The 121,896-nt window shown below is 36.7% G+C and overlaps 1 protein-coding gene across 3 annotated transcripts; it reads right to left on the bottom strand.

Moving 5' to 3' along the window:
- Positions 1 to 237: 237 nt before the first annotated feature.
- Positions 238 to 118,024, bottom strand: akt3a (v-akt murine thymoma viral oncogene homolog 3a). 3 transcript variants are annotated; one of them, XM_051125315.1, is made up of 16 exons: positions 117,877 to 118,024; positions 117,667 to 117,783; positions 106,556 to 106,925; positions 33,958 to 34,083; positions 29,648 to 29,759; positions 25,714 to 25,858; positions 21,432 to 21,563; positions 21,119 to 21,184; positions 20,568 to 20,636; positions 15,825 to 15,947; positions 14,763 to 14,891; positions 8,236 to 8,450; positions 8,037 to 8,124; positions 7,498 to 7,600; positions 5,407 to 5,528; positions 238 to 5,315 (listed from the first exon to the last, which is right to left on the bottom strand). In XM_051125315.1, exons 3-15 carry the CDS (start codon positions 106,599 to 106,601, stop codon positions 5,443 to 5,445), a joined length of 1,440 nt encoding a protein of 479 aa, XP_050981272.1. In that variant the 5' UTR covers positions 106,602 to 106,925; positions 117,667 to 117,783; positions 117,877 to 118,024; the 3' UTR covers positions 238 to 5,315; positions 5,407 to 5,442. The 3 variants fall into 3 exon arrangements, with proteins under 3 accessions (XP_050981272.1, XP_050981271.1, XP_050981273.1); XM_051125314.1 differs by having other exon boundaries at positions 238 to 5,528; XM_051125316.1 differs by lacking the exons at positions 117,667 to 117,783; positions 117,877 to 118,024 and adding an exon at positions 109,450 to 109,555 and having other exon boundaries at positions 238 to 5,528.
- Positions 118,025 to 121,896: the final 3,872 nt, after the last annotated feature.

Raw genomic sequence — 121,896 nt, 5'->3', positions numbered from 1 at the left:
AGCATTGCCTCTCACATGACTTTCCTCCATTCATTCTCAATTACCCCCCACAAAACTCACCACATGCGTTAGGGGGTTTGTTACAACTCAATACTTTTTGTAAACTGTATCTGATGATTGAGCTCTGCTTATTTCTATATTGGTTGTAAATCCATCAGCAGGTTTTGAGGTGTTACGGTGAATCATAAACATTTTGTCTGGAGCAAATAAATCAAAGAGACACAACTTGAGCCAAAGCAGATTGACATAGTGCTTTATTTAAGCAGTCTGTAAGAAGGAAAATAATGTGCATCCCTATCATATACATTTACGTGTAAAAATACTAGGATGTACAGTGTACAAAAACAGTTTCTTGCAGATAAGCTTTCCGCATCCGCGTGGGCCCTATACTGTATTCAAGGAAATAAACTTTTTTTTTTTTTTTTTTTGTTTTGTTTTTTATATATATGATGGATGGTAATACAGTTTTTTATTTTTATTTTTTTTCTGTTAATCCCTTCCATGTAAAATTCTTAACCACATGACTAGTTCTTAACATGGATCTAATGACAGAGCTAGCAAGGTCAAGAAATGTCACAAACTCTAAAGCTACATGGACATAAAATGTTTTTGTTTTTTTTTTCTTTTTTTAAGATTTGTCTTTTTTTGTTTTTAAATAAATACTTTACAATTCATGCTCATTCATAATACACTACCAGGAGCGCGATATAGAGAAAGTCTGTTGTAGACAGTACAAACAGTAGCAGCAGTGTGCACACGGATGTGCGCTTAGGAGGGATGGAGCCCGTGCCGCCCATGTCACCATGGGTCCCTTCCTCACACTAGTTCAGTATTCAGGGAATCTTTAGGTTGGGCTTTCGTGTGTCTTTACTGTCCTCTGAAACTCTTGAAGTGGTGACAACGGTACAGCTCGACTTTTCTACAACACTAGAGCATTAGGGAATCTTGGGAAATATTAGTCTGTCTGTGTCACCAGGCAAAGCTTGTGTCTCCTGGCAGCATTTCGGGTCTATCCGCATCCGCACCGTTACATATAACAGAGCACAATCACTCAGGAAAAGTAAAGTAGCATGAGGTCCATGAGGGGCGAATCTGTGCTTTCAAGTATTTTCTTCTTTCTTTTATCTTGTTTTATTTTCCTTTCTTTTTTTTTTTCAAAGCAGGGACCCTTTTTTTTTTTTTTTTTTTTTATATGCTGAGCTATATAAAAAGAGCAATGGGTATGAAAGTGCTACTACAGGCAGATACAAAGCCAAGTGTTAAAATATGGAGTTACAAAAGTGTATGATTGATTTGGCCAAAGCCAAAGGCCCTTCTTCTGTTTAAATAAAGTACGTATTATAACATGCAAGGTACCGCCCCGATAAACATCACCGTTCCCTGCCTCTCCATGTCTTGAGGAAAACCCTTTGGTCCCTCACAAGTGCATATTAAAGTTAATGGATGAACAGCGTCACAGTATGATTGAATAATCCTACAATCCGTACAATCACAAATCACTTTCTGAAGTGAAAAAGCAATAACAAACAAGCAAAAAAAAAATACAAAATGAGTGCTTCCATCTCCCTATTCAATATAAATTGAAATTGTAAATGTTACCTAACCAGAAAATGTAAAACAAGACACAAACAGTTGAAAAATATTCAAGTTATTCACTGATAAATAAGAAAACAAAAAGAATTGAACACCAAAAAAAAACAAAAAAAAACTAAACAGTCAGCAGTGTAAGCTCATTGCATTAAATCAGGTAGTTCTTTAACTTTTTGTCTCTTCAAAACAATAAATAAGAAATGGGAATGGGAAAAAGACAAGGAATGATCTAAAAGGAAAACATGTAAGTTGGAAGACAGAATGACACAAACAGCGAATCTTCCCACAGTACCACCGCTGTGCTGTCAGACAACATTATTGGGTTGGACATCACAGTTTGAACGAAAGAGCATCCTCAAGCTCGGCTGAAATCAAAACTGGCAATAGAGCAACAGTACCATGCTACAGCATCTCACATTACACCATTGGACAATTCACAATGCTCACAATCGACGCAGGCATTTTGGCGGAAAGCTCAGTTTGGCGTGAGGGATGTGGACAGAAACTTTCTGAATCCAGAACCAGCCGTCATCAAATCCACGTCAGTCCTTAACAAACATGCAAAAACCCCAGTTCAGACGCCTCACTCTAACAGACCTTTTCTACGTCACGTTTCATATACACACTCGCTTCTTCCTCTTATATCACTTCCCTCTTCACCTTAACCTCAAACCTCGGGGCTGCACTCGGCCAAATTTCCTCAAAAAGTGCCAAATATAAATGAAAAATTTTGCCGTTCCTGCACAAAATTAAAACTGACACACTGAACGCAACAGCAACATGCACGAGAGCCATCTTTATACTCGGAAAACATACACCGCACACAGACAGACAGCAGGTTTTATTGCCAAACACTGTCAGGAAATGTACTGCATATATTAAATTATTACTCAATAATCCAGAGATTTCCCTTTGATCCCAATTTAAAAACACCGTCTTAACTTAACTTAACTTACTCGTCACTTTTTTGCTCATAACTCATATAGACATCCTAGTATTTCAATGTTTATCAAAGGTTTTTATGCTAATTTCTGATTGGCATACAAGTCTGTGATGGATGCATGATATTAGATGTCGCAAAACAAAGTAGGGCTGGGTTTTGATATAGATTTCACGATTTGATTCAATTCAATATCAATTATTTTGTGTAAGTGATCCTGGACCACAAAACCTGTCTTAAGCAGAACAGGTGTATTTATAGCAAATACCAAAAATACACTGTATGGATCAAAATTATTGATTTTTCTTTTATGCCAAAAATCATTAGGATATAGTTAAAGATGTTCCATTAAGATATTTTGAACATTTCCTACTGTAAATATCTCAAAACTTAATTTTTGATTAGTAATATGCATTGCAAAGAACTTCATTTGGACAACTTTAAAGGCGATTCTCAATATTTAGATTTTTTTGCACCCTCAGATTACAAATTTTTTAAAATAGTTGAATCTCAGCCAAATATTGTCCTGTTCTATGAATGGAAAGCCTATTTATTCAGCTTCCAGATGATGTATAAATCTCAGTTTAAAAAAATTGACCCTTATGACAGTCCAGGGTCACATATATCAATACAGTACATGCCAAATTTTCTCAAAGAAAGAAAGAAATCTCAAATGCTGTAAAATATACATGAGAGTGAGTTGGTACTACATTACTATAATATTGAAGGGTAAAATGAACTGATTAGTATGCAAATGCTTAAATTACACTCACTGAAGTTTGTGTAAGTTACAATTACATAGTTATATTTATACTCTAATCGTTTTTTTTTTTTAAATATAAACAATGAAATTGTAGCAGTCATAAAAACTTGACGGATTTATCCAAACAAACATTGAGGAACAGTAACAAAAAAAAAAAAAAAACTAACGAATGTTACATGCTGCATATATTCAGCAAAGTGCTTCTCTTTAAAGTTAATTTTCCCAGCTAACGAGTTTGGTCACTGAGTATGTTTACTCTGAGGTAAATAAGACGTTACGTGACAAATTGTTTACAAGCTGTTATATTGACGTCTTTCCACGGTTGAAACACGGATTGAGCGATTACATAAAACAGGATACGGATTTCGGTAAGTTGTACTCTATCTTTTAACATACCTTTGGACGTTTATTCATCTTCACTTCGTGCTGAAACTGGTTAAAGCGGATGAGACGACATTAAACAGCGTCACAACGGCATTTATTGTTTGAATACTGTAATAAAATGCACAGAACTGAAATCTTAGACTTTGTTTCATATGAAATGTGACACAATGCTTATTCAGAATTATTGAAAAGTCTAGACTATTCGATATTTGGGATTTAAGAATCAATATCGTTTAGAATAGATTTAGAATTCAGAATCGATTAAAATCGAGAAATCGTTTTTTTTTACCCAGCCCTACATATTCAAATGTGTTTAAAAATAGCATTTGACTACTCAACATCTGCATTTTAGCAAACTGATTCCTTCATGTTCACAGTCCTACCTTGAAACAAGATGAGAATGTGCTGCGCCATGTTTAAATGCTCATTAAAAGGTAAAGCAAAGCACAATGTGGTGTGTATCCTGCTCTGTTTCAGACTTTACAGTTATCCACCTGAATGAATCAGTGTGGTCTTTTACAGCCCTTTCATTGGTTGAAAGACAAGCAACACACTTCAACTTCACTCAGACTGCACACAATGTTGAGGAATATAGTCAGACTCCGTCAGGGACAAAAAAAAAAAAGAACAACACTACACTGGCATGAAAAGAAGACAGTTCAGGGAAAATAAAATTAACAAATGAAGGCCTTTGCAGTGACCCATCTACATTCGTAAGCCTTCTTAGGTGCATTTATTAAAAAGGAGACTCAGAAAGCACTCGTAATGAACGCAAGGATAAACAAACGAAAAGAAAAATAAATTAAATTCGCTTAAATACATTTTCTTATCACATTTTTCGTATAAAACAAAAAATAAGTGCTTCCTGTCATTCTTTCCATTAATGCTGGCTTTTGTTGTTGTTGTTACACTATGATCGCACTATTGAGCGTTGAGTGGAAAGGCTTTCTCACAACTGTTCAAAAACAGTTCGGGCTTTGTGGGAATTTAGTCTGATCATCAACTGTACGTCACAGATGTGCATAAAACGCATCAGTCAAACCATTTTTTTCCACTGGGACAATGCTTTTAGGAAGTGATATGTAAGAAAGAAAGCCTTCGGTGAATAGCATTTCTAACGGGTAGTTTTAGTGAGGGTTTAGCGCTGCATAGCTCAGGTTCACAGGGCTTTGTACGGAGGAATACTGAGTTACAATGAGGGGTAAAGCTAGTCCTGAACACAGATGTACTCTGTGAAGCCTGAGTAAACCGTTTATGGCAGTTTTGACTTTATATAACAGAAGGTGAACCTTAAAAACAGTAAGAACAGAAGCAGCTGAGACTGGAGAAGTTTTGAGTAGTTACACTGAGTGTACCCAGAATCGCAAAACCCATGTGAATCACTAGCCATGCAGTATTATGTATGTATCTGAACTGAATGGATGTGTCAAACAACTTTGATACTAGTTCCCACCGAATAAGGAATGTGAAGCGACATCTCAAATCAAAGAGAGAAACACAAAGACAAACAGCAAAAGTTCTCCCATCATGACCCAACCTTTGGGCTGGAGCTGTGAGGACGTTTGAGCGGGCTGGACCTCGGTCCGACCCGGCGTGCAAATTCCCATCACCCTAAATCAGAAGTTTCCCTTGGTCTACCTAAACAAATGAAAGAACCAAGACGGACGATGGAGGGTCAAAAGGGCCGGGGCTGTTAGAAGCTGAAGACCTAATTTGTTCCAGTGGTAACCTTGATGAAGATGAGGCAGTGTCGGCTGCGTGGCGCTCACTCCCTCCCGCTGGCCGAGTAGGAGAACTGGGGGAAGTGCGGCCGCCGCTCGTTGTCCATGCAGTCCATCCCATCTTCATCAACTGCGGAGAAGGGCACAGAAGCATGTTCAGCCAGGCTCATGCAAACGAAATGTTTTCTCCAGTTAACTGTGAAGAAAACTTTATCTGAGCTGCTTCCCATCAGGTCACAAAAAAGCCTGCAATATGCCAAAAAACTGGCACCCACACACTTACAGGAAACAAGCTGTTGAATACGGAGTCTGTGGAAGACTTAACAGTTTGCAGGCGAAAACAAGGTTGTTACTTTTATTGAAAGGGTTATGAAGACAAAATTTAATTGGTCCCACACATCCTAAATGTCGACAAGACCTTCTATACGCTTTGGCGTTGATTTTGAAAATATTACTGCCTTGTTTCACCTCACACTCCCCAAACCTGTTTAATTTAGCATTCAGGCGTTTTACATTAGCATATCGTTTAATAAATGTTTATACAGTCAAGGTCGCTGATGGAAAAGTGGTTTACCTCTATGATAATGACTTCAAGTCTAAATCTAATAATCTAAAAAATCTGCTCTTCTGACCAAAAGAGATTTCTGAAAACGACAGGACTCAGAAAGGCTTAAAAGGATATATTTTTTAAAAGATTTAAGCCTTTGGTCCACAGTCACATAGTGTGCAAATCTATGAAGGGACTGGAAAAAAATCACAGTTAAAAGTACATGTAATAAATGTGTAAAAATGTATTTATTATTTATGTTGGGTGTATATGACTTTGAAAAAAAAAAAAAACAAGAGTTCATGTATAATTAGATAAAAGGTCAAATATATGACCCTAGACCACAAAACCAGTCATAAGGGTAACTTTTTTGAAACTGGAATTTAAATATTTATCATTTGAAAGCTTTCCACTGATGTATGGTTTGTCAGGATATGACAATATTTGGCTGAGATACAACTATTTGAAAATCTGGAATCTGAGGGTGCAAAAAAATCTAAATACGGAGAAAATCACCTTTAAAGTTGTCCAGATGAAGTTCTTAGCAATGCATATTACTAATTAAAAATTAAGTTTTGATACATTTACGGTGGGAAATTTATCTTCATGGAACGTGATCTTTACCTAATGTCCTAATGATTTTTGGCATAAAAGAAAAATCAATAATTTTGACCCATACGATGTATTTTTGGCTATTGCTACAAATATACCCCTGCTACTTCCGTCTGATTTTGTGGTCCAGGATCACATATATTCTACTGTTAACATGTCTGGGGTCGGAAAAGTTATTTATGTTTTTTTAAAAGTCTCTTAAGCTCTTACGGCTGCAGTTATTTGATTACAAATACAGTAAAACTACTAATTATGTTAAATATTATTACAGATTCAAATAACTGTTTTCTATTTTAATACATGTTAAAATCTAATTTATTCGTGTGATCAAAGCTGAATTTTGAGCATCATTACTCCCGTCTTCAGTGTCACATGATTCTTCAGAAATCATTTAATATGCTGATTTTCTGCTCAAGAAACATTTATTATCTGTGTTGAAAACTGTTGTGCTGCTTAGTATTTTTCTGAAACTGATACATTTGTGATATATATAGCACTATAAAATATTGCAGATTGCAGAAACCTTAGACTTTATAAAATGTCATTGATAAAAATAATTTCTGTTATGAAAATGCTTTCAACTACTTGTATAAGACTGTAGTAAATATTTTAACATCTTTAAATATATATTAGTCTACAGATTCTGGGTCTATATATGTGAGATGAAAATCAGATGACATTTCAAGAACAATTCATGAATATAACCAGTCAAAAACCTTTACAAACCTTAAAAATTATGTGTGAACAAAAAGCAACACTTATAATTTTCAGGTGATCGAGATTTGTGCCAAAAAATGATCTAGTACACAGCATACGCCTCATGACTGAGAAGATAATTAAGTCAGCACAACATCATGCATGTTTTCTTCAATACACTTTTGTGTCATTACTGAATTGTCAATGTATGCAGAGATAAACAACAAAAAACAGACAAACTCACATTTTTCAGGTGGGGTTATTGTAATCGTCTGAGCTGTGAACTCTTCATCGAAATATCTGGTATCTGTCTCTGACGACACCTGAGGCTTGAAGGGAGGTATCAGCTGAGGAAGGAAGAGAGGGGGATGAAAAAAAAAAAAAACACAGAGCACCTGTTTGTGCAGATCTGACACTGCATATAGTATGGTGAGCTGGAGGGCTCAATCTAACGCCTCTATACCGCACCTCCTCTGCCAACCATTGTGCTATTTACGAAGGCTGTTCAAGTGACAGTGACCTATTAGTGCACCGAGTCTCACACAACCTCTGTCTTAACATGCACCGTTCAAACTATTTTGGTTGTGCACACTTTTTTATTAAAGGTTTATTCTGTTTTTTTCCTTAGTAAAAGTAAAAAGTTTTACACAAAGAAGTTAATGGTACATAAAAGAGTCTAAAATGATAAAAAAAAAAATCTTTAAAGACCACTGATTATCTGTTATTAAGCCTTTGTGAATTATGTGAAGTGGTGAAGGCAGTACAGCATAAATTCTGAATTACCTTTTTATCATAGACATCCTGCCAGTCAATTCCAGCAAAGAAACTATGTCGCATAATTTCCTTAGCATCATCTGGACCTCCACCAAGTCTGACAGGAAAGCATAAGAAAGCGACATGTATTTAGTCAGAACACCAGTTAGTTCATGTCTAAATATGTGCTATAACAGAAGCAAAATAAAAATTGAAATGTATTTAGAACCTCTTATTGGGATCTTTGATGAGCAGGCCTGACAGCAGGGACTTGGCATCAGCAGAGAGGGTCCTGGGGAACTTGATGTCCTCCATTAGGATGAGCTCAAAGAGCTTCTCATGGTCCTGATTGTAGAAAGGCAGTCGGCCACACATCATCTCATACATGACCACACCGAGACCCCACCAGTCCACCGCACGCCCGTAATCATTGTCCTCCAACACCTAAGAACAAACACACACATAAACAAACAGTCCTACATGACAGCATTTATGATCAACTCAAGGAATATCAAAACGGGTACAAGCACAAACACAGGTGAGCCCCAAAATGTATCAGGACACTTTGTACAGAAAAAAATCTCATTACTGAATATTAAATATAAACTACCTGCTTAACATGGAATCATGCATAAACCTCTCAGAAATAGAAACTGAAGATCTCAGTACTAGTGTTAATTCAGTTGGACAAATCCCACAGGAAGCTGAATTGGAATTTCGATGACAGAAAGAGGAATTTAATGACTTGCAATTTTACTACATTTATCACCGGTAATAAACCCATTTGTGACCTTGGACCACAAAACCAGTCATAAGGGTCAATTTGTTGAAATTGAGCTTTATACATCATCTGAAAGCTGAAACAAGCTTTCCACTGATGTATGGTTTGTTAGGATAGCACAATATTTGGCCGAGATATGACTATTTGAATATATGGAATCCGAGGGTGCAAAAAAATCAAAATATTGAGAAAATCACCTTTAAAGTTGTCCAAATGAAGCTCTTACTAATGCATATTACTAATCAAAAAGTTTTGATATATTTACAGTAGGAATTTTACAAAATGTCTTCATGAAACATGATCTTAACTTAATTTTCTAATGACTTTTCGCATAAAAGAAAAATCAATAATTTTGATCCATACAATGTATTTTTGGCTATTTCTACAAATATACCCCAGAGTAGCACAAATACATTTTTTGCATTTCCATTTGCGTAAATAGCAAAAGAAAAACTCCACAATAGTGTTTTCACGACTTTCAAAAAAAATTGAGAGACTACTAACAGCAGAAGAGTGAACAATGTCAAATTTACCATCCCTCCGATAGACGCTGCATTAGAAACACCATCGCATTAGAGTTACACATTATAGTGTTATAAATGCACATACAATTTTTTAAAAATCAAAATGTAAAAAACTTTTGCGGATTTACGATGTTGAGGCTGAAATGCGTCATCACAGTCTTGTGAAAAGGGTCCGTTCTTAATTCAGTTCTGAACGATGCACAAGAAGAGCTTGGTACTCTAAGTGTATTTCATAATAAGTAACTCATGTGTAACTTAACACTGAATCAATTTCATCTCCATAAGAGTCATCACAGCTAAGAGTTTCTAAATGAACATCATTTCTAATATAAGAATATCAGTAGCTATTAATGGCAGCACTTCACACACTTTTATTGTAGTGCTTCTCATCACCAAACCCACGTCAGCGCGAGCCAGCTCCGTCTCTGTGGCCCATCAATCCCAGACTGATAAAAGCATCTAAACATTCATTCTGCACTGGCGTATCAGGTCAAAGATCCAGCACAGGATACAGTTGGAACCTGGAAGCACAGTCCTAAAAGCCTGATATCGTTGGATCAAAGCTATACTTTTGGGCAAGCGTCCCGGGCCCCAATTACCGAGGATGCTCATACACACCTTACCGGTAGCTCTTAAAGTCTAGGTGGCGGAAACAAGGTGGCTGGAGTTGTGGAGGAGCTCTTCGGAGCGGAGAGTCGTGATTAATACGTCTGACTAATGACAAGGCTGGCTGGCACAGAGCCAGTTAAGCATATGCTCAGAGTGGTGTTATAATGATGTCTCCTCTCTGATCTTTAAAAACAGGCAGACCTGCATGAGTCAACAGCAGCATTCATTACTCCGTCTGATTAGGGAGCACAATGTGAACGTCCATGTGTGAACGCAGTGCTAACGACCTCCATACAGTGAGACCGGTGTATATGACTACTCCATTTATAAATGTCAGAGCAGATCTTCTGAATGGTACATTGTGTGCTTTGAACTACACTAACGTTTGGGATCTGTAAGATTTTTTTTTTTTTTAAGAAATTTATATTTTTACTTAGCAAGGACAGTTTTTAACTCAGTAAGGACATTTACAATGTTACAAAAGATATCTATTTTAATCAAATGCTGTTTTTTAACTTTCCGTTTATCAAAGAATACTGAAAAAATTATCATAGTTTCAACAAAAATGATGTAGCATCAACACTAATAATAATAAAAGTGCCAAATCAGCATACACTACCAGTCAAAAGTTTTTAAACGGTACGATTTTTAATGTTTTATAAACAAGTCTCTTCTGCCTATCAAGCTTGCATTTATTTGATCCGAAGTACAGCAAAAACTGTAAAATTTCGTTGTATTTTTACTATTTAAAATAACTTTACTAATTAAACATATTTTAAAATGTAATTTATTCCTGTGATTTCAAAGCTGAATTTTTAGCATCATTACTCCAGACACATGATCCTTCAGAAATTATTCAAATATTCCGATTTGCTGCTCAAAAAAACATTTATTATTATTATTATGTTGAAAACAGCTAAGCAGAATTTTATTCAGGTTTCTTTGATGAACAGAAAGTTCAGAAGAACAGTATTGATCTGAAATAGAATTTTTTTTTGTAACACTGCAAATGTCTTTATCATTACTTTTGATGAAAAAAAAAAATAATTATATATACTGACTCCAGGCTTTTGAATGGAATAGTGTATAGTGTTACAAAAGCTTTTTATTTCAGATAAATGCTGCTCTTTGGATCTTTCTATTTATCAAAGAATCCTGAAAAAATATACTTAACTCTTTTAAATATTGATAATAATAAAAATCTTTCTTGAACAACAAATCACAGGAATAAAGTACATTTTAAAATATATTCAAATAAAAAGCAGTTATTTTAAACAGTAAAAATGTTTCACAATATTACTGCTTTTGCTGTATTTTGGATCAAATAAATGCAGGCTTGGTGATAAGAAGAGACTTTAAAAAACAATAAAAATCTTACGGTTCAGAAACTTTTGACTGGTAGTGACACTGAAGACTAGAGTAGTGGCTTCTGAAAATTCAGCTTTGCATCGCAGCAATAAATTACATTTTAAAATATATTAAAATAGAAAACAGTTCTTTTAAATTGTAATACTACTGCACATTATTAGCTTTTATTGTGTTTTTATCAAATAAATGCCTTCATGAGCATTAGAGATTTATTAACATTATCTTACCAAGCTCAAACTTTTAAATGATCGAATGTTATTTGACAGAATAAATAACTGTCATATCAAACACGCTAAATGGTGTTGATTTGAACTATATTACTTATTATTTATTGCTATTAAAAGTAATAATTAATTAATCTTGTAAGAACCAAGTTTTGTTTACAGCAAAGGAAAACCACCCTCCTCTTCATGTATATCGAAATTCTGCAACATTTCTCTTTACAAATCCTCGTTTTGTACTTCTAATACGTGACCGGTGTTTTGTTTTATGTCTCTCCACTGCGTTTCCGCGTTCGTCACTTCTATACATCATCGGCTAAAATGCCACTTTCTCGTGAACACACGTACAACAGTTAGCGGAAGCTAGAGATTACAGTTTATAAAGTTTTAAATATGGATATTTTTCTACATAAGGAGGCCTTTATTAACCCTCCAGAGCCATTTTGAGCACGTTCCATGATGGATGGAAGCACTTTATTGGACTTCAAAATCTAAACACCCATTCACTGCCATTATAAAGCTTGGAAGAGCCAGGGTATTTTTTTATATAACTCAGATTGTTGTTTCTTTGTCTTACAACGAAACTGAATGTATCCTTTCTCATTTCCATGAGCGTTCCAGTGATTTGACCACAGCTAAGGATGCTTTAATAAGTGTGAGTTCAAATTACACAACCAGAATGTGTGTGTTTATGCACGTCTAAGTCCAGGACTGGACAGGACTGTGTGTTCTGGAAGCAAAAAGGAGCGTAAGCTAGGACGAGGACACCGTTCGTGTGTGTGCGCGGCACGTATGGGCGGATTGTGCTGTTTGTCCTGGGAGTGTACGTGAGCAGCTCGGCTGCAGGCGGGGATGCGATTAATGCACACAGAGCCAGTTGGGGTCTCCCTGTTCCAGAGCCACAGGCGAGGAGGAGCGGCCGCAGGGGAGGAACAGGCCCCTGCTCGGACAGCCATGTGGCAGGGCTGCTGCTCCCAGGACTGGGCCCTTGGCAAGGCTGGCCGGGGAGGGATGGGACAGAGAGCCTGTGGCTCCACCAGCCCAGTTCCCCAGCAGGGCAGTGGAACAGACAGCCTCCATGAGCTTATCCCACTTTGGCCGGGCTACACGAGGACGCTTGCGCACATGCACACAGATAGGGGTGTGCAAAGTGCATACAAATATATGCACATGTACTGTAAACACGCACGGATCACTGCTAAGCACCTGTACACATCCTTCCAGAAGACGAACGCGAGCCACACCCGCATGCCGACAAACGCACATCCTGTAGGCTCATTTACAAAAAGCTAATGTGCTCTGAATCACACCTGGAAACCAGCGATAATGTGTTTTATTGGTTGCAAACACACTGTAGAGACGCTGCAATTACTAAATCCTAAAGATGTGACAGATGAGAACTCAATGACAGATGACATCCAGCTTGTGAAAGCGAACTGTTATTAGAGAAGTATTTCTGTAAATGTATCTTCATTCATTCTCATTAGCACTTAAAACATTTGGTGAGGGCCAAATTTAAGCGAAACTATTCCAATTTCACTTCTGTAACCCTAAAAGAAAATATTTTTTTTCCCTCGAAATATCTTTCACACTCTCTCTCTTTCTTCTTTCTCTCTCTCTCTCTCTAATCCCCCTCTACTTTGCATCTCCAGAACTTGGCTCAGGCTGTGCTCTGTTATTTTTACACCAGTACGGCAGTATAGATTTCCAGGTTTCCCAGCCACCTTCTTCCAACCTTCCCCATCTGCCACCATCTGCCTCTGTTTAGCATGTACTTTTTTGTGCAATCACATACTCTTGTGAAAAATAACCAACACTCAAATCATCTCCTGGCACAGCGGCCAGGCTGAGCAAAACAAAATGTTGCGCCAAATTGTCTTCCGTACTTTTTCGAGTGGAATCTATATCCCCCCCCCCCTTCACTCCCGCTGCCGCCCCCTGCCCGCTCCCCCCTCCTGTCTATAAATATGGATTTAGCCACTGCAATCTGGGCACCATATACACCTCTGGTTGGACAGAAGGTTGAACAGCAAACTACTGTTCAAAGAAAATAAAAGTGATAATTATTTTTGCTGTATAGAAGACATGATCTGTGCTCTGGTTTAGCAGGCTGCATTTATATTACTGATATAAATATCTAACACGTACAACACTTTTTATGAAGCCTATACATACAGTGGATCACTATATTACTATAGTATTTATTATTTATTATATACACTGCTGTTTAAATGTTTAGGGTCAGAAGGAGGAAAGAAATGAATATATTTATTCAGCAAGACTGCATTAAATTGATCAAAACTGATAATAATCCTGTTCATTTGAAAATTATGTTCATCAAAGAATCCTGAAAAAAACAACTGTTTTTCCTTGAACACCAAATAATAGAATATTATGATTTCTGAAGGATCATGCGACGCTAAAGACTGAAGTAATAAAATAACAGAAATAAATGACATTTTGTATTGTATCAAAATACAAAACAGTTATTTAAAATTGTAATAATATTTCAAAACATTACTGTTTTTTCTGTATTTTTTGATCAAATAAGTGCCTAGATGAGCATAACAGATGCATTTATGTGTATTCACAATATTTTATTTACAGTATTTTGATCATTTATTTAGTTTAGTTTATATATAGTTTATATTTTATAATCAGTTCAATCTTTTAAATAATCGTAACCAGTCTTATATGACAAGTATTACAATGTAATCACTGTTTAATACAATTATTTTTTAAAAAATACAACTGATTGTACTACATAAGCCATTCTGAATGCATCAGAAATATCTTAATATTGTATTTTATAGAGGCTTCACAGAATTCAGAAGCTTCTAGAGCTTAAACAGTTCACTGTACTGTAGGGAGCTCCTTATCATTACTGTATCTTTTAACCAAACAAGCAACTTAATTCAATATCACTGTAGTTTAAAAGATTTATTATTATTGCTATGAGAGCAGTGTTTGTTTTTTGCTCTAAATCACATAGAAAGCAAGAGGTTGAACTTTTATTTGAAATATTTCTATAAACTGCATGCAAGACACTCCATGTCATGACAGCTAAAACTATTTTATTTGTAATATTTAATAATTCAAGCCACTTATGATATCATGATATGATCGGAAATCATACATTTGTCATTTAAAAATCTTATGGGATGTTCATGGTCTCCTGCATATGCTCCATTGATTACCTCTGACAGTTTTTGGAATAGTTGCGGGTTCTGTTATTGATCAGGGGTTTCTTTACCTCTGGTGCCAGATACTCTGGCGTCCCACAGAAGGTCTTCATGGTAGCAGCATCAGTGATTCCTTCCTTGCAGAGGCCAAAGTCTGTAATTTTGATGTGACCATCTTTATCAAGCATTAAGTTCTCCAGCTGTGCAGAAAAGAAAAGAGCGTGGATTTGTTAACCTTTCGAAACAACAAACATGAAACTTAGAAGCTCTTTTAGAACCTGCTTCAAATGAGCCCAATGGTTTGATTTCATTTAGAGAAATAAATATGCGACTCACGTAAAGTGACATTAAAGGATTAGTTTACTTACAGAACAGATTTCCTGGTAATTTACTCACCCCATGTTATCCAAGATGTTCGTGTCTTTCAATGGGGATCAACAGGTTGAAGGTCCAAATTGCAGTTTCAATGCAGCATCAAAGGGCTCTACACGACTGAAACTGCAATTTGGACCTCAACCTGTTGATCTCCATTGTAGTCCACTATACAGAGAAAAATTCTGGATTTTTTTTCCTCAAGAACCTTATTTTCTTTTCGACTAAAGAAAAGACAAGACATGAACATCTTGGATGACATGGGTGTGAGTATTCAGAAGTAAACCAATCCTTTAAAGCATCTTCATAATACAACAAAAACAATGTTTACATGTATCGAATTCATGGTTAATAACTTGTACTTGTACTAGCATTCTTAACACATTTCTGTTAGCTAGTCATCTCTAAAAGAAGTGTTTTAAAAAAGTAGACAAGTACATGGCTAATATAATTATTCTTTGGAAGTGGAAAGAAACTTCAAGCCACATTAATTTAACCTTTTAATTTTAATGGCTAAGCTGTTTGTCCAAGTTTCTTGGCACTTCCACAACTGGCTTGGTCCAAGGCTGCGAGCAAAACACTGTGTCATCATCCACAGCCGCCAGAGTTTGATGTTTCCAAAAAGCGAAGAAAAAAGCCCCAAACTCTAGAGCTTTTAATTACATCTCGCGCGTCCCATGACATAGAGTCGGATAAAGGCATCGCGACAGAACAAAACCTTCTCTCTAAATATATGAATTCTTTCCCCTTTTTCTGTTTACCTTGAGATCCCGGTACACAATCTTGGCAGAGTGCAGGTAGTCGAGGGCGGAAACGATCTCGGCGCCGTAGAAGCGCGTGCGGTCCTCGGAGAACACCCGTTCTCTCGACAAATGGAAAAACAGCTGCAGGGTAAACAGCAGGGACAGGATTGCAATAATTACTGATTTATTGGAGGAAATTAACACAACACAAACTGCCTCACATCGCCATATTGAGATGATAGATGGCGAGGCCCTCGGAGGACGCCCAGCGAACCCAGACAGCAGCTGGCACATCATCCCCGGCTTTCCAGAGACAGGCCGGCGCGGCCTGTTAAATCAGCATTTTAATCAATACACCAATCTTGTTAAAGGCAGCACTGCGTGCTCATGGGCTAACGCTCCATTAAAGTGGCAGGAGCGCCCCGTCCCCCGCAATCATCTCCGCCGTATCTTTTATGGAGCGCCCCGCGCTTCCTCTCCCCTCTCCCGAGTCGGATGTCAAGGGTTTCTGTCAACTGTCTGGCCCTCGGCTCCACTTGAACCCGGCTTATAGAAATTACCCAGAAGCCCGATGAGGAGAGTCTGTCTATTAATTGCTGTGGGATGTTTGAATATGGCTGTCCGGGGAGAGCTAACGGCTCCGCTGATCAGCCGGAGGAGGGGGCGAGCGGGTGGCGTGCCGCGGACCGGGGTGGCCGAGGACAGGTGTGCCTTCATCAGAGCACTGGCAGCTGTGAATGTGGCGAGGCTGAAAGGGGAGAGACTGATGGGCTCTGCGCAGCGTGTGGAGGTTAGGGGCTCTGGCTGGACCAGGCAGGGGGAGCAGGTGACATTGCAGGCTGAGGGAATGAGAGCGAGATTGCCGCCTCTCTGATTAAACAGCACCGTTGGTGGTGGAATTTCATTTATCAAAACTTGAGCCCCTCAAGATGGAATCCTGCGCTCTGCCATATCAACAGAGTGACGCTGTCAAACTTCCACCAACTACATCCTGAGCAACTGCGAGCATTCAACTAAACTTACAACGCTACTACAATCATTCTGACTATTTAAATCAGCTTGACTGACATTTTTCAAACAATTTTCTACATGCAATTGGTTGTTTAGTATCAAGTCTCATAAATGACACCAACAAATTGTGTTCACAGGTAAAAACTTTATCCCCTGTTTGCCTAATTCCTCAACTTTCTATGTAACAGCCATTCATTTTCAAGTGAATTTTAACTTACACCTAGTCCAAAACAAATACAAAACAAATCCTACTACTACTGCTAATACCTATTGACCTTTTTATTATTAAAAAATAAATTTCATTGTTGCTCTTTTGTTGTTTTTATTGCTTCTATTGTGCTCATTTGTAAGTCGCTTTGTATGTACGTATGTATGTATGTAAAATGCTAATAATGCTAATAATAAAATAATACATTTTAACCATGTAGACAACAAAATAACATTGTATAAAATGAAATTAAAAAAATATATATACAGTGGGTACGGAAAGTATTCAGACCCCCTTAAATTTTTCACTCTTTGTTATATTGCAGCCATTTGCTAAAATCAATTATGTTCATTTTTTTTCCTCATTAATGTACACACAGCACCCCATATTGACAGAAAAACACAGAATTGTTGACATTTTTGCAGATTTATTAAAAAAGAAAAACTGAAATATCACATGGTCCTAAGTATTCAGACGCTTTGCTCAGTATTTAGTAGAAGCACCCTTTTGATCTAATACAGCCATGAGTCTTTTTGGGAAAGATGCAACAAGTTTTTCACACCTGGATTTGGGGATCCTCTGCCATTCCTCCTTGCAGATCCTCTCCAGTTCTGTCAGGTTGGATGGTAAACGTTGGTGGACAGCCATTTTTAGGTCTCTCCAGAGATGCTCAATTGGGTTTAAGTCAGGGCTCTGGCTGGACCATTCAAGAACAGTCACGGAGTTGTTGTGAAGCCACTCCTTCGTTATTTTAGCTGTGTGCTTAGGGTCATTGTCTTGTTGGAAGCTAAACCTTTGGCCCAGTCTGAGGTCCTGAGCAGTCTGGAGAAGGTTTTCGTCCAGGATATCCCTGTACTTGGCCGTGTTCATCTTTCCCTCGATTGCAACCAGTCGTCCTGTCCCTGCAGCTGAAAAACACCCCCACAGCATGATGCTGCCACCACCATGCTTCACTGTTGGGACTGTATTGGACAGGTGATGAGCAGTGCCTGGTTTTCTCCACACATACCGCTTAGAATTAAGGCCAAAAAGTTCTATCTTGGTCTCATCAGACCAGAGAATCTTATTTCTCACCATCTTGGAGTCCTTCAGGTGTTTTTTCATGTGTCTTGCACTGAGGAGAGGCTTCCGTCGGGCCACTCTGCCATAAAGCCCCGACTGGTGGAGGGCTGCAGTGATGGTTGACTTTCTACAACTTTCTCCCATCTCCCGACTGCATCTCTGGAGCTCAGCCACAGTGATCTTTGGGTTCTTCTTTACCTCTCTCACCAAGGCTCTTCTCCCCCGATAGCTCAGTTTGGCCGGACGGCCAGCTCTAGGAAGGGTTCTGGTCGTCCCAAACGTCTTCCATTTAAGGATTATGGAGGCCACTGTGCTCTTAGGAACCTTAAGTGCAGCAGAAATGTTTTTGTAACCTTGGCCAGATCTGTGCCTTGTCACAATTCTGTCTCTGAGCTCTTCAGGCAGTTCCTTTGACCTCATGATTCTCATTTGCTCTGACATGCACTGTGAGCTGTAAAGTCTTATATAGACAGGTGTGTGGCTTTCCTAATCAAGTCCAGTCAGTATAATCAAACACAGCTGGACTCAAATGAAGGTGTAGAACCATCTCAAGGATGATCAGAAGAAATGGACAGCATCTGAGTTCAGTATATGAGTGTCACAGCAAAGGGTCTGAATACTTGTGACCATGGACCATGTGATATTTCAGTTTTTCTTTTTTAATAAATCTGCAAAAATGTCAACAATTCTGTGTTTTTCTGTCAATATGGGGTGCTGTGTGTACATTAATGAGGAAAAAAAATGAACTTAAATGATTTTAGCAAATGGCTGCAATATAACAAAGAGCGAAAAATTTAAGGGGGTCTGAATACTTTCCGTACCCACTGTATATATATATATGTTACTTTTTGTACTGTTTTTTACTTTGTTTAAAAAGTCATTTCACATTTTTTATCTATTTAAGTTTTATAACAAATGTGCATAAAATAATAATAACACATGTCTAGATTGCAAAACAGTAAAATAAATTCATTCAAAAAGTAATGGAATAAATAAAAATACAAATATACATGTTCCTATTGATTTAATATTAATTTTGTTTTTATCCACTTAGGTTTCAAAACAAATGTGCATAAAATAATACATTTCCAAACATTTAGATTGCAAAACAACTTTGCATACAATTATGTAAGTGATAAAAATAAAAATATAAATAATAATAATTACTATATGTATTAATTAATTAATTAATAATAATAATAATAATACATTTTAACCATGTAAATAACTAAACAATTTTGCATAAAATAAATAAAAATAATCATTTGTTACTTTTTCTACTGTTTTTTTTTTGTACTTTGTTTAAATAGTCATTTAAATTTTTTATCCATTTAAGTTGTAAAACAAATGTGAATAAAATAATAACGTCTAACTATTAAGATTGCAAAACAATATAAATTAATTCAAAAAGTAATGGAATAAACAAAAATACAAATATACATGTTGCTATTGATTTAATAATAATTTTGTTTTTATCCATTTCGGTTTCTAAACAAATGTGCACAAAACAATACATTTCTAAACATTTAGATTGCAAAACAACTTGGAAAACAATTATGTAAGTGATAATTACAACAACAATAATAAGTATTATTATATTTATTAATTACTACTACTACTAATAAGAAGTATTATTCAATTCAAATTCAATTCAATTCAAATTTATTTGTATAGCGCCTTTCACAAAACATAACGTTGCAAAGCAACTTTACAGCAAATTACATTTTTTACAATATATTTAGTAGTAGCTTACTAGTGGTGACTATATTAAGTTGATATACATAGTACATATGGCAGAGATGTACATACGGCAGACAATATTATTATTATTATTATTATTATTAATAAACATAATAATACTTATTATTATTAATAATATATAGTAATACTTATTATTATTATTATTATCACTTACATAATTTTATACAAAGTTGTTTTGCAATCTAAATGTTTAGAAATGTATTATTTTATGCACATTTGTTTTGAAACCTAAATGGATAAACACAAAATTAATATTAAATCAATGGCAACATCTATATTTGTATTTTTATTTATTCCATTACTTTTTGAATAAATTTATTTAATTTTTTGCAATCTAGACATGTGTTATTATTTTATGCACATTTGTTATACAACTTAAATGGATAAAAAATGTGAAATGACTTTATTATGTTTATTAATTAATATAAAACATGAATAAACATAATTAAAGACACTGGTTCTGCGTATCAGTTATTGGACATTAAAATATAATGATCAGCTGTTAATAATATTAGATGATAATTTTGCTATTTGTTAAAAGTCGTTTCACACTGTGGATGCATCACAAGATAGGATCTTGCACTTAACTTCTCCCTGATAACATTTTTAGCTCAGTGCAGCCTCACAGCGAGTAAACAGATATTAGTGATGGCATTACTACAGAAATAGACCGTCTGCCAACACAGACACACAAAATACAACTGCAGACACACACGTACCTCTCCTCCATTGACATACTCCATCACGAAGCATAGGCGGTCTTTTGTTTGGAACGAGTACTTCAAAGACTGAAACAGCAGGTGGATACACCATTAGAGGAAAAACAAAAGCAAAAAAAGCTAAAACAAACGCAACGTGAGAGACGCTCATCAAAATGTATGTGGTGAGAGAAGCGTTTGTCTCGAGAGAAAATGAAAGGAGCGTTTTGAAAAGCTTTGCTCTTTCTCGCAGGCCTTGATGCTAACTTTGAGGCAAGGTGAAGTTTACGAGGGAACACCAGCTTGACTGACAGTGGTAAATTGTTTTGCTAAACCTGCTGTGTATGTTGCGTGGCATACAACAGCATCTGGAGTGTCAGAAAATTACCTCTCGCTGGCGACTTCTCAACAGATGCACAGCTACATTTAGGCCGCTAATTTATTACAGTTTATTCTCTACATTATAATGAGGCTCCAGGGAAAAGCCAATCATATATACAAAAGCATTGTGAAGCTTTAAGGTCTCTGTGAATCCACTCTGAATGATAGTTCATTAGAAAACGTGCACTCACAGTTAAAAAAGGATGTCTCGTGTTTTTTAGTACTCTGCTTTCTGTGAGCGTGTGGGCCACTTCGTCCTACGGGAAGAAAGAGAAGGTGGATCATGAATTGTGTTTTCTCAAGATAAATCAGCTTTGCTTACAGTACATGTGCACTGTCCTAGATTTAATGAGGATTTTATTACCAAGCTTAAAATTACACTTTTATAACTGTGTTAAAATGTCATTACGCACAACTTTGATATCTAAACCTAGATAAATAACATACAGTACAAAATGCCTTATCCTCAATGAAAAGGTAACTTATTCACCTCGTGATTCTTACCTTGGCTATAATAACCTCTTTCTTTAAAATTTTCATTGCATAATATTTCCCGCTGGCCTTCTCCCTTACGAGAATGACTTTTCCAAAAGTGCCTTTTCCCAATAATTTTAAGTAGTCAAAGTCATTCATTGTCTGCAAAAAAGAGAAAAAGCAATACACTGTCAGATTTACTGAAATGCAATGCATATAACTGGGGTTTACATTTCTATTTTGTTAATGTAACTCAATCACAATACGTCCACATCTCACGTCTCTGCTGCGGGGATGTAATTCTGCTGCTTAGAGACTTCACTGCCACCAACACACTGACATGTTTGTACATTAGCTTGTTGTTCAAAAATGATGAAACTCTCAGAAATACACCGCCTTAAAAGACATTATCGAGAGAGAGTTTCATAATTTCGTGCAATTGAGTCGCAGGGTCTGTTTCATATATTCTGAATCTGCAGGGCTGCAGCGTAACTGCAGCTGTAGGCGTACATTGAGCTTTCACACTGACAGCGCTTCTGCTGCTGCTCGGGAGAGAAAATAGACTGATTTCTAGGTTACTACATTGAGTATTTCTTGAATAAATTATAAAACGGTTATTTGGGAGCGTGCCAGAACAAAACTTGATTATTATGAGAACCAATTTACATTTTGGTGACAGAACCCAAACTCTAAAGAGCTGCTACAAACTGAAATCATCTGAATCGAACAATGACTGAGTTTGTTTCACAAATTAATGCGTAAACATAACACAGTGTATAGTGAATTTTCATTGTCTTTGCTAATTAGTTCATCATGTGATGTTGGGCTCAGCAACCACACTCTACTATCAGGCACAGAAGCAGGCCTTAAAGGAACAGTTGACCCAAAAATGAAAATTCATTAGTGGAAGTGTTATTATTATTGGTTATGGACTAGTATTTCGGCCAGAAGCTCCAGATGTGTTCATTGAGAACATGCAGCTTTTTGCTTCATAAGACATTAAAGGGACAGTTCACCCAAAAATGAAAATCACCCCATTATTTACTCACCCTCAAGCCATCCTAGATGTATATGAGGGGTGTGCAATAAATAGCATCTGCGATATCGGAATTGTTGTTTTAATGTGCGATTTGACATTATCAAGTATATTACAAAAAGAAAACAAAACACTTACAGAGTGCATTCATCGCATGATGACGTCTAGAAAGTTAGGTTAAACTAGTGTGAGTACGCATTTAGAGTGTGTTATTTCACTGCATTAAACTCTATTAAAATGCATTTAGAATGAACACATAATTCAAGATATGGGGCAGAAAATGTATATATTTATATCATTTCATATAGTTAATCAATATCACACGAAGAGTGCTGCTTTTATCTCAAAATATCAGCTTGATTATACATTTGAAATTGATTTTATACAACAGTTCAATAAACAATAAGTTAATATTAAGAGATTTATGTTTTAGACACAATATTTTCTGTTTTCGCTCTTTTGCCAACAATAATCATCCCTAACTGTTTTGCATATCTGAGCAACATGACTGTGTTTTGTTTCTGAATGAATCAACCGTTCAAATGATTTGGTTCAATCGCAATGACTCACTTAACTGCAGTGTTGGGCATGTACCTTTAAAAAAGTAATTAGTTATAGTTACTAGTTAATTCTCACAAATAGTAACTGAGTTAGTAACTGAGTTACATCATTATAAAGGTAACTAATTACCAGGCAAAGTAACTATTGCGTTACTTAAAAAAAAAATCTAATTTAATATAATTATAAAATAAATATAAAACATTGTACACTAATCTGCACTATTTTAATGTTGTTGTGGGCAGAGTTGGGAATGTTACTTTGAAAAGTAATTAGTTATAGTTACTAGTTACTTCTCACAAATAGTAACTGAGTTAGTAACAGAGTTACATCATTATAAAAGTAACCAATTACCAGGGAAAGTAACTATTGTGTTGCTTTAAAAAAAAAAAAAAAAAAAAATTAAATATATTAAATAACTTGGATGACCCCAATATTAAATATGTTAAATTAATGAAATTTTAATAAAATGAATTACATTTTTAGTTTACTCACCAGACTAATATTAAATATCTGATACAATATGGAGTGTCAGAAAATTGTCAGAAAAGTTGAATGCTAATTATAATTATATCATTATAATTAGCATTCAACTTTAGCCATTAGAACTTTAGTAATTAGAATAACCATGTATGAATGCATGTTTGTCATGTTGACTGAACTTAGGACTGGTGTTGATATTGTTTGTAATTTTTGTGTTTCTATGAACGTCTTGTTACTACCACGAATTCTACTATTAATAACAATATTAAACACACTAAGGTTTAATGAGCTGCTGGGTTCATGAATATTAATCACGTTGCGTTCGCTCTAACTGATTTGCTGTAATCAAAACAGGGACGATCATTGGTGAGATTGCTGTTTGCACATTAGTTCCGCCTACTACCGGAGAAACCAGCAGTTCTTAAAAGCTGAAGTATTCCAAAGGAGCTCCGTTGTTTTGAGAGGAAAATACAACAAAGAATATCGTTTACACGTAGCGCGTCAATTCTGCATGGTATAAGACTCTGTCGCTCTGTATCTTTCTTTGGGTGTGTGAGACAAAGTGACGGCTAGTCGTGTGCCTTCACACTAGAGTTTACAGCTCGTCAAATACAGGTACGCTACGCATCCATTCAGATGAACTGAAAAATACAATTATAATAATATTATAATAAATGATAGCAACGCCGCATTTTATTGGCAGTATGGTAACGGCGTTGTAACGTAGGAAACAGTAATTCGTTTGATTACTCGTTACTGAAAAAATAACGCCATTAGTAACGCCGTTTATTTATAACGCCGTTATTCCCATCACTGCTTAACTGTGACATGTTGCCATCTTAACTTCACATTTAAAGTATATTTTCATTTTAAATCATTTCAAATATTATTTCACGTTTTATGTTTAAAATATCAAAACATTATTTATGTATTTGTAGCTGCAGTTTAAAGCATTCCATGTCCCTCTGAGCTGAGTGTAAATACATCTAAATGCCACTTCAGATGCAGCTTCTGTGTTTCCTCTGCATTGCAAACATGAATTTTGCCGATACCCATTTTATTTGCTTGGTAACGGCCCAAAAGTTTTATTATTCTAACTGGCTGGTTAAATGTAAGAATTTGACTCAAATGATGATGCACACTTTTAGAGGAAACAGCTTTTTAAATCTAGAAATGCCCATAAAAGGTAAAAATCAATTTAAACTTATTGGAAAATATTAATTTCTATCACTGCTGTGAACTGACTACACAGAATATGAAGAATATCAAAAAATTTAGGAGTCAGCTGTCCACAGTAGCCCTTAAGATACCAGCACAATAACACACTCAGCAAATTATCGTCTAATTATCGTTACTGAAATCTTTTTTGTCAACATTGCACACCTCTAGTGTATATGACGTTCTTTTTTAGACTTTCTTTTTCATGCCCTGGCTTTTCCAAGCTTTATAATAGCAGTGAATGGCTGTTGAGATTTTAAAATTCAAGTGCATCCATCCATCATAAAATGTGCTCTACATGGCTCCAGGGGGTTAATAAGGCCTTCTGAAGTGAATCGAAACATTTGTCTAAGAAAAATATCCATATTTAAAACTTTATAAACTGTAATCTCTAGCTTCACTCATTCACGATGGAGTGGCTTTCCAGCGGATGACGTGTGACACTGGTGAACGTGGTGACGAACACGGAAGCAAATTATACGAGAGTTAGTGGAAGCTAGAGATTACAGTTTAAAAAGTTTTAAATATGGATATTTTTCCTACACAAATGCATCGATTAATTTCAAAAGGCATTTATTTACCCCCCGGGGTCGTGTAGAGTATTTTTTTTTTATAATGGACGGTTGCACTTTACTGAATTTTAAAATCTCAACAGCCATTCACTTCCATTATAAAGCTTGGAAGAGCTAGGACATTTTTTTTTATTTAACTCTGGTTGTATTTGTCTGAAAGAAGAAAGTCACATACACCTAGAATGGCTTGAGTAAATCATGGTGTAATTTTCTTTTTTGGGTGAACTATACTGGATTTATGTGGTTACTTGTGAATTATTGTGATGTCTAAACTCTCATTCTGACAGCACTCATTCACTGCAGAAGATCCATCATTGCGTGAACCATCATGGGTGAACGATTCCTTTAATTTACTGAACTTTTTGCTGGTTTCTACCATTCAGCTTCCCAATGTCCCAGGCTTATGATGTTCACAGCAAACATCAAAATCTGTATTTGAAGGTACCTTGCGTTTGTGATGGCTGATCGATGTGTCCATCTCCTCCTCTCCCATGTTATCTATCTGTGAGGTGGGACTACACTGGATACGCTCCTCTTCCTGTCTTTGGAGTTTATCTGCCACCATCTGGATCGCCTCTGCCCACTCATCCCTTTACAAACACACACAAAAGCCATTAATTCAAAAAACACTGCTTAATACTTCAATAATACACCTGTGACACGCTAAACGAACACACGGTTCGATTATAAACGTAAACCGAAATGCGAATGCGACCTTTTTAGTTGGTTGAAGACATCAGGCCAGACCATCTGAGTAATTCACAAGGCCGTTCTCACTAGGTGACAGTATAATCTAATATAAGTGGGGAAGCCGCCCCTCTCTGCGAATAGTGTCTCCCTCCATTGAGTTTTCATTTGTTGTGCAGCACAACATCTGTTGTGTAGAATCAGTGGTGCATTCATGTTTCTGAGCATGTGTTAGTTTAATAATGATGGATTCATCTGAGCGAAGCTAGCAGTTTCTCACTGTTTCACAGGAAGCAGACTGAACTAGACTGTAGAGCTATGTGGTAAAGCATAGTACTACAAGTTTACAGTGGTATACAGTATAGTAATGTCATAATTTAGCAAATTTTGGTAGCTGGCTCAAACAACATGCCACTATTCAGTACATTTTGGCAGTTAGCCATGTTTATAAATAAATTTAAATAATGCTAAAGTAATATATACTGTAAATGTATTTTTCTTTTCACAGAATGACTGCATCAATTGACAGCCATAGTTTCATTTCCTCTGTTGGCCAAGACTGTTTAATTGTTGCGTAAGGTACAGATTTAGTATTGATACAGAGGTACCAGAGGCTGGTATCGTACCAAAGCAAAAATTTTGGTATTAATCCAACCCTACCAGGCAGAGTCTGAAAACCTGCACTCTTGTGCACTCCTATTTGTTAGCAGGGAATCCTCAAAAAGAATAAGAGATGGAAATATTTATTATCTCCAACATAATGTATGGATTTCCATATTGCCTCTTTTTTCATCACAAGCTACAAACCCCACGGTGGATGTTACATTCCAAATGTGCATTTGAAATCCCAAGGCAAATTTAAGATCCATTGGGTTAACACAGTAACTTATACGAAGGGCCCCCGCGCACCCTCTCAAGGTCGTGCGGATGAATGGGTGTGGAGTGGTTTGGTGTATAATGAGCGGTTTTTGCTAATGAGAGATAAAGGCTTTGAATACAGTCTGGCGTGATGCCAGCTGTCGCCACATCTCTCCTCCTCACATGTAGGCCTGCAGTTTCTGGGCCTCTGCCAGTACGCCGTGTCCCACTCCTGTTCAGAGCTGTGTGTGTGTGGGGTAAACAAAGTGCGCATTGGACTGCAATGCCCTGTGATAGATAGACAAGCAAGTTAGGAGTGCAAGGATAAACGGCTCAGTGTCTGTTCATATCTTTTGTGTGATTCGATTTTCTCTCTGTCTCTTTCAAACGCTGTTATAAGGTCTGCTCAACCATTATTTGGTGACCCCAAAAGCATACTGACAACAACAATAGGCAGATATTTCTCAGCTTTTTGTACACGGGAGAAATCAAATCCTAGTTATCACAGCTGAACGGTATGACAATCAAAATGAAATAGGTTTGGCTATTTTTGGAAAGAAAATAAATCTACTAAAAGTTGCGTGTTTTTTCGCATTTCAAATTAAGAAAAAAATGCATTTGTCAGCCAACAAACTGAAACTGAAAGAAGATGCTGTGATGACTATATTGGATCCGACAGTAATGTTGAACCACACAAGTGTGAGTAACTGTTTTTATTATTATGTGGTCAATATTGCTTTGTCTGTTATTACAGATCATTTGATATATACTGAGTGTTTTTCACCTAAATCACTGCAGCGTCCATCTATGAAGGATTTAGGCTATTAAACTTACACAAGTGTTACCAGTGGGTAAAGTAGAGAAAATAACCTATTACTTCTAAATTATGTTTTTTTTTTTTTAATGTAAAAATCTTGATGACATTATAAGTGGACATCAGAGAACAGTACAAAATAACAAATAAGGCAGACAAACATCAAATTAAAGGAAGGACTTAAGCATTATTCTATGTGTTGACGTAATTTCAAAGCAAATAGGATGACAATGCGAGACATATCAAGCAGTCCCATCCCCTTTTTTAAATAGCCAATAGCATTTCGTAAATATCACAGCTTGGGCCTGAGCATTGAGCTGGGTAAAGCTGTATTTGACATTGTATGACAGCCACGATCTTCTCCATATCAAATTATCTTTATATATAATAGCATTCTGTGTAGAATTTAAATGTGTCTGATACGTCTTGTGGTCTGTGGCAACTCACACATATGATCCGCTCTATGCTATCGTGTCTCAACGCGAAACCAGATTTCATTCTCCCCAATTGAAAGCATATATACACTGTCTGAATCGTTCCCTATCCCCTATATAGTGCACTACGTGCCATTTACTGTACAGAAAACACAAATTCTGTGAACAAGTGACCAATTTCAGCCACAGCTTCAGTGTCTATTTATAGTGTATGGGGCAGGATGCGTCGGATTCTGGTGAGCATTTGATTGGACTAAATGTTTGACGAGAAGCTAAAGGGTGATGTCATCAAAATCCATATTGGGCTGATCCATATTGGTGGAAGTTAGAGACTGTTTTGAATGCTTCTATCTTCTAAATTTTGTCATTTCTTTGGAGCACACTACCATACAGATAATCTTAAGGCTTACATATTCATACTAAAAGCTAAAAAACTTAAATTATTAACTTTAACCCTGTTGAAAAAAATCAGCATATGCTGGTTAGGTATGTTTTGAAGCATGGCTGCTGGTTTGAGCTGGTTTAAGCTGGTTCTTAGCTGGTTATGTGCTGGTCCTAAGTTGGTCCTAAGCAACTCCTGCTCAGGACCATCTTAAACCAGCACATGACCAGCGAAGGACCAAAATGAGATTTTGTTTTGTCAGGTTCAGCTCACTTCTTGGTACAAATTTGTCATAAAAATGTAGGTATACACATACTCACATACTCACACACACACACATACAAATTCATCTTCTTTTCTGCATTTCACCTCTGCTTTAACTTGTTTCCTAATCTATCTTTCTAATAAACCTGGCATTGTACACTGTGAATATTTCTGGATCTGTCATAAACTGCTTAAAGCATCTGCTGAATGCATACATGTAATCACTACATTATCAGCCAAGCAATTGCTATGGCATATCATATTTTCTACTATGGTCATTATTAATGCTTTAAATTAAAGTAAGTAGAATAATAGAGTTCTCATTCAAACAGCAACTCCTTTTGTATGAGGTGGTTGCCAAATCAGTTTTGTTTAGATCAAAAATCAAAATTCATTCAGACTTATTTCTCACATTATCAGTTTATTCGCTATAGTTTAGAAAATGATAATAAAATATGACAAGAACTGAGAGTTAAACTGTGACAGAACAAATTCATCTTGATAATGTCAGATAACTTTGATAGAAAGGTATGCAATGGATTACAATCAACCAAAAAACTACACAACTATCAATACTTTGTTGACCAATTACCAAGCAATGCTTAATTTTATTCATATAGTCTGTCGTGTAAAAAGTTCACATTATCAATTAAAGAAAAACACTTAAATTCTTATCAGTTTTACTGGTAGTCCACTGTATGAAGAAACTGCATATAACGTCACAGTTTACTTTATTTTGCTATCTTAGCTTGCATAAATGAGCTATAGTGTCCTGCACCCACTAGTAAAAAAATATATCAAAAATGATTTCTGGTGTTTGAATAATTTTTGGTTTGACTGTATATAACATTAAAAGTGCCAGCTGCACATTGTTGTTGTAATGCATGTATAATGATGCTCTTAAAAGTGTGTTTTTTTTTACATTAGAGACCATTCTCACCTTTCTTCTAATGTGTCCACGTGGAAGGTCCTCTCTATGACTGTAGTCCATTGTAGACATCTAATAATAAAAGTGTTCGGCTTTGGTCGTTCAGTTTTCATCAGCTGGCATTCTGGAATGACAGACAAGGAAATTGTAGCCACATGAAATTTCATGCGCATACACACTAAATGGCATACACGCTAAACAAATATACACTTAAATCACAGGCAGGGAGAAACCTGACCTGAATACTAAAGCAAAGCCAGCCCACTTCCAAACTCTCCGGCTGAGAGTGTTTGCCATTGTCAGAGTGTTTTATTTGATAAACAGAGGGGAGCAGCGAGTCCGATGTAAAACAAATGGCCATTAGCAGAGAGGAGGCAGCGGGTGGGAAAGAGCCACGGTGAGATGAATTGCTGGAATGTGGCGCTACATTTCATATACAGCCACCGCCCAGTCAGTCAGAGGGAAGTAATGCACATCTCGGATACTTTATGAAAGTAGCAGGGGACAGAGGTGACGTTCAGACTGGGCTCAGATTTTGGGGACAATGCCCAGACGACAGGTGAAACGCAACAGCGGCCTGGGCTGCCAGTCCCATAATGAGAGCCCTCAGCTGGCCAATTCCAGCCACCTCTGAATGACGGCAGGGCCTAAATTTAGACAGGAAGGTTAATGACGACACCGCTAAGGTCACGAAGCCACGCACTGTACAGAACATCTACCTGGGCAGTAGAGGGAAAATCGAGTCCCATGCTGAGTGCAGAAAAACAAGGTCACAGCAGCCAGAATGTGACACCTCAGGAGGAGAGGAGGCAGAGCTGACAGTATTGTTTGCTTTGCCACATTAGATCACAGATGACGAGCATCGCTTCAAGCAAGAGTCGCTAAGGAAATCTAGCATGCCAATTAAACAGCCCAGAAGCTGCGACTTCCGCTGCTTGCAACATGCAACATCTCTTAAAGGTTTTCTCAAGTCCAAAATAAAGTTGAGATGGTGCCAATGCACAAAAACATCAGGAGACAAAACACAGCATTCAGCTGTGTAAATGTTAGGGAGAATTGGCTTTGAAGGAAAAGGTTAGAGGGTTAAAAAACTAAAATAAAAGATGGCAAATCTTTTTTAAAAAATCCCGCTTAAAAGTGTCAAGTACTTAGAAATCTACTTCTTGTATTCATGTTGGTTTTTAAAAACTTTCATACAAAAACAAACAAGTTTCATTTTTTTTTTACATTCAAATACTGTGAAATATTATTACAAATGTTTTATTCCGGTGATGGGAAAGCTGAATTTTCAGCACCAGTGTCACATGATGCTTCAGAAATCATTCTAATATTCTAAAATTCTGATTTGCTGCTTAAGAAACTATTCAGCATTCTTTGATGAATAGTAAGCTCTAAAACAGAATTTATTTAACAGAAATCTTTCTATACATAAACACTTATACAAACATATCTGTCAAAATGTCCTTTCTTCCTTCATTTAAAAAAAAAAAAAAAAAAATCCAGCTGTACGTATAAGGCAGCGTTTCCATCTTGGTGGTAGAAGCTCTAAACGGAACAAATTGGTGGATTTCCCCGTGCAAAGCGATTCGTCATATGCTGCAATCATTGTTAAAAAAAGACAAATTGGTCAATATGGACTGCGGTGTACTAGGGAGCAGATGCAAGGCTGGTCAGGCTGCGTACAGGACTCTGTGAGAGCGGTCCGGAGGAAGGCAGTCTGGTGGCAGCTCGTTGCACAGGGGGTGAGAGCGATGCCATTTCAGAGAGTGCATTAGGCTATCAGCCTCCCAGCACCACCTGGCCTCCCAGCTTTCTGCAACAGATGTGGCAATCCTCTCCCACTGCCAAGCGGCCCAGGCCGGATGTATGGCCACCCCTCGCTCCTCCAGCCTTTAGATTAAAACCTGGCTGGGCCTTTTGACGGATGGAGGGATGGGGAGCCGCTCGCAGCACGTGTCCAGAAACCAGCGCTGAAATCCATGCGCTTGAGGCCGAGTCGTGTTCCAGAGGAAATAAGTCACTGCTTTCGGTGATTTTATTCCACTAAAATATAAACTTTAATTCACCAAAAATCATTTAAAGGAGACATAAACTGTCGTTATTATATTGTACTGTTCTCTGGGGTCTACTTATAATGTTATCATGATAATTACATCAAAAAACAACATAATTTAGAAGTAATAGGCTATTTTCTGTCCTGTTTTGACCCCCCTCATCAGAACACTCTGTTTGAATAGGCGTGGCAGATTGTAGACTCGGAAGTAAATGCTCACTGTTATGATTGGCTAACACTTACGTATGTTTGACAGCACACATCCTTCACAGATGGACGCTGCTGTGATTTAGGTCAAAAATGTCTTTAATAACAGACAAAGCAATAGTGACCACATATTAAAAACAGTTACTCACACAGTAATGTCGTGTGGCGCGACATTACTGTCAGATTCATTATAGTCGGCACATCGTCTTTTAGTTTCAATCTTTGTTCCTTGTTTGTAAACAAATCCGCGGTAAAATGTGAACAATGGACCATGTTCTTACTGATGCAGTCTGGAACTTCATTAAAAATAAAGTTCATCCACTCTTTCCTAATGTTGGGATCAGAAGGAAAGCAATGTAAAGACTCTGTTTTTCCACAACTTCTTATCTTCGGAGCTGTCTTTATTGTTTGGTTTCTGCGTGGTGGGCGGGGCTAAACAGGCAGTGATGTAGAAGCAGGCGTTGATCTTCTTCTGTGGAGGCGGAGTTACACTATTACATAGTGGCACATTCCACAACCTGTCGTTTTGGCAGATTGAGCTCAAAATAAGCTGTTTTTAGACTAAAGAGAAAGTTTTGAGTTCTGAAACGTACAGGATGTTTTAATAGTACAGTGACATCTTCTATGCCAAAAGATCAAGGAAATTTTGATTTCTCAGTTCATGACCCCATAAAAACTCAGATAAGAATAATGAGGTGAAACAGGACTGCAAAGCATTATGGCTAAATCAACCACATTTTTGTACGTCTAGAAGGATCCCAACATTAGAAAAGGGTGGATGATTTCTTTTCAATGATCATTGATCATTTCAGATTTGCCTTAACAGTTTGATCACTTTTAAAATATACCACAAACTTTGTACCATAACAAAGGTAATTTTACATGTTCAAAAATTAAAACTACGACTAGCATTATAAAACTTGAGCTCATGAAAAATATTAAATAATTTAATTAAATGATGAAATTATCTCTACAATAGACTATTAAAAACCACATTGTGCTAATCTGTGCTAGAAATTTCAGCTGTCAAATTAGTAAATGGACATATAAGTTTTTGAACAGTAAGACTTTTAATGTTTTTTTTTAAAGAAGTCTCTTCTGCTCTCCTGCATTTATTGGATCCAAAGTACAGCAAAATTTTGAAATATTTTTACTATTTAAAATAACTGTTTTCTATATGAACATATTTAAAAATGTAATTAATTCATGTTAATTTAACGTTGAATTTTCAGCATCACTACGCCAGCCACATGATCTTTCAGAAATTATTATAATATTCTGATTTGTAGCTCCAAAACATTTATTATTATTATTATTATTATCATTATGTTGAAAACAGCTGAGTAGAATTTTTTTCAGGTTTCTTTGATGAATAGAATGTTCAGAAGAACAGCATTTATCTGAAATAGAAATATTTTGTAACATTATAAATGTCTTTTAACTTTTGATTAATTTAAAGCATCCTTGCTAAATAAAAGTATTAATTTCTATAATTTCTTTCCCAATAAAAAAAAAATACTGACTCCAAGCTTTTGAATGGAAGAGTGTATAATGTTACAAAAGCTTTTTCTTTCAGATAAATGCTGATCTTTGGATCTTTCTATTCATCAAAGAATCCTGAAAAAAATGAACTCAACTATTTTAAATATTGATAGTAATAATAATAATAATAATAAATGTTTCTTAAACAGCAACTCAGCATATTAGAAAGATTTCTGAAGAATCATGGTGACAGTTAAGACTGGAGTAATGATGCTGAAAATTTAGCTTTGATCACAGGAATAAATTACATTTTAAAATATATTCAAATAGAAAGCAGTTATTTTAAATAGTAAAAATATTTCACAATATTACTGCTTTTGTATTTTGGATCAAATAAATACAAGCTTGGTGAGCAGAAGAGACTTCTTTAAAGAACATTAAAAGTCTCACTGTTCAGAAACGTTTGACTGGTAGTGTAATTTTGGACTTAACACAGATCAGTGAATTCACTCGAGTTAATTCATTTCATGGAGAAGAATGTGCAAAATTGTACATGTCTTGCTTTGAAGGCATCACTTACTTGCAACAGAGAAGTTATTGAGAGGGTAGGGAAGATCTGCATCCTGTGGCTTCTCCTTATATCCGATAAAGGACCCATCGGTTTTTAGCAGGAAGTAACGAGGTCTCCAATTCTTAATATATTCACCTGGGGGAAAAAAAAAGAAATATACATTTAATACGCCTGACCTCGTACGGCTTATCCAAACACATTCAAAAACTCAACCTCTAATTCACACTTTCTTTTCTTCTACATATAACAGTGAGAAAACACATTACCCTTTTAATAAAATTGCTTCGGGTAGTGATAAACTGCATGCATTAATATAACAAAACTAATATTACACAATGAACACGATTAGACGGTGCTTATCCATCGAATTGACTTAATTTTGACTTTGCATATGACTAAACACAGGATTAAAATGTTAACATGTTTACCACAGCTAGTCCAGCTGTCAGCTACTGAATCATCTGCCTAAATCCGAGGGCAGGTGTTAGTACAAGCCAAACCAGGGCCGGTGGCACCAGGTCGGCTTACAGTAAAACGCGTGCGGAAACGCACCACACAGGGGGTCACAGAATCCTCACAGGGGGCAGCAGAGACACCTTTAACCTTTCTATGCTAAAGCCGCAAAAAACAACATCTGCTGAGCAGCTGGTCATGCCATATTATCATGCAAAACTTCTGGTGCAACAGCCTGTGCTATCTAATAATAAACAGCAGGATTACAAGGGTGTCAGCATCACCACGCAGGGGGCAAAGCCGCACGCACACACAGTCCAATAACAGGCTTCAAGAGTGATAATGCACACAACATCTGCCTGCTGAGTGATGCATGCTGGATGCTGAAACCAAGCACGCTTGTTCATTTGCAATTTCGTAGTGAACAATGGAAAGTTAAACACAAGATGAAATGATCATTTTGTTTCTTGTGTCATTCAAAACAATCTCCAAAAAAGCAGCCCAACATGTATGCTATATTTCAAGCCTTCTGAAGTCACACAATAACTGTGTGAGAAAAAAATAGTAAATGAGCAAAAAAGCTAATTAAAAAATCTTTTAAGTCTGTAAAAATAAACTAAGGAATAACAAATCAGAAAACACGAACGCATCTTATTTTTGTCATTGTTTAAGTCCTCGCGCTACGCAATCCTTTGATAAAATATGCTGAATCTAACCTCGAAACCCGACTGTTTAAATCTGTTCTTGCTGATCGTATTTATTAAGATAGACAATCTGGTATTCGTTCAAGCGCAGACGCAGGAGAATCCGCAGACATGTAGTTTCTGATTCTGAACTCCTGGTAATTAGCCACGATCTTCTCTAAGTGACACATGAGCCTCGTGACAGCTCTGATCACTTTTTTTTCAGCAGAAGAGAAAATAAACAACATGTTCTATTTGTAACATCCACTTAAAGCATAATGACACCAGCTTCTCCTAATTAACACATCAGAGAAAAACACCTGCTCATGTTAATTTGAGGAGACGGAGGTCTTCGCCGGTATGCCTCAGTGAGGAAGAGGAATCGCTGGGTAGGAGGGAACAGCTGAACAGAGGCATCCGCCTTCCAATCAAAAGGCACAAAAAAAGAAGCGAAAAGGGACGAAGGATACAAGTGGGCTGTGAGCCGACACAGAGATAAATTTATGCATGACAGCTATGAGGACCATCTATCATTGACCGAGGCATTTTATCTATAGATGAAACTTTAGTGAGAGAGCTTGTTGATTTTTCAAAGACAGTATTCAGCTTAATTTCTTTGACTTATAGGCACAGTTTCAGACGGGGCTTAGCTTAGTAGGACTAGGCCTTAGTTAAATTAAGATATTTAAGCAGCTTTTGTAAAAATGCCTTACAGATGTGCATATTGAGGCACTTACATTTTTTAAGATATGTCAGGCAACATCTATTTTCAGTTGAGACAGCTCAAACATGCATGTAGGGATGGCTTTGGTATGATACCAGAATCTAATACCTCAGTATCGATACTAAATTGATACCATAGGTGACAAATAACCAGCTTTAAAAGATAAGTGAATTGAAAACAATTTAATAAGTAATGTTAACATACTAAAAATGTATTAGCTCATTTATCATTTATTGACCTAGATTAAAAAGTGCTGTAATACTGTTAGGTCAGCTTACCTAATGAATTTAACAAAGGTTGCTTTACTGTAAATATTATTCATTCTAACACTGATCAGTTGGCGGAAAGTAGTCAAGTATTTGTACTCTGCTTTAGAAGTATTTTTCAAGTGTCTGTACTTTATCAGTGTTTTCTTTAGAAAAATTTACTTCACTACATTCCAATGCATAGTACTTTTTACTGCACTACGTTTCAATTTCTTACTTTCAAGTAGAAGTAATTCAAAGATGTACTTGAGTACAAGAAAATACTACATTGTTAATATGGTTAATAAGTATTAAAGGTGACACAAACAACAACTTTTATTTATGAAATGTAGTGCAGTAAAAAGTATGACATTATGCTTTGGAATGTAGTGAAGTAGATTTTTTCCAAAGAAAAACACTCTGATAAACTACAGATACTTTCTACATTTACTTGAGTAAAGAAAAAAAAAACTTAACTACTGTTTGCCTCTGATCTGTTGTGAATAAAAGTTCATTAAAACTGAACTTATGAATGATACACTCACCTGTCTATCTCTAAATTCGCTGAAAAGATCAGGATGATCAAGTGACAGATCCTTGGCAACATTTGATGTGTTGTCTCCTGTGGCAACACATGATTTATAGCAACTCTTGCGTACAGGTGCAGTAAGGTCAATTCGTTCACCTTTATCATCTGTTTTGTATGCAAAATAATGTCATATTTCACATCTATTGTTGTCTTTATTTACTAGTTTCGGACGCGTTGATGGATTTCATCTGTTTGACGATCCATCGCGTTGTTCTGTCGTCACTTTTACCGGTTTCGCAGCGTTTTGGGAAGCACTGCCTACAGGTGAACTTCGGAACAGCAGCGTATGAAATACCGAACTGGGCGAAATGATGATATCGAACCGTTTGAAATATTATATATACCGGTATTTTTCCAGTACCGGTATACCGCGCATCCCTACATGCATTTGGGACTAGCCTTAAGCCTAGTCTGTGAAACTGGGGGATAAAGAACTGGCCAGGCATGTTGTGACGCTCAAATGGGAAATGTAGGTTCAAATCCAGCCTGCGACATGTCAAGATTCAATTACCCCTCTCATCAGTCTCAATTTTTTTTTCTGACACTGAAAACTGACAAAAGCCAAAATAATAATTTAAAAATGAATATTGTAAAATTGAAATGGTCAACATTTGATTGCATCCAATTTATTTTTTTAAAAAGGTTTTCTCTTTCCTTAATCTCTTCCTGTCTAGTTTGTAATAATCTGAACAATGTCTGAAAAATTGTATTATGAGCATTTATTTGCCACTATCACTTATAAAAGTGTCTGCTAAATTAATAAATGTAAATGCAAAATAATATAATTTAATATAATATAATATAATACATGGGTTCTTTTTTTTTCTGAAAGTAATTTCTGAGATTTTAAGTTAATATTTCCTTAATTTAAAATTTTCCACCATTGCATGTTCATGGTTCTTTGATGTTGGTTAAAGGTCACAGAACATGCAGGTAAACAGATAAAATATTGCATATTTTTGTTAAAAGTTTTTTATTTAATTTTTAAAAAATCTTTAAAGTCGCTTTGGATAAAGGCATCTGATGAATGAATAAATGTAAATGTAAAATAAAAATAACATAATTTATTATTTTCCTTTTTTTGTCCCCTTGGACATAAAATATTTTCTGGAAGTAATTCCTGAGATTTTAATCTATTTCAACAATTTAATAACACGTTTTTTATTATTTATACTAGCATTACATTTATTAAGCTTTAGTAATAAAACGAAGCTATTGTCCTGTAAAGTAAAAATTATTATAATCATTTTATTTTACATTGCAGGTAACAATACTAACATTTATGTTAAATTCTACACTTTCATCCGTTCAAACCCTCAAGCTTTTATTTTGGTGGGATACTGGTTTAATGCTGTAAATGTCTAACTATATAGCTATATATTATAATAAATATATTCAAATATAATATAATATACTATAATTAAAAAAAAACACTTTTGTCTTCTCTTACGTGAGCACAAACTGTCACACAGAACATTATTTTTGTTATTGGTGGCTCAGCTACGGACAAATGCAAAGCAAAGAGTTTAATCAACAATCTGTTCCTGGATCAGCCATGGTGTCTTGTTTTGAGTTATAGAAAATTGTGACCATAGACCACAAAACCAAGTCTTAAGTAGCATGGGCATTTGTAGCAATGGCCAACAATCAATATGGGTCAAAATGATTGATTTTTGAATATTGATTGATGAAATCCATTAGGATATTAAGATCACATTCCATTAAGATATTTTGTAAATTTCCTACCGTAAATATCAAACCATAATTTTTGCATTGCTAAGAACCTTATTTGGACAACTTTAAAGGCGATTTTCTCAGTATTTTGATTTTTTTGCACTCTCAGATTCCAGATTTTCAACTAGTTATATCTCAGGCACTCGTTCTTCTATTCTTACAAACCATACATCACTGGAGAGCAGCTTATTTTTTCATTGAGCCTTATGACTGGTTTTGTGGTCCAGGTTCAAAAATATTAAATAAGAACTGATCCCTATAGTAGATGGGTTTAATACTGGTTTAATGCAGTAAACTACCTATATAGCAATATTATATAATAAATATAATATAAGAAATGCTTTTGACTTCTCTAAAGTGAGCCCAAACTGTCACACACAACATTATTCTTGTTATTAGTGGATCAGTTACGGACAAACGCAAAGCAAAGAGTTTAATCAACGATCTGATCCTGGATCAGCCATGGCGTCTTGTTAACCAGCGTAGAGTACAATCAGTGTGCCGCTGACAGAGCCAGGGGTTGAACAGAAGGGGCTGCGTGACTAAAAGCAAATGTCGCTCGAACCCAGCCAGTGCTGTTTCATCAAACCATTTTTACTGGCTTCTCAATCGTGAAATTTGTTTCTTTAGATCCAAAACAGTAGGCGGACAGTTGGTCTGGCAGGCGCCGGTGATGCTTCCACCATCAAGTTTCCAGAGCGTTTGGTCAAAGTGAACAGTCCGACTGGTTAGCATTATTACCAAGCAACACCTTTAGATGTTGAGATTAGCGACTTAACAAATACGGTCGATTCTTCAATGACCGTTGTAGTCAGACTGACAAACGCTCCGACTAACAAGCTTGCAGGTAATACCTGAGCGATCGTCGGCAGATATGCAACAGGACGTCCAAAGTCCCTGCCGCCCCATTCCAATTAAGTTCTGAGATCCAAACAGCTCCAATTGAACAATTAAAATATCATACCGGGTGCCATTCAATTACAAGCCCAGATTAATTGTTCATTTGTCTGTGGTCTGTGACAGCCTGATGGCTGTGGGACAGAGAATTGGACGGGCCGCTTTCGAGACAGACGCGATCCTGAGCAAACTTCCCCCCAAAACATCCGAGCCACTCCTGAGACTTCCCGAAGGCTCGCTGCCTCTGCCACGCTCGTTGCGACGTGATGGAGCTTCGGCAGGACAGGAGGAAAAAACAAGCCCACGGAACACAAAAAAACAAGGCCATTTGTTAATCAGCCCAAACAAGGATTTAATTTAATGCTTTGGCGGGAACTGCTCTACTTTGCAGATGGCTTAAAGATGGGCATGTGATGGGTGCCCTGGGACCAGCGGGCTGTCGCGTTCCAGCACACGCCGGGCACTCCAAGCGGCACCAGCTCGCCTGGGCACGAGCGCCCACAGCCGCTACAGCGCAGCCTGGGCACCGGCACGTGGTCCGAGACGTGGGCAGCATTAGGTGGTGCGGTACGGATGGAGAATGCGCGGGAGGGAGAGCTGGCCGCTTACGGAGATTGCTGTGTTTTGTTCACCATGTACCGCAGCAGCTTGCCGAAGGAGAGCGGCTGGAGTCACTTTGTCAGTTTGGCAGAGACGGACGCAGCATGGACACACTCACGCTCTGACTCATTCACACACACACGCTCGCAGCAAACAGTCGCTCTGAGAAACTATTGTCAGAAGTACTGCTTCTCGTTTGACCCACGCTCTCGTGGTTAGTGCTGCCGCACTTTCATGCTGCTGATGTTCATTCAGGAACCGCTGTGATGACTTCAGAGAGTAATTCGGTAGACCGATGACTCAACTACGGCTACTTTCAGCCCTGTGGACTTTTTTACGAAATAAACAGACTCTTTGCACTCAGTACTTTTCATTTATCCACTAACAATTTCCAACAGTAGACATACACATCACAAGAGAATTTAGTCCTTTTTCTTCTAAAACATCATAAACATTTCCATCAACTCAAATAGTGTGCTGGACAATGAAAACGTACAACTTAATTCATTTAGCTTGATTTTTTTTCTTAACACATCTTACATAGTCTTTGCTTCCTTGGTAACCAAGTACACTGAATATTGAATGGCAAATTTGTTGGTTGTGGCAGAACTGATGTCACAGTTGCATTAAAAACATATAGTATACACTTCATATAAACAATAATAGTAAATAATTAAATTATTTCATGATGGAATTAATATCACACTTTGATTATGATCACACGCAAATAATAAAATTATCAAATATTTCATAATGAAATTAATATATATATAATAAATGTAAAAAAAAACATTTACTTAATATAGTAATCGCAAGTATTTACACATAGTATTAAATATTTAAAAAATAGTAAATGGAATTATCACATACATATAATAAAAATAAAAATAATAATAATAATAATAGTTTTTATTTATATAGCGACTTTCCAACACCCAAGGTCACTTTACAAAGTCAAATACTGAGCACACATCATTACTTGATTATGATCCCATCATATAAAAAACTAATAGTAAATAAAGTTATAAAATATTTCATAACGGAATTAAAATATATAATAAACATTGAACGTGTACTTACTGTTGTAATAGCAAAAATATTTTTGAAAAATAGTATTTTTCAAAAATAGTTTGTAATATTTTATAATGGAATTAATTACATGCATATAATAAATATTGAGCACATGCTATTACTTTAGTAATAACAGTAAATTATGCATAATTACAAGCAAAAAAAAAAAACTAAACCAAACCATAACCCTATGGTAGTATAATTAATCAGTATATTACTCTGTATTATTTGTGTAATTACACTGTAACAATGACAACTTAAAATAAAGAATACTGGTGTAATGCTGTAAACTTAGCTAGCTATATAACTATATAACATAATAAATATATTGAATATAATATAACTTAAAAAAAAAAAAAAACAAATTTGTCTTCCCTAAAATATAAACAGCATAAACTGTCATACACAACATAATTCTTATTATTGGTGGATCAGTTATGGATAAACACAAAGCAAAGAGTTTAATCAATCATGGTGTTTTGTTAACCAGTGTAGAGTACAATCACTGTGTCGCTGACAGAGCCATAATTACAAGCAAAAAAAACCTAAACCAAACCATAACCCTATAGTATCATAATAAATTAATATTACTCAGTAACATTTGTGCAATTACACTGTAACAATGACACCTTAAAATAAAATGTACCCAACTTTACATGCAAAAAGCATTAGAAAAGCATCAAAAACAACCAATATAGGCATTACAGCTGCAATGTGACCTTCATGTAACAAAAGATACAATAAAAGCATATTCTGGGACATTTTCCCACAGCCACACAGCTATTTTCTGCGTGCAACCAAAAGTAAACTGCACCTAGACCGGACTCAGCTTCAGTCTGTGGGCGAGACAGAACAGTAATGACCAGAGTTAAAGTGAGAGACTTTTTCAGAGACCAATCTGGACAATGTCAGTGACTTTCAAATGACTCAGCCGTTCCTTTATGTAACTGTACTTGGTCGAACGTGACCAACACCAGGACAGACTCAGACATGCTAATCAGCTCCACTGGAAGGCGATGCAGCTGTGAAGTTGTCAAATGCAATTTCAGGGCTTAGCCAAGGTGGGGAGGAGTGGAGTAAAAGCGACAATACTTAGCGACGCTCTGGGGATTTGCTGTATTTTCGCCAGAATTGCCGGCAAAGACTTAAACGCTGATCCCCTTACAGAGACGAAGGTCATATCACCTGTTAAGACAGCCAGACACAACAAGACAGATTGGCGCCTGATTCACCACCGTCACACCGACCAGAAGAAAGTAAACAAGGGGACGTTACCCTGCCTGTCACCCCTTAAAGATGGATAGATGGATAAGGCGACCAGGTCACATCCAGCAACCATGAATATTTCCATTATATGCAAATTAAATTCTTGCTTAGAGTTACATACTGGTATCTATGTAAAAGAATGTATATGCTGATAAAGAGAGTGGACTTTAATGTAGATTAGGGCTGTCAGTAACGACAATAGCCTTTAAAATTACTTAAAATACATATATAACAGCAATGAAGCAATGATTAGTTCAAATTAGGAATCAAAAGCAAGTAACCATGATTTTATTGAACAAAACTGTTAAAATACATAATGTATTATAAACAATAGAGCTAACATACATTGCTCATTATAACAAATGACTCCAGAGGGCGCCAGCGGCCTGACGATTGTTTTTACACTTTACTGCGCAATCTAATCCTTGTTTAATATAGACTAAACAACATTTAATTCAAATCTCCACTACATCTTTAATATTTAGCCATTTCTTTGCGACAGAAATGCTACAGCAACTGTAATATGTGGACATCAAAACGTGTAAACTCAGAGCGTGGGATTAAATTTTTATTTTGAAATCGAGATGAGCAGTTAGCATGTTTAACAAGATACTGATGTATTCTCCTTTGTTTGCATAGGTTTATAAATGATTTACCTTACAAATCTGATGAAATGGTGCACTTTGCATTCCCAGATGAACGTTATAATAAACCCAAACTCACAGCAATATGCAGAGATGGAGTTTGAGTTCATGGAGCAGCATTTACTGTGAATTGAGCCACACTGACACACATAACCTAACCTACACGCATGTAAATAATTAAAGCACATTCACTAAAACCTGCATCGCATATATTTATTTAATTGAATTGTAGTGTTTGTGAATTAATAATTTTTAAATGGCTTAAATATATCATGCAGCTTTGGATTCTTGTCTGTAGAAAGTGCCACTTCCAGTATTTTGCCGGTTACTCATTTGTTGTATTTAGAAGGGATACAGCTCCGACCAGAAACTAACAATGAAATGAATTTTTCAACCTGTTTGATTGTTTTATTAAGATCTACTCAACACTGGCAAAATGCAATCGAGTATTTTTTAAAATCAAGTACTCGAAACAAAAGGGCTACTTTAACACTGTTGTCGCAGGTTGTTTTTAATGTCTGCAGGTTAAAGTGACCCCAATAACGAAGCCCACCAAAAATTTCACCCCCTAGAATGCGATTTTTACTAGGGGACCCCCTGTGACTGGGTTAGTTATGGGCTTGTTTTGAGTAGGAATTGGATGGGTTTTGTTGTGAAAACCTGGCAACCCTGACTCGAACTGAATCGAGGAACTGTGACAGCTCTACTGTGGCTTAGCAGACATTCAGCATCAATATACTTTACCGTGGCGTACATTATCCAAAAAAGAAACAACTTTTAAAAGGTACAAATTTTACTTTTGAGGTACTAATATGTGCCATTTAGGTGGAAATAAATACAAAGATGTATTTTTTTAGCTTTTGTACCTTAGGGTACCACCACAGTGACAGCTTTGTACCTTTTTTCTGAGACTGCAGGATGCAGGAAAGTGAGCTGTGACTTTAAAAAAAATAAAACTAATGAAAAACAAAATGTTTTACATTGTAAGGTCTTTAACATCTTACTTAAAGGCTTTTCAGCAAGTAATGATTATGAATATACCATTAATACACTGTTTGTATGAATAATTAAATTAGCATATCATGCAATTAATTAAAATTACATTTTCAATAAAAGACACCCTAATGCTTAAGTTTAAGCATGCCATCCGCTGCAGGCATTAGTGCGTGTGTCCTCTGAGTGTCCTTAGGGAGGGCAATAAGGTGAGCCAGTGGCGCTGCAGCCGTGGACTCAACACGAGGATCTCAGACAACTTAGATACAATCCAGGGCTGGCTCAAGCCAATCCACTTAACCTGAATTAGTGTCATTAGACCGCAGCAGGAAGGAGTGCCTATGTGGACGTGCACATGGAGTAACCCTGACAAACCCCCACTACATGACACCTCAACAGAGACTACATGTATAGCTGTATACATCTGGAGTTTATGGGTCTGATGAATTAAGGATAATTCGAAAGTAGTAAATAACAGGTTGGATACAAAACGTCATGTTTACAGTGGAGACCAGCAACTTTCCAACATCTACCATACAGTACATTTTTAGTATAATGAAAACAACTGCCATTCAGTTTCCTTTTTTGACATCCAAATACAAATTCTAAACAAAGCAAGAACAGTTACTTTAATCACTTTAGTTTTCTCCTCAAATGACACCATTCAACCTTTTTAGTTACCATGCATTATGCAAAACAGACCGGGGATGAAACGGCATGTACCTCAGCCAAACTTCCTCAAGGCCGTTTTGTCTGTTTAAGTGAGTGCAGATGCCTGCTGCAGACTCCTGCTTGATGGAGGCATCAGACAATGGGCGGCAACAGAGCAGAGAGATGTCAGGCCGGCTGGAGTGGGGGGGGTGGTGAGGGAGGGAGACGAGGGTGCCCAGGGAGCCCGAGCTCCCATGAGGCCTGCACAGATTTCAGTCCGCCAGCTGCACACAGCTTGCCCTCCTGGTGCTCCTCCAGCCCCCCAGCTGGTGCAGAGAGCTGCCGCGCTGGGCCCGTACGGAGAGGCCATCCCGCCAACACACACATGGAAATCACTCACACACGCACACACACTCGAATGTGTAACAGGATAGTTTGAGCATCAGCAATCTATATGTGACAGCACTGCAAACACATGGTGCTGCGTCAAAGGTTTAACTCCCTGTCTATTAAACACACAGACTGTGCACAGGGAGCGTTTCCACTTACAGTGCACTGAATCTGCTTTACTGAAATATGACTGCTTGCTGTTATTTACAACATTGTAAAATATAAGAAAGCAGTATGGCTGTACATATATTGGATTATTATGTACATATGATTTTTTTTTCAGTATCAAAGTAGTGTAAATATACAAATAAAATAAACTGCTCATAAATAAAACCAGCTTCTGAAAAGATAACAGATATGTAACATTCATTAGAAGGAAGTAAACCAAAGTTAATTTCTGGCCATACACTGAAGTCAAGTATACTCAACACTGTTAACAACTTTAGCCACTAGATGGCACTGAACTACAGATACAGATAGTCTGATGGTTGAGCACAAGTATGAGAGAAACTAAGAGTTACTCCCAATGTGTGATAGAGAGAGAGAGAGAAAGAATGAGAGACAGAGAGAGAATGAGAGCAAAAGAAATGGAAAAACAGTCATCCAGCTTACAAACACATACAGAGGCGATTCATGCTGTAGTATTGCCGCAACGGCTACTACATCTTCTAGTTTGTTTTCCCTGTCATGGGTAAGCAGTAATTTGAAGTGAATCTACTAAAAAACAGTGACTGAAAATGAACTTGAACAACGAAACTCATTTCTAAACAGTAAAAGTGAGTAATTTCTCCACTACTCAAGGTAACTGCAACAATAAACATTTCCAAACAACTTTCCAGGCTTCTACTGCTTGGACTGACACACTCCGAGATGAAGCTGGAAATCTCAAACAGACCGTAATGGCAACTGGTGTCACTAGTGGCACAAAAACTTCAAGTGCACTCTTCAACTGTAATGACAATCTTATATATATATATATATATATATATATATGAAGAGTTCAGATGCAAAACCAGCTAAAAGCCATCTCGGTCAAAAATGAGATAATGATACTGAGTGAATGCTCTCGACACATATTATGCGTCCATCAAATACTTTTACTTCAAACTCACTAAATTCCAGCCTCAGCCCAATCAGAAGTACCAGTACTTACATAGAAACCTATACAAAGTAGCCAGAAAGAAATGCTCATTTTAAAGAAAAACGTCAAATGGATTTAGCTGGTTTTGCATCTGAACTCTTCATATATATATATATATATATATATATATAGATAGATAGATAGATAGATAGATATTTCTGATAATATATCCTGTTTTATATCCCATATAAAACAAAAGTAACAGCTTTATTCAACAATTTCTTATCTTCCGTGTCAGTCTTCGAAACACGTTCATGAGAGTACCTTCAAAGTCTTTTTTTTTCTTACTCAGTATTTTTGTCTTGTTTCCAGTCAACCCCCACCCCCCACCCCACCCCCCCTCCAAAAATTATGTAAGACATTTAGTCTTATTTCCTGGGTAAAAACATCAATATTAAGGGCATTTTGCTTAAAAAACTCAAATTATCTCTCAGTGGGGTAAAAAAATTATCTTGTTATTTTTATAATAGTATTTTTCTTACCCCACTGGCGGATCATTTTCCCCCTTGAAACAAAACTGAATATCTCACATCATTTTGCTTATCTAGTAAATGCATCTTGATTTAAGATTTTTTACATGTTTTGATATTAAACAATACAAAAATAATAAGTGAAATAAGCCTTTTTTAAGCACCACACACCTGCGTCATGGTACTCTTGCGAATGACAGCAGAGACCGCACCGGCGCCTCCATCTGTCATGCAGTGAATGCGCTACTATTCAGCTTCCGCACAGACACTTAAATAGCGCAAGTTTTTCTAGGTTAACATTAGATTGAGCGGCCATGTGAAGTTGCTACTACTTACATACTTATATATTTTATATATTTAGATTATATTTATATATTTATTATATATATATACTTATATATTTTAGATGAAAAGCCATATTTGAGGTCGATGAATGACAGGTGAGCTTTTGGATGTCCTGCCCGATGTACTATATTACCACACAGACCAGCTGTTAATGTTCTTTCCGTCACAGACTGTTTTTTCTGCGACTAAGAGACTAGTAAAATTTTGGTTGACCAAGCCTCTTCTCATCAACTTTCCTAGTCGACTAGTAGTCAATATTTTAGTTTTCTTTGTGCACAAAAATTCTATTCTCATAGCTTCATAAAATTAAGGTCAAACCACTGATGTCACATGGACTATTTTACCAATGTCCTTACTACCTTTCTGGGCCTTAAACATGTCAGTTGCATTGCTGTCTATGCAGGGTCAAAAAATTCAGATTTGATCAAAAATATGTGAATTTGTGTTCTGAAGATGAACGAAGGTCTTACATGTTTGGACCGACATGAGGGTGAGTAATTAATGACAGAATTTTCATTTTTGGGTGAACTGTCCTTTTAAAATAACATATTATTTATGTTTTTTTTTTTTTTTTTATCAAATAAATGCTGTCTCGGTGACTTAAAAAAACTTCTTTCAAAAACATTTTAAAAATCTCAGCAGACCACACACCAAATCACAATGTCAAGGATAATGGTATTGTGTCAGCGCTACTACTGAGATGCATCGCAAGTACCTGCCCTTCACCTCTGATTGTGTTTTCTGCATAAAACGCAGCTAATTAATGAGATTATTGGAAGAACTGGCAGCAACTTTGATCGGTTAATCAAATATCAGCAATTGAGCCCAATCAGGCCATCCGTTTCGCAATCTAATTTGCCTGTTGTTCACATTAAATGGGCTGCAGCATTTGCTGCGCAATGTGCAGTCCTGCAGTCATGTTCAGCGGCTGCAGTCTTGTTAGAAAGGTCAACTGAATTTAAAATAATGGGAGACACAGGCATACCTTCGTATGTCATAATGCATATACACATATGAAAAGTTCATCACAGCACATTACGAGTTATAATTAAATTTAATTTTGCATTTCACACCAATTAGACACAGTGTAATGTGTAAGTGAAGGTAAGCGTAGCAGGTCACACCGAACAGAGGTTTGCTGTGAAAAGCCTGACCCATGAATCATTTAGAATAAGAGACGAGCGCAACAATGAAGAACTTCCCAACTGTTGCCGTAGCAGCCAGAGGTCAGGGAACGATCTTTAGTGAAAGGCGTGTCCCCCAGGAGCAGGCTGGATTATTTTACACTGTGCCATTGTGAGGGGCCGCAGTGACAATACGTCTGTCCATGTGTGTGTGTGTGTGTGTGTGCTATGGATTACAGGACTCTCCAGTGAGAGCAGCGTTGCTCTCTGTCAACCCTTTGAAGCCGAGACAAGATCAAAGGCATGAGGAGCTTTCTTGTCCATTTTGCTGGTCCCATTTTAATGGCCGACTCCATTCACGAAACGGCCCACGCCGAATATCAACAAGTTTCCTCAAAACGCACACACAAGCCCTGATGGGACTGTCATCATAGGCATAATTAATTCATGGAGCCGGGACGGTCTGGCAGGGTGACTTACACATGTTACCGTAGCCTCTGGAGCATGCATAATGCATACAGGCTCCAAACATCTGAAACTCGGGGAGCATTTGAAATGTAGTTCGTATTCAAAACACACAGTCAACATTGCGAGCGTCATAAATCAAAACTGTCAGCTAGTTTTGTCCTTATGGACTGAACTACAACAAGGCTGATAATGAAGTCTGGGTTAAATACAAGTTAATCTCTATTGACTGTGGCATGCTGTCAGTTACTACAGAAAATAACAGTTTCTCAGTAAAGAAATCAACACTAATGTGTTGGCAGTTATGCACTTATAATAGAAGTCTAAGGGGCAACATACTATGTCAATGATTGGCCTGTATATAAATAAAATAAAATAAAACAGCTATAAAACCTGCTTTATAATAAAATTACATAATGTAAAAACTTATTGACAGTTATGCACTTATAGAAATAGAAATCTAAGGGGAAACATACAATGTCAATTACTTAAAATAAAAATAAATAAAATAAAATAAAATAAAATAAAGGCTTTGAGGCTTTCTTTATAATAAAACAAAACAAAACAACAAAACAAAACAAAAAAAAATAGAACAAAATAAAATTTAAAAAAGCTTGTTGCCCTGTATATATAAAATAGTGACTTTGAGGCTAAAATAAAATAAAATAAAATAAAATAAAATAAAATAAAATAAAATAAAATAAAATAAAATAAAATAAAATAAAATAAATAGTGACTTTGAAGCTTGCTTTACAATATAATAAAACAAAACAAAACAAAACAAAACAAAAAATAATAAAAAATAATAAAATAATAATAAAATTAAATAGTGGCTCTAAGGTTTGCTTTAAAATAAAATAAAATAAAATAAAACAAAAAATACATTAAATTACAGTTTTATGAGAAACTTAAAGAATTGCAAGCAGAGAAGGAAGTGATAAATAAAATAAAATAAAATAAAATAGTGGGGTTGAGTCTTGTTTTTTAATAAAATAAAATAAAATAAAATAAAATAAAATAAAATAAAATAAAATAAAATAAAATAAAATAAAATAAAATAAAATAAAATAAATAAAATAGTGACTTTGAAGCTTGCTTTACAATATAATAAAACAAAACAAAACAAACAAAATAAAATAAAATAAAATAAAACAAAAAATACATTAAATTATAGTTTTATGAGAAGCTTAAAGAATTGCAAGCAGAGAAGGAAGTGATAAATAAAATAAAATAAAATAAAATAAAATAAAATAAAATAAATGTAAACACATTCAATTACAATGTCATGACAGACTTAAACATTTGCACGCCAAGAAAGAAATTATTTCCAGTGTTGATAAAAAAAAAAAAATGAAATATTTTGAAATATTACAATTTAAAATACCTGTTTTTATTTTCAATACTTTAAAATGTAATTTATTCCTATGATATTAAAGCTAATTTTCATTCTATTACTATTCTATTCTATTCTATTCTATTCTATTCTATTCTATTTCTTTGCTTTAATAAATGGAATATACAATATTAATGGAATATGTAATATTCTAAATCGTTCTTTCACTTCTAAAAAAAAAAATACAATTTAATTAAAGTATTTAACTTCTTTTAAAACATTACCCCCAGTAGTATATATATATTTTTTTTTTAAATGGAGGCGACTTCATTAAAAGGGTCTCAGTGAGAGGGGAACAAAGGGCCCTAACATAGGGGCCACACAGAAGCAGACAGGAACAACAGCTCAGGTCTTAAAGGCTGCGGCGAGTCGCACCATCAGGCCAGTGGTGAACAGGTGCAAAGGCCTCTGTGCGTGCACTCCCCGGCCCCGGCCTCTGAATGGCCATTACAGCCGAGTGGCAGGGGTTTCTGCTATTATTTATTCAGCAGCGCATCCACCAGAACAGGCCGCTGCGCTGGGAGACAGCTGGCAATGGGGGACAATACAAGAACCCCTCAGCCCTATTGTCTGACCAGCCCCTGTCCCAGCCTCTGCTCCCACACACACACAAACACACACGCACATCTTTGTGAAGCATCCCCGAGCCTCTATTCTTCCAGTAACCAACATCGCCTCCCATCTTCCCCAGAGACACACACCACAGCTGAAGTAAACAACTATAGCCATGTAATTCTGCCTGTACTCGACCGTCCCACCCTCACAACCCCACCCTCAACCCACCAGACGTTGCCACACACACAACGCCAAACACATCCCAACCCTTCAGTCTAGGACGAACACAACCAGCAGCTTTCATTCACAACAGACCCATTAAGACACTCAATGGAGGCTGGACAGATATGACACTTGAGTTCACAAACTGCTGTTTTACTCTGAGCTGCTGTTCTTGATGTGTTTGACTTTCCTTTAGTTGTAAGTGCTGAATGAAGCCCTGCTAATAAAGTGCATCATAGTACTGGTAATTACACACAGACAAAATATTGGCTAATATTTGATGACTTGAAGATAATTAATATAACTAACCATAGAGAAACATTGAAATTGATAAATAAATGATATATTAATAAATATTATTCAATAATAATTATTTAGAATTAATACAAAATGTATATAAAATGTAACATTAGTAATTAATAAAAAAAAATGTTACATAATATATATATATATATATATATATATATATATATATATATATACACACACACATATATACATATACATATACATATATATACAGGGGTTGGACAGTGAAACTGAAACACCTGGGTTTAGACCACAATTAGTATGCCGTTTGGCCTCCTTTTGCAGCCAATACAGCATTATTTCATCTTGGGAATGACAAATACAAGTCCTGCACAGTAGCCAGAAGGATTTTGAGCCATTCCTTTCGCAGAACAGTGGCCAGGTCACTATGTGATGTTGGTGTATGAAAACATTTCCTGACTCGCTCCTCCAAAACACCCCAAAGTGGCTCAATAATATTCAGATCTGGTGACTGTGCAGGCCATGGGAGATGTTTAACTTTACTTTCATGTTCATCAAATCACTCTTGTCACCAGTCTTGCTGTGTGTATTGGTGCATTATCATCCTAATACACGGCACCACCTTCAGGGTACAATGTTTGAGCTATTGGGTGCACATAGTCAACCTTCACACTCTGCTCTTATTGGTGGAATGTGCGATCAGTAAAGACTGGCCACCAGGCTGCATAAATATAGCCATGAAACCTCCAACACTATATTGGCCAGTGTTTCAGTTTCATTGTCCAACCCCTGTATATATATATATATATATATATATATATATAATATAATCCTTACATACATGCACAATTATTTTATGAATGTTTATGAATATATATATAAATAAATCAATCAAGGTAAATAGGTAAATAATTATTATTTTTTTATTAGTACAAAATACTATTGTTTCTAAAAATTATTATTATTATTATTATTATTATTATTATTATTATTATTATTACTACTAATAATTTGGTCAAAAGTTAATTGAAATTAATTAATTATATTTTTAATTATTTTTTTAATTTACATTTTTTAGTCTTTAGATAATCTTGAAATAAATTTTAAAAAAATACATATAATAAATAAATACAAACAAAACTAAATCAAAACAAAAAAAAACAAATAATTCACTTATTTGAACATTTCACTTGACAAAATTTACTTGGACAGTTTGACATTTTTCAAGGTAAATAATACAATTTTACAAATTTTACAAATATTAAAAATATTATTGTTTGTATAAATTATTTTTATTGTTATTATTATTATTAATGATAATTTATTTTAATAATAATAATAATAATAAATAATTATAATTAAGAATAATTCAAATAATAAACGAAATGTAAGAATAATTTAAATAATAATAAATACTAAGAATAATATGAAACAAAACCATTATTATTATTATTATTATTATTATTATTACTAACAATTTATTTTAAGAATAATTGTAATAATAATATTAAGAATAACGCATGAAAGTGAAGTGTTCGGTGAGCCACACTACATTTTACAACCTGTACTAATCTTACTTTGACATAAAAAATAAAATTAATAAAAATTAAAAAATAATAAATAAAAACAAAAATAAAACATGAATTGAATAGTTAATTTTGTCTAATTATTTTATTTTTTTGGACACCTTGATACACAGCCATAAGGGTCTGCAGGGGTCTTGAAGGGTCTGTAAAACTGTCTTATGTTGGGCTTTTTTGCATGTTTCTGCTTGGTTGCTCACATGATTTTGTTGGTCACAACAAATCGAACATTTTAAAATAAACTCTTGAAGTCAGTCAATCACCAAATCAACTCTTATGAAAAGGATTTGATTTACATATATTGAACAGGGTGAAAACATGAAACTCAATATTGCTTCTTTTGGCCTCCAAAATGTCACTGAATTGGTAATATGAAATGATCTGTACAATTGTAGCTGCAAAAAATCGTTTTGGCGTAGACTCCAACGTCAATGCATTTCACTTAATTGCAGCTGGCAAGCTGGTCTACTAAAGCCGGGAAAAACAGCAGTACTGAATAATGCGCTCAACGCAGTCAAAACAATCCTGTTTTAGCGCACAAACAATTATGAATAACGCTACAAAAAATACATGTTCAACCATTCAGCTGGCTGGCACATAATGAAAATGGAAAGTTACAGATGCCTCTTTTTATGTCCCGTCTGTCTGCTGTAGTGGGTATTAAGGAGGAAATTGAATGTGCAGACAAACTCAATAAAGAAGAAAAACCCTGAGTCATCAATTACGAATCCTGCGATCAATCTTTCGGCCGTTGATAGATAGTTATTACAGCCTCGAGCTGTTGGTGTATCTTCGTCTGACCTTTATAAGCCCAGTTTGGGAAGAACACCCAAGCGTGAGACCCCTTGTCCCCGCCTGAGCCCACGATCAGAAGAAAAGAGTCTGTAAGTGTGTGTGTTCATCTGAAAGGACCGCTGTAGGTGGCGCAGGGGGTGTGGGGTAAGCTGTGCAAAAATGAGACAGCAGTCAAACTATTACTCATAATTGTATTTATGGATGCCTGCTATCAAATGAAATTACACACAACTACAACATACAGTCACACAAACATGACTTCTTAAAAAAAATACCACAAAAGAGGTGTGCAGAATCACTGAGAAACACGTGAATGAGCCACATTTAAAATGAAATGAACACAGAAACAATTTAACTAATGAACAATACAACTGCAAAGTCTTTCATTGCACATTATTTGCATTTGCTGAACTAGCCAAGAAAAAGTATCACATACAGAATATATGAAAGCCGTTCAATGATTTTCAACATTCCATTAATATTACTATTTATTATTATTGTTATTATTGTATTCAAGTAACCTGCAATAATATTTGCCTGCATTTGTAAGCAGAGCTTAATATCACCAACAGTTGAGCCACTGGCATACAGTAGCTTACCCCGAAGAATCTGACACACCTGACCCTACAGCTACTCTTTTGGGAATAATGCTTAATTTACAAATCCATGGGTAGTTTTTAGCCCCAAAAAAACAAAACAACACAAATCAAAACATAATAAAACACAAAACACAACTAAACAAAATGTAATATCAAAACAAAAACACCACAAAACAAAAAACAAGACACAACAAAACAACATAAAAACAAAACAAAAACAAAACAACAACACAAAAACAAAGCAAACAAAATGAAACATCAAAACAAAACAAAACAAAACAATATATCAAAACAAAACACCACCACAAAACAAAGCAACATAAAGCAAAACAAAATGAGAACATCAAAACAAAACAACACAAAACAAACATCGAAACAAAAGCCAAAACAACAAAACACAACAAAAGAAAATGAAATATCAAAACAAAACAACACAACACAAAGCAAAACAAAATGAAACAACAAAACAACAAAAAAACACAACAAAATAAAATGAAACATAAAAAAGAATCAAAACAAAACCCAAAACAACAAACAAAAATATCAAGACAAAACACAACAAACAAAACAAAACATCAAAACTCAAAACTACACAACACAAAAACAAAACACAATACAGAGCAAAACAAAATGAAATATCAAAACAAAACACACTAAACAAAACAACAAACAAAACAAAACATCAAAACAAAACAACAAAAGAAAAGAAAACACAACACCACACAACACAAAGCAAATCAAAATGAAACAAAATGAAACATCAAAACATCACAAAAACAAAACAAAACATCACAGCAAAACAAAACAACACAAAAACCAAAAAAAAGGGAGGGGTTTTAGGGCAAAAATTAATTAATTAGGGCAAAAAATTCAATAAAATAATTATAATATTATAAAGACTATAAAGCAATCTTTAGCTAAAAATAAATACAAACTAAAACAAAATAAACAATTAATTCATTTAAATAGTTTACTTGACATAAATTTACTAACAGTTTTTAGCATAAAAGTTTTAACATTTCCTTATCTGCATCTCTCAGTCAGAGATCACTGCATATGATGGGCTTTTCAAAATCTTATCAATCATACGATTAAATAAAATGATGCATAATTTGCTAAATTAAAAGGACGGCACAGCTTATCCCACACTCCCCTAACTACAATGCCAAAAACAACAAAATCCAGTTTCACTGGGTTTTCCAAAAGAAACTTCCAATGCAAATGTCTCAGTCACAACAAACAAAACATACATACAATAACAAGCACCCATATCATTTTCAAATGCGCCGATCTGATGCGTACCGTGCGAACACGACTCTACTATCACACACACCAAATCTCCCAGTCTCCTCCCACACCAGTCATGCGAACAGCGGCCCGAGATTGAGTCTGGAGTTCCAGTCATTATGCCGCGCGACATCTGCATGTTTATGCGTCTCTCTCTCTTTCTCATTCACTCCTTCCCTCCCACCTCGTCTCTCCGCGACGCAGACTACTCAATACCCAGCTACGGCGAGCACACGCATACACGCACTTTTCTTGATGGCAGATGGCAAGTCAACAATCAGTTCCAACAGCAGCGGTGGCTCATCACCCAATCAGAAGCGTCCCCAACACACACACACACACACACACGAAGCCCCCGTCTCACCCCTCATAACACCATCTCACCACAGACACAATAATAACTCTTTGTTTGTCTCCCACAATACAGCTGCGTAAGAACCCCTCTGCTGAAACACATGTGCCCTAAACGTCCCCACACACACACCTTCTGTCAGCTCTGGTGTGTGTTACAGAGGCCGGGATCGGTGCACAGCTGGGCGGAGATTCTCAGAGAGGGTCTGGGTGTGAAAGAGAGACCATTAATGAGTGTGAAAGAAAGAGATGCAAGCGCTCGTGGGAGACGGTGTTAACGTAACTGAAACGACCCGAAACTGGAGGGGATCAGGTGAATCTGTAACAACTTCGGAAGCTAATTCAAATGTGAATCCCTAGTCCTTCACAGTGTCACACTCCTCGTTTCTCTTCTCGTCCGGGCGCAGAAGAGCGCAGGAGTGGCACGTTCCCAACATGCCGTGCAGGGGGCGTGCTGAGACGTTGATGGATGTGGCAGGAGGGTGAAGAGCGGAGGTGTTTGACCCCAGACTGAGTTCACTGAAACACAGCTGCATTGCACAGAAGCCTGCGTCCACCCCGCTGCAGCACGGGCCTCGTCTCAAACGACCCCGCTGTTCCCTGCTGGACAGACCGCAGCCTGCATCACGATGCTGACGATGAAGCATGCGCCTCCTCACAAACAGATTCAGAGGGAAGTCACGCAAGACTGTGAAATGACAGTCGCTGATTCAAAAGCTGCTTGTGCTCATAATCCAATCAGCATATTTTATATTTACTGTACATATTAATGAGACTGATAGTATGATCTTCTTTACTGTGTTTCATTAATGCTGTTCATTACTTTTAGGAGAATAGCCCACAATCTGATTTAAAGATTTTTCTACTCTAGAAATCCTCTTTACACAAATAATCTGATGTAATCTGGATGTTTTGCGGTCAGTATGGAGGGGTCCAGGGATGGCAGTGGGTTTTATTCACATACTGTATGTGGCAGTGACCTCTCTGTGACTATATATTCAACGCTTCATTTTCCAATGTACAGCTGTAACTAATACAAAACTAGCTCAATTTAAGACATCAATATTTCTTGATACAACTTCAAATAATAAATACTTTTTAAATTTATGTTCAACAAATAATACATATATAACATAAATTATATCTAAAATACAGAAAAAAATAGAAATAATATTCATGTTTTTACTTCTATATAAATAAAATAACTATAATTAATAACTACAATTTATAGTTTATAAGTAAATATTATTTAAAATAAATAATAAAAATTTAGCTGCAATAAAATAAATAATAAAGATAATACAGAAAAATAAAATGGAGAAATATAAACAAACAATATTTCTTGATAGCACTTCAAACAAATAATTATTCATGTTCGTAGTTCTATATAAATAAAAACTATAATTAAAAACTATAATTTAATTCATAGTAAACAACTAAATATTATTTAAATAATAATAATTTAAATAATAATCATAATTTAGTTGCAATAAAATTAATATAAAGATAATATAGAAAAATAAAAATGGAGAAATGTAAACAATATTTCTTGATAGCATTTCAAATAACTTAACAAATAATATATAACAAAATATAGAAAGAAAATATAATCAAATATTCTTTCACATTCGTACTTCTATATAAATAAAATAACGATAATAACAATAATGCAGAATTTATAGTAAACAACTAAATATTAGTCAAATAAAAATAATAATTTAGATGCAATAAAATGAATATAAAGATAATATAGAAAAATAAAAATGGAGAAACAAACAATATTTCTTGAGAGCATTTTAAATAAGTAACTGGTGTTTTTTTATTTATAGTCAACAAATAATACATAACAAAATATAGAAAGGAAATATAATAAACAAATATTTTCAAATTCATACTTCCATATAAATGAAATAACTATAATTCATAACAACTATAATGTATAATTTATAGTAAACAAGTAAATCTTATTTAAATATAATAATAATAATAATTTAGATGCAATAAAAATTAATATAAAGATAATATACAAAAATAAAAACTGAGAAATATAAACAAGCAATATTTTGTGATTGATTTGATTTTCAAATAACTTTTTTTATATATAAAAGATATAATGTATGTAAAATATAGAAAGGAAATATAGTAAACAAATAATATTTCATGTTCGTACTTCTATATAAATAAAATAATTATAATAACTATAATTTATAGTCAACAACTTAATATTTTTAAATAAGAAGAATATTTTAACTGCAATAAAATAAACAAAAAGTATATATAAAACAAAAGTATATGTAAAAATAAAATTGAAGAAATATAAATAAACAATTCATGTTAGCGCTTCAAATAATAACTATAAGGTATCAACAACAAAATAAAATAGAAAATTTGCAAAAAAACAAATATTATAAAATATTTAATGTTTAAAAATGTAGTAAATATTTTACATTAGTAATTAGCACTTATAATGAACAAATAAACAAAAATAAAATATATAATAAATAAAATAAGACAATAATTCAATAATAAATGTAAACAAAAATAAACACTTTTTTTTATTCTCTCATAATATTTAAAATCTGAGAAATTATCTTCAGATGAACTGTGACATTTATTCAGTGTTAAAATATTTTTCTCTCATCCCTGTTTAGACTTTGACTGGTTTTGCTGACTAGTGTTAATTATATTTTATGGAACTACAAGTTATCAGTAAAAATGAAAACCACTGTCTTAAGGTGTGTGCCCACCAAAAGCAAATTTATTATTTGCGTGACTAAATTACATACAAAGTAATTTGTAAATTTTTTCAACTTGTGCGGAAGACGCGATTGAAGCAATTATCATGTTTTTGCAGCAAACACGTTGCCCAATTTGTAAATGACACGAATTTGCTGACGCGTTTGCCGCACAATCTAAACATTTTCAGCTCGAGTGGGAAAATCTGCATGATGCATTGTCCTGCAAGCCAATCGGCTAAGAGCTTATTGACAGGTCCAGTTTGACACATCTAGTTGTACCAGTAAATGGAGGCGGGCAAGCACAATGTTTTTATTTGCGAGAGTGACACAAAAATCATCCCACGAGTAATCAAGAGTGAGTAACACGATGTGAACATTCGCTTCATTTTTGGTGTGCACACACAGTTACAGAAGGAGAGTTTAAATGACTCAAAGCCACTCAGTGCCACCCTGTTCAAAGTCCTGCATAAAACTGCAGGTCACATACGCAATCAATATTTTAAAATCTCTAACAAAAATGCTTCCATTTTCACCTAACCTTAAGTAATGGTCCAGTGCAGCCAGAAGCCGCCAGCCAGACTCTCAGGAGCTTCCAGCGTGAGTTAGTGCCAGCGCAGCTTATCTGCTAATTTATGGTTGCGTGTTTATCGTTCACACTCTGAGGGAACAGACTAGTCATTGGACGAGAGAACGTCAGCCTCCACCTCACCCGTGCAGCGGACGACCCCCCCTCCATTAGGAACAGCAGTAATGAGGGGGATGAGAGCCGCTAATTTGAAAACTTGGACACGGCCAGCAGACCATATGGCAAGCATTTATCCCTCCTGAAAGCCATGCTAACCGTCATTTACATGGTTAGAGAGGATTCAACTATTCCTCTTTCCCATCTCTACTCATAACTAGGAGCCAAACTAATAACTACTTAATTGGCAAGTGACTCGAGGAGAAAACTGTTCAGGGATTTCTGTATTCCTAGTTCCACTCCTTAATAACACTAGTTCTCCCCTGAAAGGGTGCATTAGAAGATAAAACCTGAGCTTTGCACTGCTTTGCTACACTGTGCCCATAACGATTTAGTCCCTTGTTTGTCCTGAACAGTTAAACTGCCCCCTGTTCTTCTGAAAAATCCTTCAGGTCCCACAAATTTTTGTTTTTTTCAGCATCTTTTGTGTATTTAAACCCTTTCCAACAATGACTGTATGATTTTGAGATCTATCTTTTCACACTGAGGACAACGGAGAGACTCATATGCAACTATTACAGAAGGTTCAAATAATGCTTACTGATGCTCCAGAAGGAAACACGATGCATTAAGAGCCTGGAGGTGAAAACTTTTTGAATTTGAACTGAACTTATTTTGTCTTCTGGGAAACATGTATGGATCTTCTGTAGCTTCTGAAGGGCAGTACTAAATGAAAAAAATAAGATATTTAGACAAAATAAGAAAAATGTACACATCTTTATTCTGTTAAAAAGTTTTCACCCGCGGCTTTACTTCTGGAGCATCAGTGAGCGTTTGAACCTTTTGTAATAATTGCGTATGAGTAGATTACATACAAAGTCAATGCAAAGACGCAAATTACATAAATCTGGCAATGCGTTTGCTGCAAAAGCGCGATATTCACCTCAGTCACGTCTTCTGTGCAAGTTGAAAATTTTCAACTTGAGTGGAAAATCTGTGTGACATCATGTGTCATGATATTTAGACAAAATAAGAAAAATGTACACATCTTAATTCTGTTCAAAAGTTTTCACCCCCGCTCTTAATGCATAGTGTTTTCTTTCGAAACATCAGTGAGCATCTGAAGCTTTTGTAATAATTGCGTATGAGTAGGTTACATACAAAGTCAATTCAAAGACGTGAATAGACGCAAATGACATGAATTTGGAAATGCGTTTGCTGCAAAAACTTGATATTCACCTCAATCACGTCTTCTGTGCAAGTTGAAAATTTTCAACTTGAGCGGAAAATCTGTGTGACGTCATGCGTTGTGATATTTAGACAAAATAAGAAAAATGTACACATCTCAATTCTGTTAAAAAATGTTCACCCCCTGCTCTTAATGCATAGTGTTTTCTTTCGGCGCATCAGTGAGCATCTGAAGCTTTTGTAATAATTGCGTATGAGCAGGAGTAGGTTACATATGAAGTCAATGCAAAGACATGAATAGACGCAAATGACGTGAATTTGGTGATGCATTTGCCGCAAAAACACCATATTCACCTCAATCATGTCTTCTGCGCAAGTTAAATTTTTAACTTGAGCGGAAAATTTGCATGGCATCATGCGTCATGTGATATTTAGACAAAATAAGAAAAATGCACACATCTTAATTCTGTTCAAAAGTTTTCACCCCCTGGCTCTTAATGCATTGTTTTTCTATCTGGAGCATCAGTGAGCATTTGAACCTTCTGTAATAGCTGCATATGAGTCCTTCAGTTGTCCTCAGTGTAAAAAAAGATGGATCTCAAAATCATACAATCACTGGTGGAAAGCATTTATATAAGCACCAGATACTGAAAAACCAAAGACTTTGTGGAACCTGAAGGATTTTTTTGAAGAACAGCAGGCAGTTTAACTGTTCAGGACAAACAAGGGACTCATGAACAACTATCACAAAATAAAAAACAGCTGTGGATCATCTAGGTAACAACACAGTATTAAAAACGAAATCAATTCAAAAGGAGCCAAACTGACAATATGGTCAGATGTGTGAGGGATCTGCTAAGGTATGCTGTGTCATACCACACATAATATATTTGAAGTGCAAAAGCATTTACTGTAAAGTAAGTTGCTACAATATACGGCACACAACGCTAATTTGTCCAGCCTATAGGCATCTCTAAACGCAAACATACAAACCGAGTCAGAAAGTGAGCATCCAAGGGTTTTTCTATCTCTGCTTGTCTGCTTGTAAAAACTAAACTGTGCAATTTGAGTCGCAATCATTTCTAGCTGGGCATCAGTAAAGGGTGAGTGAATTCCTCTCACACAAGAGTAATTTGCTGCCTCACTAAGCCACCTAAGCAAGTGAATGAGTAAAGCAGAGCACTTTTAACATGAGACTATCAATTTGGACATAGTATTATCTTGTAATGTACAAACTTAGACTTCGTATATGCAATAGAATTCTAGGAAGAAGGTTCAGTATATGGATACACCTGTCAGAAAAGACCACAGTCACCGAGACCCACCGAAGAGACACTTCACAGCAGAAATGAAATGCTGCCTTACTCAAGAACATCTACAGTAGAAAAGAAAGAGAAATAAAAAGGCAGAGAGTGAGGGCAGGGTCAGGTAGTAAATGTTATGTGAGAGTGTCACAGTGACCGCCACTACTGTACTGTGCTGATCAGAGTGACCTGACAGGAAAAGAAAGTTATTTGGTGAGTGACAAGTAGTGAAAAATAGGAAGTAGAAGAAGAGAGATAACTAGGACAAAGCAAGAGATATGAAAAATCTGGTTGGTGTATTTGTTCCTACTTGCTCACGTGCTGTTAAGAGAAATTCTTATTGATACTGAATGTTTAATTTGCTCAAGGCCCATTTCTCCTGTTTTTACATTTAGATGACCTTCATAGGACCCTATGATTTAAGTGGAATTTTAACAAAAGTAGGTCAGTACACATAAATCAAAATGCTATATTGATTAGTGTCTGTGAATATCAAGCCGCAAAAATACCATTTTAATATGAATCCTGCATGTTCTGCGTGTCTCTGTGTGAACGAATGGCGCAGATGCACGGTTTCGTTTACTACACACATACTGAAGCGCACATGAGACTCGCAGTATTTTCAGCCTCTGCCGCCTCAATATACAGGCATATAAACATAACTTCTAGAACTGTTCTGAGAGTCACTTCATGAGCAATTTGCTGTTTATTTTGAGAAAAACTACCGTAATAAACCTGCAGGTCCTTACAGCAACTCAAAATAAAAGTCCAGTTTAACTTGAAGAAACTGACAGAAATATGTTACTTAATAATGTAATGATAGTACTACTAATACTAATAAAATTACTATTAAAACATTATCTATAAAGGCATGTTTACCAGAAAAATTATGTAATTTATTTAGCAAAAAATGTGAATATACAACACTGTATTTCTGAAAAAAAAGAAATAAATAAAATAATAATAATTTATTTTTTACTAAAACTAATTAATTAGAGATAGATATTATTAATATTTCATGAAACCATTAAAATAGAAACCAGCTGAATTTGAGAAAAAGAAAACGAAAAAAAAAGAAAAAAAGAAAAAGAAAACATATTTCATAGGGGCTTGAAAATTACATTTTTGTTAACCTTTTAATAAATTTCTGTTTAATATTTTTAGTTTCATCATTTCAATTAATTAGACATGTTTTTGATGAAAAAAATTTAATTTAACCTTTAAAACAGAGTCTACTTTCGCCATGATCTAACGCTCACTTAAATCTTTAAAAACTTTACTAAACTGTTACTAAAAGTCATCTTTAGCAAATCTCAAAATAAACACTAATTTTTTGAATGACAAAGATGTGGTCACATTTATCGTTGCTCAGCGAATTATCATGTGTGAAATCCATGTGACTGGCAATTTTGTGCAGAGGGCAAAAGATTTCTGATATCTGTACAGACTAAAGCTCAAAACAGTACACTTTTAAAGAGTTAATTCACACAAAAATGAAAGTTCTGTCATTATTTACAGTCCTCACCTTTATGTCATCCAAACCTGTTGGACTGACTTTCTTCTGCGAAACAAATAGGCTATGAATACTGGCAACCAAACAGTTTTGGCGACCACTGAACTTGATTGCACAGAGAAAAAAGACATTTCTCAGAAATTACTTTGGAATGACATCAGGGTGAGTAAATGATGACAGAATGTATTTTTGGGTGAACTATCCCTTTAAAACGCAGAATGCTTGACTATGCAAGTAAAAAAAAAAATAAAGCATACTTCATGCTTAACCCTCTTTTACCAGGTTACCAGCTACTAAATCCCCTTTCCTTTGGCCTAATTACTTGCACCTTAGACTGGACCTACATAGACCACCACACCTCAAATCAAATTACCATCAACCCCCATGAGTGACAGGGTCAAATTTTGCTATGACAGAATTAAGGTCAGGGCAGGGCAGTGCTAATCTACCACTAATGCTCTGCTGTGCTCCGCTGAGGGGGTGTATGTTTAAATGTAATTATATTTGCACCCACAGCATCCCAACTGAAAACTCGCTCTTGTACTGATGAGAAATTTCCATCATCCTCCATCCCTAAACAAGCTTTGCATCCAGCACGGAGCAGCCAGGCAGCATTAAACCCGAGGTGGACGTGCAGGCAGTATAGCACACACTACAGTAAAGCTTCTCTGAAGCCCCTGCTTGATACTAATCCCAGCGCCCACCCACACACCTGCCCACCCTGCAGACGGCAGGATTGGCCACTGCCCTTTATTCTGCTACTGAAATTAGCCTGCTCAAACATCCTGGATTACCAACCTCTCTGTGGTCTTTGCAGTGGCCACTTTTTAGAAGGTTAAAAACAGATTCCACTCTCTTAATCTAGCCCACACAAACTGTAGCCTTTTAATCCCAGGATTAGTCTAGCTTTTCCTCTTCAGACGTGCTCTACTGCGCTGCTCGCCGAAGACATCAACCTAGTGAGGAAGAGGAATGTAAAAGCATGCAAAGTGTGCAAACAAAGCAAAAAAGTAGTGTAAAGCAGGATTTGGTACATTTGGTACACATTTGGTACATTTCCAAGGCACACGGACAAATATTCAAGGTGAGATTTGATATCCAAATAATATGTGAAGAACAGGGTCCTATGATTTCCGCAATGCAGAAAACACGGACGGAACTGCAGAATCCAGTCACAAAAATGGAATTTACTGTATAATGCGTCAAATTTTGGATGAATAAATCAAAAGTAGGTCAGTACACTTCAATCAAAATGCATTTTGTACTAGTGTCTGTGAATATTAAGTTGCAAAAAAACTATTTAAATATGAATCCTGCATGCTTTGCATGTCTCTGTCTGAATGAATGGTGCAAACACATAAACAATCTCTAGAACTGCTCTGAGAGTCACTTCTAGAGTTGTCAAAAGGTACCGGGTTTGGTACTTTCGGTACTGAAATTTTAAAAAGGTCCATTTTCCGCTCACATTTGAGTGCTGTTGAGCCGATTTTTAAACATTGCTGAATGGTCACACATAAGCACAACGGGAGCGTTTGAAAGCCACGTGTGTCAGCGGATCCCTAATACATCTGCATATAGACGTATCCGCTGACAGACGCGGCTTTCAAACGCTCCCGTTGTGCTTATGTGAGCGCTCGGTCAGGAGTGTGAAGCCCTTATCATTGTAGCCAATTACAGTCATGTCCGTTGAGCGCGTGAACACTGTAGCCAATCAGCTCAACTGCGCTCAAATGCGAGCGGGAAATGAACGTTTTTAAAATTTCAATACCGAAAGTACCAAACCTGGTACCTTTTGACAACCCTAGTCACCTCATGTACATTTTATTGTTTCTTTTGTGAAAATTTTTCATATTATATTATATATTATTATCATTAGCATATCATATATAAACAAAAACTAAAGGTCTTCATGGCAACCCGTCAAAATAAAAGTTTGGTTTTAACTTGAAAAACTGACAGACATATATGACTTAAAGGGGTCATCGGATGCCCATTTTCCACAAGTTGATATGATTATTTAGGGTCTATAATATACTTTGGTTAAAAATTCTCAATGGTTGTGTAAAACAACACCCTTTTTACCTTGCCAAAATCAGCTCTGCAAAAATCATCCCATTCTGAGGGATTGTTCCTTTAAATACAAATGAGCTCTGCTCGCCCCGCCCCTCTCTTCTCTCTGTGGAGTGACGAGCCTGTTTACTTTAGCCGCATTTAGCCGCTAAACTTGCTAACTAGCACGTTATTAGGAAAGGTGATCGCAAAGATTCATAAAAAAAAAAAAACCCTTATACTGCTGTAAGGGAAGCTGGATCACGAATGATTCGCGCGAACATAGACGGATATATGTAGATTGGGAGCCACATTCCCTTCACAAACAAATGTAATCCACTGCATCTTCAGTGGCTCAGATGTCGGGAGCAAATGACGACCACTATGTTCATTATTACATTCAGCAACACAACACCACAATCTCTCAATCGGAGATATTCTTGTCTAACTTACATCTCTGCTCCGGCATCAAAACAAAGAGGGCGGACTGTTACAGCTGATCTGAGGTAAGACGCTCATGTCAATTAACTATCGTGGGAGTGGCCTCTGTCGGTGTGTCACCACACCGACAGGCATCTGAGAATGGCTTGATTTGAAAAAGGGGATATTATTTTTACAGATTAATTAAAAACCACTGCATGGGTTTTTATCATTATAGGGTAGATTTGTGCATACACTGCCAACACACATTAATGTTCAAACAACATGAAAAAGTGAACTTTGCATGCGATGACCCCTTTAATGCAATGATAGTAGTACTACTACTACTGATAAAATTATTATTAAAACAATATTTTTAAGGGACATTTACCAGAGAAATTATTTACCAGAAAAATGTAAATACACAACACAGTATTACTGAAAAAATGAAAATAAATAAATACAATTTTTTAAAATCAATTAATTAGAGATGCTTTTGATTACTGAAATTTTATTAAATTATTTGAAATGGATTCCAGAAAATTAAATGGAAAACACAGAATTTGATAAAATTCATTTTAAAAATGTATTTCATAGGGCCTTAAAATTTAATTTGTGTTACATTTTAAATAAATTGCTATTAAATTGTCTGTGTTTAATGAATTCCAGTAATTAGATGCTTTTTGATTAATATTTTATAATTTAGCCATTAAAACAAAATTTGTAAAAAAAAAAAAAAACAGAATTTGTAAGAAAAATAAAATAAAAAATAAATTAAATGGAATTTGGGAAAAAATAAAATGAATTCAATAGGGCCCTAGAAGAGTGAATGTTTTATATAGTATGTTCTATAGCAAAAAATATTTTTTATAGATTAATAATTTAATATAATTAACCATCTTCCAGGGACAATATGCTTTCCGTCATTTTAACTGAAAAAAAAAAAATTATTTGTGACCCTGGACCACAAAACCTTAAGTAGTACCGGTATATTTGTAGCAATATCCAACAATACATTGTATGGGTCAAAATTATCTATTTTTCTTTTATGCCAAAAATCATTAGGATATTTGGTAAAGATTATGTTCCATGAAGATATTTCGGAAATTTCCTACTGTAAATATATCAAAACTTAATTTTTGATTAGTAATATGCATTGCCAAGAACTTTATTTGGACAACTTAAAAGGTGATTTTCTCAATATTTATTTTGATTTTTGATTATATTTGATTTTTTTGCACCCTCAGATTTTAAAAACAATACATCAATAGAAAGCTTATTTATTAAGCTTTTTAGATATTGTATAAACATTTTTGAAAAAATGTTTTGTGGTCCAGGGTAACATGATCTGCATTCCCCCGCTTTAGAGACGTTAAAACTTAAATGATTAAAGGATGTTAAAAGTTAAGTTAAAAAAGTTTTCAAGTGCCTGTTGTCTTTTTTTTCACACTTCTTGACAGCAGAATAAAAATAAAAAGCCAAGAACACGCAACAACGCCTGGTGAGACTAAAAGAACTCAAAAGTTCTTGTGATGTTAACGTCACATTAAAAATACCAAGCGCTACAATATTTCACTGGCGGATGAAAATAGAGCATGGCAGAAAATTTACAACCCAGTCTGTCAAAGTGACGGATAATGATTATTAGTAGCACAACCTCTGGTACAGACACTATCTACGGTAACTCTCTCACATCATTTCATGATTCACTTCAACCCTTCCATTTCCCATCAAAAAGTGGCAAAATCGCAAAAAGAATAAGAAAAGGTGTTAGCATAATCTCACGGGTGTAATCATTGTCTTTTGGATTTACAGTATGGGACGCAGCCAGAGAAAGTGAGGGAGGAGGGAACAGTCGACAAAAGCCGAGTCTGCTGCGGTATTTCTGGGGTGAGCCAGCTGACCGCCTCATTCTTTTCTCCGAGCGGTCGCGAGACGGATCAGCAGGGAACCTGCGCTAGAATAGCGAAGGGGTGGGAGCCGAGTCCCCTTCGCTTTCCCCCATCTGTGGGCTTTGACAACAACAGTCATCTGGAGACCCCACAACAAACAGGTGTTCCATTTCACACACACACACACACACTCATAACCAATAGAGAAAGCTGTTAGGGAGGCCACTCTGTAAGCAGCTGCTGCTATAATTACCAAGAGAGCGGTGGCTGCTGGAGTCTTTGTGTAAAAGTTGGGTTAAAAGATTTCAAGAAAAAGGGGAAGTGAATTATTGATAGCAAACCGTGCAGGAGGAAAAGTACATCCACAAAGAGCTGTATGACTCGCTCGTAAAAGGAAGAACAGCAGTCTGGGAAACACACTGAAGCACCTCTCATACACAGCACAACTGTATGAGCACCAAATTAGAAAAAAGCTAATTATAATACCTGTACTGACTTTTATTTCCTACTGAAACAAATTAGACTGTGAGTAATGTGTTGTATCTTGCATGTAACTCATAAACAATGCAACATATTTAGTTTAAATGCACTGAATGTTTTGTGACACAGCTCTTCCCCACAATAGTAATTACACTTAGCAGTAAACTATAAAACATGTCTTACTGGAAAGCTAATAGGCATGTTCTCGTCGGTTTTGTTAAAAGTGACATCTCTCGATGAGTGATGTTATAGTACTTGTCATCACTTGCCAACCTCTATGCAACTATGTTATTTAAACATATAATTTTTTATTTATTTTTGTATTGCTTCAAAGAAAGTTAGCAAATGAATGTGGCAACTTTATACAAGGTTAGATATAAAACCCTTTTGGATTACTTTCAGGGCTGGTTTTTAATTTTCAAATTAAATTTAATGTTGTTATTTAGCTAGTACAGGATAGAAATATGAATAACTAACGATGAAATTGTATTTTATTTTAGCTCAGATTTAATTTATTATATATAATACTAGTCTAATAAATGCATTAATATGTAAACAGACATATGAATAATACCTGAATGAATGTTTTAATACAGTTACTTGTTTTATTTGAATATTATAAATTAATTTTTTTTTTTAATCTGCCAAATCACATTTTTTTTAATAGATTAGTTTGCTCCAGAATTAAAATTTCCTGATTTCCTGAATTTGCTCACCCCTATATCATCCAAGATTTTCGTGTCTTTCTCTCTTCAGTCAAAAAGAAATTAAGGTTTTTGAGGAAAACGTTCCAGGATTTTTCTCCATATTGTGGACTTCAATGGGGATCAGTGGGTTGAAGGTCCAAAATGCAGTTTCAATGCAGCTTCAAAGGGCACGATCCCAGCAGAGGAATAAGGTTCTTATCAAAACAGTCCTAGCAAAACAATTTGTCGTTTTCTAAAAAAAAATAAAAGTGTATACACATTTTAGCCACAAATTAACCACTTTTTTTCTTTTTTTTTTTTTTTTTTTTACAGATGCCCTTCTTGCACTAGCTTGACTTCACACATTACGTAATCACGTTAGTAAGGTCACACATGATTAGTGGTGTGCAATATTGTCTGTGATACTATCATAATTGTTGTTTTAATGATGTGTGATTTGACATTATTGAGTATATTGTAAAACAAATATACAGCTACAGCTGCAGCTTCTGTGTTTCCTCTACATTGCAAAGATGAATTTTGTTGATACTGATTTCATTTGCTTGGTAACAGCCCAAATGTAAGAATTTGACTCAAAAGATGAATCACGCTTTTGAATCAAAAAAATTGCTTTATAAAGGGAAAAAAATGCCCATAAAAAGTAAAAATCAATTAAAACTTATTGGAAAAGATTCATTTCTATCACTGCTGTGAACTGACCACACAGATATGAAGAATATCAAGTCAGCTGTCCACAGTAGTCCTTAAGATACCAGCACAATAACACACTCAGCAAAATACTGTCGTTACCGATAAAATCCCAGAAAATATCCAGATATCATTTTCTGTCAATATCACACACTCCTATGCGTGATGTAGGCAGAAGTACCGATCCAGTGTTTACAATGCAAATGTTCAAAGAAAGTCAAATGCTCTTTTAAAAAAAAAGTTAAAACAACGATATTGGACGATTTTGAAGTTTGAGGATAAAATGAGTTTTTTGTCCTATCCTACCTTTTTGAACGGAAGTACACAAACAAAGAACTAACAGCGTGTGACCTTTCCAACGTGATTATGTAATGCATGAAGTCAAGCTAGTGCAAGTCCAGCATTTGTGGTTAAAAAGTTTTTTTTAGAAAATGGCATTGTTTCGCTAGATAAGAGCCTTATTTCTCGGCTGGGATCGTGTAGAGCCCTTTGAAGCTGTATTGAAACTGCAGTCTGGACCTGCAATCCATTGATCCCAACTGAAGTCCACTATATGGAGAAAAATCCTGGCATTTCTTTTTGACTGAAGAAAGACATGAATATCGGGGTGAGTAAATTATCAGGAAATTTCAATTCAGGAGTGAACTAATCCTTTAATTATTCAAGTTGCATTTAAGTTGTGTAAGGAAAAACTCCTAAAATTTCCTTTAACTTGAATATAACCGTTTTTTCAAATTGCTGTCACTGACCCAGCTACAGATGTGCAAGGCATGAAAATAAAACCTCCTACTCCAGCAGTCCTGCTACAGTACAGCCATAAATGTGAGCGAGAGTTACGTGGGATGGATAGTAACCATGTGCGAAGAAAACCCCTGTAGTCAGAATTCTTTCTCATTATGTCAAACTTGTCGTGGCCACCTTGTCCGGGCACTAGCTTTGCAGGAACAGCACCTTCTGTTCCAGTTCTTGTACCCCATCATCTTAACGCTGCTAAACAGGACAGCCAGTGCTATACAGCATGACATGAATCAGCTGTCCTATATACAGTACACTGTACCAGTGAATGAGGTCCAGCACTTAAAGGGCCATTAGATACAGCATCACCCAAGTATAGATCTCAACATCCTACAGGATATTCTGAATTCCCAAGGACAAAAACAGAGAAATCTGTGCATTGGTTAAAATGACTAGAATAGTTGTTATACATTACATACTGGGTATAAAATATTATTGTCAGGTAAGAAAAAAAAATAATCGTGAAATTATGTTTTGCATACTTATTTTTCACAGAATACTGACGCAGTACTTGTACTATATAAATAACTGGCAAGACATTTCTCCAAGCATCTGACAAGCTCGCACACTTGACTCTCTGTAGTAAAGCGAAACACGGCATGTCCCCCTCAGTCCTTTCAACAGCTTGGACAAAGCAGGGGTGATAAAAGAGGGCTGTTGTTTCACCCCCCTCTACAAAAGCCCGCTTGTCTGTGCACACTTAACCGCCATTAAAAGCACATTGACCCCTGTGTGTGGACGGAGGCACGCGTGCAGCATCAATGGCTGCCCAAGCAGGCGTGGGCCAGGGCTGAAGCCAGGACGGGTGTGTTTACCCACACCACCACAGCCCCTCTCTCACACGCTCAATGAAAAGGCCTCTCATTCCTCCACATGCTGTCAAACACACCATGCTGGATGTTGTAAATCAAACTAATTCAATGAGTGCTACCAATATTTCCCATTAATTCTTTGGAAATGCTCATCTATGTGACTAGCACTTTGGCACAGTTATGTTGGTGTGTATTGTACCCGTTCTTTCTCTTAATGTCTTCTGATTGAAATTCATATAAATCTATATCTGCTGAAAAGTCACAGTGCTAGGGTGTTGTTGATGTGATTGCCAAGATGTCCAAAATCATTTTTACCATGTTGTTAGGTGGTTTCAAGGGTGTTCTGGGTGGTTGCAAACTGGCCCAGGTCAAATAAGAGCCACCAACAAGCCAATAATCTCTACATGAAGCTCAAATTCCCCCTTCAATGCAAATGTGTGGCATTTTTTTAATTCTGTTATCATTTGCACAAGTCTTTGCAAACCTGTTTGACTTTCAAATTTCTGAAAGTCAAACACAGAAGATAATTTAATACTTATTGAATATCAAGTTTGGCAAATTAAATACAATTTGACAAATTTTTGACACCTAACAAAGCATGCAAGCTCTTCTATTTGTTTAAGTGAAAACAGGTCAATATCCCACCAGGATTTTGTGGGACTTTTTTCCGATTTTTGCAGCCCTAAAACGACTGAATTTGCAGAAGCTTTTCTCAAAATTTGCGACAATATTTGCAGCATTGTTTTTGTGTTGTACAGCAACATCTGACCTCAAGAACAAATATGGTATAGTGTATAATGTTACAAAAGCTTTTAATTTCAGATAAATGTTGATCTTTGGATCTTTCTATTTATCAACGAATCCTGAAAAAATGTACTCAAATATTGATAATAATACTAATAAATGTTTCTTCTTCAGCATATTAGAATGATTTTTGAAGGATCATGTGACACTGAAGACTGGAGTAATGATGCTGAAAATATAGCTTTGATCACAGGAATAAATTACATTTTAAAATATATTCAATATATTTACAATATTACTGCGTTCACTGTATTTTGGATCAAATAAACTGGTGATCAGAAGAGACTTCTTTAACAAACATTAAAAATCTTACTGATCAAACTTAAACTTTTGACAGGTACTGTATATGTTTTGTCTAAACGTAAAAAAAAAAAAAAATATATATATATATATATATATATATATATATATATATAAATTAAATTTAAAAAATATTATTTAATTATTTCAGGTTTTTCAGGGTTAATAAGTTAGTATTTTTTATAATATACCAAAAAGAAATCACAGTTTGGAGTAGCAGTCTATGGAAGCCATTGAATAAAAGAATAAAAAAAAAGGTAAATTCAAATTTCTGGATTTATTATCGCAATTCAGAGATTATATCTCACAAATCCGGTAAGGAAAAATCAACTTGTCGTTCTCTTTTTTCCCCTTGGCTCAGAATCATGAGATTATATCCCACACTTCTGGATGTTTTTTCCCTTTATGACTATTTGAAAACATGTAAAAACGTCCTTTTTTCTCCGAGATGTGTGTCAGAAACATAAAGCAGCGCAGACTGCTGTGTTTACAGCGTAACCCTAACAGCTTTATTTCTGCTGTTCCCTAAGCGCCACCTACTGTCAGAGAATGAAATTATATTTTCAAACAGCGTCTACTCTTTCATTTAGGCTCCTCATCCAATTTGGGTTGTTTTATGGAGTATGTGGGCCTCTTTTACGCAGCACAGAGCCAGCGTTGATAAACTGAACCTGTTGGTGGAAATGATGTCATCATGCGACATGTCTACTAGGCCCAAAATCTACTAAGCCCAAGCTCATGTGAAGTTTGCTTTACGAAACTTGATTGTAAAATTGTGGCAGTTACCATTGCTCTCCTGCATTATTAGTAAGTTCACCAAAACCAAGTATTCATTAACATTTCTTTTTGTTCTCCAACATGATGGTGAGTAAACAATGACAGAGTCAACTAACCCTTTAATTACAAAAGTCATAAGTCCAATCAATATGAAACATGTGGGACAAGACATGTTTGATTTCAACTCCATTTTATTCATACTGAACTTAAGTGAGCAAGTGTTATAATGATGCTTGCCTTATTAAACACCACTAATGCACGACCCACATTGCTGGAGTTATTCTCGTACACTCAAAGTAAGCAGCTGCTTCCATTCCTGGACTGATGGTGGCGCTGTGCATTACTCTCACCGTGTTGGCTATTGTCAGTCAAACTCCTTTTAGTTGTGGATGTGAGGTCATGCAGAGGTCATGCAGCTGGCCTGTGGACTTTGCATACAGGAAAATACTGTCATGCCATCAAATTACTAATAATAATAAAGGGTTACTTGCACTTACAATAATGTTAATGTTAGAGTAGTGAGTCATAAAAGTTCCTTATGTTAAATGATTTGCACTATATCTTCTTGTGCAGGCTGTTTCAAATGTATTCAAATCAGCCTGCCTGTTACAAAACTCATCCAGAGGTCATTTTGAATTTGTATGACTTTATTTTCTTTGGAACCTACAGATGTTTTGAAAAAAAAAATAAGATGATGTAATAAAGTACGTAATAAATTCTGCAAAATAAACATATGTAATACAATTCGTGTGCGAGTAAATGATGACCTTTTGTTGTGTTAATGCTCAATGTCTGCTGATTTCATAACTGTCCAGAAAGCAAATTACAGTGTGCTCAAGGGCTTTGAGTTTGAGACTGAGATTTGAAGTTGGTGCTCACTGAAGGTCACGAGCAAACAAGAACCTTCTGTCTGAGCAACTTACACACGTCAATCCTCACTCTTGTAACACAAGATGCTGATAAGAGGGATCTCTTCTCTAGCCAAGGAGCTTGTTTAGCCTGCTTTCGGAGGCCGTGTTGAACTGAGACATATAAAAGTGTGGAGTGTCCTGTGACCGCAACAATGAAACACTGCTTTATTGTTCATGATGTTTTGCTGTTGTCGCCTTCATTATAGTAAGTCGTCTAATAGTGGAGTCCCATTGAAAACAGGAAATTGTGATAGAGGCGTATAAAAGAAACGTTTGTTTTGTTGAGTTAGACTGGCACCACAGACTTCCTCATTTGCATCGCAATGAAAAAAAAACTTGTGAACACAAAGACAGTTGTGTTTTTTTGAAAGGGGGTGGAGTTTAATGGTATATTGGAAATGGAAGACAGGGGGTGTCATATAAGAAACATCTCTGCTTTTGAACAAAAAACTAACTCTTTGTCTACTTTGCCTCATCGTTATTCATTGCTCCAGGCTAGCAGGAACACCTGAGCACGAACATAGTTTGAAATGACCAATACATCCTTTTTTCATATTGAAACTTTCAACTGAGCAGGGCCAAATAACCACTTCTCATTCAGTTGTTTCGGCAACAAAATGTCTGTTTCCTCTTTGATGCTGGCTGCATGTCATTCAGAATAATCAGCATAACCACAACGTTTTACTTACTGTCACTTTCCACATCATAAAGTAAGTCTTGCCTACAGAAATGATCAAAATATCATATTTTGGCTAGTTAAATCTGTTTTTTGCTAAATAACACCTCAGCCAATAGAGTGTTATAACATGGCATTAGACTCCCAGGCGTAGCTTATGCAACTTTTCATATAGGACAGTTTAGTATAGAGTCTTTGGAGAGTCTTATCAGCGCAGGTGCAATCTATATTTAGACGGTAGTATTATCATATATCTGAAAACAGATTTATAAAGAGATAAATTACATGAGAAACAAATGTATGGTGTAGTCTTTCAGCACCAATATATCTGAATGCACAAAACCGTACAGAGGCACAAATGTACACTGTTCTAAAAAGTACATTCACTGAAATTATATATATTTTTAAAAAATTAAGGTCCCACTTTAAATTAGGTGGCTTTAACTACTATGTACATCATTTGACACAACACATTTAGTGTGTACTTGTTTTTGCATTGTACTTACATTTAAAAAAACACCTGCATGTACACTGGCATGTTTGGGATTAATAAGATTTTTAATGTGTGTTTTTTTAAAGAAGACTTTTATGCTCAAAGCTCCATTTGTGACCCTGGACCACAAAACCAGTCATAAGGGTCAATTTTTTGATGAATAGATCATCTGAAAGCTGAATAAATAAGCTTTGCATTGATTTATGGTTTCTTTGGATAGGACAATATTTGGCCAAGATACAACTACTTGAAAATCTGGAATCTGAGTGCAAAAAAATCCAAATATTAAGAAAATCGCAGTTAAAGTTGTCCAAATGAAGTCCTTAATGCACATTACTAATCAAAAATTATTTTTGACAAAGAGTATTTATGGTAGGGTATTTGCAAAATATCTTCATGGAACATGATCTTTACTTAATATCCCAATGATTTTTGGCATTATAAAAAATGTATGATTTTGACCCATACAATGTATTGACGGCTATTGTTACAAATATACCAGTGCTACTTGTGACTGGTTTTGTGGTCCAGGGTCACATTTATTTGATCAAAAATGCAGAAAATAAAGTAATATTATGAAATACTGCAATTTAAAATAACAGTTTTCTCTTTTAATAGTCTTTAGTGTGACACAATTCTTCAGAAATCATTCTAACATGCTGATTTATTATCAATGTTGGAAACAGCTGTGCTGCTTAACATTTTTTTTTAAACCTGTGATACTTTTTTGAGGATTCACTGAGAGAAAATAGTTAAAAAGAAAAGCATTTATTTAAAATAGAAATCTTTTCTAACAATGTAAGTCTGTACTATCAATTTTGATCAATTTAACGCATCCTTGCTGAATAAAAATATTGATTTCTTTTAAACAAAGAAAGAAAGAAAATTGACTGACCCCTGTTCTTTTTAATGTTTTATTCATCAAAGAATCCTGAAAAAAGTATCACAGGCTCCAAAAAAATTATTAAGGTGCACAACTGTTTCCAACACTGATAATAAATCAGCTTATTGGAATGATTTCTGAAGGATCATGTGACACTGAAGACTGGAGCTATTCTAAAGTATATTAAAATATAAAACCACTATTTTACATTGCAATAATATTTCACAATATTACAGATTTTTTATGCATTTTAATTAAATAAATGCAGCCTTGATGAGTAGAAAAAATGTCATTAAAAATGTTACTGATCCTAAAAGTTTTAATGGCAGTGTAGTTACATCTGTAATTAATTTCTGTAATTACATTCATAATTACACTGTTGACCCATCCATTACACCTTAACCCACCTTTAATCCTACCCATACCACCAAACAAGTCCCCAGCCTTACCCGTATCCCAACTCAACAGCAGCAAAAGCATTTTGCAACACAATATGAACACAAGTAAGTACATTGTACTTATTTTATGTACATAGTATTTAAGGCCACCTAATATCAAGTGGCCTTTATCACCTTGCACCTTCCACAAAAAAATTGAGCAATGCAACTTTTGCTTCCTGAGCACCAAATCAGCATATTAGAATGATGTCTGAATTATTAGGCGCATTGTGCTGAAACGAGACAATTGGTGGTTTTATTGTTGCCACTTGTTGTTATTGTTGGGCAGACTTCCTTCATTGAGACCCAGAAAGCTTCTAACGGCAGTTACACTTCCTGTCATTGAGACAGTGAGGTCTTGTGGTTTCTGAGAGTAGGATAACAGCTAGTCCAAAACAGACTAACAGGAAGTGAGAAACAAAGAGGTGAAGAGAGTGTTTATGAAGCAACATTGACACAATAGATTTAAACATGCTCGTTTGTTGACCAACCTGAGGTTTTCAAGAACCCTTGTGGAACATCGATCTACTCAAGCAGCAATTCTCATGACGGTGGGACACTTGTGACTTACAGGTAAATCACTGGCAGCCAATGTACCTCAAACAACATTACGTTTCCCTGGCAATGCCTGGAAACAACAGGTGAGGCGGCTGCATGTGCGTCGTAGGTGCTAATCTTCAACCACCAGGATTGTAGAGGGAATTGCGTCTTCTAAGAAACAAACTATTCTAAGAATCATTAGCAGTTATAGAAACAAACAGAACCGTAAACATGCTCACACTTCACAATATGAACAAAACACCTCTAACGATTTACGTAAAACTACTACAGATCACTAGACCATCTTCATTTCTCCAGAGATCCTCAGCTGCCACCTGGCCAGCATTCTTCCCTCAAAACTGCTTTTGTGCTTTCCTCTGGCGAAAGAGGCGTCTGGCACCCCTACAAGGGACACTAGGAAACGACAAAGACTGCTCATTTCAATGCATCTGTTTTTTCAGCGGCAGCACTCACTTTAGCTAATAGCTCCGGTGATTTAAAGCCTGCAGGACCTTTAGAGAACTTGATCGAGTCTGGGACAACAACAAAAATCTATAAAAACGAACCCGAAGAAATTGTATTTACATCAACGGAGGAATATTTAGACATCAACGTCAAACCCCATGAGACGCTGGGGATCGAAACGTGGGACGTCAAGCAACCCCAAACAATGCACAAGTGAAACTGTTTGTGTTGTGCGTTCAGACACTTAAAGGGAACAATAGAGCCGAACTCTGGAAGACTAAGCATCTCCTTGGCAACGTCATGCGGTGCATAATGCAGCAGAATTCCGGGCACTTAACGCACACTTTTGGCACAAGAGTTGGCTGAGAGCAGATGCGCCGCGGCGCCCTTCGAAAGGGGTTAACCCCATCCCAGACACACTGTACAGGAGTGAAGGAGGCCCAAGTGGGCTTAATCCGTACAGGGGCCCAGCTTTTTGTCTGCTGTCCATTATTATTGATATGGCCCCTTCGCTTAGTGCCATCTGTGGGCTTTATACATCCGGCTGCCCGCTTTGTTCCTTGAGGAGCTGTTATACAAAAGGGGTCCGCGTGCAAGAAGCAGGTCGGCCCCTTCGGCGCTAAGGGGAGCTGTCCCATCTCGTCTCTCTGGGGGCCTACCCACCCTCTCCAGACCTCGGCCGTCGCGAGGCCACAACAGCCCGGCAGCTGCCGCGCCGCTCCAAAGCCGGGCCCGGGACGAGGTGACGTGATGGGGGGGCCCAACCTGCCTAAATGATGCAGCTGGGTCAGCCATTAGAGGCAGGGTGCTCCTCATGGGGTAGTGGATGTTAGAGCCTGTGCCTGTTTATCCGCACGACAGGATTTGTGACGGAGCAGTTGAATAAACAACTGCGTAAATGAAGTCGGCACTACTGAATAGAACAGCAGGGTTAAACTGAACATCCTGAGCGGTTAATGCCGATTCCTGTTCCCCGGGGAGCAGCCCCGAGTCTGATTTGCATTGCAAGAAATGAATATGGTATTGTAGCTGCGACCTAGGAAGTGTTTTAAAAGGAACAAAACCACACCGAAGTAGTCAGGTCGGCACATTCCCGACCGATTTGGGACTTTGTGAGTGAAGACTTCAATCTGTGAGCACTGCAGCACAGTATACAGCAATAATAATCCTGGCTAAAAATAGCCCCCCACAGACAGCGGCTCATATCAAAAGAGCTAGCTTAGTGCGCTCGATGAAAACACCATGTCAAAATCCTGTGCTACTCTACTCTACTCTCTCCAGTGTTCAGTAGTTTAATTCTGTCAGTTCGGGCTGCTAGGGTCAATGCGTTTTGAAAAATAAGAGCAAGGCTGATTTCACGCTGTGCGTAATCTGGTTTCTTCGAAAGCGGCAGCAAGTTGCAATGGTGACCTAGCGCAAACTGAACACTGGTGTAGTACAAAAGCCCCAAAAATGCATGCTCACTTCAGTTTTCACTTTCAAGGTGAGTTCCTGTAGTTCAGCTCAGACAACAATGCACAAAGGCCACTGATAAAAACACAGTGAATGTAAAGTCGCTTTGAAAATTATAGAAAATCTTTAACATTTTAAAATTTACTACGGTGTAACAATTTCGCCAAGAGTGGTTGTTAAAACAAAAGTGATATTAATATGCATATCAATGGACTTTTTTTTTGATAATTTTTTATAATATCAGCATTTTATGAAAATTCAGTAACACTTTACAACAAGATTCCATTAGTTAATGCTAGTTAATGTATTAATTAACATGAACAAACAACGAACAATACATTTATTACACTATTTATTTATCTTTGTTCATTTTAGTTAATAAAAATACAGTCGTTCATGTTAGTTCACAGTGCATTAACTAAGGTTGAGAAGCAGTAAAAGCTAAGATTAGCATTTGGATCAGTAAATGCTGTAGAAGTATTGTTCATTCTAATGCTGATCTTACTGTTAACGATTCATGCTGGTACATGTTTCTTTTATTTTTTTATTTATTTACTTAGTTTTTTTTTTTTTTTGGACCTTGTAATGTTAAATGTTTAAAGGTGATATATCATGAATATCTGACCTTTTCCATGTTTAAGTGCTATAATCGGGTCCCCAGTGCATCTACCAACCCAGAAAATGTGAAAAGAACAACCCACCAATTTTTTATGGTAAGCCTATCTCTGCAAGCTTGTGAAAAAACAAGCCTTTAAGGTTTCTGGATCTTTTATTATATTACCTTAATCTGCACGTTTTCACCGTCTGCGCCGCCATTGTGTTATTCGCAAGTGGCAATGGTATACCAGTTCTAATGACAAGGCAAAAGTTCAAGTAAAGCATGTTAATCACTCTGTCATTGGCTGCACAGACGGGCACAGAGCACTATTTAGAGTCCAAGCCTCAGAGAAGGCAAGAGAACAGTGAATTTATTGATTTAATTTATTTCCTGTATATTACGCTGCTGCCACACAGATCTAATATAAACATGCAATTTCTTTCCCAGTTGTTTACCTTCACAGACATAACCAACTGTTTTTGTAACTCCTGTGTGTTTTTGTGTGTATTGGACAGTTTAAGTGCAATAAGACCCCATTGCGACCCACTACCCGCCGTGGAAGAATTTCTACCGAGTCGCGAGAACAAGGGGGAAATTTGTATAGATATGATGCTCTCTGTTGTTTATTGTGCGCAAATGATTGTTCTAATTATTCTGTACTTTCGTTGTATGCGATTGATATGGAGTGCGATTGATTGATGATTTCATGTTAAATTAGTAAATAAAAGATTGCACTGATCTGTCACATAATCTATTAGGACTTAAACAAATCGCAATTGATCCATGATGGTACGAACCAGGTCCAGACCCCACCGTTCAGCATGTGATTTGCAGAGTCAATGGATATCACAAAAGAAATGTGAAAACTTTGCGCATTAGTTATGCCGGTGAACGTCTTAACTTCAGTCAATTCACTATATAGAAAGTGAAAGTAAAAAAAAAAAACTGACAAAGTTTTCTAATGCTGCATTAACGGCACATTTGTTACCCTGGACCACAAAACCAGTCTTAAGTCGCTGGGGTATATTTGTAGCAATAGCCAAAAATACATAGTATGGGTCAAAATTATAGTTTTCTTTTATGCCAAAAATCATTAGGAAATTAAGTAAAGATCATGTTTCATGAAGATATTTTGTAAAATTCTTACTGTAAATATATCAGAACTTGATTTTTGATTAGTAATATGCATTAGTAAGAACTTCATTTAGAAAAATTTTAGGGGGATTTTCTCAGTATTTAGATTTTTTTGCACTCTCAGATTTCAGATATTCAAATAGTTGTATCTCGGCCCAATATTGTCATATCCTAACAAACCATACATCAATGGAAAGCTTGTTTAGATGATGTATACAGCTCAATTTCGAAGAATTGACACTTATGACTGGTTTTGTGGTCCAGGGTCACATATTCTCTCAGAGATGACAAGAAACGAATCCACTTCAACATATGCCGTTAACAGTGTATAACTAAGAGACATGCACGAAAACAGTGTGTCTGCTTCCACTCAAAATAGGCATTTTCAAAATGATATAATAAATGATCTGGGGATACCTGAGATTTATATTACATTGTAAAAAGGGGCAAAATAGGTCTCCTTTAATCAAAATTCCATAACTCAACCGCCCCTATTTTACAGTTCATTTTTGCAGATCTACCTCCATCCAATCAACAAACGATAATCTGAAGCAAGACCCCATCCAATTTTTACATTTTTCAATAATCTGTTTTAATCAGGGCCTGTTTACACCTGGTCACTTTATACATTTTTTTCTGATCAGATATTAATTTGATTTTTAAAAACGGTTTCACTAACACCAGGCCACATAAATGTCTCAGCAAACAAGATATAAATCTGATCTTTATTTCTCATGGTATATGCTAATTTACAGGGATAGCTCACCTTAAAATAAAAATTCTGTCATTAATTACTCACGTTGTTGTTCCAAACTCATAAGATCTTCGTTCTTCTTCGGGAAAACAAATTAAGATATTTTTGATGAAATCCGAGAGCTTTTTGACCCTGCATAGACAGCAAGGGTCCTACCACGTTCATAGTCCAGAAAGGTACCAAGAGCATTGACAACATAGTTAATTACTGACAGAATTTTAATTTTTGGGTGAACTACCCATTTAACAGGGTTCATGTCAACGAAAGCAACAGATATGCGCTGCATTATATTCATCACACGCAACAGGAGAGAGAAAAAGATGTAGATGATGTGTTGTGAGTCTGTGACTTACTTTCAGTAACTTTAACCTCAACACAAGATTGTAAGTGTGAATTCCTAAAGTGGAATTCTGGAAGCACAATGACAAAACTTTTTCCGAAGAGACACGCTGTAACTTTATTTTGCCATTCAAGCCCTTCGAGAAGAACAGCAGTGGCATATATTGGTTAATATTTCATGAGTGCTCCTTAAAATACTACCTGATGTCTAAGAACGCTGAGCTCGATGTTCCGATGTACTGTGATGCGTTTCAAATATACACACACCCTTAAGGGATCCGACAGGCTTTCTCCGAGCACTCTAGACTTTTAGGTCTACAGCAGAGCCTTAAGTATTCAGAAAGCCTCCAGGCCAACGGAAACGACAGCGATCGGGCCTCACGATGCTGGGACAACAAAATAATGGAGATGATAAAGTCTGTTTGAGAAGGAAAGGAGTCAAACGGTAATGTGTGACATGACCTATAACTAGAACTATTCAGTTTTCTTTTTTTATATATTTAGTTTTTGGTTTAAATAACAATAATAACCTTGATGACAGTGTGATGCTAGCAGGGAAGTAATGAACATGAGTCAGAATAAAGGCACATCTGGTGAATAACCTTCAGCGGCACGAGACGCATGATACAAAGTGACAGTGGATCGTACCACGCTGTGACTGTGAGAGGAGTGACACATCACCGCACACGGCCCCTGCAGCCTGCTGGGATGGACACATGTTGCAGGGTCAAGTGACCTGAAAGTCCCTGTAGCTAACACTTCAACCATTAGAAGAAAATCCTTTGGGAAGATACTGATGCACAGGTTTTCCTAATCAGTAAATCACAGAAGTAAAACTGTACTGCTACAATCTGCTCATAATTCAAAATAACCTCTTAATTATTATATCTAAATATTGTTTATTCTGAGTTACTACTGCCATAAGACAAAAAACTACTTTAAAATGTCTCACACAGAAAATCTAAATCGTAAGTTTTTCATATAAATTATTTAATTTAATGTTACATTTTTGTTATATTGTTTAATGTTACATAAGATTTTTTTTTTAAAGAAGTCTCTTATGCTCACCAAGCCTGCATTTATTTGATCCAATAAAGCAAAACAGCAAAAAAAAAAAAATTTGAAATATAATTTATTCCTGTGACTTTAAAGCTGAATTTTTATCTTTATTACTCCAGGGAAAAATGATAGAAATTAATACTTTTTACTTAGTAAGGATGCTTTAAATTGATAAACAGTGATGATAAAGACATTGATAATATTATAAAATATTTCTATTTCAGATAAATGCTGTTCTTCTGAACTTTCTATTCATCAAAGAAACCTGGAAAAATTCTACTCGGCTGTTTTCAACATAATAATAATAACAATAAATGTTTTTGAGCAGCAAATCAAAATATTAGAATGATTTCTGAAGGATTATGTGACTAGAGTAATAAGGCTAAAAATTCAGCATTGAAATCACAGGAATTAATTTGATTTTAAAATATATTCCAATAGAAAGCAGTTATTTTAAATAGTAAAAATATTTCTAAGTTTTACTGTTTTTGCTGTACTTTGGATCAAATAAATGCAGGCTTGGTGAGCAGAAGAAACTTCTTTAAAAAAAAACCCTAAAAATCTTACTGTTCAAAAACTTTTTTCATTGCACAACAGGTTCTTTATATAGGTATGGGTTTCTTCAGATTATTTATATGTTCTTCACACTAACAATGATTTACGTTGTTATATGTTTTATGTTTTAAGAACTTTTATATTTTTTGCGTCACCCAAAATGGTCCTTCTGTGGCATCGCTGTGAGGTTAGTACTCTGTATCAGATTGAAAAGAAAATAAGCGGTATCACACGTCCCTAATCTGTGTGTTTTCTACATTACCCGGCTCCACTCACCATATTAAAAAGACAAAAATAATACAAAATAGTGAAAAATCAGTTTAAAAGCATTTCTGTTTCATCTCCGGCACAGGAGGAAAACAGCTTCCTGATGGCTTTCATGATGAGTGCATTTCCTCTGCCCTTTCTCTCTCTTCATCATCTCACTCTCTCCTGCGCTTTTCCCTCCCTGCCAAGCGAATTAGATCAGTTAAGGAGGAGGCGTGGCTCCCTCAGGCATTGCCCCATGGGATTCTGAGGTTTCACAGCTTAATGGACTCTCTTCCTTCTGCCTAACCTCAAATGACTCCACATTTCTGGAAAGAGGGATTTCCCAAGAAAGCTTTCCAAGAGAGACTACGTCTGCTGGAACAGTGAGAAGGTGAAGACAAGACGAAAGGACATGAGTTGCCTTGCACCTGTCAGCAGTTTTAATCTTGCTAAATGCAAATAAGAAGTGTGAACAATGACCTGGGACGCTCCTAACTTCAAATGAAGTGTTCAGGAACCTCACTTTAGTATGCAATGCATGTGGCTCACTATTTCAGATGTTCAAAAGCATGCTGAGGTTGCACTCACACCGCAGAAGAATATGGTTGATAATACACAGTTTGGTTAAAGACAGCCACATTACATTTTCTAAGTGACTCCTTGAAACTTTCAGAAATGAGAACTAAATTTTTAAAATGAGTTTGGTTCATAAATGCTGTATGAATAGAACAAGAATCACCAGGTCCAACATGCTGCTGTATCACATATAACCATAGCCAATGAGTATCTGATAGATCTTCATGCTACTGAAGACTTGGAGATCCACAAGTGAAGCTGGGAGATGATAGCTGCGAGTTCACATTGGGAAGCACTCAAGAGCTCAAGCAGGTAAGGTGAGCAGAGCAAGTAAACAGATCCTGAGCTGCAGGTTGACCGGGGTCAACACTTCTCCATCACATGCCTCATGCTCACATGAGGGTATGTCCAAGTAAAGGACGCCAACGTGAACTGTGCTCAAAGCTTTCTGTCAGTCATACATGCCAGTAGGGCTGGGTTTTGACACAAAATTCACAATTCAATTCGGTTCTGATTCACAAGCATGCAATTCATAATAATTCAATAATTATTTTGGATATAGGTTCATCTCAATAAATTAGAATGTTGTGGAAAAGTTCAATTATTTCAGTAATCCAACTCAAATTGTGAAACTTGTGTATAAAATAAATTCAATGCACACAGACTGAAGTAGTGTAAGTCTTTGCTTCTTTTAATTGTGATGATTTCGGCTGACATTTAACAAAAACCCACCATCTCAACAAATTAGAATATGGTGACATGCCAATCAGCTAATCAACTCAGCAAATCAATTGGTTCACTAGGCTACACAATCATGGGGAAGACTGCTGATCTGACAGTTGTCCAGAAGACAATCATTGACATCCTTCACAAGGAAGGTAAGCAACAAACATTTACTGTCAAAGAAGCTGTTCACAGAGTGCTGTATCCAAGCATGTTAACAGAAAGTTGAGTGGAAGGAAAAGAAAAAGATGCACAACCAACCGAGAGAACTGCAGCCTTGAGCGGCTTGTCAAGCAAAAATCGATTTAAGAATTTGGGTGAACTTCACGAGGAATGGACTGAGGCTGGGGTCAAGGCATCAAGACGTGTCAAGGAATTTGGCTACAATTGTCGTATTCCTCTTGTTAAGCCACTCCTGAACCACAGACAATGTCAGAGGCGTCCTACCTGGGCTAAGCAGAAGAAGAAATGGACTGTTGCCCAGTGCTCCAAAGTCCTCTTTTCAGATGAGAGCAAGATTTGTGTTTCATTTGGAAACCAAGCTCCCAGAGTCTGGAGGAAGGGTGGAGAAGCTCATAGCCCAAGTTGCTTGAAGTCCAGTGTTAAGTTTCCACAGTCTGTGATGATTTGGGGTGCAATGTCATTTGCTGGTGTTGGTCCACTGTGTTTTTTGAAAACCAAATTTACCAAGAAATTTTAGAGCACTTCATGCTTCCTTCTGCTAAACAGTTTTTTAAAGATGCTGATTTCATTTTCCAGCAGGACTTGCCCACACTGCCAAAAACACCAAAAGTTGGTTAAATGACCATGGTGTTGATGTGCTTGACCGGCCAGCAAACTCACCAGACCTGAACCCCATAGAGAAAAATGCAGATGAGCTGAAGGCCACTGTCAAAGAAGCCTGGGCTTCAATCGCCAAACGAAGTCATGTTTTTCACGGGACTCGTACTCAAGGATTCCACATCCGTGCCGGCTAAGCTACCGAGCAAGCTTATTACACCTGGAAAGCAAAACATATGGAGCTGTAATCATAACTGTGTACAAAAATTATTAGAAGTGCTCACTTTACAAGTGCTCGTTTTACTGCCTCTAGTGTTCATATCTGTTGGTAGTTGCAGTGATATGTACTATTTTGCGTCTTGTGAAAAAGTATGTTTTCAGGTATGTTTTTTTTGTCGTGAAATCAGGTAGTGAGAGTCAGTTGGTACTATATTGCTATAATATTGAAGGTTAAAATTAACTGATTTTTTTTGCATACAATTACTCAATTAAGTTTTCATAATAATAAAGTTACAGTTACTTAATTGTATTTCCACTCCAATTTGTTTTTTGAAATATAAACATTTAAATGCTGGCTGTCATAAAAACTTATAAAAACAACAAAGAATAGTAAAAATTACTAGGAATATGTTATATGGTGCATATATTTAGCAAAATGCTTCTTTAGAGTTAATTTCTCTAGCTGAATAATGAGTTTATGTTCACTGAATATGTTTTTTCTGAGGTAAATGTGGCGTGAATCTGTTATATTGACGTCTTTCTGTGGTTGAAACACTGATTGAGCCATCACATGAGACAGGAAACGGATTTTGGCTAGTTGTACCCTTTCTTTTAACATACCTTCTGATGTTTATTCATGTTTATTTTGTGCTAAAAAATGGTATTAAAGTGGGAGAGATGATCAGTTCACACGCACTTTGCAGTGCCACTTCTCTTGAACTGAAGCTCTGCAGTGATCTGCCACTCATTAAACAGCACCAAAACGGTATTAATTGTTTAAATACTGTAATAATATCGACAGAATTTGAAATCGGAGATTTTGTTTCATAACAAAAGTAAAACACAAGGCTTATTGTGATTTAGTGGATGGGATGTGCACAATGATCTGATCAATAACTAAAAACTGTTTAGGATTTAAGAATCAATATAATTTCGTAAAAATTAAAATCGATTAAAAATGAGAAATCAATTTTTTTACCCAGCCCTACATGCCAGTAATGTGGTCTTGTGCATGTAAGGTTATGTTCTTCATAACGGTTATGATACCATAAAAAAAAATACTGGCACAAGCAGTCACCCTATTAATTGAGCTAACGGTAATGCGCGTACACCTCATTTGGTGTATTCAAACTGCAATGAATAATACACTACTTCACAAACTAAATTTCTGTGACATTACTTCATTTAAAATGCTTATCAAATAAATGCAGTCTTTTTGAGCACAAGAGACCCCCCCCCCCCCCCCAAAAAAAAAAAAAATGTACAAATCTTATCTTAAACTCCAGACTTTTAAATGGTAACATATAAACCCAAAGTGGTTGGCTACTAATATTTATGCAGGCTTGCTGTAAGGCTTTAGAGTGCATACATGATAAAAATGTTTTTTGTGCGGAAGTGTTAGCTCAGTAAGAGGAGCCGTTCAGAGTCCCGGTGCTCTATATTGAGCGTGTGGTGCCACGGTTGCCAGGGGTCAATAAGGAACAGGCTGAACATTCGCTGCCCTCTAAATCAGAGTAGGACAGCTACTGACGTAAATGGAGGGGCACAGGGAATTCAGCAATAGCTTAAGTCCACGGTACCTTTCAGTGACTGCAGCGTGAAGACAATAGCATGTAGCTTTGTGTTTGTGTAAAACCAGACACTACAGAACTGCGGCGCTCATTAACCTGACACATCACAGCTGGAGCCTCCCCCCGAATCAATGCGAAGCTGAATAATACGGCACACTTTGGTTTTTCAAGGACCTCCAGGCATATTTACGTATGTATATGAGCGGTGGGGTTGGGAGAGAGATGTATATGGAAAAAGAGAGCCTGCCGACCCACCACAAGCTCTACTGAGTAATCTCAGCTAGAGATGTGATAATAAACCCACAGAAGGCTTCCCACACACGCTCACTTTCACTTACTGAAAGTAAAAAGGTGTTTTGCCTATTCAACTATGTTCATTATTCAAAGCAGCACTTACAACACTTACATTAAAAGGATCATGAACTGAGAAATCAAAATTCCCCTGAACTTTTGACATATAAGAGGTCACTGTAGCCTACTATAAAAAACACCCTGTGAGTTTCAGAACTCAAAACTTTCTCGTTGAAGCAAATCTGTCAAAACGACAGGTTGTGGAATGTGCCACTTTATGACATAATAGCGTGGCTAAACTCCGCCTCCACAGAAGATCGGCGCCTGCTTCTACATCACTGCCTGTTTACGCACATAGTGTAAATAACGAGAGAACAGATTGCAGGTCTACGCAAAAACCAAACGATAAAGATTCCGAAGATAAGACGACGCAGTGCCAAGTTGTGGAAAAACACAGTTTTTGCATTGCCTTCCTTCTGATCCCAACATTAGGAAAGGAACATTTTTAATGAAGTTCCAGACCGAATCAGTAAGAACCTGATCAACCCTTACTCACTTCATTTTACCAGTTTTGTTGACAAACAAGGAACAATTTGGCACAGGATTTTTGAAAAGACTGAAACTAAAAGACAATGCTGTGCCGACTATAGTGCAATCGTTGTTATACGCATGTATGAATATCTATATCTGCAATAGCCTTCAGCAGATTATTTTGCAAAACTAAAACTATACAACAAGACAAAGGTCACGTCATCAAAAAGTTACCATAGTTTAAAAACCTGTAATATTTAGTTAATACATAAAAAACACAAACAATCACATTCGCTCCTGTGAAAGGTAATCCCATTTCTTTAGTAATTTAAATTGAATTTTTACAACCAGAGGCTGTGCAGTGTTGTGGCATCTTGAAAAATGCAATGACTTTTACTGTGAGTGACAACACATTGACTGTTTTAAGATGGTGGACATGTCGACATGTCTCAAGCGGTTGAGTGTGGAATCTACCTATACATATCTACTTCTACTTCTGCTTTAATCCATGTATTTTCACATGGCTGCTTTATATCCTTACTTTCTCCACTTCTTCTTCACTTTTAATCCATCCTTTATTGTGGGATCGTTTCAAAACATGTGAAACAATGAAAGAAATTCACTAAAAACTGGCAGATTACTGAAAATGTCCATGTGGTCGAACATTCATGTTAAACCTCTGGCCAAAACCACCTACCCAAAGTTTAACCAATATTAATATTGGTCACCATTAATGAAAAATAAATTTATGTGGTTTAAAAAAAGGCTAAAAATTAAAAAATTAAAGGGATAGTTAACCCAAAAATGAAAATTCTGTCATTAATTACTCACACTCATGTTGTTTCAAACCTGTAAGATCTTCGGTCGTCTTCGGAACACAGATAAAGATATTTTTGATGAAATCCAAAAGCTTTCTGACCCTGCACAGACAGCAACGCAACTACCATGTTTAAGGCCCAGAAAGGTAGTAAGGACATTGATAAAATAGTCCATGTGACATCAGTGGTTCAACCAAGATTTTTTGAAGCTATATGGAATACGTGCACAAAAAAAAATAAATAAATAAATAAATAACGACTTTATTCAACAATTATTGTCTTCCAAGTTGCTATCCGTTGCCATTATCAAGAGCATCATGACACAAAGTCGTTATTTTTGTTTTTTTGTCTTTTTTCTTGTTATTTTGTTCTTATAGCTTCATAAAATTATGCTTGAATCACTGATGTCACATGAACTATTTTGTCGATGTTTCTGGCACCTTTATGAACCTTGAACATGGTAGGACCCTTGCTGTCTATAGAGGGTCAGAAAGCTCTCGGATTTCATCTAAAATATCTTAATTTGTATTCTGAAGATGAACGGATTTGGAATGACACGATAGTGAGTAATTAATGACAGAATGTTCATTTTTGGGTGAACTAATTTTTGAATAACTAAAATGTACCATTAGTTACAAAAACTATTATGATTATTATTATTAAAATTTATTCAAAAAGAACCATTTGGACAAACTAAATTTTAAAACTGAAAATGTCACATAACCTAATAGGTAGTGTGTGTGTTCTGCGAGATTTTGTGTTCATTTCATCCCATTTCCTCCTCGTTCCCCTTTCATCTTGCTCTATTTCTGTCAATAAAATGCCAAAAGGCCAGAAATAAAAATGAAAAGTTACAGACATTTTTCCTTCAAACTGCATCATCTTACAAACACCAATCAAACCAGTTTCAAAGCAGACCAACCTGCCAGAGACGGAGAGAAACCTGGCCACCTGGCCAAACACGTCCCTTTAGACCAGTGCTAAGGTTATCAACTTGTAACATGTATCTGCAGAACAGCAAGTGTCGTAAATTTGACAGGTCCCTCAATCTCTAATGACCCTGTGTGAGCGCTCCCGAACAGCAGCCACCAGGCCAGCGCCGTGATGGATGTGTGTGCGGCCCGAGCTCTTGTTTTGAGTCGGGCTGCCTGCAGTGGCTAAAGCCTGCTAGCAGGGCCTGTCCTTGTACCTCTAGTCATCACTTCAGCTGGTGCGTAAACAAGCTGACAGGCATGGCCAGTGGGCCGTGCTGGACACCCATGCCCTGCTGAAACACACAAACAGAGACACACACACCAACAGCAGCACCAGCAGCTGATTCTGTCCTTCCGGATGGCAGCGGCAGCACTATCGATCGATGAACCCCTTGCCGTCTGCATTCTGATATGAGGTCCGGCCGGTCCCCGCATGACTCTTTACAGAGGAAATCTGCCCGCCACAGTAATGGGCCAGTAAACTTTTAGTGCTCTGGCGATTGAAATTTAAAGCGTAGTCTGTTATAAGTGTAAGAGCCGGAGAAGTGATGGTAAGCAGATCCAGCAAATTTTATACCAGATGCTTCCAGCTCCTCTCGTGCCATCTAAATTCTATTTCCTGGCCGGGACTGGAATAGAAATTGCACTGTGGGTGAGAAGAGATGAAGGTAATTTAATGTGAGGGTAATGGTGATGGTCACAGCAGCCACCCAGGCGACTGAAAGCTGCGGCTGAGATGATGTGTATTTTTTGTATGAGCATGTGTGAGTGCCAGCAGTGAGGGAAAGGACAACCTGAAAAGACAAACACAAACTAGGGCTGCAACATCTGTTCAAAAATTGATTGTGCTTTCTTTTTACAAAATATTTTTACACATGAACCATCATGAGCATATGAAGGTTGAATGAAGTTGATGTTGATGAAGTATTCAGCGGGACAAACAGTGGTCAAGAACTCTGAGAATCTGTCATCTGCTTAATAGTCGTGAGCTCTTTACACTATTAGCCTTTTGCTCTCGGAGACCTCTGCAGTCTTTAAAGGTAATGAGGGATTCCTCCTCTTTCAGGACACAGACATTACCACAAACGAAGCACACACCCTTGACAGAGGGCTGACCCAGAGAGGTGTTTGAAAAAACCAAGAGATCAGGGTAAGAGGCTTGCCTGCTGCTGAAGAGCCAGTGCTGGCAGTGAATTCTCCATGATGGAAAGCACATGCTAGGAACGCTAAGCTGTGTTTACACTACATCTGCAATTTGCTTTTTTGACATTTAGGACTGAAAGTCCACCCTGTCATTTGTCAGTTTTCCATCCAAAGCTGCGAATTTAACTTATGAGAAAAATTGGAATATCGCATAAAACATTTGCAAATAAGTACTGTTTCCATCCAATGAGTCAAACACAAAAAAATCATCACATTTTAAATATCACTAAGAAAAGCAGCAGAAGCCACTGAATATAATAGTTTTCATATAATAAATTACTGTGGTCATTGCTTTCATGGACACTGGCTTTTTGGGAATGCAGTTGTGTAAGACAGTTCTGGGAGGCAATTTTAAAGAAATACTTTGATGACAGACTTTGCTCAGGAATGACCATAACATTTCAGTTGCTGTGCAACAAGATCAGTCCACTGGTACTGTCCCATATCGCAAAGTCACATGACTTTTTTGATGTGCAAGCGTCCATTTCCCATTATTCGCATTTATCCTTTTTCACACCAGACAAAAACCACCTCAAGTAAGTGTAAAAACTTTTTTGTGAATTAAGGGATTTTTATTCAAAATTTGGTGTTTCCATCACTTGTTTCTGTAGCGCATAAAAACAGAGTGATGGAAACATAGCTAATGTTCAAGAAATCAGATCTGTTTAGACTGTGCTGTCAATATGTATATCTTTATCACTTTCCATTGTAATAGCATCAACATGATGCAAAAAGACAGATTCATTAGTGTACTATCTACACATTTATGCATACACTATGCCCAAAACTGTTTGCTTGTTCATGATTTATTGTGAGGAATAAGTGGTCCTACTTAGCAAAACGATTGGCCATTTTCTAAAAAAAACTACAAAATTAATATACTTTTTAACCACAAATGCTCATCTTGGACTAGCTTGACCTACCTTTTTTAACCCTGAGTACACAGATGAAGATTTAACCACGCGTGACATTTCCAACGTGATACATAATTCGCAAAGTCGTAGACGCGCATCGCAGAGCTAGTGCAAAACGAGCATTTGTCTTTAAAAAGTATAGACATTTTTATTTCTTTTAGAAAATGACTGATTATTTCACTAGATAAGACTCTTATTCCTCGGCTTGGATTGTGTAGATCTCTTTGAAGCTGCCTTGAAACTGCAATTCAACCCACTGAAGTCACTATATGGAGAAAAACCTTGGAATGTTTTCCTCAAAAACCTTAATTTCTTTTCAACTGAAGAAAGCAAGACATGAACATCCTGGATGACATGGGGGTGAGTAAATGATCAGGAAATTTCATTCTGAAAATGAACTAGTCCTTTAAATGTAAAGGTGACCAGTTGTAATCTTTATGCCATGTTTTTGACTGAATGGCCTCTGATCATTCACAAAAGAAAGAATAGAAAAGTACTGAAGAAGTGGTGACTGTCTCCACAGTTGAAAATGAGTCACCCTTTCAACAATGGCTGTAGTTAGTAAAACACTGCACTGAATCCTTTCCTCCGGATGTGAGTGTGTATAGCGATGCTATGTGTGTGTGTGCTATTGACTACAAAACCCCCAGTGTCTGCAGCCTTGGCACAGGCTGTGTGTGTGCGGTGGGCTCACATGTCTCAGCCTATGTACAACCAGGACTTCATATATCTGTGAGATTGCATGCGAGCAGCCGTAGATGAGGAAAAGCAGAAATGAGAATGCATAAAAGAAGAAAAGCAAAGCGAAAAGAAGAAAGCAGAGGTGTTTTGACAGGTGATGCTGCTGAGAGGAGAGGAGAGGCTGACAGAGAGACAGCGGAGGGGTGATTGATATCGCAGTGCTCTGGCACGGCCACCTGATCGGCGCCGGCTCCGGCAGCAGCGGTACTGAACCCACTGAACTCCCTGCGGCCCAGACTGGAGTCAATGGTTGCCTGCACTCACTCCCCTTCACTCTGAAACACACACACAGCAGCAGCATTCACAGGCAACCACTGATACGTGTAATTATGCGCAATAAAGTCCCAACCTCCAGCTTTAGAGGTTTCGTCTGTGTATACTGAAGCAGTCTTAGAAATGCTTGCCAAATATCCTTAGTGTGTTTTTATGAATCATGGGAAGACGCAACGGCTGACTGATGTCAAACACTCTTGTGAGACAGCTGGATGACAGGGATAGTTCACCCAAAAATGAAAATTCTGTCATTACTTACCCTCATTTCAATTTAGACATTTACAAAAACAAATTTTGAAAAAAAGACATTTTTAATGAAATCCAAAAGCTCTCTGACCCTTCATAACATTATGGTTGAACCACTGATGTCACATGGACTATTTTAATGATGTCCTTACTACCTTTCTGGGCCTTAAACAAGGTAGTTGCTTTGCTATCTATGCATGGTCAGAAAGCTCTCAGATTTCATCAAAAATATCTTAATTTGTGTTCTGAAGACGAACGATGGTCTTACAGGTTTGGAACGACACGAGGATGAGTAATTAATGACAGAATTTAAATTTCTGAATGAACTAACCTTTTATGGAAACCTGCCTCAAGCATGAAAGTCAAGTATGAATCCCAAATACGATCTGCTCAAGCCTTCTCAGTCTGGGTACAATTTCACATCAAAGATTGATCAAACTCTAAATAAAGAGAAGGGAAGCTAGGAAGATCCTCCAGAGCTCAGTACAGCCACGTGTCAACACTAGGGTGACTGGCCGACTAGCTGGGGATCCGTTGCTGGGGGTAAGATGATCATTTGCAGCCAAAGGTCATGTGCGTGAGAGTATGCGACTGGCATCACCAATGAGCAGCTCTGTCATGCTTTCCCAATTTTCCTAATGGGCTTGGGCTCATTACAGAGTTATAAGAAACACTACTCTCTGATTAACAGCACAGGAGAAAGCCCCGTATAAGTGGACAGAAGAAATTTAAGACAAACACCCACTTATGTGAGCACACAAACACACATTTACTAATGCTTCTATGAATATGCATTGCAGACAGAAGCCAATGCATTCAACATTGAATGTATATATATATATATATATATATATAGTCTTGCATCTGCTTGTCATTTTCAGTTTTTTCTGACAGTTTTTCTTGAGGTGACAGGAAACGATGCTCTCCAAAAATGTATTTTCTTAATCAGTGTTTTTGTCTAAACACTCCTAAAACAGGGTCAAAACTGTTTTTAAAGAGCAGGTCATATGGGTTTTCGAAAAATAGTTTTTTGCTGTTTATAACGTAGCTATATTTCAATGTAAACAGTCTGCAAAGTTGTTATTAAAAAAAAAAGTGCATGATCAAGATATTGTCTCTCAAAAGAAAGAGCCGATTCTGAATCGCCTTAACGAGTCATCTAATCTTTTCTAATCTTCTGCCTGTTACCGATCTATGTCACTAGGAGACACATCTGCATAATCTCCGCCTGCCCGCGAAATACGAACACTGACCTGCCCACAAACACGTCTGCTAGTTAGTGTGTTTACATCATGTCCAGAAGACACTGTGTTCTGCGCTGTCAAAGCGAGTTTGTTTTGTTTTCATTGCCAAAAGATGATGATGTGAAGAATCAGTGGTTAAAAAAATTTTCTTTGTTGTGTGCTCATCATTTTACAGAGGGCTGCTTCTCTAATCTTGGCTTTATCTCCGTTGGCTTCTAATCTTCCTTATTTGGACTAACAAGCATCTCCGAACCACAACCTGTAAGTACGATTTTCAATTGAGAACTCAAAATATCAAGGTTTTGTGCTAATAGCTTTAGGTCATTCTTTTAAGAGTGGATTGGAGCACTATAGTATTATTTTGGTGCATACTTTGTCAATGGTAGCCAGGGTTGCCAGGTTTTAACAACAAAAACTGCCCAATTGCTACTCAAAACTAGGCAAAAACTAGCCCAGTTGCATTTCGAGGGGGTCCCCCTTTAAAAACAGGGGGAAATTGCACATTTTTTGTCAGGGGTTCTCCTGGTAATTTTGCATTCCAAGGGCTAAATAGGACATTATTGGGGTTGCTTCAACCCGTGGACAACAAAAACAACCATGGACTTGGCAACACAGATGGCAGCGCCATCAGATACTTCTTTTACATTTACAGTATGCATACAACAAGAAAATACGTTAACGTCTTTCGAATTATATACTCTATGATCTCATGACGAAAACATACCTGTAGGAATTTTTTTGCAAGATGCAAAATACTTACCAATAAGTACATCACTGCAGTTTCCAACAGAAATAAACATTAGAGGCAGTAAAACAGTGAGCACTTGTAATCATTTTCATACATAGTTATAATTACAGCTCCATATGTTTCGCTTTTCGGACGTAGCAAGCTCAGTAGCTCAGCCGGCACGGAACTGGACTTAGGATGTGGAATCCTTGGGTACCAACCCCGTGAAAAACATGACTCTCAGTGAAAGAGCTGAAAGATGAGAGATCGAAAAACAAGCTAAAACGGCATGCTTACGATTGTGTTTTAACGTCACATTTACTTTTGTTCAAACTATCAGGTAGGTTTTGGTGTTGTACAGAAGGTACGTTATTTTAAAACATCACGGAGCATTAGAGTTATAGCGCCACTCAACAGACATTTCAAGTCAGATCTGTGGTGACGTACAAAACCAATGTCACAAAACGTATCATGTATGTTCATCTGTTCTGAACACTCTTTTAGCACAACTCAGTGGACATTTCACATCGAATATGTCACGAAACATACATGGCGGTTCATATTTTGCGTCTTGCGAAAGTCCCCACAGTACGTTTTCATCATGAAATCAGGTTGTATTATGATTATATTATACACCTTCCAATCTGTTTTATTTACCAAGCTAAGAGCTTACCACAGGTTAAGCAAAGCACTTCTGGTTGGTTAGAGACTTTTCATGCCATTTCGATCCACCTGCTCACCCTGAGGAGCTGTCGTTCCACATGTCCCAGAGAAAATGCAGTTTTCTGGGAGAAGTCAACAGCTAATGGAGCCCACCTTTGCACATGTGCAATAGCATCAGCTGATACTTAATCTACAGCATAGACATAAATGTATTGGTTTGATCTAGACAATAACTTGCAATAAATAACTAAGCATCCAGTGATCGAATTGAACACAGCACATTCAATAAGAACTCAAGTAAATGTCATATTTTCCAAAGGAGTGGATGGATGATCACTCCCATATTTGGCACATAATGGAGATGGACCATGTTTAAATCACAATCCAGCTGATCTCCATTATGACACAATAATGCTTGGATCCAAGGTCTGTTTGGAGACACAGCCTGGTAATGAGCTTCATCTTCATCCATCACACGCATTCTTGGACTGCAGATGTGCTGCTGGAATTCTGAAGGGCTGATCAGTGGTTGGTCCGGATTGCTCCTGCCTAAACATACACATACTCCGCAGGCACTCCTAAATTCTCAGAGGCACGCACACGTTCACACGCCCCGTGCATCGCTGCCTCATCACTAAAACATGCGAGATGTGAGACAGTCAGATAGATCACCGCAGGGCTTGGAAAAACGTTACCAAACACAGTTCACAATTTTATCTTCCCTCTCCTTCTCTCTCTGTTTGAGAGGAACCATGTCAGGACCACAAATATAGTCATTTTGCACCCTCAGTTTATGTTTTGAAGGCAGAGTTTACCTAAAAAAGACAATTTTGTCTTCATGTTGTTCCAAACCTGAATGACTTCCATTCATCCGTAGAGCACAAAGGGTGAAGTGAACAACTAAAAGCAGGATGTTTGCACTGCTCTTTTCCATAGACTGAAAGTGAATGAGAGGCTGTCAAACTCCAAAAATGATAAAAACGCCATCAAAGTATCCATATGGTTTGTGATAAATTCCATGTGTTCTGAAGTCAGACAATGTGAGGGAAAAAAAAGTCATTATTCACTGAAAATGTTCCCCTCTGCAAAACTGTACAACCAACATGATGTCATGATAATTCGTATTTATTTTACGTAACAAGTGATTCTACAAAATGTACATGTACTTAAGTTTTAAAATGTACAATACTGATGCATTTACAGCATTTAAACATACAATACTGTAAACCAAAACTTCAGCATCTACACGACTGCAAGAAACGGTCCCAAACTCAAGCCTTTATTCAGTGATCTTCATATCCATTCTGATCAGAGACCATAAGCAGCAATACACTCTTAAAAATAAAGGTTCTTTACTGGCATTGATGGTTCCATGAAGAACCTTGAACATCCAGGAAACCTTTCAAATGCTGAAAAGGATCTTTATAAAGGAAAAAGGTCCTTGATATTTTTATGATGTTGTTCAAAACTGTTCACTGAAAGGTTCTTTGGGGAACCAAAAATGTTTCTTCTATGGAATCACTGCAAAAACACCCTTTTGGAACCTCTATTTTTAAGAATGTACCCACGCTGTTGAGCTAGTTGCAAATTCAACAGTTGCCGCATCAAGCAACTTTACATGTTTTACGGCGTAATATTGAATGCTTATTGGCTCTGATGCGCACCTTCACGGAGTGGATCGGGATAATAATTTGGATAACATTTTCAGTGATTAACAACTTAAATCCTGTTCTGCACCTCACAAAACTTGTATTTCATGAGAGAGGACTGTGGCTGCAACGCTTCATCATTTGGTTAACTTTTGGCACTGCTTATGACTTTTTTGCAATAAATAAACTATTGTAATTGCACTCATCTGTCTGTCATGTTTTTCTTTATACTGTATATAAATAGTTATGGTTAGGTTTAGAGGTAGGAGAGGGATTAGCAACTATAAAAAAATATTTTTTTTATGCTATATTGTTACTAAAATGGTAATTTTCCCATATATTTTTGTCAATTACATTTTAAATCTTTTTATATTCACTACAAAATGGGTAGGTTAAGGGGTCTTAAAATCTAAATCGCATACTGATAAAAAGATAAAAATGCACTGATACAAATATCTCAATGATATAAAAGATCTGTAAATATTTGAAGTTTTGTCGCTAAAAATACGTAGCAATTTTTACGTTTTAAACATTGAAATACGTACAAATTGTACGTTTCAGTGTTAATAAAAATGTACAAAAATGTACATTTTGTGCTTGTAAACAGTACGTACTAATACCTATGTGTAAACAATGAGACCAGGCTGGTAAAACTCCACATATTCAAATTTGAACAATCACATTTTGTTCTGAGACATACAAGAACCAATGACATTCATTACTGATGTTAAACCTAAAATAACACATCTTTAAAGGAGAAGTCCACTTCCAGAACAAAAATTTACAGATAATTTACTCACCCCCTTGTCATCCAAGATGTTCTTGTCTTTCTTTCTTCAGTCGATAAGAAATTATGTTTCTTAAGTAAAACATTCCCAAATTTTTCCCCATATAGTGGACTTCAATGGTGCTCCCAAGTTTGAACTTCCAAAATGCAGTTTCAACGCAGCTTCAAATGGCTCTAAACGATCCCAGCCGAGGAAGAAGGGTCTTATCTAGCGAATCGATCGGTCGTTTTGGAAACAAGTTGACAATTTATTTACCTTTTAACCTCAAACACTCATCTTGTCTCGTCTCTGTGATGACCCTAACTGTATTGACCATATTGAACCGAAAAAAACAGAGTTCACGCAGACTAAGACAAGACGAGCGTCTGAAGTTAAAAAGTATATAAATTGTCAATTTCTTTCAAAAATGGTCGATTGTTTTGCTAGATAAGACCCTTCTTCCTTGGTGGGATCGTTTAGAGCCATTTGAAGCTGCATTTAAACTGCATTTTGGAAGTTCAAACTTGGGGGCACCATTAAAGTCCACTATATGGGGAAAAATTCGGGAATGTTTTCCTCAAGAAACATAATTTCTTATCGACTGAAGAAAGAAAGACATGAACATCTTGGATGACAAGGGGGTCAGTAAATTATCTGTAAATTTTGACTAAAAGTGGATTTCTCATATAAATGCCATATATGTAATTTTTTTTTTCTGAAAGTGAACAAGATTTTCAACAATCAGAGCTTCAGCAAAGATGAATATTTTCAGTGATTAAATCTATGCACTACGCACTGTTAAATATTTGGGGTCTATATATACATATATATAGACAGAAATTGATACTTTTATTCAACAAGGATGCATTAAAATTTATCAGAAAGTGACAGCAAATACATTTACACTGTTTCAAAACATTACCATTTAAAATAAAAGCTGTTATTTTAAACTGTTTATTAATCAAAGAATCGTGGAAAAATATCACAGTTTCCACAAAAATACTAAAATCAGAATCAAATCTGAATATTACAATGCTATCATGTGACACTGAAAATTCAGCTTTGCCATCACAGGAAATAAATTTCACATATTTTAAAATCTGTTAAAATAGATAACAGTTATTTTAAATCATAATTATATTTCACTGTATTTTTTTTTTATTAAGAGACACAAAAGACATTTAAAAAATACTAGAAAACTCCAAACTTTTAAGGGGTACATTATATAATTTTCATGTATATAACTTATTTTCCTCAAAAAAAAAAAATCAACTTCAGAAGCAATATGAAATACCTTCATTTAAAAAAAAAAAACAACAGTAATTTTTTGACGGTCTCTGCTGGTCAAATTTACTTTCGTTTTATAGAAAGGAGCTGCATCAAAAGAATGTTCTCCTTTTTTGATGCAAACAGATTTAAATAAAGGAAACGAAATGAAGGTGAGTAAATGCAGAAAGTATATTTTATTTTTAGGTGAACCATTTCTTTAAACCTCTAACTTTCTCCAAAATACTTCGAGCCTAAACCACTTCATCATTTTCTCTGTTTTTGTTCTCTATCTGCCTTTCCTTACCTCAAGGTCTCGTTCTTTCTCTCTGGGCTGGGTTTCTGCACGATTCAGAAAGATGACTAACTCTGCAGTCAGTCAGTCAGTTGGAGGCACGCAGTGAGTCAGCCAGTGACCCCCAGCCTGCTGCTACAACACCGCCTGACCCCCAGAGCCATCATCCCCTCTCTGAGCACGTCATCCTGTCCTTGTTCTCAAACACACACACCACACACACTTATACAATAACCAGAAAAACAACCACACACAAAAGCCACCGAGTCGTGACTGAGGGGGCCGCAGTATTTTCTTCATACGTGCTGACGCTAGTCTGAAAGGCACACTGGCAGGAGAGTGGAAAAGGCAGCCGTTAGCGTGTGAGCGCGCGTGTTAGAGACTGTGCAGGTGCGCCTCCTTTAAAGGAGACGGCGGATCTGTTTGGATATGTGGAGGCTTTTCCCCTCACTGCTAAGAGGGAAGTGGGAGGACTTAAGACGGATGACTGTGAAAAGCTGATGTGAAATTAAAAAGCACCAGGATGATACAGGAGCGGCTCATGATCCTCCACAGCTCTCAGACTCTATTTGGCACTCGTTTGAATACAAAGCTTGAAGCGAGGCGCATTTCATCAAAATTACCCTCCACTCTGCTACTAAACTATAAAACACAAGTAAATAGCTATTTTAAAGCTGAATTATTTACAGAGTAAATCACATCCAACTTCCAACATTTTCTTGTAAAGGCAAAAAATCCTTCGTAAAATTGTTTCTTCATGTTATTTCATTACTTTTTAATCTTTGTATGTCATGGCATCTAAGGTTGTTTGGAATGGTTGTTAAGACTTGTATGGCTTAATATAACATAAATGATGTCTCTTACCCAAATATGTAGTAGAAAAAACATACAAGATTTACATTATTTAAAAAATCCACATCATTTTGTTCATATTTTGGGCTGTGGGGATGCCATTATTTTGATTACATCAAATGGTGGCACTGGGTGAGCTGCTGTCACTACCTGTAGCTATTTTTACCGCAACACAACTCAGAAAAAAATACTGATATGATGCCACATTGTACGGCTTTTGGCTGTAATTTTTAGTCAAAGGCAACAAGAGAAGCAATGCAAGTCTTCACTGCTTTTCCTAGCAATAAGAAAAGGAGAAAATAATGGAAAGATGCCTGTGGATGAATAAAACTTCATAAAGACCTGCGTTTTTGTTCTCTCCACTTTAGCTCTGCCACTTTGAGGCATTTAGTAGACCACAGCAACTGAAAGAGTTTACTAACGGCAGAAACAAGAAACACTAGATGCCATCCTGGCAGGATGTAAACATGCCAACGCTTTTCATGATGCTGCAGCCACTGAAGGAGTTTCTCAGAGTCGATATTGTATATAGGACATTGTTAAAATAGTCCATGTGACATCAGTGGTTCAACCAACTTATACTTCCAATACTTCTGCCTCATGTTACTCTTGTGATTGTGCATCAAAGACTGACACTGAAGAGAAGAAATTGTTGAGTAAAGTCATTATTTTTGTTTCTTTGCGCACAAAAAGTATTCTTAGAGCTTCATAAAATTATGGTTGATCCACTGATGTCACATGGACACTTTCAACGTTGTCCTTACTACCCTTTCTGGGCCTTGAATGTGTCAGTTGCGTTGCTGTTTATACAGGGTCAGAAAGCTCTCGGATTTCATCAAAAATATCTTAATTTGTGCTCCAAAGATGAACGAAAGAGTTTGGAACGACATGACGCTGAGCAATTAATGACCGAATTTAAATTTTTGGGTGAACTAACCCTTTAAAGATTATGTTTTATTGTTTTTATGTTTTTTTAAATAATGAAGAGCAGGGATAAATCATTATATTAAACACTGCAAAATTCCACAAAAAATAATAATTTTGATTTCATTGTAACTTAAACCGTCATGAAAAGCTTATGTGCTGCAACGGCCCTGATTTTATTTAAATCTCTCCTTTCTAATATTTCTACATGTATCTTTAGAACTGTTTGTTCATACATTTTTCATACTGATGAAGCTGCAAGAAACTCACTATCTAAAACTATCTAAAAACTTTTTTTCCCCCTGAAGTCCAACTACAACATTTGTCACGTCATAATAGTCATAATTTAGTTTTACGTGGCCATTTTCCAAACTCTTACTGACCCTTTTTGAAAGGAACAGGATGTTCCTGACACTGTACTGTACCTACTAAGTCTACAATACGTAAAATTACCTTTCTTATAATTGGATAATCTCCACACCTCAGTGTAGATCAAGCCAAAATTGGCAGACCAAAAGATGTTCAAAGTTTGATTGTGATGTGTTATAATATTTTATTCAGTTTTTATTTATTCATTTTGTTTAATTTGTTTTTTTCTTACCATTATATCGCAGAAGATGTTTTAATTGCATTAGATTATAACCAAGTTGTGAATTTAGAGCCATAACTGGGGATTAGTTTGGGGAGGGTTTGTTGATTCTGTACAGATTTATTGTGTTGCACTGTGAAATACCTCTGAGAATCAATAAAAAAAACCTTCAGTTCACCAACAAATGAAAATTCTGTACAAAAATTAATATTGTAGCTTACTAAATTTAAGGCTGAACTATTGATGTGACATGGACTATTTCATTGATGTCCTTACTAGCTTTCTGGGCCTTGAACGTGTCAGTTGTGTTGCTGTCTATGCAGGGTCAGAAAGCTCTCAGACAAGCTCTCATCAAAAATATCTTAATTTGTGTTCTGAAGATAAACAAAGATCTTACAGGTTTGGAACGACATGACAGAATTTTCATTTTTAGGTGTACTATCCCTTTAATCGGTAAAAATCACTTTAATCTATTAAAAAAAAAAATCTGTAAAACTATCCCTTTAATCTGTAAAAATTAGACATGGTTGTGGCCTACATCACGTCCAGTCCAGGTCTAAAGAAACAAATCCAGAAACAAATGCTGAAAGAGAAAATGCTATGTAATGAAACACAATTACAGCCAGAATATATATTCATAAGAAGCAGAGTATTTGATCAAAAGTCACTGTGGGCAGGATTATCAGAGTAATGTCGCAGGAAAAACCCCAAACGGACACTTGTCAGGGTCATGGTTGTCAGGACACAGCTTCCATACATGGTCTGACTGGACTGAGATATATCTAGATTAACCAACACCAGATACATCCCACAAGCACCAGAAAGAGTCTCTGTTTGTGTTGACCTGCATGAGGATGCTCCTGTATCTGTACTTCCACTGCAGTCGGAGCTGGTGTGTACTCAGATGCACTTTACATACTGGGGAGAGAGAGAGAGGGGGGGGGGGGCAGGAAGGAGATAATGAGGAGATGGCCGCAGTGGTCATCTGAGAGCAGGAGATTGCTGGGTATGAGAAAAGGAACAGGAAGTGAAGGATATAACAGTCAGCAAGGTCAGAGTTTGGTGTTTGTGTGTCTATGCAATCCATATGCTAGTACTGTATGAGTGAATGAACGAGCGCATCGCTGGTCATGTGATCATGCGGGAGAGCGAGCGAGCGAGCTTCATTCATGCGCCTGTATCCTTTCCTCAGAACAGAGTGTTCCAGCGGTCCTGCGGGAGAGAGCAGTGTACCATGTGACTCCTCTGCGCTGCTCTTCAGCTATGGAGCCTGACAGCTAACCTCCACACACACACAAACTGCGCAGACATCAAAAGCATTTTCATCAACAGGTCTGCTTGCAATCAGTGCTAATCTACCGCGGACCAGCAATCTGGAAAACAAAACTGCATCAAATTAAAGATTCGAAAATAAAACTTCATGCTATTTAGTTCCATGACATTCCAGTATGGTGTGCTTTGCATGATTTTGCAGACGTAATCTCTGAACAATCAAACTTTGGCTGATGCATTAAACAGGTTGTGGTCAGTGATGAGAGGAATGTTTAGACAATGAGATTTGAGAGCGGGGTGAAGTCAGAAACAGGGGGTTTCAGTGTCTTAAGCTGGCCCTTTTCTTTGTGACCCATTCATTAGTGGAGTAAACAGGAAATGATGTCACCCTTTTGGTTATCCTCTCTTCACACACAGCTCTTTTCCCTAAAAAGTCGAGGAAGGGGGGGGGACAAACTTGTACTGCGACACAGGTGCTCTAGAGGGAAGGAGAGAGAGAGATGATGAGACGGAGAGAGACAGCAGCAAAATGGAAAAGTAAAAGTACAACAGGACATAGACAGAGAGAGGGGGGAAGACAGTAAAAGCTATAATGGAAACAGAAAGTGGCGGAGACAAAGTGGAAAAAGGAGAGGAAAAGAAGAGGGTGATTGGGGTCGTCCTGGTCGGCAGCCAAGGCAAACAGAATGAAGCCAGTTTCCCAGCCCAGGGCTACACCAAACTCTCCCACTATACACACACACACACAATCCCAAACACTAACCACTCCATCCTCAAGCCCAGCCCAGACTGCACACACTGGAGGGAATTTCAAATCTGACTCAACGTGGATGCTGCACACATGAGTTCACAAACACAACACTCACCAGCAATTAAAAGGGTTCCAACAGTTTTTGACTGATTCATTTTTAACTAATGACCTTTTAAGTTGTTCATGATGACTGGATAAAGACATGAGGGAAAAGAAACTGCTTTACAATTGAATGCAAGATAACAACCTTTTGAGTGACTCGGTGTTGTTAACTACATCTAAAAATCATTTTTGTGAGTTGAAATGTAAACAGCTTTAATGAACACTAGGACTATTGTCTTGGAAACTGACAGACGTCAAAGTGCTCTACACGATCCCAGCCGAGGAATAAGGGTCTTATCTAGCAAAATGATCGGTCATTTTCTTAAAACAATAAAACGTACATACTTTTTAACCACAAATGCTTGTCTTGCATCAGCTTGACCACACACATTACATAACCACGGTGGAAAGGTCACGTGTGACGTTGGCGGAAAGTGAAATGCCCTTTATAAACAAAAAGGCAGTTGGAGAAGGAAATGAAATGGAGATTTCATCCTACCCTACCTTTTTAAATCAAAGTACACTGTTCCAACATGATTACGTAATGTGTGAAGTCATAGATATGCATGGCAGGGCTAGCGCAAGATGAGCATTTGTGGTTAAAAAGTAGATACATTTGTATTTTTTTTGGAAAATGACTAATCGTTTTGCTACATAAGACTCTTATTTCTCTGGGATCGTGCAGAGCCCTTTGAAGCTTAATTGAAACTGCAAATTTGGACCTTCAACCCGCTGATCCCCATTGCAGTCCACTATATGGAGAAAAATCCTGGAATGTTTTCCTCAAAAACCTTCATTTGTTTGCGACTGAAGGACATTAACATCTTGGATCACATGGGGGTGAGTAAATTATCAGGAAAGTTTTACTCTGGAAGTGAACTTCTCCTTAAAGACCCTCAACAAACGTTTTACTCTACATCCAACCAATGCAGTACTTCAAAGCAAAACAAAACTCTCTTTATTCACTATAGAAATGTTAATTGCTTTTCCACGAATTTTCATGACTGTAGGAGCCTTGAACTGAAGTGGTGAATTCTAAAAAAAAATTAATTGTTGTTGGACACATCAAAATAAGAACAAACATGTTAGACCAACAGCAGCTCATCCAATCAGAGGGAAGGACATCAGGCCCAATGTTGCATAAGCATACAGAGTTAAAGGCATTCACACTGAACTAGTCCTTGCTTGACTCTGCCTACACTCTTAAAAATAAAGGTACTTTATTGGCATCAATGGTTCTATGAAGAACCTTGAACATCCAAGGAACTAATCAAATGCAGAAAAGGTTCTTTAAAGTCGAAAAAGGTTCTTTAGATTTTTGAAGTGTTCTTCAAAATGGTTCTTTTAGGAACTGTCCACTGAAAGGTTCTTCTATGCTATCACTGCAAAAACATGCTTAAACATGCGTTCAGTGTTGCATCTTTATTTTAGCGTAGGTACCTCACCCAGGTCAACTATATACATTTGATTAATGTGTATCCATGATGGACGAAGCCATTTCCAATCACATTATCCACCCGGCGGGTTCAACTTCAGTCACTGTAAGGTGACAAAAAATAGCTTTAGACTGATTAAAATAAAACTTTTAAAGTACATGTAACCAAATTACTGTCTGCACTCCTGGTGCTAGTCACCACAAAATGTTGCTGCTCATTTGCATAAAGTCAAACTTTACTAAACAATCATACCGCCAACAGCCACTATTGCTTGCATCACCAAACCACAAACTTGAATTGAAAACGAGTGCACATCTGTCAACATGCATACTTATTGATACACATACGGGGAAACTAAAAAGGCACTCATACGACTTTAAAAGCGACAATAAGATGAGGAAAACGAAACTGAAAGCAGGACAACCTGCTTGAAGCACCCTAGGTAGTCAGTACAGAATCCACCTAGAGCATCTTCCCATGTTGATTTCAAATTAACTTTGACTTACAAGAGAGTGAGTGTTTTTATTTGCACACCACAGCCTTTGCAGTCCACAAATGTTTTACCAAAAAGACTGAAACAACTCGCTTTCCAGATGTACTCACTGATCAAATAAATAAAACCTCACCATAATCTACTCAAACCAAGCATTACGCATCAGGATGAGTGCAAGCATGTGCAGAAAACCCCGTCAAACGTAGCAGCCTGGCACGTCAGAGCAGTGCAGTGAGAAATGACGGATACCAATCTGAATGCAGTTGCTTTTCTGGTAGACGCACACAAACACACGCACGTTCTCTGAAATGCCACACCAGCACTAAACACGGCATGCAACGAGGCACACCCACATGCCGGCTTCCACAGACACAGACTGAAGCCACGCCGTGGCCCGCCCATGACGGAGAGAGCCGTCTCTGGAGACGCACGCGTACGCGACCCGGCTAGCTGACCGACACGCGGGCAGAGACAAGCTACTTACCTCTCTTCTGGACCCAGCCTTCCTTAACGATGGTGACATCGCTCATGTTGCCTCAGTCACACTGTACTCGCCGCTCCTACACACCAGCTCCTGAAGGAGTGAGGAGGGGGGGAAGGAGGAGAGGAGAGGAGAGGGGAGGGGGGTCAGCTCTCCCAGCCTCAGCGTCTCTCTCCCTCCCTCACTGCTGTGCTCTGTCTCTCTTTTTACGTCGTTCTCGCTGGCTGGCTCTCTCTCTCTTGCTTCGCTCTCAAAGGCGTTGTGTAGCGGTTTTCCCCTCCTTCCGTTGCTTTTCTCTCTCCCGCGCTCTCTCCGTGATGCTGTCTCCCTCTCTCTCTCTCTAGATCTTCCCACTCCTCGACAGTGACTCAGCCTGAAAGAAACATAAAAAAGGAGCGTGTGGATTTTTCACTCTTCTCTTCCTCTTTACTCCCCCCTTCGTTCTTACACAATCTGACAGACAGTCATTGTAAAAGCAGACGTACAAGCCCCCTGTCGCCTCTCTGATTTCCCTGTCTGTCTGTTTTTCTCTCTCATTCTCACTCTCAACATGCACAACTGTTTAACACTTACCAGCAACACAGACACTTGCAACAAAGTCTGATGAGGACGACTGTGAGAATAAATAAGCAAACATGAAGTCCCATGGTAAATGCAGTGGTATCTGAAGGAGAGCATTAGACACTATGAAAATGCATGCTTTCATTCATTAAATCAGAAAGCGCATCGAAATTTATTGTGTATAGTAGTGCTGTCAGTCAATTAATATATATTTAATCATGATTAATCTCAGCTTCTTTGTAGTTAATGCACCTTCAAAGAAAACAAATGTGTAATTATAGCATTATTATTATGTGTAGTGCGTTATTTACGTGCATTCAGAATATGCGTGTATATATAGACACTAGAAAGAGGGCGATTTCTCCAAAAAGCGCCTTTTACCCATCTCTCTCAGACAGAGATGAGCATACTGCATGCTAACACATATTTAAAGCTAACACTGAACTCAATAAAAAACTTCAGTATTTAAAAGTAAAAGAACTTTAGACACATCACTTACATGGAATTGCATGTGTAAAGTTATAATTTTACAACTGAACGGATGAGATTTGAGGTGGAGGGCAAGATTATCAGTGAATAATGACTTAAATTCTGGTGTTCACAATTTAAAAAAAATGATTCCTCACACAAAACTATTCTATGACTTTTGATGACATAATATTGTGAAATATAATATTGCAATAATATTGTGAAATGTTATTACAATACTACTTTCTATTTTAACACATCTTAAAATGTAATTTATTTCCTGTGATGCAAAGCTGAATTTTCACGTGATCCTTCAGAAATCATTCTAATATGCTGATTTTCTGCTCAAGAAATATTTCTTACAATCAATGTTGTGTTGAAAACTGTTTTAGTGAAAACTCAGTATTTTTTGATGAACAGAAAATTCAAAAGAGCAGCATTTATTTGAAAGAAATCTTTTGTAACAAACATCTTTACTGATATTTTTTAACTATTTAATGCTGTTAAGAACAGGTGAATTTGCCAAATAACAATTTCTTTTAAAATACATACAGCTGAGATTAAAAGTTTGCATACACCTTGCAGAATCTGCAGAATGTTAGTTATTTTACCAAAATAAGAGGGATCATGCAAAATGCATGTTATTTTTTTTATTTAGTACTGAATAATAAAAGATGTTTACATATAGTCCACAAGAGTAAATAATAGTTGAATTACAAAAATGACCCCATTCAAAAGTTTCATACACTTAATTCTTAAAACTGTGTTGTTTTTTTATGTTGAACCTTCTGTAATAGTTGCATATGAGTCCCTCAGTTGTCCTCAGTGTGAAAAGATGGATCTCAAAATCATACAGTCGCTGTTGGAAAAAGTTCAAATACACAAAAATGCAGTTTTTCTGTTCAGGACGAACAAGGGGACTCATGAACAACTATCATTAAACAAAAAAAAAACAGCTGTGGATCATTCAGGTAACAACACAGTATTAAGAATCAAGTGCATGCAAACTTTTGAACAGGGTCATTTTTATAAATTCAACTCTTATTTTCTCTAGTGAACTATATATCTTTTATGTGAAATATCTTCTTCAGGTCAGAACTAAATAAGAAATAATATGCATTTTGTATGACCCCTCTCGTTTTGGTAAAATAATTAACATTTTGCAGAGTCTGCAAGGTGGATGTAAATTTTTGACCTCAACTGTATCATAATAACTTCTGAACAGTAGTGTATGTTTATGGTGCTTATTGCCTTTTTTAGGCCTTGACATATTAAATCACCTTCCACTGTACAGAAAAGAGCAGCTCAGACATCTTGCCTAACAACTCAAGATGTCTGAGATGTTCTTCATAAAATAAACAAAAAAAATACATGAATACAGGTTTAGAACAACACGGGATATGCAAACGATGACAAATCTTTTATTTTTGGGTGACCTATCATTTTAAGAAGTTGTTAATGAGTAATAACCGGAATCTTGAGATATCAGATTGAGAAAGCAGTGAAAGCTGACTCATTTTTAGAATGAGGAAAAGGACTTGAAATTACAACACTGATAAATGAGGCAGAATGCCAACACTTACTATCATCCAAGAGAAGGACTAAAAGATAAGGAATAAATATCTACAATTATAAAGTGAATACCACAAATGAGTCCTAAAAGTCTAAAAGCAGTCTCAAAAATGCCAAACAGCACAGCAAGTATGTAAATCTTAAGCATTACATCAAAGCAGTCTCATGCACACTGCACAGTGACAGTTTTACAAAAACACAATAAAGCAAAATATGTTCCTCTGACAGAGAAGTCAAGCACATACACTGTATGAAATATGAGATTTCTGAGGAGACATTTGCCTGTGTTTCCTTACCTTTAAAATGCTAAAGTACATTAGAATGGATGTTAATCAAAATGTTTCGCTTTTTTGCAGAAGCAGTCGTACGTGTCAAATCCAAGCATTCAAATGTGTGTGAGCAGAGAAAAGGGAAGTCAGCATGTTAGGATCACAAACAGGGTAAACCTCCAACGGCTAAACAGATCAGCTCAGGATGAAACAGTGACTCAAGAGTGAAACCATGAGTCTTTACCTGAATGTGCCAACATCTAACAACCATACCCTAACCAAAGAGTGTGAAGCGTGACAAACAGAAATCTGAAAGCACAATTGTAATGCAGCGTTGTGTCCTCTATAACAGAAAGCCTCCTATTTTCCCTTCGGAGATAATTAACAAATGATGTTTGTCGCAGACTTTTGGACATGATGACAGAGGACATCACAGCTACTGGAGAGACTGCAGCCGCTAAAGATAAAGCAGTGCCCTCAATGTCATAGGGCCAACAAAGACAATCATCTGCACGGCTCCCTCTTAACATAAACACTTCTTTAAAGCAAATCAAATGTGGGTCAGACAAGGAATATTTAGCATCCTTCAGTCATTCGGTAAAGGCAAATGAAGGGCCTCTTCACAGTACCAACTGATAATTCCTGGTTGTGTGCATTTAGCTGCAACCTTAATCTGCTGTTAATATGGTAAGGAGAGTACATGGGTGATTCAAGGTCCAAAGAGATATCAGTGAAGCCCTTAATCATTTAACGCAAGCAGGAAACCCTGTACGTGACTCACAACCCTGGAAGATCCCGCTTGCCACAAAAGTAAGAAAAAAAATCTCATTCATTTTATCCATAGGGAAATAGATTTTTAAAGTTAATGAATAAACCTTTCAAGACAGACCTACCCTAAACTCTGAGGAGGTTAAGCGATGATATGATACTGTAGAAAACCACCATTAGTGTCAGTATAACTTCATTTTTAAAAAACTGTTTAATAACAGCACTTAGCTCACGGCATCCAGCAGTTTCAATTTCTTAAAGCAGCCATCCGTCTGATTAGTTTTTTGACAAGATACTCATGAGTGTGTACCACACCATAATGAATCAGCAACAGACTTTAGATAGTACTGTGCTTTAAACTTACTTTAACAGCTTACCAATAAACCTATTCGTAAATATTTGTACACAAGAGCAGTTTTAATAATTGTAATGTTGGTATTGTAAACAAAGCTCATAAAAGACTTCTCAGACAGGTTTTAAACATGCTGACTGATAGCATGTTAAAGTACAGCCCGCATCTCTCAATTACTTGGCAATTATTTCTCATTTTAAATTAACCACCACTAAAAGTTTTTGAACTGTACTCAGACTACTTACATAATTGCAATCTGAATATTTTATACAAAGGGGACATATCATGAATATAATCGGGTCCCCGGTGAATCTACCAACACAGAAAATGTGAAAAAGCACAAGTAACTTTGTTTTGGTAAGCTTTTCTCTGCAAGCATGTGAAAAAAACGAGCCGCTCAGATTTCGCTCCCCCATGGCATAGGAAGGGGATCTTATTACAATATTACCGCCACTTAATCTGCACATTTCCACCCACGGATCTGCCATGATGTTTTCGCAAGTGACAACGGTGTACCAGCTCCAACACCATGGCAAAAGTTCGAGCAAAGCATATTAACTGTTCTGTCACTGGCTGCACAGACGAGCACAGAACACTATTTAGAGTCCCAGCCTCAGAGGAGGCAAGAGAGCAGTGGATTTATTGATTTATTTCCTGTATATTACGCTGCTGCCACACAGATCTAACATAAACATGCAATTTCTTTCCCAGCTGTTTACCTTCAGACATAACCGACTGTTTTTGTAACTCCTGTGTGTTTTTAACATAAACTTGTGTGTTTTTGACAGTTTAAGACATGAAAGAGAACTTTTAGTACTCACATGCCACGTGACAGCCGCTTTCTGTGTGCGTGCTTAAACCGATATGGCTTTAAAACACGCGACTTTATTCAGTGCAATAGACATAATAATCAAAACCAAACAGATGTCTTTTAGAGTATCTGAGGTACGAGTTGTAAAGGCAAAGCTCTATTCTGAAAAAGGGGGCGGGGAGCAGCAGCTCATTTGCATTTAAAGAGACATCCACAAAAACAGCCTATTTCTACTTCCACTCATAATGGGCATTTTTAAAATGATGTAATATATGATCTTTGGGGTATTTTGAGCTGAAACTTTTGCAGACACATTCTGGGGACACCTGAGATTTATGTTACATATTGTAAAAAGGGGCATAATAGGTCTCCTTTAATAGAATATATACATTGTTAATAGTTTTAGTCAAACATTTTTTTAATCGTTAAAATAATATATAATGTTTCATAAGATGAGTACCTCATTGCCTTATAAAACTGTCTAATTTTTTAATTTCATGTTCAATTTTTGCTTCAAATCAAACTAGAAAATCAAAATTGAAAAATACTTCCAAGACAGACCAAGGCTGCTGAAAAAGTTGTCCATCATTGGATCCGCTTTTGGATTATTACTTTTAAAGTACTTTGGGAACTGTAAGTATATTTTTAATATTAAGGAACAGAAAGTTTCTGTTTGATTGGACCAAAGGAAATGTATATTGTTCAACTTATGGGAGTGATAAATATTTCATGCAAACAAATTGAATATAACACGGAGATCTGATATAGAACGTAAAGATGCACATTTAACCTGAAATTCCAGTGAAAAACTGTGAAAACTAAACAAAAAAAAAACCACGATGAAAAATTTCCTGTGGGAGCATTTTCGCAAGATGCGAAATACGTAGCGCCATGTGCGTTTCGTGACACATTCAATGTGAAATGTCCACTGAGTGGCGCTTGTTTTTTTCCCTGAGTGTTAGTTTTTTCCCCGGAACAGATGAAGGTACATATGGTATGTTTTATGGACGTTGGTTTTGTACGTGTCAACACAGTTCTGACTTGAAATGTCATTGTAAGCCATGTTTTTTACAGGATTTGTACCCAGGGATTCCACATCCTAAGTCTAATTCCGTGCCAGCTGAGCTATCGAGCAAGCTTGTATACGTCCGGAAAGCGAAACATATGAAGCTGTAATTATAACTGTATGAAAACAATTGAAAGTGCTCATGTTTTGCTGCCTCTAGTGTTCATTTCTGTTGGAAACTGCAATGATATGTACTTACTGGTACGTATTTCACATCTTCCCGAAAAAGTTCCCACAGGTATGTTTATATCATGAGATCAGTTCATTTTCAACAGGGCTGATAGGTTTACCAACCAAGTCCCCAGCACCCCTCTACATTCTGGCAGGGACAGCACAGACACTCTGTTCCTTTTCCTCCCTTTGAGTGACAGGAGACACAATTCCACTGCGTCACTGTCGCAGTCAAGCATCTGTAAGCCTATCGCCGCAGCACTATCTGGGGATGTCCTGAAGCTGCCACACCAAATACAATTTTTCCATACAAATGAGGGGAGCACCCTTGAGATAATCATTTAATTCCTGAGCAGGCCTGGGAAGGAGGGGCTCTCCTGGTGAGCCCAGACAAACACAGACACGCAACATCAATCATTCTCAGTGCGCCACGGAGCAACATCTAAACATCCGCCACAAGACTTCGATGCAGAACGTACATATATTTATATTGAACTATTCTCAAATGTATTGTCGCAATACCCACCAGTTTAAAAAACGAAATGGAAAAAGCAAATAAGCCCATATTTTCATAGTAGTATCATTCTGAATTGTTAGAAAAAGGACAATGTAACTGTTTATGCTTATTGGTTATTTTTAAAATAGTAATATTTCACAATATTACTCTTTTTACTGTATTTCTGATCAAGTACATGCAGCCTTAGTGAACATAAGAAACTCAAACTGCAACCTGTGATATTATGGAAAGGTGTGAGAGAACTCCAGGCATTGCATCTTTAAATTATTCCGGTGATAAGATGGATATGTACTTTGAACACAAACTGACATCATCCAAAGTTTCTAACGTCGCCTGAAAGAGTTTACAACTGATGGATATTTTCTCTTTCAGTAATCAGAGAAGAATCGCTGAAGGTGAAATTCAGCCCTTTCCAAGCAACACTTTCAATTTCACTAATCGGTGCTAATGTTACCCTGAAGCACAGGAAATCCGTGAGCTTCCATCACAAGTCCCCAACAACAAGACTCATTCGACATAAGTTGTTTACAAAGCCCTTCCAATACTGTTTTTCATGAATCTTCTTTTGGCTCCAAAGAGCAAATTCGTTGCTTTGGTTTTGATCTATTAGCACTTTACCATGCAAAGACTGGGATGCACCACAAAAACAATTAAGCACATGCTCACATGTAAAGCAGGTTATATTCAAAATAAGACATAGCTATGGACATCCTAATATGAATATGCATTTAATACAATATGGGACATGCCACCACCTGAATCGAGAGAATCACTGCTCTTAAGGATGCAAAAGACAAGCCACATTTGTTTGAGAGCTTCATGAGGTTCTGTTTGTATGTAAGAGTTGTATGTTGCAGAGAGAGACGTGAATAATGAACGATTTCTCTGCAGTGAGCCACCAACGCTGCAGCCGCAAACACTGTAACAGAAACCGAGAAGACACTGTGGTCTATCTAAAACCTAAGAAGAGGAAATGAGAAATTTGTGAATGAATACAGGCGGATGTGGATGTCTGAGGACTCTGAGGACCTTTGCTAATCTGCTGCAGTCATTATTCAGGAGTGCTCTTACTCTTTCTCTCCACAGAGCTGGAGAGCACTTAATGTGAGGTCAATTTAATAATGTCTTTTGCTCTTGTTTTATATAATCTGCTTAAAGACTTTCTTTAAAATAATTCTTCCATTAATAAGGCTCGCAGGATATTCAAAAATTTAGTGAAGCACGTCTGTAAATTAAAATATGTTATGTGGCACAACAAGCAATGCTTTTGGGTTTTTCATGCAAAGCAAACTTTCAGAATTGAATTCTAAAGTGATTTAGAAAGTTATACTTCTGTTTAAAGTGAAGAAATATGAGTAAGTCTCATTTTGTACAACTGCCGCTATTAGTTTGAACTTTATTCTGTATTTCAATCAGTCAGATGTTACAGGTTGTTGAATACACATCAAAGAAGTGTCGTGTAGAACATATCCTGAGAAATGTGTGATATAAAAGTGAAAAATAAAAACAACCAGCAGATGTGTGATACGCGCCAGTGTTTAAACAGCACATTTGTTCATTTTTAAGTCAATTTGAGTGAAGCGCTAATCTGAAACAGCTCTTTTTTTAAGGTGTCTGAAGAATCCGGAAGCATTGCTGCCAAAGCTTTGTTTATAACCAGTAATTTCATCTAAACTTGCACCTAAAGAGCTTTCAGCTTTTCTACCATTTCCTGAAAGTTTTAGATCTAAAAGACATCAATAGTGCATTGATGTACAGCCAAGTTATAAGATCAATAATGCCAACTGACACTATTAATATGACAAAAAAAGCTATAATCACAAACCTATGACTCAGACTGGTTAGTCACAAAACCATCAATAAAAGACACGTTACTTTAATGAGTAAATTAGCAATAGGGAAGCAGTGCAAGACTTGATTTTATGACCCTGAAATAATCTGTAAATTAGGCTCACTAAAGGTCAAGTAGGTTGAAGTGCACACATACCCTAGATTCGTATGACTTTCTTAGCTATTTTACTCGCTGAAAGCAGGTATTGGACCATATTACTGATATTTCTTCACAACAACTAATTTATTACAAACTAGCTACTATTCAACAGCAAACAATGAACTTTTTTTATCTTTACATTTATATACACATGTATGATTATGGGTCAGTGACATGATGCTCTTGTGTTTGACCAAATCTGCTAAGCTTTTTGAAAAAAATATGAAAAATATACAAACAAAATGACTTCAGTATAATTCATTTAAATGTCAAGGTGGTGTAACCATCTGTGAAAAAAGAAAAAAAACTATTCTAAAAGTCTGAAATTCTTGAAATGTTGGCACAATAAGGATGGAATTATTATTTATTTATTTAAAAAACAGACAATTTTGTTAATAAAAATATTATTTATATTTCAAAAACGTGGCATGGCTATGTGTCAAGGTCATACAACAAATGTTCAGGTAAAATTGAGTATCCCCAGGATAACTTACTGATATTCACAAATTCAAAATGTATGATGCTCGTAAAACGTTTTTTAACCTTGAAAAAAATTGTTAGAAAACTCATTACTTTTAAATAAATGCTCACTCATGTATTTAAGATGCAATGAAAGAATCCTAGTACACCACTTGACATTTTTAATCATTAAAACATTTTGTAAACATGTTTTTTAACAAACATGAATAGTGAGTGGAATGCAATATCAAAAAAGAAAATATATACTGCAGGGTGTGGACATGGTTTTATCCATCCGATGTTTACTGGATTTTGAGATGTGGGTGCTGAACTCAAAAGTGGAGACAGATGAACATTAGCCTGCATGAGCTGAGTTTAAAGGAGAAGTTCAGTTCCAAAACAAAATTGTACTGATAATTTACTCACCCCCTTGTCATCCAAGATGTTCATGTATTTCTTTCTCTAGTCGATAAGAAATTATGTTTCTTGAGGAACAAAATTCAGGAATTATCTCCTTATAGTGGACTTCAGTGGTGCCCCAAGTTTGAACTTCCAAAATACAGTTTAAATGCAGCTTCAAATGGCTCTAAATGATCCCAGCTGAGGAAGAAGTGTCTTATCTAGGAAAACGATTGGTCATTTTCAAAACAAATTAACAATTTATATACTTTTTAACCTCAAACGCTCGTCTCGTGTGAACTTTTTTTCCCGGTTCAATTTGGTAAATACAGTTAAAATACAGGTAAAACTTCCATCTCGTTTTCTTCCCCAACTTCAAAATTGTCCCACATCGCTGCAGAAGTACCGACCCAGTGTTTACAAAGTGAACATGCAAAGAACATCAAACTCCCTTTGCAAAAAAGGTAAAACAGCGACGTAGGACGATTTTGACGTTGAAGGAGAAAACGAGATGGGAGTTTTTCGACATACCCTAACTGTATGGTTCCGGATTACACAGACTAAGCATGCGCATCGCAGAGACGAGACAAGACAAGACTAGCATTTGAGGTTAAAAAGTATATAAATTATCAGTTTGTTTTCAAAATGACCGTCGTTTTGCTAGATAAGACCCTTCTTTCTCAGCTGGGATCGTTTAGAGTCCTTTGAAGCTGCATTTAAACTGCATTTTGGAAGATCAAACACCATTGAAGTCCACTATATCGAGAACATTCCTGAAATGTTTTCCTTAAGAAACATAATTTCTTATCGACTGAAGAAATAAAGACATAAACATCTTGGATAACAAGGGGGTGAGTACATTATCTGTAAATGTTTGTTCTGGAAGTGAACTTCTCCTTCTGAACTACAGTAGACTAAAAGTTTGGAGATGTCCTGCGATCCTCTTTTTTTTTAAGGGAAATCCAATTATGACTAATTAAACATTGCAAGGTTAAAATAAATTAAAAATTAAACTAATGCATGGATGAACTGTTCACAAGATTAATAACATGCATTGATAAAATAGATTTAAAACAGACTTCTTATTAACATCCCAGACATCCTTATTTGTCATTGACCCTCATGTTGAGCAGCCTCACAGCCCCTCATGCAGATGGTCCTTCACAGACATGCTCGAGTCTGAGGGAGGTGTCAATGTAATGTAAACAAAAGGGCGTGACATCTACAAACATCAACATGAAAGCCAATGCGGGAAATTGGATTTCCACTTCATGGAATTTCGTGTAACACCCGCGACCTGAGCTACAACCTGCTGGCCAACTGTCATTGTCTTGATCTGTCAGGTGCGAATCTGTTACCTCAAACGCAATGAATAAGCTGGGAATAACAGTATGTCTTCCTGCGCCAATGATGACTTACAGTTATTTAAACAGAGATTGTGTATTGTCCAAGGTTTTGCATTACTAAAATGAATTTGCAAATGAAGGTGGGGCTGTCTCGGGAGCTAAAAGTGGGAATTATGCGAAAAACAGGCTAGGCCATAAGCAGAGCACATTCCCCTGCTCCGCAGCCTCCTCGCCGCAGCATCAACTGTTCATAAGCGCTGAATGATCGCAGTCTGAAATGAAGCGAAGCTGCGTCACAGTCAGCCAAGCGCTCCGTCAAATGGGACATTTAACATTGGTATTACAGTCATATAGCGGTTTTTTACCTGGCGCTGGTGTCGGTAGGGAGACCAATGGGCTTCCCTCGCCTCCCTGAGTATGTGCGCGTCCTCCTTACAGGCTCGAATGGAGCATGGATGGACGGGATAATCGGAGAAGCACGCCTACAGAGAGAGCACAGACTCAAGTGGTCACTACTAGAGTGTTGTCTCGAAAGAAGGGGTTGTTTGATGGAAAAGGCTGCGGTAGTTCCTTACCCCGGGAACCGCCGCTCAGACACACCACAGCGACGTCATAGGCAGGTTACCCTCTCTCACCCCGCGTCTCCTGCTACAGTCCGAGCCAGGTTCGGTTGCTCCGTCTCCCGCCTGCCCTCACTGCTCCATAGACGCTCCTGCGTGTGCTGCTGCTGCGCGGCGCGAGGAAATCTCGCGAGAGCCGCTGTGTTTACAAGAGATGCGCCTCTGCTGTGGCGCTCTGCATGGAGGGGAATTCTCTTGGAATTAACAGGATTCCCACGGTCAGGGGAAACCTAGAAATATCAGGAATTTGTCTGGGGAAAATCGTGGAATTTAAAATAACAAGTCAGAGCAGATTTAATGAAATCATGGGCTTTTTATGCTCTAATGTGTTATGCGTTAGATTTACTGCGCTTTAGTGAAGGTAGTGATTATTCAGATTATAAATTAATCCGAATCAGTGTGTTATTGTTTACTATTAAACTAATTGAATTAAAGATTAAATATTATATGAAAAATATAGCCAAATTCTTTATTTTTTTTGACAGTAAGATTTTTAATGTTTTTTTTTTTTTTTAAAAAGTCTCTTCTGTTATTAAGTCTCTTCTATTTATTTGATCCAAAATACAGCAAAATCAGTAACACTGTGACATTTTTACTATTTAAAATAACTGCTTTCTATTTAAATATATTTTAAAATGTAATTTATTCCTGTGATTAAAGCTACATTTTCAGCATCATTACACCAGTCTTCAGTGTCACATCAGTGTCTTCATAAATCAGTCTAATAAGATGATTTGCTGTTCAAGAAACATTTATTATTATTATATTATACAATAATAATATCCAAAGATCAGCATTTATCTGAAATAAAAAGCTTCTTTCTTTCTTTTTTTCTTTCTTTCTTTCTTTTTTTACATTATACACTATACCATTCAGAAGTCTGGAGTGTGTATAATTTCTTTAGAAAGTAGTGCTAGTGTTATTTAGCAAGAATGCTTTAAATTCATCAAAAGTGATTATAAAGATATTTATAATGTTACAAATCATTTCTATTTCAGATAAATGTTGTTCTTCTCAACTTTCAGTGAAACCCGAAAAAAAATCTACTCTGCTGTTTTCAACAATAATAATAATAAATGTTTTTGAGCAGCAAATCAGAATATCAGAATGATTTCTGAAGGATCGTGTGACTGGAGTAATGATGCTAAAAAATTAGCTTTGAATTCTCAGGAATAAACTGCATTTTAAAATATATTTAAATAGAACATTTAAATATATTTCAAAATGTTACTGTTTTTGCTGTACTTTGGGTCAAATAAATGGAGGCTTGGTGAGCAGAAGAGACTTCTTTAAAAAACATTAAAAATCTTACTGTCCAGAAATGTTCCCTTTCCAATTAAGTTTAAATACTACAGTGACTACACCTAAAACTGAAATAGATATAAATTATTTTTTATATATATGTAAAAAGAATACAAAAATATATGAATATAAAGAATATAATGATAAAACATGATCAATGATTTTGCCTATTAAGTAATCAGTCTGAATCAATATTAAAAAATATATATATTAAAAACAACAACAACAACAATACACCATATATAATGCAACATATGATTTTGAAGGTTCTTAGTTAATTAAGGCCACAAGTACATGGACCTGGCCTGCTGACTATGAATTGTATTGATAGTCCAGGTAAGCCTTGTATGTTACTGTGTTTTGTGATAAATCTGACACCAAGGTAAATTATGATTGTTATTTCAATAACTATTTCATAACTCTGAACTGCCTTTTATTATTATGCTGAAATATGTAGTGCTAAAATCTGATTACATCACAGCTGCATGTGTCTGGACTTCTAGCAACAAATGTCCCTTTTCCACAAAACACTTCCCACTGTGGTCTTGGGGAAACTGCGCCAAACATTTGAGTGGTCAAAGTTGGAACTGCAACATGCTAACAGACTGAAAAAAAAATAAGGGCAAGTATCTATTTTATTTATTTATTTATTTTACATGTTTGTAAAAGAAAGCATGATAGTGATTGAAGTGACTGTGAATTGAATGTGAATGTGAATCTGTAATAATCTCTAAATGACAACACCAAAATGCAAAATGAATGAGTTGTCATAATCCATAACTCATATTTATTATACATTTCTTTTAGACTTTTTATATAAATGTGTCCTGAATTGATGAATTTGTCTCAGAAAGGGGAATGTCTGCGGCATTAAATTCCTTCTGCAGTGAACTGCAAAGCAAGATACGGATGAGAATCTGTGACCTAACATCCCGGGACATCAGGAGGTGTTAAAAGACTACACTGTCATTCCCCAAACACTATTGCGTGTAAAGGTCTGCCCAAGAGGTTTTACTTTATTTGTCCCACATTTACCTTTCTAATTTTGTACCTTTCTCCCCTTTCATCTATTTCTTTTAATGTAGCGCAATTACGCTTACTGTAATTTGTTGAGAGACCAGAAGTAAAAGAATAAATGTGAAACTATCAAACATATAGTAATGTGTAACTTGCACTGTTTAAATGAATAGATGCAGTACAGAAAAAGTAGTATAACTTTGTGCATTTTCAATCATCGTCATCATAATCAGAGCCATAGTTTACATCAGGAAATAGTGACAGAGGGCACCGTTTTTTCTGTCTCATTTCCCTTCCTCTTCATTAAGTACATAAGGGCCCAGGGTAATTCTCACATCAGACCCCTGTACTTTTCAAAGCATAGCATGTTAACCACAGCTGCTGTGGACCTCAGTGTTTGGCCAGGTATCACCTGGGCATCACTGAAATGGACTATTTCTTGATCCCACTGGACAAAGTGCACAGGATTTCTGTATAAAGCTGTTTTGTGAGTCGTTGGTCCTAAGCTGTGGCTTCAGTTCGGCCCCCCGCCCACACTGACTGTTCCAGATGGCGGAGGGAGGTACAGCAGAGGTAAGGCCACAGTCCTGTGCTGTGACACAGGTGGGGAATGGCCTGTTTAAACCCACAGGAAAGCAGGCCTGGCAGACGCCCCCCCGTCCCTCCATCAGCTGTCCATGCCTACAGAGAGAGACCACAGTTTCCACACTGCACTTGGGACACTGCATACATATGGATTTGTTTGAAAAGTCTGCTACACCAAGAAACTTGTGAGGTGAACACAATATTTATTAATTCAATACTTTGTGTCAGCATGTCTGGAAATGGTCAGATAAACATTCCTTCACATTCCTTTCCTGTGTGTCATATTAGATTCTTGTGTAAGTGAAATTATTATTTTTCATTCCAATAAATATAGATAGACAGATAAATAGACAGGGCAGATAGACAGACAGATAGGCGGACGGGCGGATAGATAGATAGATAGATTGATAGGGCAGATAGACAGACAGACGGACAGGCAGATAGATAGATATATAGATAGATAGACAGGTATATAGGTAGGTATCTATCTATCCTACCTGTCTGTCTGTCTGTCTATCTATCTATCTATCTATCTGCCTGTCCGTCTGTCTATCCACCTACACCTACATACCTGTCTATTCTACCTGTCTGTCTATATTGTCTATAATGATAGATATATCGATAGATAGATAGACAGGTATACAGGTATCTATCTATCCTACCTGTCTGTCTATCTATCTATCTATCTGCCTGTCCGTCTGTCTATCCGCCTATACCTACATACCTGTCTATCCTACCTGTCTGTCTATATTGTCTATAATGATAGATAGATCGATAGATAGATAGACAGGTATACAGGACTCTATCTATTCTACCTGTCTGTCTATATTGTCTATAATGATAGATAGATCGATAGATAGATAGACAGGTATACAGGTATCTATCTATCCTACCTGTCTGTCTATCTATCTATCTATCTGCCTGTCCGTCTGTCTATCCGCCTACACCTACATAATTGTCTATCCTACCTGTCTGTCTGTCTATCTGTCTATCTATCTATATATATATATATATATATATATCCTACCTGTCTGTCTGTCTGTCTATCTATCTATCTATAGGTGTAGGCGG

This window comes from Labeo rohita, chromosome 13 (genome assembly GCF_022985175.1).
Source record: "Labeo rohita strain BAU-BD-2019 chromosome 13, IGBB_LRoh.1.0, whole genome shotgun sequence".
Lineage (NCBI taxonomy): Eukaryota > Metazoa > Chordata > Actinopteri > Cypriniformes > Cyprinidae > Labeo > Labeo rohita.
This window is presented reverse-complemented; position numbering and strand designations above follow the sequence as displayed.

Excerpts from the sequence above, each read along its gene's own strand:
- akt3a (XM_051125314.1), bottom strand. The coding sequence starts at position 106,601 with ATGAGCGATGTCACCATCGTTAAGGAAGGCTGGGTCCAGAAGAGAG. Across the intron at positions 7,601-8,036 it reads AGGATGTCTATGATAAAAAG|CTGATACCTCCCTTCAAGCC; the intron begins GTAATTCAGAAT and ends TTCCTTCCTCAG. Across the intron at positions 5,529-7,497 it reads AATAACCCCACCTGAAAAAT|TTGATGAAGATGGGATGGAC; the intron begins GTGAGTTTGTCT and ends CCTTCTCCGCAG.